We start from the raw sequence: 131,319 nt of genomic DNA on the forward strand, positions 1-131,319 counted from the left end.
GTCAAGTTGACAGTGGAAAAATACAGGCACACACACGTTGCACATCTGGGAAGGATGGGCTGGCACTGCCTCTAATCCACACTAGCTACATGCTGGCTCTGAAGGGGCGACCAGGTCCCTCCACAGCTTGTTCTCTTCTCCACACCCAGGGAATGGATGGTTGCCTGTTTGGTTGGTTGATTTGAAGGAATAATTATTTTCAGGTTTGTTGTTTTTCTTTTTTCTGATAGGAGGTTTTCAAGCAGTTGAAGCAACTCCTGTTGAGGGCACAGACAGGCAGAGGTGAGAGGAGGAGTGGGAAGAGCTCAGCCACCTGCAATTACACAGATTTAAACAATGTCCAGCCACAGCCTGTGTTGATGGACAGTGCTTGGGATCTCCCTTACAGGACTGAGCTCTCCAAACCCCTCCTGAGCTGCCCACCAGCTCTCCTTCACTGGTGTCCCTCCATCGTGTCTTGCCTGCAGCTCCTGGCTACAGCAGCACAACCCACCATCCCAAGAACCACGCACCTCACAGGTAATGCCATTTGATTATACAAGGGTGAAAGTAACAGCAAGCCCTGCTTGGGAGAACTTTCTCGGGACTCAAACAACAGGAAAGAACATGTGTCCTTGAATGTAAGCAAATGTACGCGATACATCATTGCCCCTGAGCACGGTCACCTTGGAGATGTGAAGTGTCTTCAGGGCTGAGTCAGTGTCAGAACAGCAGGGCCAGGCTCAGAGCCTGGCGGTGGCGTTAAAGGATAATATGTTTGCCATCTGTCAGGGACGTGAGGCAACACGTCCCACCACTCCGTCTGACCCCTCTGCAGTGCTGCTCAGTGCACCTACGTCTGCTCACACCATCCAGGAAATGCTGTGTGCCAGCACGGCGGGGGGAGCGGGGTAGTGGGAGTGGGTGGCTCAGTGGGACAGGGCACAGGATATCCTGGAGACTGTCGCTGTAGGTCGTCACGACTTGCTCAGTGACACACAGGAATCTGGGAGGTCTCAGCCCGTGGCTCCGGCTCACTTTGCCTCTGTACTCAGATGCAGACGGCAGCGGGCTCAGCCTCACCTCGGTGGCCTGGATGGATCAGGCAGGGTTGAGCGCAAGGACAGCGGCAGTGCAGTGGGGAAATGGAGGGTGGGTTTGAGTTCTCACAGCTCTCCTGAATCTAGGATGTTGTGTCTGTGGGGTATTTGGTCTTTCCTTGTGATGACCCTCCAGCCGCAGAGTTATTAAGGGCAAAACTCTCTCAGCACTCACGCTTGACACAAGCAGAACCCCAGCAGGAAACAAACCAGCCTCAGCTCCCATAGAAGTGTGCAGGGAAAGGGCAGTCAGGCCCAAAACAAGGAATGGGAATTTGCACTTCCTGTGCCCTCTGCCTCACTGTGCTGCGTGCCCAGGTCACGGGGCTGCTCACAGCATCACTGTGCCCCTACCGGGAACTCAAACATTTCCAACAGGGTAATCTGCAGAAGCTTTCCTCTTTCTCCCAGCGCCAGCCAGCAGCGCTGCCCGTCCTTTACTCATCAGCCAAACGGAGCAGCAATACGGGGCAATAACTCCGCACAGCGCAGCTCCGCGGGTCTGCCAGGGCTCTGCCCCACCTCGGTGACCCCAACTCTGCCCGGGGACGGGCACGACCCAGAGCAGAGCCGCTCCACCCCTCCCAGGGACCCCAGCGGGGAGAAAAAAGGCAGAAGGGAGCATCGCTGCGGGGCGGCTGGGGCAAGGCCGGCCCGGCGCTGAGCGGCGAGCCCGCGGCCGCCGTTACCATTTGATGATGTCGTGGACGAGCGGCAGGAAGGAGAACTCCTCCTGCGCGGGCGCCGGCGGTGCGGGCGGCGGCTTCTGCTCGGCGGGCGGCTCGGGCGGCGGCGGCTCCTCGGCGGCACGGACGGCGGGCACCACCGAGGCCATGGCGGCCCACGGACCGCCGCCGCGGCGCTGAGCAGTGACGGAGCGGGGCGGAGCTCCGCCGCTCTGCACCGCCTCGGCAGCGGCCTGGGCTGGGCCTCCGCTGCGGCCTGCGCCTGGGCCTGAGCTTGGGCCTGAGCCTGGCCCGGGTCTGGGCCTGAGCCTGAGCCTGAGCCTGAGCCTGAGTTTAGGCCCTGCGCCTGGGCCGTGAGGCTGCTCCAGGACGTGGCCTGGGGCTGGGACTGAGGCATCAGGCCTGGGCCAAAGCAGGGAGTGGAGGCCTGCCCGGGGCCTGAGCCGGGCCTGAGCCCTGAGGCAGGTGTGGGGGCTGAGCTCGGGGTCACGCTTTGGGCCTGGGGCTAGGAGATGGGACTGCGCTGCTGCTGAGGCCTTCATCGGCTGGGCCCTGGTCCGTGCTCCCAGGGCAGTGCTCTGCACACCCTGCTGAGCACCCTGCACTGTGCCAATAGTGCGATAGGAACAAGGACGGCTCCCTGCCTGCACTGTGACCCACGGCATCCCTGACCTGCGTGCATCCCAACTTCTCCTGGCAATCCTCGTGCAAGGAATAGGAGAGGAGGGCCACGAAGATGCTCTGAGGGCTGGAGCACCTCTCCTATGAAGGCAGGCTGAGGGAGTTCAACCTGGAGAAGAGAAGGCTTGCTGGGCTTGGAACTAGAGAAATCTGGACGAACAGAGGCAGAAATCCAGTGCCAAGGCTGAGACCTCCATGAAGCTGCAAGGAGGGGGAGAGATGGGGTTCTTGAGTGCCTGGCTTATGAGTGAAAGAGGGGATGGAGAAACCCTGCCTGGAAGCTGGGAGATGAGCAGCGCTGCCCCTGTGCACCAGCAGGCTTCTAAGTGTGCTTCAGCAAACTGCTGTTGCTGCGTTTAAACTGCTCTGTCAATACACACGATTGTAGCACTAATAATGCCAGCCACAATCATGAGTTATCCTTCCTGGAACTGGATTACAGAGCATAGATAATTTCATTTTTCATTTGAAATAAGCTCCCAGGTTCGTCAGTTAGTTATAGCCCAGGGATGACGAGAAAGGTAATTTTCTTTTTTAAAACTATTTCTTTCGAAAAGCAAACTATTTGTGTACCAAATGAGAATGCTGGTAACCGGTTGTGCGTATGTATTATTGACTGCTCACTCTAAATATAGCAGATGCAACTGTTCACATTGTTCTACTGTCAAGAATAGTTCCCGGCTTGGTCACCAGTTCTGGAATGTGCAGGGGAACCCAGGGGAGCCCAGGACCTGCTGAGCAGATCCCTGTGGGAAGGCTGGTGGGATTTATGGCCCTTGACTGAGCCAAGCAGGAGGTACAGGATGCTAATGCCTCTGTGTGGGGCTCAGCAGAGAGGTTCATTTCTGCACGTTGTTTTATGGGCTGTTTCAAAAGCGAGACTTGATTCAGGCTCCTTGGGGGTCATTTTATTCTGTGCTATGCTGGTTTTAACTCTCCCCTTGACTTTATCAAGGAGTGTGGCTAATTGCTAGGCTGCTGGATGCCTGCCTCTGATGGGTGAGTCAGGCAGTCATTAGAGTAGGTGACAACATGCAGATGCCATTCAGCCAGAACTACAGCACTGTCAATCAGAATTTCTTTGTACCATGCAGTTCCCATTTCGGTTCACTTGTTCCCACAGCAATTGGAATGTACAGCTTTATCTCAGTGGCTTCAGCCCTGCCTCTGCCTCACACCTTCCCTTTCTCATGTGAATAGAACAGCTCCTTCAGGTGTCCCATCCCCATCCTTTGGGGCTGGTCAGGTCTCATGGCAAGTTCAGTGGAGAGTGACAATGTTTTGCAGTGAGGAAGTGGTGCCACTGGCTCCTCCATCAGTGAAGACACTGATGAATCGATGGGATGAGACTGCATGGTTGCTGTCTGAGTGTCTGCCTGTTGCCTGTACCATGACTGGTGTGTCTATAGCCTCAGTGAAGACTTCAGGGAAGGTAAAGACCCAGCTGACAGGTCTGGGAGGGAAGAGATCTTTTGGGCAAGCACATGGCTGCTGGTCTGAGACAAGGAGCACTGCCTTAATCTTCAGCTGCCCTTACAGAGCTCCAAGCTGTGAGGCCTTTATCCCTGTGAGATGGTGACCTGGCTTGCTTCTTTGTAGTACAGTTCCTAATGGGTAAACAGCATACTCAACACGATCTTTGCACTCCACAGGATCTCCATCTCAACTGGAAGGGCTGTGTCTGGATCTCCTTCTTTTCTCTCATGGAGCTGCAGATCTTCCTACTGTTCAGTCTGTTTTCACCCATTTACAGACCCTCAGTGGATAGGCTTGAGTGAGCAACCTTTAAAAACTCATAGTGATGCAGCTAAAGTATAAACAAAGGTGCTTGGCATTGTATGAACAGAACCATTTTTTCTCCTAGATTTGGTAATAAACCCAAAGTGCAAACGATTGTCCTGTTTTTCACTGATGTACTGGTATATAATTGTGGCTTTTTGTGGAGTTCCCTTGCTGGTCATCCCATTTCTGAAACATTCAGACGTCTCCAGACCATCTGACCTTCCTTGTCTTAAAGCCATCACATAAATTCTGTTTGCCCTAACATTTGGTGTATCCGTTATTCTAAAAAAACCAGCTGATCAAATCAGGCGTATCCAATACCTCTTATTGCCTGTTTCTTCACAATACCAATCTTCTTTTTTTTTTCCTTGTCTTTCTATACAAATTGCATCTCACATCTGCTTCCAAAGATAATTTTTTGGGGGGCTACCAGCAGTTATCTAATTGAGCACCACGTATCTCACCAATGTTTCCTTACAATGACCTGACATTTTTGTATGGATGGCCTGGCATGTCACCAGGCTCTGCTTCTCTCTGTCAGGCTATCTGGAGTTGCTTGTGCCATTGCCACCAGCTCTGTTATCATTTTTTATTGTATGGCTATCATCAGGTTGAACTTTATCTCTTTTTCCTGCCTCAGTACCTCATTGTCAGCCTGAATTTTCTATCTTAGGCTTGCTGAGCTGCTGTGGTGGGATAAGTCTGTATTGCTGAATGAAAAAGGTGTTGTTGGGACTGTGGCTGCCTGGTGTGGGCGATAGGAACAAGAAATAACAGCTCCTGCTGGCCTCTGGGCAGTCAGCCTGGGGCTGTGCTCAGCAGCACCGGAACATTGGCCCACTGTCCCAGGTGGTGGCTGTGTGCCTGCAACTGCTGAGATTCCTAGCCAGCATCCCCCTACATGTGACCACATGGAAGTTTGGCCTTGGGATCTGACCTGTCTTGAATTCTGGTGTCACTGAGGACCTGTCTCAGGGCTCTGGTGTCCCTGGTTCTCTGTGGTGTGCAGATAGGAATGGGGGATCTGTAAGCTGAGCATCACCCAAACACATCCGAAGAACTCCGGTGCTTCCCAGAGCTCACCTTGCTTTGTCAGGGTGACCAGCTGCAGGGGAAACTGTGTGCCCCATCCCAGAGCTGCCCAGGGGAGAAGGGCCATCGAGTGACATCAGGAGCTGCTGTCCTTGAGGAGAGCGGCCACCTCTCCCAGGAAGCTCAGCCTGCAGGGACGAGAGGTGGCACGGAATTGTTGACTGAGCTCACAGTGGCTCTGGGCTGGATGTCAAAGCTGTAGGGCATTGGCCTGGCCATGAAGGCCACTGCTTCGTTACAGTGAGCCTCGTGGGGGGAGAAGAGGGATGATTCAAGGGCACAGGGAGTGTCCAGCGATCTCATGATGTTCGCTGATGCCCCCCCTGCTGAGCAAACATGGGGGCCTGCCTGGGCCACGGTCCACCTCGGGGGAAGTTTCCAGGCCAGTGTGTGGGCAAAGGGAACACAGAGAACTGCTTGCACAAAGTCAGCTGTGCAGAAACACAGATCCAGGGAACATGCAGCCAGACTGGCCACGGCACCCAGCCTGGTCCTTCTCCTGGCACAGGAGGCTCTGAGGCTCATTGCTCCCACCCAGTGCAAAGGGGTGAAATTCACCCAGAGAGCTTGCAGTGTGGGTCTGGGGAATTAAACCCATTCCCAAGGAGTTCTGCTCTGCACTCCTGCAGCAGTGCTCTGCTACCACTGGGCAAAATCAGCTCTGGGTCCCTGCTGGCAGTGTGTTTGACTCTGCAGTGTCCTTGCCGCTATTTGCAAATAATGAGTGAGCCACCAAACACGTGCCATGGAACATGTGAGGCAGCGGCATTCAAAGCTCTTGATGTGCAGTCAGAGCCTCAAAGCGATGCTGCACGTGCCTGCAGCAGAGTCCAGCAGCCAACCAGGGCTAAGACTGCTGGCCTGAGCCTCCAGCTTCACATCCTGTGCTTTGGGAAGTTGTTGGAGTGGGACAGCACAAATGCGTGCATCCCTGTGTGCATCCTGTGTGCATCTTTGTGCACATCTCTGTGTGCATCCCTCTGTGCACCCCTCTGTTCACTTCCCTCTGTATATGCACATGCAGATCCCAGAGCACTGCTGGGCATGGCTCAGTTGCACTTCTTGCTTTGTGTAGAGGACAGATACCCAGATCCACCTGGCAGGGACTGGCTAACAGGGCTGCATTATGGACTCCATTGAAACCCCCGCTCCCTTTCTTGGTTAGTTTTTATTCTGCTAAAGTAGGTCAGGCTTTGTTGATGTGTTCGTCGGGTTGTCTTCAATCATGGCAAGGAAGAGCTGTGACACGAAGCTATTTGAGCAGATCAAGATGTGCCTCTTCAGTTACTACAAGCAGGGACCACCACGGCCATGGTGAGAGCAACATTCTGAGGAGGTTTCTTCCTCCTGCTGCCCAGGGCTAGCAGCCCCATCCCCACTGCTGGCCCCAGGGAGTATCACCCAGCTCTATTTGCCATGGCTTAATGTTTAGCAACAATAAACAATTCATATCAGGCTTTGCTGACCGGATAGCTGCATTTTCCTGGGAAGTTCACTGCTCTTGCAGGACAAACAAGCCCAGAATGTTGTGGCACACTTAGTGTGCATTAAGTTTTCAATGGAAAGTAATCAGCATTCCTCCAGCTGCCATTCATCTGCCCCAGCCATTCCCTGGGCATCAGCCAGGACCTGGTGCCCAGTCTCATCCTTGCCTGCCCTTATAGCTTTCTCTCCATCCTGGCTACACTCTGATTTATTTGGGAAGGGGTTGTTTACCTGCTTGAGGTTAGTTTGGATTTTTACTCCAGATTGCTGTCAGAAAGCAATGCTTACTTCATTCTAGCAGCATTGAAATGAGGTTTTTAAACAATGTCAAGGGGGAAAACATAACAGCTTTCCTTCTTCTAACTTGAGAAATTTGAGAAATTGTCCTTCATGTGGCATTTCTCAGCCAGCAGTCCAATTTCTCCCCACAGAGGAATGTGCCCTATGTGTGTTATGGGGTTTGATGCCCATTGGACACCCAGGGCTCCATCCAGCCCAATTCTACCTTGTGCATACTGCTGAGCCCTGCCCTGCTTGCCCCTCAATGGTGACTGGCAAGGAGGGAAGCAGGAGCATCATCTGGGGCAGCTCAGACCCTGACTGCGTTTTCTGTTTCATCATTAAAAAGAATGCAAACAAATACTAGAGATTGACATTCAGCTTCCAGGCAAACAGTTCTCTGTATTTTGCTCCTATTTTGCATGGGAATTACACGCAGAACTGCTGTTCCTGGCATTGCAGGAGTTTCTCCTGGTGCTGTCGCTTTGTTTGGGGCACTCCGAGCAGGACTGGATGCAGATCCCAGTTGCACAGGGATTGCAGCTGGGAGTTGCCATCCGCCAGCCCATTCCGGCATCTCTCAGCAACTGCACAGATAATTGCAGTCGCTGCAATAAGTCTAATTGTTCCTGCTGGATAATGAGCATTTTGCATCGTCATCTCCAGCTGCAGAGAGCATCATCCGAGATGGTATTTCAGGGTTGGAAATTGGCTCCTCTGGGCCAGGGAAGGATGAATCTGGCTGGCTTCAGCCATCCAGAAAAAGAAAACAAACAGCACCCACGGATTACAGCTCTGCCAGCATGGTCTGGGACGAGGCACGGGCTGGACAATGCTTCCTGCAGGAAGCCTGGGCACAAGGCTGTGCAAATGTGAGATTCCCAATGTGTTTGTAAAGCACAGCCGAATCCCTGTGGATGTCTCCAGAGTGCCCTACTCTCACCTCCACTCAGCATTGTCCCTGCAGGACACAGAGGGGATGTGTGGGCACATGCATGGGCATGCACACATGTACACACACACACATGTGCATGCACATGGAACTGCTCCCAGCCCAGCAACACGTGTGCTCCTATGCTGCTCCAGCACTGCCAAGTGTAAGGAGTACAAAACCAAAGCCTTTCCTGCTACATCATGTCTCTATTGCCACGCACAACCTCCTGGCAATGTGTTTGCAAAGGATGCTGCTAAAAATGCCTTGGAAAAGAGTGGCTCAGGGTTGGAGATAAGAGCTGGTTAGGCAAGGAGAGAGAGGAAAAAATGTGTCAGGCCAAGAAAGGGGAGAGATAAGCAGGGCATCGGGCTGGGAGCACTGAGCCACCCGTCTCCCCGGCGCCAGAGGGCTGCAAGGTGGCTGGATCCGGGCCGTGATACCCTGGGCTGGAGCCAGCCACGTGGCAGAGCTTGCTGCCCACAGGGCTGGAAAGGCTGGGGATGGTGGCACAAACCTTCTGGCTGCACAGTGCAGGGGGCAGCCATGGCTGTCCCAGGGATGGGAGGGATGAGGACAGGGGGATGGAGTGTGCTCCTGCAGCCCTGCACAGCTTGCAGACCGTTCACCAGCAGGGCTGCCGTCCCAGGTAATAGGATTTTGTATATGCCAAGGACATGCCCAAGAGGGGAAGATGCTCATTTCACACTATCGATCAGTTCTGTCAGTGGCTGTATTTAACGCCTCAGGGAATTGCAACACGCTGCCTCTCTGTCAGCTCGCTCCTGCTCCGAGCTTTCGAGGCTGGGATATATCTGGTACCAAAGCAGTCTCTGCTGCTGCTTGGAGATGGTTTCTGGGGGGCAGGAGGAAAGGCACTGCATCTCAGAGCTGCCGGGGCTGAATTGTGCACATCGCCTCCTATTTGCTGCTCTTGATGCTCTCTCAAAATGAAAAGCACGATTTAGTCAGAGGATGGGAAACACAGGGAGCTGGGTCAGGGCCGAGCTCCCACCCCTGCAAAGCCAGCCACCGGCATCAGTCACTGTCCCCATCCTTCGTTCTCTGTGCCACCTTCGCCCTGGCACCGGCAATGCTCCCTGTGCTCGTTCCACTGCCGCACCCATGCACACACCGAGGGCTGATCCCACGCACACACACGCTTCTCCCGTGCCAGATCCGTATTTGCAGCCGCTGTATATACAGTAGAATCCACCCACGGGGAGTCCAGGCTGTTCTCAGCTGAGAAGGACAGAACATCCTTGTGATTTGAAAGGTCAAAACGAATGTCAGTGCGCTGTCGGCTTGAGTCAGCAAGAATGCCAAAGCTGCTGTGGGGACATGGGGTGCTCACAGGGATGGTCGGGGGCTGTCAGGGACGATGGTCCATGGCAGAACCATCCTGCTCATTTACCCACTCAGCCCCGCTCTATTTCTGGTGGCTGTTTCAGGCTGAACCCGGCAGCAAAGATAGAGAGGGCACAGGCCCATCGAGCGGGTGTCGGAGATTGATTTCTGAGCGACAGAAGTGCTCATGTCCCTTCAGCTCCCATCCCTGTTCCAAACGATTTTCTCTGCCAATAATCCCCGCGGATCAGGCAGCAGTGCATGAGGACGAGGGGACATTTTGGAGCTGATTGCTGACAGCAGGGCCATGCGCTGCTCCTGCCATACAGACCTGATGTGTTTGTCCCTGCCTATCTCAGCAGGAGGGTGCAGCAGCCCCACACCAGCAGGACCAGCCTAACAGTGGCCTTGGCTATTAGCAGTGAGTCTCCTGTGCTGGCCACACCGCTCCAGGCAGCACCAAAAGGTGATTCTGCCATGGCTAGATCTAGCTGAGAGGTGCTGTAGGACTGAGAGATGCATTAGGAATCCCTGCAGGGCAGCAGGGCTGACTCTGGAAGCTGATGGCATCCTGCAGCCAGGCTTTGGAGATGCAGAGGATAAGTGTTGCGTTCACTCCGACCCAGAACACCACTCTGCAAAGGACACTCGTTGCCCTCCTGCCTCAAAGCCACTCAGAGCCACACATCTCCTCTGCTGCTGGTGTGACGACTTGGTGCTCTCCTGAAGCAATATCACACAGCATCTGCTCCCAGAAATGTCACCCTGCATTTGTCACCGAGCTGCAGAGCGTTGCATAGCCCTAGCAGGCGCACCAGGATGTTGCCACTTCCCACCGTGTCCCTGTGATCTGGCTGCATTCTGGGGGTTATCAAAGCATTCCCACATATGTCCTGTCCCTGCAGCACACCTGGGCAGTGCACGTTGGCTGGTAGCAGCAGTGGCAGCGCGTCAGTTCTCCCTTGCACCAAGCAGGAGAGCTGGCAGTGCCGTGGTGCCTGGCAAAGCCCTGGTGGCCCCGACCTCTCTGGCTCTGGGTACAGGACAGGAACACTCCGCACTGTTGTTTTCAGCTCAGAAGGAAGAACGGGACCTTCGGGCTGTTCCCGACATCGTGGCGTCCCGACTGCTGCCGGGGGGGTTGTGCTGCTCTCACTGTTTCGTCCTTCAGTGCTGCAGATGGGCTCTCCTCTCTCTTTCCCACCACTGGACAGCCTTTGGGGAAGCACCAGCGGCTCTAGATTAGTTCAGTGAGTTCAGCAGCCCTGCTGCTGGGTGGGAAGTGTGCCCACTGCCCTCGTTGACATGGGCACTGAGCTGGAACACAAGCATGCAAGGAATGCATTCCCACCTTGTCTCACCCCAAACCTGGCTCCTGCCCTTTGAGCAGCCCCTGATCTGCAGGGAGAGGAGAGCACAGAGCAGCTGTGATTTATGCCCATGTCATGGGGGAAAATGCAGTTGAGTCCTGAACATCAACTTGTCCCAGGCCCAGGGACCTGAGGGCCTTAAAGTCACAGGCCTTAGGGACAATGCAGGCCTGGACTATACAAATTTGGACGATGTCCCTGGGGAATCTGGCACAGAGCTGGCAAGGTTTGCTGCTGGGCACATGGGCCACGAGGTGGGCAGCAGGCAGGGACGAGGGCACTTTTTCCTCTATTTCTAGAAGAAAAAGCAAATCCCTCATAATCTGTGGGGACGGGACACCTCGCTGTCACCCCCTGGCAGCCCCCACGAAGCCCCAGGCAGCTCACTGCTTATCAGCCACCCACGGGCAGGAAAATAGCCGCCTGCTTTCCCTTCCCGTATGAGCGATTGTGGAGCGGGCACTGCTCAGAACTCACCCAAGCTGTGCCAGGGCCGTGTGCTCAGAAACCACCGGCCATACTGAGATCTGACCCCCAATTCCCAGCACCGGGCACAGCCCTGATAACAACCTGGAGTCACACAATGTGCCCGCGTGAGCCGAGTTCCCTCTGGCATGCCAAGAGGTATGCAGGTGCTGTTTAATCTGGTGGAGTGACAAATTCCTCCTGCCCCATTGCAGGCTTTCCACAGCTGTCTTGGCAGGGAAACACAGCTTTTCAAAGGAAATCCAGATACGCAGGTGATCTCAGCAGAAGAGGCTTTAGGAGCTGGCTGGGAAAATAAAGCCTGTTCTCAACCAGGTGTGCCGCGGCAGTGAAGCCGATGTCCAAAATGTCCCCACATCCTTCTGCAGGGGAAGCTCTGCTGGGGTGGGTGAGGACAGGTGCCCCTGGCTGCAGGCTGCTAAGAGCAGGGGATGGGAGTCATGAGCCAGGGGAGCCTGGGGCAGCCCATGCCCATTCCCTTTACTCTGTGACCATTCCTTTTACACCCTTTACTCCATAGCACAGCGACATGCACTGTAGTGGCAATAGTTTTAACCTTTGCGCTGCTCATTCCTTCCCTGTGTTCCCAATGAACTGCTTAGTCTCTCATCCCTTATTCCTTGTCACTTATCCCCTATGTCTTATGCCTTGTCCCTCCTCCTTTCCCCCTTCCGCTCCGTCCCTTGTCCCCTGTCTGTCATCCCTTGTTTCTTGTCCCTTATACGCCATCTCTTTTCCCTGTGCCTCGTGCTGGGACCTCATCTAGCTGAAAGCCAAGGCTTCAGGCTCTAACCCTGCAGCTCAGTGCCTCACCAAGGTGCCACATGCCCAGCTCTTGTTTGTGTCTCTGGGTCACATCTTCACCAGCCTCAAAACAAGGCCTTAGTTTTTGCTGCCAGGCAGCTGACCCCTGGCCGTCCCGGGAGATGGGTCCCTGAAGGCTGGCAGGGATTTACAGCCACTGTGATTTATGCTGGAGGACAGAGCCAGCACTGCAGCGGCTCAACAGCGTGGCTGTCCCAACATGACCCTATTCTGTAAGAGGGACAGAGTCCTGTGGACAGACAGACATCCCCTGAGGACAGACAGATGTCCTCTGCAGACAGCAGTGGCATTCACAGGGTGGACTACAAGCTGCAAATGTTGTCACCCTTCCTCCTCCAGGCAAAGAACAGGCACAATGTTTTAAAGCACAAGTATTTGCCTCTAGTTTGGTGAGCTGGGAGGAAACTGCTCTTCTCCAACCCAAGAGGGACATGGTGGGAGCTGTATGGTCAGTGTGTGACACAAAAGCAATGCCAGGCAATGGTACTGTGCTAAGAGAAAGCACTTGAGCACTTAGGGCAAGCAGAGGGGCTGTAAACAAGCTACCAGAGCCTGGAACACAGAAATCCCTGAAAGCAATGTAGGAGGGAAATGAAAGTCCAAAAGCCACTTGCACTCCATCACATCATGCCAGAGCTGGGCCGCCACTCACTTCCTCCCTTCCTGCATACTGGGGCTCAGACCAAGCAGCCACCCCTGCTGCAGGAGGATTGCGGTGCAGACGGCTGAAGAGCTGTGCCATGTCTTCAGCAGGGTGTTGAAATCCAGCCCTGGAGCCCCCGGGCTGCTCCTCCTCCCTGTCCTCCTGGGTGAGAGGTCTGCCTTGCTTGGCTCTGTTTACAACACTGTGGATTTTCCCCTCCAGCCGTTTCTGTATTCTCACTGCAAAGTGATGCAGAACCACCTTGGCAAAACAAGTGAAAGCTCAGCACCAGTTCCAACCAGCAAGGAGCTAGGAGCTCCCGTGGCAGGAGGGGGCATGTGGGGTCACCCTGTAAGAGCTCTGCGGGGGAGCAGACATCCAGGATGGGGCTGTCACCTCCCAAACCTGCCTCCAGCATCACCAGCATCCCTGTGGGACAGCCTGGGACAGGGCTGGCCCCCAGCACAATGAGTCTTTGGTGATGAAACCTCTGTGGTGGGACACACGAGCAGCCTGCACTGAGGACACGCTCTTCTTAATAGCATTTCACCATCCAGAGAGTTACTGCAGGAGGACAACACTGGTTCTGCTGTGAATTATCCCTGCCTGTCCCCAGAGCTGGGTGGTGGAACCCCCATCTCCTTCTGCCCCAAATGTGGGGAAGGTGCACCAAGCCTTGCAGCACATATGGGGGTTGGGTGAGCCCATCAGCCTGCCCATCACCCTTGGATAATATTCTCTGAGCCCAGTGCTCATTTTTACCCCAATTACACCCAAAGGCAGAAGTCAAAAGGCTATTTCTATGCACTCCAGAAGTGCTGATGGAGAGGAAATTTTCCTGCAGAGCAAAATGCTGTGGTGTGAGCCCAGCCCTGCTCCAAGATATCAGAGCTCAGCGCCAAGGCGAAACTTCATGGGAAATCAGCCTGCCCTGGGCTGCCTGCTTATGGCACCGCTTGCTTTGTTTTGTTCCCAGCTCGAGATACCGGTCGGACAAAAAATGCTTTGTAAGGATGGAATTAAAAAGGATGATGCAAAGCCCACAGGGTGCCTGGGAGAGGAAACGTGAGCGGCCAGCAGTCGGCAGCCACGGGGTGCAGCGTGTTTGGAGAACACAGGGTTCCATTGCCCATGCATGTGACTCTGTATATAACCACCAGTTACACACTAGATTTAATCTTGGGTCAACAGTCACAGATCATTTGAACCACGCACAAATTGTTCGTTGCACACTTGCTGGGTTTTGGGGTTTGGTTTTTTTTTGCTACTTTTTGTTTGGCCCAAACAATCTCAGCAAAACCAATGAGCCCTGGCTTGTGGTGCCCAAGGGTCAGGGCTACTTGTGTGCCCCTGATGCCTTCCCAGTGCTGTGCATTTGCTATAGAGAGGGAAAATGGAGGATACAAGGCAAAACCTTCAGTCTGGAGCTCAGCAGAGGTTATCAGCCCTGCTGTTCTGCTGCTTTGTGGGTGACTATGCAGAGGGTGCCCTCAGCACTCTGCAGTAGCACAGTGCAGGTGCTGCTTTCCTGCACATTCAGCCCCAGCTCATCACCCACTTTGGCGCCTGGTTTTCTCTCTGGTGGCTCCTTTCCACCTTGAGCCTCAAGCTGGCACTGGAAACCCATCTGGTATCAAAGAGCAGCAGGGATGTTGGTAACAGTGCTGCCTTGTTGGGTTAATTGAGCAGAGGGATCCACCAGCTCATTCATAGCTGGGCATTGCAATGGCCCCCACCTCTGCACAGAGCAGCCCGCTCCCCAGCAACTCCACCCTCCCACCAGCACCAACAGCCCAGCTTCAACACACAGGCACTGATTCCTCTTTCCCAGCACTGATACATCTGCACAGGATATGGGAAAACCCCTCTGGGACAAGGAAGAGAAAGCGCTGCCACAGGAACAAATAGTAATAATATTGCTGATAGCACTTAGCACTTTTCCAGAGCTTCACAAACATTAATTTGTGCTGGTACACAGTTCAATGTATGGTTCCCATTTTATCCACTAGGAAGAGAAGTGGCCATTTTAATTTAACCTAACTCCTCTTTAATTTAATGCTGGGGCACTTGCAAGAAAATCTGGAGCCTATTTCAGAACTCCTGCACAGGAGAGTCATGCTCCAAAGGGTGGCACATGGAACAGCAGCACCAGCAGTGCCTTTCCAAGTTATCCCCATCCCAGCACAACATTTGGTGCCCTGAATGGTGCAAACAGTCCAGGCTTCACCACGGCCTTTCAAGCTCTCCCTGCAGCAGCAGCAGCTCGCTGTGCCTTCGCTTTCTTTCCCTTTGCTTTAGTGCCTTCCTGCGTCCTGTCTCCACACCGGGTTGCCTCCTTAAGTGTCTGACTTTAATTTCTCTCCACCAAGAGCCGGGCCTAAGCAATTACATAATAATGAGCTATTCATCCAGAGGGAGGGCACGGATCTAGGTTAATTGGGCTGACAATTGAACTCAAGCCTTTCCGGTTTTGCCCAGTTTTCCTGAATTTTTTTTTTTCCTCTTCTTCTGCACAATCTCTGCAAAGCTCTCAGCCTCGTTAATTAATAAGGTAACTTCCCCCCGAGGGCTGTTTTGTTCTCCCCTCCCTCCTGCCAATGCTTGGGTAGAAGAAGAAGCAAGAATTAGCTAGCTGGTAACGAAGCAGCCGGCACTGGGCAGGATGGAGCTGGTTTGCTCTGATGGCTGTGCAGGCTGCGTGGGGCTGCTGCTGCTCTCCTGGGTTTTGGGGAAACAACGCTGCATGTGCAACACGGGTGCTGTGCCAACACAGGTTGGATGTGGTGGGTGGATGCGGAAAGCAGCTGGGCTGGGTGGGGGCTGGGTCATGGTGGGGGCTGTGAGGATGGGGGGAGAGATGCGAAAGCACTCATGGCTCCTTGTGAACAGACAAACCTAAATACCTGTGTGCTTCTGAAGCCCTCTGAGCCACCAGGAACACAGGGCGGATGAGCAGGGCTGCAGCCCAGCACGCTGTGACAGCGGTGACACTCAGGTGGTCCCCAGCATTGTCCCACCAAACTGGGATGCTGCGGGGAGGGATGGAGGGAATGGACCAAACTGTCCTGCACACACCAGCTGCCACCACCATGGGAGCAGGTCCTGCTGCTGCCCTGGCAGCCACATGTTTTCTGTGTTTTACTCTGCAGCATCACATGCGTGCAGTTTGTCGGCTCCATCCTGGTTGGTACCCACGCATGTGCCAGATAGAAACACATCCATTTCCCCATCGTTTTCCTGTGTTGGGGACTTATGGAGCTGAATGGGGCCAAACCATTCCGCTGGCCATGCTCCTGCTCCACGACCCCAAGCCCCAGAGAAGAGCCACTTATGGATGCTGCGGCAGGTTATGGGTTGGCAGCGTGGCGGCCTCGTGCCGAGGAAACAGCCGTGAGCTCCAGCCCTGGGGAGGGGTGGAGGCCCTATACAGCGTGTTCCTTCAGAGTGTTTGTCAGCACAGGCACAGACAAACATTTCGTGGGGCCTTTGCCAGGAGGACAGGGTTAACGTGCACAGAGCCCCGAAGGACGCAGGAAGCGCTGCAGCCATCGCTGAGAGCTCCCAGCCTCCACGCACTGCCAGGGCATGGGGAGCCTTGCACCTCCGGGGACTGCGTTACTCAAGGCCTTGTGTACAAACAGGAGCAAAAAGCATTAATCCTAGCAGGAGGGAACATGTGTCCTGGTGCTGAGGGGTGAGAGGAAACCATCAGGACACTCTCTGGTGTCCCACACCCTCACCACCACCGGCCTGTCCCCCAAAAGGGGCTTTACTTTGAGATGAATGGGGGGGAGAAGTGAATTAAGGGATGTTTGCGGGATGAAAAATCCCACATTGGGATCATGGGGAGAACCGGGGGGCCAGGGGGAAGCAGGGCAGAGCCAAGCCAGAGGCACGGAGCAGGAGGAAGAGGATGGTGAGGGATGCTCTGTGCTGCCAGGGGCCCACAGCCCACATATTTTCCAGCAACACTTTCCATGTGAACCCTATAGACCCCCTAGTTCTTCAGATCCATGAGTTTTTCATGAATTTGCCCTCTGATTCTCTCCTCCATTTCACTGAGGGGCAGTGGTTTTGGATCTAGGGATGGGATGCAGGGATAGGATGCGAGGGTGGTGTACAGGGCTGGGATGCAGGAATGAGACGAGCAGGGTGCTGTGCAAAGGAACCAGATCTCGCTCTGAGGCTGGGCTGGCAGCCGCACGCTCCCACACACGATCACACAGTCCCCTCTAGTGGATATTTCTCTTGCATCCCCACTGCCATCCTGCCCATAGCGTACAGGGCAGCACCGCACTGCAGGCCCTGGCCCTGAGCACCAATGCCAGGCACGAACCGCTCAGCTCTGCACACCAAAGTGGGGCACAGCAGCCAAAGCTCCGTCCGGCCGCCGTCGAGGGCTGAGCCATCCCCTGCTCTGCTCACTCCCTGCCTGCGTACTTGGGTGACTCAGCCCTCCATTCCTTCCCTGCTGTTGGCCCCCACCACCCGCAGGCTTTGCGTCAGGGCTGCCCCCTGTGCGGCATCACTGGGCTCGACCCCAACCCCGCAGCCCCGCTCCCCCGCTTCAAGGTATTTGGGCTTTGGCCAACGTGAGAGCAAGTTGATGAATAACTCAGCGGGAGCATCGCTTGCTCTGATCTCATCAGGTCCTGCTGTGCTGAAATGGGTTGGAATGGGGGCGGTGACTTTATGAGGGGTGCCTGCACCCAGGTAATGGGATTGGCCTCGCTGCCTGTAGCTTTTGAGCAATGTCAAAATCAGCCCTTAGTGCTGACATGAAAGAGGTGCTTTCCTTGCTTCCAGCATCCTTTGTGTGGGCTGAGGGCTGATATCAGGGTCCAGTGCTCACAGTGGGGCTTTGCAGGCTGCCCCACAAATCAGGAGCTGTTGTCCAAACTCCAGCAAGATTTTTGGCCCCATAGTGGCTTTTGGGGGACGCACACCTGGTCCAGGCTGCACTGCCCAAACTCACCAGGAGCAAATAGATGCCCCTGGGTGTCCCAATCCCATCATGGGTTCTCCCCAGGCCCCCACAGCAGCCGCATGCCCCCAGAGCCCCCAGAGAGAGGCTGAGGCTGTGGCACAGAGAGGTTTATTGTGCGTCTCCTTCGCGGTGCGGCAATGGGAACATGCATCTCTTCGTAGCCACTTTCATGCTCAACAGAGAGGAAAAGCCCCAAATCTAAGCTCTTTGGTTAACCCTGCGAGTGCCAGGGACACACAGGGAATGCACGTCCCAGTCCTGGTGCAAATGCTCCATTCTTCCCCCAGTATCGGGGGGAGAGGGTCCGACCCGTGCTACCCCTTGGGCTCAGAAATGCACATCTCAGGTATGAGCTGTACCACATTTTTCCTTGCCATTGCATCTAGGCAGGATTCAAGCTGTGGCAGGATTGGACTCACCAGTGAACCACAAACGTAATCTCTCAGTGCTTCCAACCATCTAACCCAGTGGTCTGAACTGGAAGAGAAAAATCAAACTGTCCTTAAAGCTGCACAGGGCAGTGAAAATATAGGGAAAAAAACAATTCCCAGCACCAATGTTTGCTTCCTCTGTGCCTGGAGGGGAGCCCACGATGAGGCACGTGCTACCTGGAGAATGCTCCCATCCTTATACCAAAGAACCACAGGTGGGAAACTGCAAAACCCAAACTCTGCTTTTTGGGAAGCCAGATGCCAGCAAAACTTGATGTCTATTGCAGTGCTCCTCAGCAGCCTCTGTTTTATAGATGGGTGTTTGAAAATAAAAGCTCTGCATAGCCCATGTGAGCACTGAAAGGAGCACACTGTGATGGAGAACTGCATCACAGCCCTGAACAAGGTGGATGCAGTAGGACAGCAATCCACATGGGATTTCTGTGTGTGCAGGTGGAGCCTGACACAGGAGACACTCCAGCTCTGCCTTCATTTGCTGTGAACCCCTGTGGCCTCTCCAGCATCACACATCCCACCAAGGGGATGCTGGGTCCGGAAAGCTATGTCCCTGGGATCTGTCCAATGGCTGGATTTGGGCAACCACAGTAATGTGCCAGCTTATTTCAGCTCAAGGATGGGCTGGGAGAGCACTCCAGAGAGCTTGGGCAGCTCATGGTTATCAGTGGGCAAAAAATCAACTCGCAGCCTATACAATGCTGTGCATGATGCTTAGCAGAGCTGCACCTCAGGTGGCGGCACAGCCCAAACCATGCCTGAAGCACACAGTGGTTTGAATGGGAAAAGCTCAAATAAAATCATTGTGGGTATCACTCACAAACCATGCAGACTTGACACAATGGCCCCATCCCAACAGACAGGGCTGCTTTTGGAAAGACCCGAGGCAATTCGGGTTTCACTCCTGGTCCTACAGCAGCTTGGGAAGGCACAGATTTGAAGCATCGACTTCAAGAGCCCCTCCAGGTCCCACACACGGTGGGACAGACTGCTGCTGCTGAAATTTGTTGTTTGTTGGCTATGTGGCTCTGGGCTCAGATTGCTTTGTGCTGATGGGGATGAGAGAGGAGAGGAAAGATAAAGGTGCAAGGCAAGCAGCACACAGGATGACCAACCATGGCCATACATCTCAGCCAAGAACTTCACCCCTGTGGTCAGCAAGTCCTTGGGCAGGACAGAGGGAACAGTGGTGGGATCTCAAATGGTGTGGGCAGACCCTGCAGCATGCAGTGACAGCTGCACAACCAGAGAGATCTGCATCATGACATCTCTTCCCACAGAGCCAGGAGAAGCAGCAGCAGCCATGTGCAAGGTTGCTGTTGTTTGGGGGATGGGGCAGGCTCAGGGAGCTAGGAGGTGCCACATCCCAAGCAGGCAGCAGCATGATGGCCTCACCCTGCTCCCTGCCCAGCCCCATGGTGCTCTGCCACCTTCTCTGCGATGCTATACCTTCTCCACCACCTCATGTTTTATGTTTTCCCATGCAGCTCTGCACCAATGGCTTTAGGATGCTTGGTGCATTGACTGTCCCACTGCCCAAGCCCAGCAGTTGGTACCACCCAGGGCTGATCCATTTCTGGATGGATGCACACCCAGAGCTCTCCTGTCAGGCTCATTCTGGACATGATGAGGAGAGCGATGGGGCACGGAGCATGTAGCCATCACATGCACAGCCCCTGGCTTTGAAATCCATGGATCACCACCAGCGAAGGCTCGCTGAGTTTCTTACAGCTCCTGGCTAATGAAATGTCTGCTCCTTCTTTCCTGAATCAGCACCAGAGTTTCTCGCAGCTGCAGCAGCTCCTCAGTGATGGGATGGATGCAGATCATTCATGGCAGCAGGAGGACAAATCCATCATGGCATGACTCCACCACGGAGGGACAGAGGGATGGCTGCACTGTGCCAGAGGGGGAAGATGACACTGGGGGTCCAACATGGCACAGAGGGCAGCCAAGCTGAAGTCCAAGCTCCCCTTCCTTTCCCACCCCATACGTGTCTGACCATCTGTCTGTCTACCTGCCCATGGTGTCTGCCTCCATGAGGAGATGAGCAGGCAGCTGGGATGGAGGCCAGGATAGAGGCAAGGGTTTAGGCCACGTGGCCCAGTGGCAGCCGTTTGCTGTCCAGAATGGCTCTCCAGTCATCAGACCAGGACTGCAACCGGCGCCTGGGCGGCTCCAGCTGCAGATGCTTGTTGTGGCAGGCAGTGAAGAGTACGTGCTCCCAGCTGGGGTTCACCTCGGCCCCTGCAAAGCAAGGAGAGGTCAGATTGATGAGTTCTCCCACTGTGAGGCACTCCTTGCACATTGCAGCCTGCAGACACATCCCCCTAACAAGAGCATCATCAGCAGGGCAGGAACAAGCACCCATCACCTCTGATTCCACCCATACATGCTCAGTCCTGCTGCCCCATAGCGCCCTTACCAGTTATATCAGGTCTGTCATCGATGAGCAGGTCAGCAGAAACCACTGTCTTATCCCGTGTCAGAACGATCTGCTCCAGAAACTCGGGGCCAAAGTGCTTCTCCACCCAGGCATACTGCAAGGCAAAGGGAGCGGTGAGCACGGGCAGCCCTGGCACCTCCACAGATGTTCAGCAGTGGGAAGGATGCTGCTGGAGAACAAGCTTTTTTACATGTAGGCAGGTTCTGGCATCATATGTAATGTTAAGGCCAAGTGCATGCATTTGGCAGAGCACAGAAAGCACTACAAAGGTGCTTGGGAATAATTCTGATGGAGCAGGAAATGTCACGGCTGGGTCACAGCTGGGGGAGCCAAATTTCAGCCCTGCTCACCTTCTCATAAGGGCAATAACGGTACTTCTTGATAGGGCTTGTGCAGATGAACACGTCAGTGCTGCCAAGAGAGAAAGAGGGACAGTGTCACTAGGCGGCCAAAGCCTGCCCCCCCGAGCTCTCCCTGCACGTCCAGCCTGGCATCAAAGCAGCCCCCACACACAGACCAGGGGGATTTAAGCTGTCAACCCATAAGATCCCACTCTCAGGATGTGCACCCTCACTCACAAGGATATTCTCCTTCTTGTTTCCCTTGCTGGGAGCAGAGAGCTGAAGAGAAAGGGATGCACGTGGCTGATTTGCAGCAAGCCTTCTGCTTCTTCCTCCCATGCCCAGCACTCCCAACACTGACACTGCACTGAGCACTGCTGCCAGGAGGCAGATCAGCCTGCAAAGCCAGTGCTCCCCCACCAACCCCAAATACCACGGAAGGTTCCTACTCACTCTGCCAAATTTGACATTTGCTTCACAGCTTCCACAGCGCCAGGGAGTGGGTCCAGCTCAATGAAGAAGTTCTTGGATTCCCAGATGCTGATAGCTTTCTCCTGTGAGAAGGAAGAGAGCTGTTACTGCACAGGACTTCTTGGTGCTCCTTCCTCTGCATGAGCACATTTTCCACGGATGGAAGCAGTGAGAAAGATCATAGTTATAGAATGGTTTGAGTTGAAAAAGACCCTTAACAGTCATCCAGCCCAAATCCCCTGCAGTTAACAGGGACATCTACAGCTGGATGGGGTAGAGTTGGCTCTGGTCCCCTCTTGGTGACCTGCATCTGCCCTGTACAGTTTAGGTTGGAGGTTTAGTTTTGCCTGTGCAGCCCGACATGTGGGGAGAAAGCTGCTTCAAAGCACAGAATATTCAGCACCAAACTGAACTTCAGGTCTGTGTCTGGAGGAGTAGTGCCATGTGGATCCATCTGAAGTGGGCAGGTTCCTGTGCTGCAGTGTGATGCAGTTCAAGTCAAGATGCTCTCTGCCCTATTTATCTCCATTAGATCACTTAAAATATCAGCCAGGCTGTTCTCATAGGAGACAGTGTATTCTAGGAAGAAGTATATGCCAGAATGAATGCCATATAGTCTTCCTCAGAGATGCCCAGGCAAACAGAACAACACCAGGCAATGGTTTTTGAAAGACATAACATCCAGATCTGCGGCCATGTTGTACTGGTCTGGTCCAAAGGGAGAGCGGGGCAAAGAGACACCACAAGGAATGAAGCCTTGGGAAAAGCAGAGCCTGCTGCACAGCTCTGAGGAACAGCATCCAGAGTTCCCTCAAATAGGAAGCAGCCTGGCAGCTGCCAAGAAAAGCAATTATTTTGCAGACATGGGGGCCTTGTGGAGGAGAGCCTGGGAACAGCATGAGCGCATGCACAGGAAGCAGCCATGTCCCAGAGTTAAAATGCAGCTGAGCAGCTGGGAGAAGACGTGAGCCCTGCCCTGAAGGATTGGTCTTGACTCTGAGCACCTCTGCTGCTATATTTGGGGAGAGGAAATAGGGAGAAAAGGAACTTAAATTCCTGAACTAAAACCAACAGCCTAGCAGCTCGCCAATGGTCCAGGCAGACATTCAGACTCCAGTTGCTCTGCCTCACATTGGTGGGCAATGTTTTTTTTCTAGGGAACTGAATGTAGCTGCACAAGAGACATCTGAGAGATGTGGCCTGATGCAGCAAAGCACTTCAAACTGCACTGAAGTGTTTTCTTACAGCAATGACTTCCACAGCTATTCTGCTTCCACTTATGTCAAAAAGCATTTTGCAATCAAGCTTGATGGGGGAAGAACTGAGCCCACGTTGATGAAAAAACCCACTCAGCTCTTACAGCCAGAGTAGCTCCCTGCAGCATGGCAGTGCAGAAGAAGTTCCCCAACCTCGAGATCCCACCTTGCACCAAGCAGGATGAGCCCTTCTGAAAACTTCCACCCCAATTTTCTGCTGCTTCTCTGTCCCCATGAACAATTTCACCCAGAACTCCCCACCCTTCCATGCTCTATGCGCTATATGCTGCTCTTCTCCATTTGTTTGGGCTCTTTTCATCCTGTTTCCCAGTCTCCTCTGATGGTGCTCACCAATGAAGGGGGGCTGGAACATGCCATGCTCCTGCAGCCACAGAGCAGCTCCTGCTCTTCTTACCCCTGATCTGGGAGCAAGACGGAAGCAGAGCTGCCCCAGGGCTGGTCTCTAGGAGATCTGCTATTTCAGCCCAAGATATGGAGGTTTTACACGACTGTGCAGACATGACCTTATCTCATTTAATGCATTCAAACAAGTTGAGATTCAGAAAACTAAAAAGTGTCATCATGCAGTACGTCTGTCTCATCTTTATCATCCACATTACTGCATGGATGATGCCTTATTTCCCTCCCACCCACCCCAACTACAGAGCACACATCAACCCTTCAGCACTTCAAGCTGCTTAGGACTTTGCCAATGGGAGAGCCTGAGCCCCATGCACGCCCCCCTTCTCGCAGGCACCATACCACTGTAGTCCTTGTATCCATCTCCATCCACACACGCAGGGAAAGGAGATGTGCATTAAAAGTGCTGGATTTCAGGGACACAAAGCACTGCTGCATGCAGACATGTCCCTAAGTTTGGGTGTTACTCATCACCCTCCCTGCATCCACGAGCAAACCGCAGCCCTGCACGGGTCACAGGGGGACGCACAGACTCACGCTCAGCTCAGCTGCCAGGCGCCCGTATTGCTCCGACACCCAGAAGCCCCTCCGGTCCTCCAGGGCAATGTAGGGCTTGTCGGGATACCTGGCCCTGAACTTCTTGAGGAATCCTCCTTCGAAGTCGGCCAGGACCCCATCCATGTCCACCAGCACGCGCAGCGCCCTGCGGGACCCCGCTGTGGGGCCGGATCCCCTGCCCAGCCCTGCCAAGGGACCGCAGTGCCAGGGCCGCAGGTGCAAAATGCTGCTCAGCAAAATCATGGCAGAGAGGGGCTGGGGGCGTCCTTTTTTTGAGGAGAAGGAGAAGAGGAGGAGGTTATTTCAAGCACGCACTCTGCAAGCAGACAGCTCTTGCAAGCAAGTCCCCTTGCAGCTGCAGTAGGGAAAAGCACGGGGGTTGCAATCCGGCGCAAAGGGGCTGAGGAGAGGAAGCAAAAGGGGTGCAGAAGGGATGTGGGGATGCAAAGGGGGTGAGGAGGGGATGCGGGAAGGAGGCAATGGGGTGCAGAGGCTCTTCCTCGCCCCAGCTCCTCCCCACCCATCCCTCCCATGCAGCAAGCACCGAGCGGAGCGCTGCGGGCCCGGGAAGCCGCGGGCCGGGGCACTGCGGAGCGCTCGCCCCGACCCGGCAGTGCAAAAACCCAGTTCCTCTTCCCGGTGCCTGAGCGAGCCCGGAACGGCGGCACCGCCTTAAAGCGGCGGCACAAGCGCCTTGCAAAGCTCGGCTCGGCCGTCCCTCCGAGCCGCTTTAAGCCGGCTGCAGCCGCGCTCCCTCCCCTTCCCCGCGGTGCCGGGGGGCTGCGGGGCTCGGGCTGCTGCCCACCCGCCGTGGTGCGGCTCGTCCTGCGGTCCCCGAGGTCGGCAGTAGCATCGTTGCTGACTCCCTGCTGCCTTTACCACCGTCTTCTGGGGTGCGTGCAGGAGACACGGGTGCAGATGTAACGCATGCAGTGTTTTTTTGCAGCAAAACCTTAATGTGCTTTGAACCAATTCGCGGGAAGAGTTAGACTTTGCCCAGGATGTCACCTGCTGTGACAGCTCCGTGTGATGTGAAGGTTTAAAAGAAGATACCTGGACACAGAAGAACTCTCTATTTAGACAGTGCTGGGAAACATCCGACCGTGCAGAGGAGGGACTCAAGGTGTCAGAACGAAGCGCTGACATGGAAACAGCGTGCAGGAAGGGCTGCATATTCTGACACAGGACCAGAGATCACTACGGCCAGAAAGCGCTTGGGGGATTTCAGCCGCTATAAAGAGCAGGGAGGCATCAAGAGTGTGACTAACGGGATTAGGCAGCTGCAGAGTTGGGAATGAAAAGATTTTGTCCGACAGCAATGATTCAGCTTAGCAGAACCAAAATATTTCGTCTTCCAATTTCCGAATAATTTCTAGCGGGGCGCGTTGTCCTTGTTGCGTAGAAAGGGCAGTGAGTTGTGCACAGCCAGTAAGGGTCAGCGAGTGAGCAGAGGGACACAATTCCTGATCAAACTGAACAGGGAAAACGTGCAGTTTCAAGCGGGTAAGAACACGTTTTACTTCTCACAACGAACGGGATTTCAGTGCACTTCTCCAAGCACGTATTTGTCTCTCATTGTCTCTCATTGACAAGCACAAAGTTTTGCTCACAGGACGCCTGGCAGCCCCAGCAGCTCAGTTTATACAAACCGAATGAACATCACTGCTACCCGGCACCAGGGGAACGAATGTGTCCCCTGATGTTAAGGAGCGCTATTTGCACCTCATCAGACAGCGCTCACCGAGCTGAGCCACCGCACCGCGGCAGGAAAGGCACAGCCCCGCTCCTGTCCTGAAGGGCCGTTCCGACCAAAGCCGTGCCGTCAAAGCCTCAGATCTGACTGCGCAGATCCGAGCCGCAGGCGTTCAACGCACGCTGCCCCGACAGAAGGGGCTTGCCGTTGGGGCCTGGGCTGGGGCCGCGCCGAGCTCCTCGCCGCAGCAGGCCTGTGCCAAACGCAGACCGAGCGTGACACCGTCCCGCCGCTGAGGAGCGGTGACACAGGAGGGCCGGTGACGTCACCGCAACGTCACCCGCCCGCCCGGCGGCCCTGCTGAGTCACGACTTCTCGCGCTAAGATGGCCTCCCGCGTCCGGAGTGCGCGCGGGGGCGGTGCTTCCGGCTGGGCCGCGGTTACCCCGGCAACCGCGACGGGCGGGGGGGAGAGGCTTCTGCTCTCGCGAGACAGCGGAAGTGACGCGCGGCGGCGGGCGTCGCGCGACTCCCGCAGAGGCCGCTGATTGGCCGGTGGCGGCGGCGCCCGTGGCGGAGCCTCCTTCCCGCTTCCCTCCGCCGCTCCGGCCCGCGCCGCCCCTTCCCTCCCTCCCCCCTCGCAGCCGCCCGCCCCGCCCCTCCCGTAGCGCGCGCGGCCGCGCCGCCAGCCGCCAAGATGGCGTCGGCGCTGGAGCAGTTCGTTAACAGCGTCCGGCAGCTCTCGGCCCAAGGTGACCGCCGGGTGCGAACCGCGGGTGGGGCCGAGCGGGGAGCGGCGGCCGGTGCGGCCCGCCGGGCCCCGTGTGTACGTGGGGAGCGGGTCGGGGCCCGGGTCTCTCGTGGCTTTATCTCGGGCGGTGGTTGGGCCCTGCGGTGCGGAGCTCTGACTCTCCGAGCGTGCCGGGAGCTCTCCTTGTGGCTCCGGTGAGGCCTTCGTTTCCCCGTCGGGGGTCCCGGGAGGGCTTCGGCCCCGCGAGGAGCGGCTGGGATGGAGCGTGAGCCTTGGGAGGGGGATGGGAAATGGGGGGGCTTCAGGGAAGTGGGGCATGAATGCGTTTCAGAAGTGCTGGCTCCTTGGGGGTGAAAGCTCTGCCTTCCCGGTTTGGGGCTCTGAGGGGCTGTCAGTGCTGCTGGGATGTCTGATGTACCTCGGGGGAAAAGGGGAGAGCCCTGAGGCTGCCTCGTGGTTGTCATTACACAGCACTCGGAAGGTGTTTTAATATCTCTATGTAAATTGTCTCAGTTTCATTGCCAAACTTCTCATTACCCCACATGTGGGTGTCTTGTACTTCTTGAACTTTCTGTGGGGATGCTCCCTAAGAACTTCTTCAGTGTCAGGGTGGCAGAGCACTGGAACAGGCTGACCAGGGGTGGTGGAGTCTCCTCTGGAGATATTCAGACCCCAACTGGACACCTTCCTGTGCAACCTGCCGTAGAGAACCTGCCTTAAGAGGGATTGAACTTGGGAGTCCCCAGAGGACCCTCCCAAATCCTAGTGTTCCGTGGATGTTTGCACTCTGTAAGCGATCAGAAATTCATTCTTTCCTCTGCAGCCCTCAGGCTTTATCTCTGGCAGTTATTTTTGGGTGGGGTGTAGATTCTGTCATGCTTTGGTTTTAATTTACTAAATTTGTAGCATTTTTACTGAGGATAGCAGATGCTGGAGACAGTTTGTACCTATGCAAGATGCAGGTACTTAGCAGACTACAGAAGATTTTTTTGTGTGGTTTAGTTTAGCTGGCAAGTTCTTATATAGTTTTGAAGGTGAACGCTATTCTAGGGGAAAGCTGGCTGCCTTCATGGAAGTTCTGCCATTGGGGGCTGCCCAGATAGGTGCTGTCTGTGAGGAGTGAGTGCAGGCACAGCAGACTGCAGGGGGAGAATCAGGTGTACTTGTGGTCCTGGGCTGTCAGTGCTAAATTGCACAGGGGATGACATAAACGGACATGTAGTGAGGCCTTGTGTGCGTCTTCCACTTGCATGCTGTTAATATGTAGCATATTTGGGGTTTGTTGGATTTTTTTTTCTTCTTTGTGGTTTTGGTTCTTGTTTGTTTGTTTTTATGGGGGGAGGATGCTGGATGAAGGCTGTAGAATGGGAGGATTTGTCTGTTGGGGGGGGCATCAGAACTGACCTTTTGCAGTGCTTGAATATCATTGCCAAATGAGATTTTACAGGCCCTGTTTCTCTCCATGCTTGTCTTGGGAGTTTTAAATCTGGATGGACAGAGATGTTATGAGGATGGGTGTCTGGGGTTCCTGGTCTGTGGTCCCACGTATGGACCTTTTGATCCCTGTTTTTACTTCAGTGTTAGCATTTCATTGGTAAGGCTCCCCAGTTTTGGCTTTGTTTTCAAAGGAAAAGGCCAAGAAATTTGAGAATGGTGTAAATCTCCTATGAATGGGGGCACTATTCTTTAGGTCATGAAGACTTCTGTAAAGGGTGAAAGGACCTCTGCTTTTTTTTCCTATAATCAACAAGGATTGAACACTGAAACAATCCTCTGCTTCAGAAAGATGTGGTTTTAATTCCTGTAGTTTTGAAGGAGGAGAAAAAAAAAAAGGGTTTTGAAAGCAGTTTGTTATAATAAAGAGGGAAGTCACTGCTTTATTTGTGAGCCCTTACCATACCTTCCTAATTCAAAGTAGTCACATTTCATGCTGTGTTTATAGTTCACAATGAATAGAACAATGCTGTAGTAATAATTATATGAAGTAAAGTTAAGAACAGATTTTGAAAACCCCGTTATTGGAGGTGTTCAGTTGCAGGGTTTTTGAAATCAATAATGAGCAGCCCAGAGAAGTGAATAAGGCACTTGAGGAATGCTAAGGAGCATTGGTATTGGGGTGGTTTTATTATTATTTCAGAAAGGGGAGGACGCTGTTCTTGGTAGATATGTTTTGGCTTTTAACGACTAGAAGGCACAGGTGGAGGTAAATTCTGTTCATGTTAGAGAGAATTTGGCTTCACAAAAACTTACTGGAGTCTGGGAGACTTGGCTCAAGCAGAGCTGGTTGTTGCTATGGGATCCTGAAGCCCTCCGTAGTGAGGTGGATTGATGCTGCTGCTCGTGCTCCCTTTGCTGTCCCAGCAGTCAGAAGTTTACCTGTCACTTATTTTTTGAGAACTGATGCCTCGCGTACTGCAGAGCAGGAAATTGGCTGGGTGATGCTACGTTTTCCTGACTTTTTAAGTTATTTTTTAATAGGGAATCAAGTTGCAATGAAGCGTGGGAATGTGTGTGTGATTTCTAAGTGGGGTCTGACAAGGATGCTTTTTATTTCAGGGCAAATGACCCAGCTTTGTGAGCTGATCAATAAAAGCGGAGAACTGCTAGCGAAAAACCTCTCCCATCTGGATACAGTGCTTGGTGCCCTGGATGTGCAGGAACACTCGTTAGGAGTTCTTGCTGTCTTGTAAGTGTGGCTTTCTTTTAATTAAGCATTCTAGCATCAACATTTCAAGCTACGTGCTGGATTGCCAGCCAGACACAAGTATCTTCAGTCTGTTGTGGAGTAGTGCTTAGTTTCCTTTGGTGATGTGCCTTTTATTAGAAGAAATGTTAAAGCAAATTCCTGCTTTCAGCAGAAAAAAATCTGGAGCCTTACACTGTCATTACTGCCAAATGGAGGTTTGTTTTCCTTAAGGCTGTGTCTAGTTGTGTTGTTTATGTCTGTATGAGTGTTTTTACCTATCAGTTCAGCAAAAACTTTTAATTGGCAGGACACGAGTGAGCCAAACTGTAAGCATGAAGCCATGTGCAGAGTTCTCATTGCACTCAGATAGTGTAATCATAACTGAAGCAGTGTGCAGCTGCAGCCTGTAGGGTACTGAGGAGCCTGCAGGGATGGAGAGAAGCTGAAAATGAAGGAGCTCTTAGCAAGACAGACAAGTCTGATCATTTAATAGTTGAAAAATCTGTGACGCATTCAAGCAGGTGTCTGGAGAAGTTCTGTGGTTTAGTATAAAAATTTCACTGCTAGCAATTTATTATGATTATAATCGTAGCAGGTAAAGTGATCTTTGTTGGCCATAGTTAGTTCCAAACTAGTTTGTCACCAGATTCATAGTAGGACTATGCACTGAAAGTGTACTTCCAAGTGCTGTGCAGTTCCTGGGGAAATCATATGCCATCTGTCATGACCACTTTGGCACTTCTTGCAAGCAGCTGCCTGTATCTGTAGAGACTGATGAAGATAAAACTTTTTGTTTTCTTTAATTAATCTCTTACTGTTGTGTGTTAAACTTTTTTGGGGGTCTCGTTTTAGGTTTGTGAAGTTTTCTATGCCCAGCATCCCCGACTTCGAAACGTTATTCTCACAGGTGCAGCTCTTCATCAGTACTTGTAATGGGGAACACATCAGATATGCAACAGACACTTGTAAGTTAATTCAGCACTTTATAGAAAAACTTTGTGTGTATTGATATAGTTTGGTATTGTTGATTTTATTTTTTTACTGAATTATTTTGTTTTTCTCTGTTTAGTTGCTGGCCTGTGCCACCAGTTAACAAATGCCCTTGTGGAGAGAAAACAGGTGAGCAAGTATCAGCTAATACAAATAAGGAACCTACAAAGCCAAGCTCTTAAGAAGGATGTTACTTGCTTCATAAAGATTTACTGCTAATTTCATGTGAAGTATTTTTGTGTGGCTCCTTATGTATGTTAAGTCTACTGAGCAGTAATGAACCTAAAAGAAGATTTTAAAACCTCCTTAAGGAAAATAGGCATTAAAATTTGGGGGAGGGAATTAGCTAAAACCTTGCTCTCACACACAAACCAGGAAGTCAGGTGTACTAGGTGTGTTATTCAGGTGGTGTGTGAGGAGGGGAAAGCTGCCCAAACTGACAGAGCCAATGAGTCAGAGAGATTTCAGTGTTCCTCTCACCAGTCTAACGCAGCGTGCTTAATGAAATGCCTTAAAATGTAGGGGACGTTTGTTTTTAGGGATAAGATACTGAAAATGCCCTGAAAAAGTAAGTTAAATCTAGCTTGAAATAAGAGATCAAATCAGGACTGAGTGAAGCAGGAGCCTTTCCTTTATTTACTAGGAATTTAGATGTAGTCATGGAGTCAAGAGCAGTTTACTCAGTACAATTTACTGCTTTCCTGGTGAACTTGTCTCTGTGAAGCAGAACGGGTGACTTTGTTCAGTTTGTCAGGGGAGTTTATATACCGTAGGCTCATCTTGTTTTCTGAGTGACTGCAATATCCTACAAAAAGGGAACCACAAGTTAATTATTACTTAATGGAACCTGTCAATTAGTGTTATTTTTCATTTGTAAGTGTCAACATAAGATCCAATGTGCTGCCATCTATGAGAAATTATCTGAAAGAGATGTAATTTCTGACAGCCCCTGCGAGGAATTAGCATTCTCAGACAAGCCATAGACAAGATGCAGATGAACACAAACCAGCTGACCTCAATACATGCAGATCTCTGCCAGGTAAGGTCTTGATTCTGAGAGTGAAAGCTGGTAGATTCCCTACAGCTGTTTGAGAAATGCACATCCACGTATTGCAGCGTAAAGGAAGCTTTGAATTGTGGCCTTGGGGTTTTTGATTTTGTTTTTTAATTCTTTTCCAGTAGTCAGCAATATGGCATACTGAAATAAAACTCCCTTCTCTTCCTGCTAAATGTTCAGCACATGTCCCCAGGTCTTTGATTTTGCTCATGACTTCTGAAAGCCCTTCTCTCTGGGCTGGAAGTCGTGCACAGCTTCTCTTAGACAGTGTAAGCGTTCTGGCCAAATACTGTTTGCTCGGGTTTGACAAAAGGCATGCTTGTCTCCATGTCTTTGGCCTGGATTTGCACTTCTGTCTCGTTCTTGGCTCCTGGGACTTAGAGTTGGATGAGAATGTTTAGTGCAGTATTGAGTGCTGCCAGCACGGTAGTCTGGAAGGCCTGGAGTTTCAGGCTGCTTTATTGGCTGGTCTGATTTCTTTAGGATTCAAATGATTTCTAAAAGTTCACAGTCTGTGCTTTTCCAAACACCACAATACAATGTATGATGTGTGTTGTGCCTCTGCTGTGACATACACTGTTTTTTAACTCTCAGAGGAGTGAGGTTATATTAAATACTACTACATGCATAGTATTTCAATGTCATCTTCGTGGATATTTGAAATAGCTAATTTATAAACACTTAATTTGTTTTCTTGTAGCTCTGTTTGTTAGCAAAATGCTTTAAACCTGCCCTCCCATATCTAGATGTGGACATGATGGATATTTGTAAAGAAAATGGGGCATACGATGCAAAGCACTTTTTATGTTATTACTACTATGGTGGGATGATATACACTGGGCTAAAGAACTTTGAAAGAGCACTCTACTTCTATGAACAGGTAACTTTAATTAAAACTCATCAGTCTGAATTGTGGTGAATTAAAAAGCAAAAGTGGGGATATCACACAATAGCACTGACATAGTGAGCCAGCTTCAAATTCAAACAGAAAGCTGTGCACCCAGTGTCAAGTACAAGCAGTCTGATTATTTTTGTTCTTAACCTTTAGGATGCAGTTCTATTAAGAGGTCTGTGCTTCTGTTCAGCGTTCACACTGGGTTTGCTTTTGCATGCTGTGCATTATAACTGTGCATAGAAACTGCTTGGGGTTCATTTTCATTTATCAGCTGTATCATGAGGAGCCCAGACTAAACGATACTCTTGGTGCACAGAGTGAAGTAACAAACTGAATTTAGAAGTGTTATCTTCTTGGAAAGTCCCAGCCAAGCAACTAATGCACCATAAAGCTATGCAACTCAAAGGTTGATGTTAAATTTATCTCGCTATAAATATTTTCAAGTGCTCACTCATTACTGCTCACACAGAAACAGGCTGGTGCTCAGAACTGTGCATTTTCAAAGAGCACTGTGGCTTTGCTTCTGACCTTTGCCAAATCTTTGATGGAAGTTACACTTCATGCCTGTTATAATAATGACTGCTCTACTTTCTTCTATGAAAGAAGAGAGAATGACAGAATTCAGAAAACTCAGCGAAGAAAAGCTTCTGTCAAATGTGCAAAATAAGCCAGTGCAGTGCTTTTCTGTAAGCAAGGGTGAGCTGTTGAGTTGCAGTATTGGGGTGAACTAAAGTCCCTTCTTGCTGTTCTGCAAGCCTCTTTCATCATGGTTAAATAAGAGGTTGCATAATAGAAAGATTTCGTAGGGATATTATAAGGATGTGTGTAAATTCAGCTTTCACAGGGGCTGTGTAATCATTCCTTGTAACAGGCACCACTGGTGATTTACAGTGCAACTTCAGATACGTATCAAGCAAAGGGGCTTTGATCTTAACGGGGTTTTTTAAGTTAGGCGTTACTGTAATATAAGATGTTTTGAGTAGTTCATATAGAACTTTTTTAGGATGTTTTCAGATAATTACCTTTTATAGAAGTTAAGCTGTAATGCTCAAAAGTGAATCTAAGATGTCACTGCATCCTTTGTGCGTACAGTTTTAAACTGAGATGTTGATAGTGTAGCTATTGCAAGTTACCAATGAAATGTTAAACTTGATTCATTTCTTTTTCTCTCGCTTAGGCAATAACTACTCCAGCCATGGCAGTTAGTCATATTATGTTGGAATCTTATAAAAAGTATATTCTAGTTTCTTTGATACTACTTGGCAAAGTTCAACAGCTACCAAAATATACTTCCCAGATAGTTGGTAGGTTCATTAAGGTAAGTCTTGCAAAAGCAGCTAAATCACAGAACAGGGCATGGATAATAAAAATCGTATTGCAGGCATTTTTCTACCCTCATTTGGTGATACTGTTCAGTGTTGCACATTCTTGTTTTTCGAGTCTACTGTGGCCAAAGATTATAAATGATATTGTTCGTATGGGAAATAAGGATCTTCATCTTTTTTTGTTTTAAAAAAAGTCTTTTGAGTTGAATAGGACTTTGTAATTAGCAGTGTTCTCCTCACTGATATTGCACATCCCTTGATAACCTTTACTTCAAAACTCAAAGTTGACAAGTTTCACTTGGCATTCAGTATGCTATTCAGTATGAATATATGATTGTATTGTCCATGCTGTGATTCACAGGGATCAGGGCTGACAGTGTCTTAGGTATTAGAACAGATATTATGAATAAACTGTGAATGCAATGCTGCTGAGCTTAGACTCAGCTTTTGTCATCTGATAGTCAACCAAAGGCTCTTTTCCTGCTTTTTTTTTTAATAACTAAGATTGTCGTATGCTGGTCCTTGAACAGAGCTGATTAGATCTTACACTGCTTTAATACAGTTGACTGGTCAAGGATCTGTTGTTGCCCTGGACCTGCATGGGCATCACCTAGATTTTGAGAGGCACTTGAGCTACTTTAATTTCTTTTTGCCTGCATGGCTTGTGTTGAAGTAGTGACTTGGATTTGTGAGGCTGGTTGAGCACCATTTTCTTTAAGAAGAGTTCTCATTTTTCTGATTGCAGCCCCTCAGCAATGCTTACCATGAATTAGCACAAGTTTATTCTACCAATAAACCCTCGGAGCTTCGAAATCTGGTGAACAAACACAGTGAAACATTCACAAGGGATAACAATATGGGGCTGGTTAAGCAATGCTTGTCATCTCTCTACAAAAAAAATATTCAGAGGCTAACCAAGGTAAGATGGGTAAGATGTGCAGGTTGAAATTTATTCACATAAGTGCAAAATGATAACATAGTCGTGTCACAGGGAAACAAACAGATTCATGTGTGTGAAGAACCATTCTGAGACTTTCCGATGCTTTGGGTAGAAAACCAATTCAGTTAGCTATTTGAACATTAGTGCAAAGGTGGTTCAGTCAGTGTCTATCAGAGGGGTTTGTGCACAGCCATGGGCGGTGGTATCCAGCTGTATGTCTGCTTACCTGCTTGCTTTTTGCACAGAAGCTTCCAGACCTTATTGTCTGTGGCTTTACTCTGATCTAATTCAATGGTTTTGCTACGGGGAATGAGAGAGCTTAGCTCATGGTCACTTAGTACGTAATCAAAAAGGTCATGAACACTAATAACCCAAAACTCCATCTTTGTTCAAAAATAGGAAACCTGAACTTCATAGTTTACTTCATTAGATGAGAATGAGTGAATAGCATGGATTTTGGATGTGTCAGTTAAAAGAAATGCAGAAGCAATGTAGTGATCTGGTCCTTGGCTGAAGAGATGATTAATCCTTAAAAGGGATCAGGGGAAGCTCTCTCTTTCTTAAGCTCAAATAGTATTTGCTGCAATAGAAGTAACTTTGGAAGTAGTGCAATGTATGCAATTCTTGATGGAAGTTCAAGGGGTGGACAGCTGCCTTATTTAGGTTTGAATGTGGGTAAGAGGTTGGACATGATCACAACTCCGAAGGGACAGAAAGAGATTGCAGAAATGAAGTAATGACTCTGTGAGTTTGGCCTGCATTCATGCACAGTATAACAAACTAGAATCTTTGGAGTAAGAGCTGACTGTGCTGTCACAGTGCTTTTGTAAGTAACAGCTGTGCGTTCTGCTTGTTTCATCCCATCCAACTTCAAAAATAAGACTGTTAGGCCATGAAGGATTGGCAGGAGAAGTTCTTAGTGTGTAATTTCAGCGGCTTGGCATTTTCTTAATTACAGACGTTTTTAACGTTGTCATTACAAGACATGGCAAGTCGAGTTCAGCTGTCGGGGCCCCAGGAAGCAGAAAAGTACGTCCTCCACATGGTAAGACTTGCAACTTGACTAAATAGTCCTAACTTAAATACTGATCCAGTGTAAGACTGTCTCATTTGGCAGTGTGTGTTTGACTGGCAGAAGAATGGTTCTGTTTCACGTTGAATGAAATCCCACAAGGCGTTGTAGATACCTGAAATTCTGTTGTTGGTGATGCTTTATTTTAAACTCTTTCATTTCAGATAGAAGATGGTGAAATCTTTGCAAGTATTAATCAGAAGGATGGGATGGTCTGTTTCCACGATAATCCTGAGAAGTATAACAATCCAGCTATGCTTCATAACATTGATCAGGAGGTAAATCTGCAAGAGTTTTAATGCTTCTGGAATGCCTACTGAATAACTAGTGTTATTTTTAATAACTAGTTCCTACTGAATAGTCTGAAATCAGATGCTGGGAGAAGTCAGCGTAGGTAACTTAAACGTGGGGATGGAGAGCTATGAATTGTTACTATTTCTCATTTAAAAGTTTTAGATTGATAGTAATTAGCTATGACTTTCCTGCTTTATCTTCTGTCAGCTTGAGACATCTCAATAGACTGCTTGTTGATGATGTGAAGTTCTTGAAACTGGCTGGATTAGGACTGTACAAGGGTTGGTTTGGTTGACAGTGATATGCCTGTAGTTTGAGGTCACTGACCTCACGGGGCTTTAAAAAGGATTGTTGGGAAGATATTAATTAAAATAAGGGAATAAAAAGTGATGTGAGGCCTTCATCTAGGAGATGAAGGCAAAGAGCATTTTGACATGGAATTTTTGTGATGGCAGAGGTTGCTAGTTCTCCATAGCACAGCCACAAAGTATCAGCAGATCTTTTACAAGCTGGACAAAACAGTCAGCTTAGTATGTTTTGTTGTTGTTGTTTCTTTGTTTTTTAAGATGCTGAAATGTATAGAGCTTGATGAACGACTGAAAGCCATGGATCAAGAGATCACTGTGAACCCTCAGTTTGTGCAGAAGGTAATTGACTTAACCTTTTGTCAGAATATTTAAGAATATTTGAGTGTAGTGAGTACACTGTACTGAATGTTTGCATTCCTAGTGCTAGTAATAATACATCAGTGCAACGTGCAGAAACATCGTGCTTTAAAACAAAAAGGAAGTGCGTGTTACTTCATGTCCACTTAATTTCCATACCTGTTCACTTCAAAGAAAAGTCTGTCTCAAAGGTAATTCCTCAGACCTGTTTTTGAAGAAATAAATCTCTATCTTTCAGAGTATGGGCTCTCAAGAAGATGACTCAGGGACCAAACCATCCAGTTATTCCTGAAATTAATATTGCTCACTACTCCGCTTTCAAGTAAAAGCTTAAGAGAATCACGCCTGGAACGGGGCATTGAGGAGTTCCATGAAGAGAGCAGAGAGAACTGAGCTTTGCTTTTCACCTGGACATTGAGAAAATAAAAGAACACCCTCTCAGTACTGTATAATTTCAGAAATATTCTCCGCAAAGAAAAAGGAAATCTCAAAAGAAACTTAAAAGTCTGTTTTGGATTTATTTATCTTCAGATTAACATCGTCAATGCATTAAATAATCTACCTTTTGTTTTAAAGGTTTTGAATGTTGCTGTGTTTCTGTAGCAGTCCTTTTTCCTCCTCTGCAGGAAAAAAAAAAGAAGTGTTATTCAGGGAAGAATGCAAACTCGCATTGGTTCATTTACAAGATAATTACTGGTTCCTTTTGTATTTAAATTTGGCTCGAAGTGCAGATATATGTATGGTGGGAGGGAGAGGGGTGGAGCTTAAGTAAAATACATCATAATTTGCATATACTTAGTGTAGTTGGCTGCTGTCTCAACTGATGAAATAAGAACCAGCTTCTTCTCAAAAGGTGTTGACAAGTCTTTGGTAGGTGACTGTTGAAAAGCAGAAGATGCTTTAGGGAAATCATACATGAGAGCTGTTTTGATTTTAAACTTCTGGTACAAAATACTTCCTAATAATGTTTGCTCTTGGATCAAATTTACTAGGCCTAAACAAGGATAATTGGAAGACCTGGGTGTTCTGGAAGATGCTGGATATGAAGTTGTTCACGCTGAAAGAAGTTTAAATTTTTGTTCCTATACAATCAGCATGAAGGTATTCAACACGCTGCTGTTTTTCTGTGGTGGAAATCAGTTCTAAGTGAAGGCCATGCTATCAATCCTTTCTTTGTCTCTAAATGTGATTCTTCTTGATGGAACTCTATACAGCTCATAAAAAAAAAAAAAAAAAACAATTTTATTTGGAACTAATTTGCTGGAATGACATCTAGTTTTAATTCAGTATTTCACACAAAAAGATTTTTGTTTGATTCTTTAAGGGTTTCACTTCTTAAATCAATGGGACTTTTATTTTTCTGTAGCTCTCGCGTATCTGAAGATTCTGACTGTTCAAACACCTTTGAGATACTTCACATCAGTGCAGATCTCCTGCTATCAGGCATACATACACCTGTCATCAAGGCAGAATGTGTGAAGCTCAGCCTCTACTGCTTCCTGCTTAAACATCTGAATAGGAGCTGCTTGCTGCTGCTAACCTGCCAGCTTTTGTCAGGTGTCAAAGTGGGAGCAAAGCATTTCTGGCTCTTGCCGTGTTAAACTTGTGTGTATTGAGGTCACCTGTGGTTGAAAACAACCCATTTGTGCTTCTGGTGCAGATGCAGCTCTGTTGAGGTTTTCATTTAAAACTGGTCTCTTAATTCTAGCAGAGCCTCTGTGGCAGTGGTTTGCTTTCTAGAAGACGACTGTGTTGTTCTCTAGGTGGCAAACGAAGTTTTTAAAAGCATAAAGTAGCAATTTAGTAGTGAACACAGCATAAGTCGGTAGTGTTAGTTGTTCACCATTGAGAATTTGTGCTTCCTATCTGACTTGCATACTTAAAGGCAAATTTTACACCTAAACTCACCTTACTGGTCTTGTAATTAAATATATTTATGATTTTTAATGGTTTTTTTTTTTTTCCCTAGTTAATCCTGCAGTGATTTCAGTGCTGAAAATGCTTATGCAACTTTTTGCTCTGGTACTGTAGAAGTGTTAAAGGCTGATGAGCTCTGCTGTGGGCTCAGGCACAAAGCTGGGTTATGGGAATGTTTACAGTTGTGTGCAGTAGAGTACTGCAAATGACTAATCCCAAACTGCCATGTAAACAAAAATGGTGATGGCTCACATTTCATTGCCAAAGGCTCACCTGCCAGGAGAAGAATGTATGCAGAATGCTTTCATGAAGCCTGAGAAGAACCAGAAATGTTCTCTCTGCAGTGGCTGAGCTTTCGTATTGCTGGTTCCTATTAGTAAGCATGGACATTCTGAGAGCTGGTGAATGGCTTTATATCTGTGGAATTACAAGCAAATTAGTAGATGCACCTGGTAAATAGCAGCAGCTGTTTCCTTTTTTTTTTTCATAATGTAGATAAAATAAATCGATACTGCACATCAAAGGGAATGGTAGACAGATCTACGTAGTATTTTCAAATGATATATTACCCTATTTTTCTTAATCTGTTTTTTAAGGAGGCACATTCTTAGTCGCTGTTGGAAAATTTGAAGTCAGGTCCCACCTGTAAGGAAGTATTCACCAGAAGTGCTTTGGGGAAGGGCTTTTAAGTAATGGTTTGATTTAAATGCATAAGGTCTAGCGTCTGCATGTCTTGAGATACTGTTGAAATTAAGTCACATTTTTTAATGAAGAAGCTCCTTCAAGTCTTGGAACTAATTGCATGGGCTGTGGTGAGCTGAGACGCTTTGAGAACACTTGAGCTTTCCGGTTTTAATTTGTATTTATTGCAAGGAAGGACTCTTGATCAAATGTAAGAACACTGTGTGCTATGCTTCTCTGAACTGCAGACTCTCAGAAGCCTGTGGCTAGTTCTTCCCATTGTGCATGGCTGGAAGATGTGCTCACAAAATCCTGAGTGCATGCTTTGATATCTAACTCGCAGTTTCATGCATCGTAATTTGCAAAGAGAGAAAGTGCAGCTCTAAAGGGAGCCCTAGACTTGCAACTACAGTTCTTAGCCACCGGAGGGGGGTCCAGTTCAGTCATGCTTAGCTGGTAATAAAATTATGTGGAAGTTTTTTTGTTTGTTTTTAAAGAAAAAAAGGCTAGAATCTGCATACAGGCACCCCTTCTGTTTTTGTTTCACATAGGAGCCCTAGTTACTGACCTTTGCTAACACACCCGTAGTGCTGCCATCGCACCACATGCTTCTGCATAACTCAGGTTGCCTCCTTCTAGGCAACTTCCCACCTCTACTAAACAGTGCAACTGCAACCCATTGTGTGTGTTGTCATAGGTGATCTGTGTAACTTAGGAAATGTTTTCTGCATGGCCACACCAGCTGAGGAGGTTAGTCCTGACAAGTTGTTTAAATGTACTATTGGTAAATAAAGATAACAAATGAGTCATTCTTAGTTTGTCTTAAATGGTTGGCCTGAAAGAATGAGATAGTAGGGCTTTTGTATTTGCGTTTTTTCTCTAGGTTTTTTTGGGGGGGTCTTTTGTTCTTGTTGACTCTCGGGACATGATTGTGGCTGGCAGCAGGAGGCTGCTAGGTGTCCGTGTCCAGCACAGCTCTGTGCTCAGGAACTGCTCTGGTGGCTTCTCAGAGCTCTCAACGAGTAGAACAAGCAGTTTCATTTTTGTGCCCACAGTCTGTCTTCTTGGAAAGTGCTGCTACGGGCCTTTGGCCAGCACCGGCTCTGGGATCAGATGGACTTTGGATCAAACATTTGCAGCTTTTATGTTCAGAGCTGATCTTTGTGTTGCGATCTGACCAGCTGAATATTGTTTTCTTCAGCAGAAGGTCAAGTTTTAGTCCACACGTGGCTGCTGGTACCCAGAGCTGTGCTGTATTGTTAGCAGCACTGGCTGCTGCTTCTCAGGGTTCAATTGCCCTGCAGTATTACCAGATGTGCTCTGCAGAATGACTTTGTTGTAATGCAAGGGCCTTTAGGACTTGAATCTTAGAGATCATCCCCAGTGTAAAAAGGTTGGTGGAGAAATCCAGCAGTTGCTTATTTTGAGACTGGAAAGCACCAAAGGTTCCAGGTCGAGGGGCTGTTTTGTCCTTTTCCAGACCTTGAGCCCTTGGGGCGTTGATGGAGCTGCTCAACAGAGGACCAACATCGTAGCACAGTGTTACTTTTAAGACAGGTGAGGTGTCTGCTCCCTTTCTCGGATCGGAGCTACCCGTGTGCGCTTCCAGCTGCCGCTAAAGGCGCGTTACCCCCCAGCCCCGCTTCTCAAGTTCAGCGCCCTCAGAAGGCGGCGGCCCTCAACGCCGGGCTGATCGCACTGCGCAGGCGCACGGCCGCCCCGCCCCTTCCTGCCCGCCCTCCCCCTGGCTGGCGGTCACGTGACCGCGACGCGGACCGCACCACTTGGCGGGGAATTGGGGGGGGAAGAGCAACCCCGCTCTGCCCTCAGCGTCCGGCCGGGAGCGCAGGCGGCGGCCAAGGTTCGGGCCCTGGATGTCGAACGTCCGAGTCTGCTGTGCTCGGCCCGGCGGTAGTTTGAGGCATAACGTGGAAAGGAAGGAGGGTCGGCAGGCATTTCTCTTGTCCCCCCCCCTGCGCTCCGAGCAGTGGCTGCGCCCAGCCCCGTGACAGGGCGGTGCGGGCCGCGGTCATTGCCGCTTCTGCGGGGGGGAAGAGGGCACCGGGAGCTTCGTTGGCGGCCCGCCCGCGTCCGGCCGGCAGCTGCGTCCTCGTCCCGCTTTGTCTCTGTCCTCGTCCCACTCCTCGGCGGCGGTTGAGCAGCGCGGAGCTGCCCGCTCTCCTCTCCAGCCACCCCCCATCGGCCCGGTGGGATGGTACGGGCCGGCGGTCAGCGTGTGTCAGCTGCCCGCAGCCACGGGACGGGCCGGGGCGGGGAGCCCGGAGCCGCGGTGAGCGGGAAGGGGAGCGGAGCTGGGGGTGGGCAGGGGGTGAGCTGGGGCTGGGTTGGGGCTGAGGGAACCGGGCGCTGAGCGGGGCCGGGCCCGGCCGGGGGGCAACCGGGGTGCCGGGTTGGGCACGCAGCGCCTGGCGGGCCTATAGGCCTGCAGCGTTAGAACGAGGGGGAACGGCTTTAGGCTGGAAGAGGGGAGGTTTGGGTTAGATGCGAGGGAGAAATCCTTTGCTCAGAGGGCTGTGAGGCACTGGCACTGCTCCCGGAGCGGTGGGTGCCCATCCCTGGAGGTGTCCGAGGCCGTGGGTGAGCCTTGAGCAGCCCGAGCTGGGAGGGCAGCCAGCCCGTGGCAGGGGTGGGGCTGGATGAGCTCTAAGGTCCCTTCTCACCTCAGCCATTCCATCAGTTTGGCCAAGGCAAATTTGCATGGAGGTCTTTAAGGATGGCTGAGCACAGAAGCATTGGTTCTGCCTGGTCCCATCCCAGCAAAGTCTGAGGTGTCTAAATGCTGGGTGATTGTCGTGCTCTGGGCCTGTCCTGTCAAAGCCTGAGATATGAGCACACCGCAGGGTGGAATTGTGCTGGACGCTCTGGCTGAGCAGCTCTTGGGAGGACATAGATCAGCATTGACACCCAGCAGGCCCAGGAGTTGTTCTGACAGCTGTTATGGTCACCAGTTGATATTTAGATATATATATATTTTTTATCGCTCATCTGCAGGAGACCCTGACGGATGTGCTGAGCTCTCGCTATGAATGCTATTGTCGCCCTCTGCCATTTTTGTGAGCTCCACGGTCCCCGCACCCTCTTTTGCACTGAGGTCCTACATTCACCGCTCCCTCAAGGCGCAGGCAGCGGGGATATCTCTGGGCAGAATGAGCAAGCGGAAGAGGAGGAAGGAGGCATCCAGATGAGCAGCAGGATCCGCTCACACAGCCCAGCTGAAGGTGCTAGTGCTGACTCCAGCAGCCCGGGGCCAAAGAAGTCAGACATGTGTGAGGCAAGTGTGAATACCTGTACACAGACCATCGGTGCTTCTTTGCTTTACTAAAGGGCTCTTGGATTCTCCGGTTCAAATTGCTGTGTTTAGGAGGAAGGAAAAACACACGTGAACTACTCCTATACATTCATGTAACTGAAGGTACTAAAAAAGTCCTTACAAACTGCAGTGACCCATGGCAGAAATTGAAGGAACTGATATTAAGCAAATAGACTTTGGCGAGATCCTTTGTTGAGGTCTTTTTTAAGCCTTATGTCTGTGATTTTCATGTGTGATAAATGCTTCCCTCAGACTTCGAGGGTTTTTTGCTTCATTAGACCAGGTTCTGACACTGATTAATAGTAATAATAGTAATCTTTAGCAGCAATGTCAAAAAAAATGAAAAAAGCAATGAAAAAAAATAAACCTCTCAAAGCTATTAAAATGGTAGAGAAAATCTACGTTCTCAGTTGTTCTTTAGTGTAGCTACTATTAGCACTTGATCTGAGCTACTTGATCTGAGTTATTTGCTTTCCTTTAGGTGATGGCCAGTGCTTTTGTTGGCCAGTTGGTTATACAGGTGCTGTTAACTGACTTGTAGTGCTTGCGGAGCCATCACCATCAAATTAACGAGTGGAAAACTGGCATAGAAAATATGTTGCACAGAGTGCCGTTTGAGGATCTGAGTTCCAGTGCTGATCCTGACTCAAATTGCTCGCGTTCTGAATGCCTGAGTTGATATCTGTGTGTGTAAATAATGTCACGCTACGTTTTGAAGGGAAAATGCAGAGGCAGTTGGAAACCTCGGCCATCTGCGTGTTCATTTATGCTTGGATTTGCTTTTCTGTCTTCAGGGTTGCCGCTCTCTTGCAGGAGGACATCCTGGATTTGTCAGCCATGACAAGGAGACTTCGATCAAGTATGTCAGTCACCAGCACCCCAACCATCCCCAGCTGTTCAGCATTGTGCGCCAGGCCTGCGTCCGCAGTCTGAGCTGTGAGGTAACTCTGGCAGTCCAGGAAGAAATCCTGGTTAGGGCCTCACACACTGCTTCAAATCCAACGTGCTGCTTTGCTGCACTGTACAGTCTGGAAGAAGGAGGGAATGGAGGTGGAAAGAAAGATGTGAAGTCTGTTTGTTCTGGGGTTGGTGGGAATTTTTAAGGGTGATCTTTGATAGCCTGGGCGATGCTTTCCTCTTGATTTCTGAGATGTAGAAGTTTTTCTTATTTTCACTCCTGTGCATTTATTGCTGGTTGATTCTTGTTTGTGTGTTTTTAATATAAACTGAGAAATTGTGTAAAAATGCTGGCATCTGTTGCTTTGTATTGAGAAATAATTGGCCTTTACAGACCGCCAACATTCTGCATCTCATATAAGTGGAGGGAGAGCCTTGCAGGCTAGTGTTTGTGTGCCAGGATCAGCAACTTTTTGTGATTTCTCCACAATTTTGTAGATGAATTGAGCTGAATCTGTAAAATAAAGTTAAATTGAAGGCTTTATTATGTTTGTAGAGGTCTGCTTGACCACAGGTTTTGGATAGCAGCCTTAAAAAAAAACAAAAACAAAAACAAGCTTGTTTTATTCATCAAATGTCTGTTAAATAGCAGCAAGCTTTAGTTCTGCAGTTCATTACTCATCCAGCTGAGCTTGTTTGGTCTGTGTGTCCCTTCCATTCAGGTCTGCCCAGGACGTGAAGGGCCTATATTTTTTGGAGACGAACAGCATGGTTTTGTGTTCAGCCACACCTTCTTTATCAAAGACAGCCTGGCCCGAGGTTTCCAGCGCTGGTACAGCATCATCACTATCATGATGGACCGGATTTACCTCATCAACTCATGGCCTTTCTTGTTGGGAAAAATCAGAGGCATCATCGATGAGCTTCAGGGCAAAGCACTGAAGGTGGGTCAGCGAGTCCTTTTGGCTCAGCATTGATACAGCATTGTGAGGTTCTTTGCATCTTAGTGCAAAAGCTGCTCTTGCTCACTGCAGTCAGGTTAGTCTTTAAGGAATAAAAGGGCAGCGTGTATCTGGGTGTATAGGAGAGAGGGGACAGGCCCCCTTTGTCCTTTGAAGCCATCTGTGATGATTTTCAGACTCCAAACTGCCACACGATAGCTCCGTTAGGATTTAAGTACCCAAAGTAGTGAAGGGCAACGTTTTGGGAGCGGATGTGTTACTCAGTGATAATGTTAATCAACCTAAGAATGAGGTGTTTTTTCCTTCCCTCATTATTTGCAGTGCATCTGAGTGACTGTGTTTGATGCACCCCTTTCACCAGTGGCTGTTCCTTAGCGTTTTAGTGATGTTAGTTTCCTGCCAGCACTCTATCAGACTGTCAACTGTCCTCCTCCTGTGCTGCAGGTGTTTGAAGCAGAGCAGTTTGGGTGCCCTCAGCGAGCCCAGCGGATGAACACAGCATTCACCCCCTTCCTGCACCAGCGCAACGGCAACGCAGCCCGCTCCTTGACATCGCTGACCAACGACGAGAACCTGTGGGCATGTTTGCACACTTCCTTTGCTTGGTAATGCCACTTGTGTTCCTAGCTTCTAGGCCTCCTTCACAAAGAAGATGTTGCTGTTTTTTTTGAAAGGGTGGGAATGTTTGGGTTGTTTCTCTTGATGCAGTAAGGTGGACTTTATGAAGTAGGCTCTGAATGAGAGGAAGCTAAGCTCAGAAAGCCTCACGGTGGCTTTAGGACAGAAGTAGTTCTTGTTGCTGTGAAGTAAAGCTCCTTATGGAAAAACTGAAGTACGAGGGAAAGTAAGGAAAAATGCAAGAAAAGACACTCCCAGACCTCAGTGTGTTTGCTCATCAGATGGAAAGATGCCACAGAGAGGGATGCAGTGGTGGCATGTGACTTGGATGGGGATAGATGTGTTGCTCAGTCACTGAAAGGCCTTGTGCAGCTGCAGCTGTAAGATGCACTGGTACTTGGGACAAAGGAGCACATAGGTGTGTCAGTAAGAAACACGTATTGGTTAATGGTTGAATATTTTGTTACACAGATTGCTTTCTAAATTGTGTCACTTAGCAAGCAGGCTTAATAAATGCTGCTTCCACTTGTTTTTTCAATGTCTCCAGGCTTCTGAAAGCTTGTGGCAGCCGACTCACAGAAAAACTTCTGGAGGGAGCTCCAACTGAAGACACCCTTGTTCAGATGGAAAAACTTGCAGGTGAGGTCAGAGTTTCCAGAGCTGGAAGATCCTCTAAGAATGCTGTGACTGGTAAAACACCAAAATCTTTTGCCAGCATAGTAAGTGCAACTGTCTGTCTTGGACTTCACCTTAATGGTAGCCCTGCAGCAGCTGATGTGCTTTCCTGTGACTGCCAGGAATGTGAAATCAAGGCCTTTGGCATTGTAGGCTCTCTGCATGCACTTGTGTTGTTTATTGTTTTGTAGTAACATTGCATCATTGTCATTATTGTTCTCTGGGCTGGCCTTCCCAATTAATCTCCATAACCAGAGGAATTTGCAGTCAAAATTAGGAGCTTTCTTCTTGCTCTTTTGTCCTACCAAATTTCTATAATTAAAGAATTTAAAATTCTTCTCATATTTAATGATTTTATTACTCCATTTAGAAAAGAATCTGCAAAAGCTGTGGCAGTGGCCCTTAAAGCAAGCACAGAGGACGCACAGCTGGTTGGGGGATGCAACCTTTTGTTCTGTAAAAGATGAACGTTCCTTGTTGACCTTCCAGTGGTGATTTTATATCTGAGGTGCAAAACTTTAAGGCTGTAACGCTGTTGTTTTCAGTTACTGTGTTCCAAATGCTCTCTCTCCACATACAGCCAAAAACAGTTATCTGTAGTTTGCGTAGGCACTTCTCAGGCAATTCCCAATCCTAGCTAGCAGCAATTTTAATGGGAACTCAGGTTGTTTTTGCCTGTTTGTTTGCTAGACCTCCAGGAAGAGTCAGAAGGCTGGGATGGGTCTGAGGAAGAAGAGAAGCCTTCTTCCCAGCCAGATGTTGCAGAAGGGCAGGAGCTCTCTAAATGCTCTCCTGAAACGTCCCTGATGCCGGATTGCAGCAGGTGGAATGTAGCTCACAGAAGGCTGTCCATCTTCCGCTCTCTCAGGCACATGAGGCAGGTGAGAGAGGAACGAGTTTACTTTGATTCTGAATTCACAAGCTGATAACTTCTCATTCTTCCAATACTGTATTTTGACAAGGATACATGTTTTTCCTACAGTTTGCATTTGTTTCTTGTTCAAGGCAGTGCCTACGTAGCAGTAACAGTGTTAACTGCATTTCTGAGATTCTGGCTGTCTCTGAGGTCACGCTCTGTTTGTCCTGAGCCTCTTCCAATCCTCTGTCATGTGGATGGGATCATGTGATTTCTCTCAAGTTCTGCACTTCTGTCCTTCCCAAAAGCAGTGTCAGTAAATGCAGAGGTTATGCAGCATGTTCAAAGCTAAGCATTGTTTGCTTACAACAAAAGTGTTTCAGGAAAAAAGAAAGAAAAAAAGGGAGCAACAGAACAAATGGTTCAGTCTGTGTGGATTTAGCTTGTCACCAGTGCTTCCAGCTACTCTGAGGGAGAAGGCTTTGTGCATAAGACCCACAGTTACTTTTACACCAGCTTGTTTTCCTGGATGCTCTTGACAAGTAGCTCCTATGTTTTTTACCTGCTATATCTCTTTATCTGCCACTTGTTCTCCTTTCTCCTAATTTGGAATGCTAGAAGCTATTAAAATACACCATATTGCAACTTTTAGCCACCTTCAGAGGTTGTCTAAGAAAATTGTTACATCTTTCATGCCAGAATCGCTGTTATGAACATAACACAGATCAGAGAAATGGGTGAAAGTTATCTCCTAATAGAAGTCATTCAGTTCCATTCCAAGCAGGCCTGTATTTATCTTGACAACCACTGACTAGGCCAAGAAGCAGGCTGATTCGTGTCATCTTGCCAGAGAGCTGAAGGATTTGAGAGAGTGTAGAAATTGAGCTGTGCTCTTACTGTGCTCGATACTGGCTCAGATCATTGCTTGGCACGTTGGCAAGGTGGTGCTTTGCTGCTGTTTATTCTTGAAACTGTAAGAGGGGGTAAAAATTACTTTGCGTGAGTCTGACATCTTTAGCACCTGACAGAGAAATACTGAATCTTGGTACTAGGTTTTGAACTGCTGTCAGCACACAGTTTGCTAAATTTCCATGTCCTGCTCTTCGGTTCCAGACAGTTTCCCCTGTGGCGTGTTTTCTAACAGGGCAGTTTGGTTTCATTTCAGGTTCTTGGGGCTTCAGCATTCCGCATGCTGGCTTGGCATGTTCTGATGGGGAACCAGGTCATCTGGAAAGCTCGAGACATGGATCTTGTCCAGTCTGCTTTTGATGTGCTACGGGTAGAGACCTTTTCCTTTTTTTTCTTGGCTGCTTGTTTTTACATATGTTTGAGAGGTCCAGCTTTCATAATAACCTGCCTCTAATGTGTCATTTTCTGGAAAATGTGTTGTAAATTACATGATTTTGAGGGGAGAAGAAAGTTCAGCCTTTGGATTTCGTGGTTGTCCATAGATAGCAACTGTACAGTCTTTCTTTCAAGCTGAGTGAGATATTTCTGATCCCCCCTCTCCCCTTCTGATCAGCAGAATATTTCCATCAGCAGTCCTCCGATTCTTGGCTGGTCTTGAAAGTTGCTTTGCTGATTTATATCCACTGGTTCTCTCAGCAAGTTTCCTTCTTTCTTTAGACCATGCTGCCTGTTGGTTGTGTGCGGATCATCCCCTACAGCGATCAGTATGAAGAGGCATATCGGTGTAACTTCTTAGGGCTCAGCCCACATGTCCAAATCCCATCCCACATATTGTCATCCGGTAAGAACTCTCCATCTCGTATTCTGTTAAAGGGGTGTTGATGTTTTTCATGACAGAATTATCAGAGAGTCTAAAAATGCTGCATGAACTTCAGTCTTCACCACTTCTCTTCCCCATATCCCTGCCTGATCAGTTGTTGAACAGCACCACAGCTGACAGTCCTGTTCAAACTGACCAAGTGTTGTAAGCTGACAGAACTGTGGGTTTTTGGAGCAGAGTTTGCAGCTGTGTTTTAGAAGTTGGGCCATTATAGATAATGTTGTTTTGGGTTCCTGTTGCTCTAGAGTTTGCAGTCCTCGTGGAAGTTCGCGCTGCTACCCGCTCCACTCTCTACCCAACTCTGCTCGAAGATGAGCAGTCCCTCAACAAGTATGAGTTTGTTGTCACCAGTGGCAGTCCTGTTGCAGCAGATCGAGGTGGGTGCTTTGGACCCTGAAGAATAAAATAAGAATCCTGATCTTTAACCATTTTTTATGTCATTCATGTGCTGGCCTTTAAGGAAGTCAGAGTAGAAGGCCAAACCTCTATAGCACAGGGGCTGAGAATTTACAGCTGTTTAGGTTGTGTCTACCATGGTCTGTTTAGCAGATCAGTGTTTTGCTTATTAATCCTCAGGAATGGGGAACAAATTCTGTAACGTGGATTCAGTAGCAATTGTAGGGAAATTCTTTTGAAAACTGTGACAGGCACTTTCTATCCTGAAGTACTCACCAGTTCAGTTTGAATGTCTCTGGTTTAAGCTGCTAAACGTGTAAGGACTGTGGTGTTGCTCATCGTGCCCCACCCGATGGACTGATACGACTGATACAGAAGTGGCAGACCTTTCTTTACCTGCTTTGTTCAGTGACTTTGAGCACTTGCAAGTCGCTGTGATTCTGGTCAGGTCCAACCCATCTCATATTTTCTGGAAGTCCAAACTTAAACGCATTGGCATCATTGTCTGTCTCAAAAGACACGGGCAGGTGGTTAACTCTGTCCACTGAACATTCAGGTAGAGCTGCTGTAGGTCCAATGTATATAATTATAGCTTTCTATTTTCTATCTGATAATGGCATGTCTAGGAGCTTCAGGACAAAAATTGTCCAAGACAGGCTATTAATCACAGCATCATGCTTACTAGGCAATAGAGAGCTGGGAAAATAGACTCCTGGGGAATACTATAAATTGTCCAGGAAAGGAATGCCTCAGGTTGGTTAGCTTTTTAATGTATATTTTTATTTTTACATGTGCATGTATATAGTAAACAGCATGAAGGTTTTTCATAGCTTTGCATATGTACTGAGCTATTGATAGAGCTCATTGTAACTTCATTTTAAAGGTGAGCCTTAAAAACAAGGGCCCCTGAACCTGTGTGCATGTCCCAGGATCCTGTACAGAATTCAACGTTGCATCTTTGATCAGAGGTTTATTAGTGGAATGATCTTTTATAGCCTCTAAAAACATGTGAAATGAAGGCAGGCTGTGGAGGCCTGTTCTTTCACCTTCTAGAACAGGTAGATTTCTTCCTGACTTGAGCAGGAATTTGGTGTGATGAGTTCAGAGATAATTTGTTCTGTGCTGAGACTGGCTGTGCTGTTATTAATGCTTCAGCTTTCTGCATATAGAAAGAAACTGCATTGATGCACCAGGTCAAAGTACTGGTGAGAAATGAGTGCAAACCAGGACACTGTAACAGACTAAGAGGTGGAACAGACAGGTATTCACCTGTAATTCCAGCAGGTACTCAGGATAAATGGGTCGGTCCTTGGTCCCAGCAAAGCTGTCAGTTACCACCTATAGATTGCAAATCCTATTTCTCACCATTTCCCTTCTTTCTGATCTTGCAGTTGGTCCCACAATCTTGAACAAGATCGAAGCTGCTCTGACCAACCAGAACCTTTCTGTAGATGTTGTGGATCAGTGCCTTGTTTGCCTGAAAGAGGAGTGGATGAAGTAAGTACTGCTCCTGCTGCAGTCAGAGAAACAGCTTTGGCATGAATCCTGGAATGGTTACACTAGAGCACAGGGCAAACTTGTAGTCAGATAACTTCTACTTCAGTCTTGAGTGCAGTCAGCTTTACTCATGGGAGATGAGAGTGTCAGAATTCTGCTTTGATCCTCTCTTCTTTGGCTTTCAGCAGTTCTTAACCTTTACGCTTCAGTTCTTGCATCTGGAGTTTACCTACGTGACAATACTTGTCAGCCTTACACACATGATGAGGATTAAGAATGCAAACATATAAGCCTGTCCATGAACCCTGTGTTCCAGTGCAGGGAACGTGCCAAACAGATGTCATGGCTGTGCCTGCAGGCAGCATGTTTCAAAGATGCAGGTAGTTAGAGAGGAAGACCAAACAGTCATGTGAAATAATTCACAGAATGTCACCATTTTGAGAAGTTATCTCAAGGCCAGATGGGCAGTGATGAGCCTCCCAGGGAGATTCCCAGTTGTCAGAGCTAATTATTTTACTTCTAACAAGAATGAAGAAGAGTAGGAGCACATGTATTACTAATGAAAATGACTAATTCCCCTTAACTCATCTCCCTTGTGCCCTTCTTCCCCCACTTCCTTTGTTGAAAGCTGGAGAATAGTCTCTGTGGAATACTGCTGAGACATTTATTAATGTGAGTTGCAGGAGGTGCTGAGAGAAGTTGCAGTTAGTGCTCATTGCCTGTTTGATGCACACGAGTGAATTGTAGTGCTGACAGGAGTTCCTCTTTCCTGCAGTAAAGTGAAGGTCCTCTTTAAATTCACCAAAGTGGACAGCAGACCCAAGGAAGATACCCAGAAACTGTTGAGCATTCTGGGAGCTGCAGAGGAGGACAATGTCAAGCTTCTGAAGTTCTGGATGACTGGCCTGAGCAAGACATACAAGTCCCACCTGATGTCAACAGTTCGCAGCCCGACGTCCTCGGAGTCTCGGAACTAAAGGGTGCCCAACCTCACTTGCTGCCTTCAGATAATTGCAGGGAACCCCAAGTTACCACTGCTGAGCCTGCAGCATGTGCATTAGGAGGACAGTGAAACCTCATCGCTATTCTAATGGTCCTCAAACTAACTTGAAGAGTCACTTGAGTCTTTTCTAATTGCTGTGAGACTGGACTAATAAGTGCTAATAAACACTGCTGCTGTCTGTCCTGAAACTCTAAACCTAGACCTGCACGCTCAAGACTAAAATACAGCAACACAAAGAATCAGCGTGAAGTAATTAAAATCCCGTGCTGTCATCCTAAGGCATTATGGTGCTTAATCAGTTTTAGATTTCATTGGCAAGACTCAGAGACCTGTGACAGCATCCAGAACTCCTGGAATGGATGTAGCTAACCTCTCTGAATCTCACATACAGCTCCGAAATGTCTGAGAGACCAAGAACCAAAAAATAAGTGATGTCACAGGGTATGGATCACGTGTAAATTATTTAAAACCACTCAGATTTATGAAGAGACTATTTTCTGCTGTAGCAAAAGTCAGGAGGATCCTGTTGGAGTCCCGTCACTCCGCTTCTATTTATTTATGTCTTGACTTGAGACAGTTTCAGCATTTGCTTTGGAAATCCTGTCTGGGAGGGAGGATTGTAATACTACAAGTCTCAAAATGCAGTCTGCTCGCCCCTCCTGAGGGTACAACACCTTGTTTTGCCTGTGTTGCAAACCTTCCAAATAATGAAGATTACCTCTCCAGGGTAAGGCCTCTGGTGTGTTCTTTTGTCTTCAGAAATAGTTTTCTAGCTACCTAATTAAGTTAAGCAGATCCAACCTGTAGGTGCTCCCTTCTTATATAACTCTATAGTAGCCATTTTGAATGCTTAATAGTTCAAGACAACGTTGGTGCAGTTTTTATATGACCTAAACAGACATTCCTTAACTGCATTGTAAGGAATCACTGTTTCTGTTGTGAAGTCATGGCGTTTTTGTCCTGGATCATTCTTGGGAAAACTTGACATTACCACAGCTGTGTGTTTCCAGCTGGAGGCAGGTTTGACCCAGGTGACCTACTGCTCTCATTGGGACAAGAATGGAGCTCAGAGCCGGTGTTCCAACTTGTAACCAGTTGTGTTCTGTATAAAACATGCAGGTTGCTTTTGTCTGGAACATCTGTAAAATGGAGACAGACATTAAATCTCATTAAGAGCTATTTTTATAAAAGGGACAAAGCCTCATTTTGTCTTGATTTAAGTGTGTGTGTGTTGGGGTTGGGGGAAGCAGCAGTTCATTCACAAGTTCCTGCACCCCAGATCTAATGTGCAGCATTTAACAGCCTCTTAACTTTAATGTTTGTTACATGAGTGGAACAAGAGCTACTGCTACGTTAATTGACAATGCTTGGCTGGACATAATGACAGGATATTCAAACAGCAAACATACTTAGAAAAAAAATGCATTACCCTGTTAATCAACCAGTTATTTAATTTCAGGGTTCCGAGAAAGGCGTTTTCCCATCGTCAATAAGGAAATGAGAGAGAAAAGGTACACAAGCCACAGGAAAGGAAACTTTGAGTAATAAATGGGATAGAGTCCACTGATAGGGAAACAAAAATGGCAGCAGCAAATAGAAAAGCATGGACTAGTGAGTCAGGATCTCAAGTACAAGGTTGGTGCTTGTTCCCGTGGCTACCTTACATGTGATCAAGTAATTTTTCTGCTTCAAAGCTGTTCTGGTTCAGTCCAGAGCTGTGCAACAGCAGGCCAGCCGTGTGGCGTTCAGATGTTCTGACAGCTGAGCCGCCTGGTTTCTAAAGCATCGTTCTTCCGAGCATTAAAGCCGCGTAACCCTCAGTTCCTGCCTACGTCCGTGTTTGCGTGCAGAGACGCGGCCCCTGAACAGCAGGAAGGTGAGCCCAAGCTCAGGCTTCACGCCGCGCTTCCATCGCAGCGGGCAGGGAGGCGCTCCCGGCCGCTCCCCAATGGGCTCCCGCACGGCTGCACGAAGGAAGGCGGCAGCCGCCCGAGTCCGCGAACCCCAGCGGGCCGCTGCCGAGCGAACGGAGCGGCGGGTGGACGCGGGCCGGAGGCGCGGGCGGGCCGGCCGGGCTGTGCGTGCTGTGCAGGGAGTTCCCGCAGCTCCGCACGCGGCCGCGGCTGCTGCTTTTGCCGTCACTCGGCACGCGCCCAGAGCGCTCGCCGTCGCCTTGAGGCCGCCCGCTTCCAGGCGCGGGCCGCGTGCTGCCAGGCTCGGCTCGGCGCGGGGCCGCGGCGATGCGGGCGGGCCTGGCGCTGGGGCTGGGGATCGGGCTGGGGCTGGCCTGGCTGCTGGCGGCGCGGCGGCGGCGCCGGGCGGTGCGCGAGGTGCTCTTCTTCCCGTCGCGGCCCTGCTGCACCGAGGAGCTGCTGGCCGAGGCGGAGGGCCGCGACGGCCGCCCCGCGCCGTGCCCGTGCCCGCTGCCGCGCTCCGACTGCTCCCTCAGCCGCCTCCTGCGGCGTCTGCTGGCCGCCCGCCGCTCCCTCGAGCTCTGCCTCTTCGCTTTCTCCAGCCCCGAGCTGGGCCGGGCCGTCTGCGTCCTGCACCGCCGCGGCGTCCGCGTCCGCGTCGTGACGGACTCGCAGTACATGGCGCTGAGGGGCTCGCAGATCGGCGTGCTGCGGCTGCTGGGTGAGCTGCTGCCGCTGGTGCCACCGCCGTTGGCGCGCTCAGGGCCCCGCCGTGGTGCCCGGTGCCGGGCCCAGCCGGTGGCACTCGCTTGGTGGGAATGCGATGCGTCGTTTCCTGGATGGATCTGATGCGAGAGGGACCCTTGGGGCCGCGCACAGCTGTAGCGCGGCCGTGCTCCCCGGTGTCCCGTGCTGGGCTCCAGCCGCAGGTTTGCCAGCAGCACTGTGCCCAGCTGCAGCGCGCCGTGTGCATGCTGCGGCACCGCTGCTGCCAGATGCAGGTCAGGCTGGCTGCTGTGTCTGGGCACGTATCTTGTGCTCAGCTCCTTGCAGCCCCTCGTCGTTTCCCTTTGGTGGCACTTCTCTGGGTGCTGCCTTTGTGGCTCGCGTTGCTGAGGGGCTGGGTGCCATCCCTGCCCATCGCGTCCTTGTCGTGTCGTTGTAGGGATCCAGGTGCGTCACAACCAGGACATGGCCTTCATGCACCACAAGTTTGCCATCGTGGACAAGAAGCTGCTCATCACGGGCTCCCTCAACTGGACCATGGAGGCCATCCATAGGAACCAGGAGAACGTGGTGATCATGGAGGACACAGAGTACGTGCAGCCTTTTCTGGAAGAGTTTGAAAGGATTTGGGAAGAGTGCAACCCTAGCAACTACACGTTTTTTTCCCAAAGAAAATGATTAAAGTGGCTTCCCTGAGCTGGAGGGGTGTGGAACAGATGGCGCTCATGGGGTTTATTATTATCTATAGCCATCGATGTATTACCCATCTGGTTGTAATTTCATTAAGTTCCTCCTGAGCTGAAGTGCTCTCTACCCTAAGCTGCCACAGGTGCCTCGTGTGCTAAACAAGCAGTGATGACCCAGCTGATGGGCTCTGTGAGGACACGAGCAATGGGGTGCTGTGGGCAGGCTGGTGGCTGTGCCCTGCAATGGGGGAGGTGAGGTTTGCGCTGCGCTCAGGACTTGTGCAGGGAGCTGGGCGTTCTCCAGCTCGTGGTGCTGTGGGATGGAGCTGTACCCTGAAGGGAGGATTGTGAGGGCTGCAGCAAAACTGGGGGCTGTGTAGGTGGAGATGTCACTGTGGTTGTTCTTTTGTTTGCGTGAATTATTGACAGTTTGTGAAAGGAAATCTGGGAAATAGGAAGTTTTGGTTTGGGTATGAGTTTCCTCTGGTTTGAGGTTAGTAGAGTTCCAGTGTCAATGTGTGAGAGCAGATAGCAGTGCCAGCTCATCTTCCTGCAGTGCAGTGCAGGGAGTCCCCAGAAAGAACTGAAGCTGTTCTGTGGGCACAGTTGGCCTCGTCTGAAGAGCAACTGCAGCTGCAGTGTAACTTGCAGCATTGCCTGCAACTTGTAGTGCAGCTGTTTGCTGATCCAGTTAGAGCTTAAGCTGCTCCCTAAAATGCTGCACCTCGCAGTGTTAACGTGCCACTTTCTCAGACAATCTCCACATCACCTGGAGTGTTTTGCACTGGTGGGTTGCTTGGTTCCGAGATCCAAATCACTACAAGTTCCTGGAGATCCATAGGGTGTTGTTTAGGATGTGGGGTAACATCATCGGATTGAGGGTTTGTTTTGTTGTGTTGGAGAGAGTTGGCGTGGGTGTGGGGAGACAAAACCATGCATTATATCTGTGATGTAGCAGCTGGGGGAGGAGCTGAGGCGGTTTATTCTGTAGTATGTCTGGTTCAGCAGGTTTAAATATATGCTCCTTTAAATATTTTATTGTTAAAATTATACTTGTGTTTTCTTTGTGAAATGTAACTATAAAAGCAGACAGTTCACCCCGTTCAGGCTCTGCCTCCTGCTTTCTTTGCATCGTTTCATCGTTGGAACAAACACAGGCTGCACTGACAGCATGCAAAGGGTGGTGCAAAAATAGTTTATTAGGATATCGTTTACGTAAAGTTAGGTAATTATATTTACAAAATAAAAATGATCAGCTACATCCATGGGAACCTAGCATGACGCACACGGCTGTATAAGGAATAAATACAGTGACAAAAAAGTGATGTTTCTATTACAGAGAACAGTTACCAGGAACAGAGATTCCTTGAAAAGCAGTGAATAAAACAGGAGTGGAAGAGAGGAGGAGGGAAGAGGCGAGGAACTCGTGCACACAGAGAAGCGGGAGCCCCTGGCAGAGGGAATGGAATCACGTGCGATGCATCGTTTCCTGGATGGATCTGATGCAAGAGAGGCCCTTGGGGCTGCATACAGCCAGAGCTGCAGCACGGCTGTGCTCCCTGGCCTCCTGTGCTCCCTGGCCTCCTGTGCTGGGTTCCAGCCACGGGTTTGCCAGCAGCAGTGTCCCCACCTGCACAGGTGCTGTGTGCATGCTGCAGCACCGCTGCTGCCAAATGCAGGTTAGTGGGGGGGGCGGCTGCTGCATCTGGGCATGTAATCTTGTGCTCAGCTCCTGCTCGCAGCCCCTCATGATTTCCATTAGGAGCACAGAGCTCTCAGTACAAGGGCAGACACACCATGTGTTGCAGTGCAGGAGTCCCGCGGCTGCGGTTTGGGCAGTGGCTTATGCTGTGCACCACCAGTGCTGACCGCTGCTGATGCCACCCAAAGACTTGCAGCATTCCTTTCTCTCTCCCCGAATCTTTATCCCTTCAAATAACTGATTCTTTACAATCTGGAGCCATCCACATCGCCAGGTCCCAGGAAAGGGTCAAGGGCTGTGCGCTCTGATCTATCGCCTACCTGCCATCACCTTTAGCATCTTGCAACTTACTTTGCTCTCTCTGGTTTAGAACATAGAGTTAGTGTTCTTGTCACATCCTGTGCACTGTCAATGTGTAAAGAAGGAAGAATGAGAAAACAATTGTTTATAATTGCACTAATTACTTGCCAGCTCACGGCCAGCTGGCTGCCTTCAGCTGCTACCACCTTGATGGGCTTATCAGGTTTCTGCCAGCAGCTTCCGCACCCCTGCCTTCTTTCGGTTGTCTCAAAGTTGCAGCTGTGAGGTGAGCCTCCCCTCCCTGCCCTGTCCTCACTCACTGCATTTCTGCATCCCCTGCTGTGGGGCTGCGTGCAGCACTGTGCGCTGGTGCACTCAGCATTTGGGCAGTGATGTGCTGCAGGCTGTGTGTCCGTGCAGGATGAGCTGTCCTTCCTGGCAGAACCCCTGCTGCCTTGCACAGCACCTGCACAGAGCCCAAACGCAGCACTGCATGCGCTGCCCCACGCGGCGCTTTGCTCTGCTCCGTGGTGGAGCCGTTCAGTTCAGGGGTAGAAAAAAGTTTACGGCGCAGTAAAGTTACAGTTCTCAAACCGACCGTGTGCATTCTTCAGACAGGTATCATCGAAACTCAAGGGTAGGGCAGCAGAAAAGGCATGAGAAGCTACTTCTAACAGTGCAAAGCAGAGCCCGTCGGGGCAGGCAGGCAGGGGGTGACGGCTCTCACCCGGCCAGTGACATCAAAACCGTAACGCTGTCACAAACGAGAGCCCTCTGCTGATTTCTGAGTCACAAATATTTACATTGAGTACTCGGAATACTATACAGCTTTTAAATTATTTACGTTCAAAAGAGAGTAACAAAGCGTTTTTGCTTTTAAAAAAGAGGATGGGGAAGAGGAAAGGCAAAGCAAGCCGTGCTGGGTGCATAAGTGGTCGCAGCAAACAGCTCTGCATCGGCAGCACAGGAACGCAGCGGCTGTGAGCTGTTACAGTGCTGAGGGCAGGAGGATTTTATGCAGAAGATGAAAATAAGTCCTAGTATCTCTTACAGGCACTGTCTGCACCTGCAGCTGCGTCACTTCAGTGGCAAGAGGATGAATGATGCCCAGAGCAGGAGAGAAGCAGCAGGACAACCCCAGATCACTGCCATCACCTTTCTGGCCAGCTTTGTTCTCTCCGCAGTCATCACCCCATTCCCCACTGTCCATTGGAGCTGCCCTTCCCCTCTCTCTCTGAGGCTGAGGGCTGCCACCACCTTTGGAGAGAGGCCAGGGGAGAGCCCAGGCCCTGCCCCAGACTGCTCCTGCTGTGCAGCTGTGCGGCGCTCCTGTTTTGTTCCCATTTAAGGGATGCTCACCCCCAGCAGATGGTGCTGCTGCAGGAAGGTACAGCATCCCCTATTTGCTTCATGGTATTTTAGAACTCAGGGAAGGGCATTTCCATCAGCCCCCTGAAGGGCTGGAGCAGCTGTGCATTAAGTCAAGCTTCCCCAATAGCAGTAACCCCAGCAAATCCCAATTCCATCTCCACTGCAGCACCTTTTAGCCCTTCGTCACCTGTTTTCACAAACCACACAAACTCAATGATGTGTGCTGAGCCAAAAGCTGTGGTCAGTCCATTTGGCACTGGTCTCCCTGCACTGGGTTACACCTCCTGCAGCACCCACATAGCTGCACCACATCCACCAATCTCTGCCTTAAGGAATAAGGATGAAAGCTCCCATTTGGGCAAAGAAAGCAGATGGTTCTCCGACACCAGGCATGACAGCCAGAGCTGGGTACAACCACGTGTGCAGCAGGCAGCATCCTCTCTTAGGGAGTTACAGTGCTCAATGGCATCAGTCAGTGCCCATCCTGCACAGCTCCCACGTGCTGTGCAGTGAAATAGCAAGCTGTGGCTCTTGTGGTGCTCGTGGTTAAAATAACAAAGTCAGCAAAGTAAAGCAAGGCTTTCCAGGGGAACATAAGAATGGTTGGAGTCCACACAGCAAGAGGGAGATCAGCACATTCTGCGCAGGTGGCTGAGAAGGACAAAGTCCTACTGTGCTTCTTGAGAGGAGGAAGGCATTCTCCTGTATCCAGTGCAGCCTTGGGAGAGATGAGTGGTGACAGTGATGATGCCATGTACCATCCTCGCTCCATGTGCCAGGAGATCACGGGGCAAGGAAGCATCCCAAGAGCAGAGCAAAGCCCGTGCAAGCCAGTGCCACCAAACCCAGCCTGCAGTCACACAAGATGCTGGCAGAGGCCCTATGCACACACCTGATCACCAAGTCCCTCTTCCAGGCTTGGGCTACCAAGGCTCCTCCAGTGCTTGGATGATGGAGAACACTACGGTGAGCTCAGGTTGGGGTGAGGCTGCACAGCAGAACATCTGAGAGGGCGGTCACCTGCTGGAGAGGGAAGAGCCTTCATAGCCGAGTGGCTGAGGATCCCTGCTGCCATCTCCAGGATTCCCACACACAGCCAGGTACGGAGGCGCAGCGCAGAACATCTCTGTATGCCTGGTGGCACTGCTGGAGCACTCAGTGAGAGCTCTATCCTTGCAGATGGACCTCCCAGCTGGCCACACACCATGCCCAAAGAGACTCAAATTAGCACACACCTGCTTCTGCCTCAGGTGAGCACAGAGAAGTCAAGAATCAGCTCAGCTCCACCTAAAAATCTCCCGAAATCCAAAGTGACGTGGCTGTGTCAGACTGGGGAGCAATGGGGCGATGATTCACCCCACACACAGCTGGGGCTGTGTAGGTGCACAAAGCATGTGGAGATGCTCGTGCAGCCAGCACCGAGCTCTGCACTCACCTATGGACCTCGTGGCACCGCCTGCTCCGCATACAGAAGCTGCTGTGACTGAGCAGGTCTGAAACACAGGCTGGTTTTCAGACTTTTATTTCAGGAAAAGATAAACGAATTAAAATAGGAGCTGCCCTGCTGACAGGAAGAGTTGAGTTCAAGAAGCTGATAAAAAAGGAGCATTATATGCATTGAGCACTGTGCATTTTCAGTCAATATTGGCTCTACTTTCTACTCTACTTTCCTTGGACTAGGAAAAGGGAGTTTCACATGCGCACAGACCCTAACGTACACGGGACTCAATGAGAGGAAGGGAGTAACAGCAAAAAAAAACAAAACAAACCAGTGCTGGGCTGGATCTAGGAGAGGCAAGAAGTGACCTCACAGCTCGGCCCCAGGAACGCTTCCCCCCCTCCCCTGCGCACCAGGTGCCCACAGCAGCCCCTACCCAATGCTGGTGCCCGGGCACTGTGTCCTCTGCCAGCCAGGCGTGGCTCCTCCAGGCACCCCGGCAGCATCCCACAGGCTTTCCCCTATTGCAGGTGCAAGTGATGCAGTCGACGCAATCAACGGCAAATGAAGCTCCCGGTGTGCTCTGAGCACTGGGGGCTCGTGACAGTAGTAAGAGGGATGGCCCCCGCCACCCAGCCCTGCGTGCATACCAAGCCGTTGGTACGACGGAGCTAGCTTATTCACAGGCTACTGAGCCTTAATACTGACACTTAGTGTAATGGTTTACAGTAAAGGAAGGGTTCTCCTACAAAGCGCTGAAGAGGGGAAAAAAAAAAAAAAAATAATAATAATAATAATAACCCACAAAACCCACAGCCCAATCCCTTCCTCTCCCTCTCAAGAGTCTCAGAAGCGTCTCACAAGCGGGGAAAAGGGGGGTGGTGAGGGAGCTGTGGGACCAAACGTCAGCGAGGACGGCGGTGAGCGGCGTGGGACGAACGGTGCTGGTGCTGTGCTGCCTCAAGCCGAGAGGTGCGCGTGGTGAAGCGGAGCGGGGAGAGTTAGTCGTTCTTCAAGTCCCTGGATTCAAAAAGCTTCAGGCGTTCTTGCACGGTCAGGCCTTCCTTCAGGCTCTGGGAGGGAGAAAAAGACAGACAGAGGTGGGATGGGGCGGGCGGCAGGGGGCACGCGGATGGGGGGATGTGGGCAGCAGGGGGGGAGGCCATCCCAGAGAGATTAGTGGGGCATGCTGGAGGAGACAGCAGCCGTGGGGTGTGATTACGGTGCCTGGAGAGAGCTGAGAGTGCAGGTTAACCGGGTACGGACCAAAGCAGATGAGTGAGGTTAATGCTGCTGGAAATGGGGTTAGCTCCGGGTGGGATGCGATCCCACAGCCCGCAGGGACCAGGACTCACTGCCATATACCTGCAGGGCTGCAGCACGGGGCAGGCTCTGCTCCACCTGTGCACTTTGCTCAAGCAGCCCCGAGAACTGCATTTTGTCACCAGTGCCAATGCCACCTCTCATCACCCAGCCCTAACCTTCCTGCCACAGGGGGTGACACAGGGCTCACTTCTTTGGGTCCAGCAGGATGTGATGGCAGATTCAGCATCCAGATTCAATGCAGCTATTCAACCAAACCCTGCCTTGCCAGCTTTCAGCAACACTGTTAATACAATCTGCTGTTGCTTGAGCTTGGAAATACAGAGGAGTTATATGAGGGGTGCAGTCCTATCAGCAAACAAATCTGGCCCTGATAGGACAGATTTAACCTGCAGTCACTCCAGGGAGCCACACAGGGCTGGCAGTCAGCCCTCCCTCCATCCTGCTGCCATTTCCTGGTGATACAACAGAAGAATTGCAGCAGCCTTACCACTCATCTTGCAATTGACCCACTCTGCAGCACATGGCAGCTCCAGCAGGCACAGACCCACATGGAAACCCTTCTACTAATGGGTAACCACCATGAGGGGGCTCTTGCTCCATTTCCTCGACCGCACTGCCTGGTCATCACAGAGTTTGCACTTCTGAGCCATGTTTTGCTCATCATGGCTTATCAAGGCAGGACACAGTGCTAAGAAGCTGTGCTCATTCTCATAATTACTGTTTTTAACATTCCTCCCCCATGCTCACAAATACAGAACAGCATCGGGGAGCAGCATGGAAATGAAGCACCGCAATGCTCTGCATTCACACAGTGCATTCTTCCTTTTCAATTGACAGCAGAGCCTCTCGGGACCCAAGTCTGAGCATGCCCTTCCTGCAGAAAGTCAGCTTTGGGCTGTTTAAATGAGCAGCAACCCATGCATTCCAGTTTGCACATTCGATTTCTAATTATATGGAACCAGACACCAGAAGCCATTAGGCTGTTCCGCCTCACGGTACAGATTCCAGCAAATTCAGCCCTTAGGGATTTCACAATGAAATGTGAGCTACTGATGAGGGGAGAGTAATGCAGGGTGAAGCCTGTGATAGGGGATCTTCCACCAGAGCCCCTGAGGCTCCCCAGCTATCCCTTCATCATTCCCTAACCTCAGCCTTTACCGTGGGCCAGGAAAATTAACTACTGCTCCAGTTCCTCAGTGTCTGTGCCATTAGGATCACGCTCGTTTCCTACCATTCTGCTAGATGGTCCTGGAATCCTGTAGGATGTGTGGTGCCAAGTGGTGATGAACAGTGGGTGGACACTGGGGAGCAGCGCGAGGTCACTGGACAAGGAAACACCCAAATAACCTACAGCAGCAGCTACAGAGAAAACTGGGGGCAGCCTGAAAATCCCCTCTGCAGCTGAGCCCAGGAGCACTACTGCATACTACAGACCTCAGTGGGAAATGCATCTACAGGCAGCACTGATCCACTCCTCCACCTGGCTAACAGCAAAAAGGTTCTCCTATGGGACCCCAGTGGTGTTGAAGTTTAGTCTGAGGCATGCACAGTCAACTCAAGCATGCACACTCAGCGTCCCACACTCCCAACAAAGCCAACAGGAAAATGTGCCCCACTGCGTCCAAATCCACTCCGTGCTGTTTGCTGTGTTGGGGAGGGTGGGAGGAAAAGAAAGGTGAGAAAGTCATATTCCCCAGGAAGAGCAGAGAAAATGCTCCTCCCCTCCTCCCATACTATCATTCACCACAGATGAACCAACGGGTCATTAAGAGAAGGGCTCTCATTTGCCATGGAGGTGTGAGCAGTGCATGCAACGAGGGCCGCTCCAGTGGGCAGCTGTGCCGCTCGGTGGGTGCCGGTGTGATTACCTACGTGGCAGGGAACCTGGACTCGGGTTCATTTCAGTTATCCCATGAGACCTGCTCAATAACGGACTGTTGGAGGAGAAAGCAAAATAAAGAAAACAAAACAAAAAGCTCATAAATCCTACAGGCATTGGCGTCCACGCAGCCCAGCCGCTCCCCCTTCCCCCCCCACACAGCGATGCGAGCAGGCAGAGTGCCCTGGCACAGCCCTCCTTCCCCGGGGGTCCTACCAACAGCACATGGGAGCACAGCAAGATAAGTACTCTGAGCTGAAGTGGTGATGGGGAACCAACCCTTGGACTTGGGACAGCAAGCTTGCAGGTTTGGGTGCACCCCGAGCTGCTCCCTGCTGACTTGAAGCAGCACAGACACCCCACGCTGACACCTGCTGCTTGCAGAGCTGCATGCCAGCTGCTTCCCAAGCTAGAAGCCTCTGCTTGCTGGCTTCTCACTCTGCCCCAAGTCCCAACCACTTCCAACATCAGCATCAGACCCCCGCTGCCTGGGGGGGGAGAGGCAAAGCGATGTGCCCATGTCGATCGTCCTGCTGACTGACCCACATGTGAGGATGCTTTGTGAGCAGCTCTGTGTGCCCTTCGTATCTCTGTGGTCCCACAGCACCAGGCAGCGTGCAATGCTGGCAGCCAGCATGCCAAGCAGGAGCACCAGGCAGAATTATTGGCATCTGGGACCGACAGCAATACAGAAGGGCCAGAGAAACACAGGGCCATCTGTGCTGTGTTAACACACAAGGAAAGCGTGTGTTAAATATGCCCAGCTTCCAGACATCACTGTTCCACATAAAGACCCACAATCTTACAGTGATGAACCCTGCAAAACCCGGAATGCTGTGTGCTTTTCTACCACCTAAACTTCAACTGACAATGGGGAGCAAATTCTGGGACAGTCCACCTGTGAAAGATCAAAGAACAGGTGAACTTTGTCTTTGTTTCAGGCGAGGAGCAGCTCCACCCCTACATATCAGGGCACTCCAGGGCAGTGGGCTCTGCAAACCACATCCCATCCGCCAGCTCAGTGCTCTCCCAGCTGCCATCCAGGTTAGCACTGGTGACTGGGAAATTCTCCATTTTCTTCTCCTTCCCATTTCTTCTCATCTTAAATCCCCACCGGAGAGTGACGCTGGCCACCTGCATTGCAGGGGAAGAGCTGTGAGCTCACCTTTGACCTGATATTCCTTAGTTGCCGGCTAACACTGGATCTGTCTTTCTTCAAGAAATCAGGGTTGCTTTTTGATTTCATAATATCTGGGGAGAAGCAAAACGACAGCATTAGTGCAGTGTCCCCTACAAGGAACGGGGGCTTCTCTGCATCCCGAGCCAGGCCTGGGCAGGAGGCTCTCAGCACAAGGCTCTCCTGGTGGGAGGTGGCAGAAGAGTTTTCAGATCCACTAGCTTCCTCTCCTGAGGCTGGAAGGATGAACAGCTGGGGGTAGGGGAGAGGGGGTGCTTGGGCTGCCCACTCCTTGCTGCCCCAGTGAGGTTTCCACAAGGAGCAGAGGTGGGATCCAACGTGAAATGGCAAAAAAAGCACCTCGCAAAGCCCTGTGCTCAGACCAAGTACTGCACAAGGGTTCAGACACCAGGATGCACGCACTAAACCAGGAACCCAAAGATGGCTCAGAGCGGCTGGAAGAGCACTGACCATATCCCGATACAGTGGTGTTCACAGGGGATTTCTCTCCCTGAGCTTCTGTGGCTGCTTTCAGCTGCTCTTTCAACCTGCTGATATCACAGTCTGCCTTGGCCTTCACAATGCTCAGCTCTGTGTAGATGTCTTTGTACTTGTCGCTGGCGTATTTCTTATCCTGGCAAAGGAACAAAAACAACCCGAGAGCGTAAGACAGACAGCCAGAACTGAGGGGAATGCATGAGGAGCAGCTCAGCACCAGCAGCCAGAGGAGGAGCAGAGCCCTGCTCACCCAGCGAGGAGCTCTGTCCCCTGCTCTGCACTTCAGAGCCTCGGGCAGCGATGCCAGCCACGTGCTCAGAGCTGCACCAAGCAGATGTGCGGGACTCCAGATGCACAGAAAGCTCAGAGTCCAGCATCTGGTCCAAAGTGGACCAGATCTAATGTTGGGAGGTCTCTAACGCTGATTATTTTTGCCATTTCAGATCTCTGATATGACAGGCACAGGGAAAAAACACTTGAGGAAAATGTTTTCCCACAAGAAGGAAGAAAGGATAAGTCCTGGGCTGACAGTTGTGGGAGGCTTTGTTGACAACACCAACACAGGTATTCAGTTTAATTAAGGGCAAAAATGAAATGCTGTTTTAAATCCGGGGGGAAGCAAGCTGGAATCTAAGCACACACAGGGGAGACAAGCACAGCCCTTAGGATATGCAGAAGCAGTCCTGCAGCCGACATTACCCTCAGTGCCGTCTGCAGCTCGTCTTTGAGAGAGCTGATCTCCTGCTTCAGGTACTGGATTTCTGACTCTTTGACCCTCAGCAGGACCTGGAAGGACAGAAGCAGCGTGATAGCACCCTGCACACACCACAACACCAAGACCTTCACAGACAACAAAACCAAACTGCCTGGTACAAAATGGGGAAACTGGGACCCCAAGCCCCGCTGTAACCCAACGCAAGGTGCTCACCTCCAGCTCGTAGGCATCTTTGCCCTGGGTGAGAGGCGACCCAGCAGCCTCTCCTCCACCCTCCCCGGTCAGCAAGGTCCGCAACCGCGTGATCTCCGCAGCCAGGCGGTTATTCAGCTCCTGGAAGAGGGGGAGATGTTGCAGGATGAGCCAGGGCTCAGCAGAGAGATGGTGACATCTCCTTGGCCCCACTTAGGGCCTTCTCTGTTGCCTTATGGAGCCATTCACGGGCATCTTTTATCACAAACCTCACATCTTCACCCCAACTGGACACAAGGAAGCCAGCGGGGGGCAGCAAAGACATGATGCCACGATGACATGGAACCATAGAATCATTAACACTAGAGAAAGCCTCTAATATCACCACGTCCAACCAAACCATGCCGATCCCCACCCTCCCGGCTCCCCCTGCCCTCACCTGGTTGTGGGCGTTGAGCTCCTGGTTCTCCCGCTGGCACTGGCGGAGGGCCTGCCTCTCAGCCTCCAGCGCCTGCGCCAGGTGGGCGTTCTCCAAGCACTTCTGTGAATACTGCTCTGACAGCACCTCCAGCTCCCGCTGCACTGACTGCAGCTCCTCCCTGCCAAAGAGACGTCGACCATTTGCACACGCGTTCCTGCTCTTCCTCTAGCACCCCAACCCCGTCCTGCACAACCTAAGGACTGAGGACAGGGATCTGTGTGCTCCCTTCGGGAAAAACCTGGAGTGCAGAGCAAGCCAACCCTTCCCTCCCTGGCACACTGGTACCTGGCCACCAACTCAGAGGAGGTCTTCTTCCTGGAGGTTAAATGGTGGGCAAGTTTACAAAACTGGGGCTGAGATCTATCAAGCCTGCACACCCACACACCGCTAATGTAGATGCATCAGAGTTCACAAAGTTAACTGACCATTTTGGTTGGCTTCAGTACTTTGGCCCTGCCTGGTCAGATGTGGCCCAGCTGTCCTCATGTAACAGCAGCAAGAAAAGCAGCATCACCTCTGCATATTTGGTGACCATAAAGCTGCTGCCACTGGGTAGTGTGGAGACACTGAGCCCCTGAAACCTCCAAATTAAAGGCAACCATTTGCACACACAAACCTATGGTGCACCTGGGTGCACCCAGGAACCTATGGTTGCAGCTGGGACTGAGGGAAGAAGCCCCTGTGAAGGCCAATTTGACTCCAACTCACTGCCAAAATCACAGAGGAGCCAGGGGCCTCCCAGATGCCTGACCCCACCATGAAAGACAGCCACCCCAGCCAGCCTTACAGATACTGCCTCCGGAGGGCCTCAATGTCGGCGTTAACGCTGCTGATCTGTGAGCGCTGCGACTTCTCCAGCTCTCGCTCCAGCTCCTCCCGGTGCGCGTTCTTCATGGCTTCAATGGCTGCAGGGGTGGCACAGCGTTAATGCCTGGCATTGCAATGCCCAAAGAGCACAGTTGGAGAGGGCCTCTTTGGTTTGCTTTCTTACAGGAACAATAAACAGAGTCAGCCCAGCCAGCCACCCCACTGCTCTGCAGTCCCTTCATCCCAGTGTGGCAAAGGGCTCTGCAAATTCCACTGTTCAGAGAAGTCCAAGAAATTGACCAATTCACACATTGTTTCCTGAATTGCAGGACTCCTAATGCAGAGACGCTGAGCCTGAGTGCTTTAAAACTCCCAACGGCACCGAACAAGGAATTTGTTGTGGGAGCAGCAATGAATGGTTAATGCCTTTCTGAGATGGAACAGAAAAGCGATCACACGCTGTTACAGGCAGCGAGATGCATACCAAGCCCGGAGAAGAACCAGAAGATGGAACTCCATCCAAAACACCAGCGCTTCCTTGTCTCCCTCTGATCACTGTCCAGCCTTCGTCCCACCCCTGTGCTGCTCCTCCATCCTGGAGCAAACACCCTCCCCCATCAGCACACGGCTGTCCCCATACCTGAAATGGTGGCAGCTGTTTCCTCTGCCAGCAGGCGGTCCTTCTCCTCCCGCAGCTTCTCCAGCTCCCGCTGGTGCTGCCGCTGCAGGTCCTCGATCTTCTTCTGGTGTGTCTCCTCCATGGCTGCAAAGCCCCTCTCACATGTTGCCTGCAAGAGGGATGAGGGGACGGAGTTGAACTGGGAGCAGCATGACAGTGGGTGGAGGGCGCCTGGCTGCCATCCTGGGGTCTTCTCCCTCCCCATCCACACAGCAGCCAGCTGAGGATGGAGCTCAGAAGGTCAGGGTTTGTCCTCAACCCCTGACAGTGGAAGGGCAGGGATAGGCCTGGGGTCAGAAGCATTCAGGGAACGCAAACATGTTGAAACAGCAAAAAAGCTTGCTGCGCCCCTTCTGCTCTCCTCTGCAATCCATGCTTCCATATGTGGTCACCTTTGGGTGGAAAGCAGATGGCTCATAACAGCAATGGACCTTAATTCACAAGTGAGCATCATTTGAAATGTTGCGTGGGAAATGATTTCCTAATTCAACGACTAGGATTGAGTTTAGGCCAGGAAATAGGGAGCAGCACTCAGGGGATTTAGGAATCGCCAGCTGTGAATTCTCAAATCCCATGTGGATTTCCTGCCCAGATCCCGCTCATGGCCTTGTAGGAGGCAAATGTAACACCCCAGGCACTATGATGGCAGTGGGGCAGCAGAAACCCACACTGCTGGCCCTGAACTCCCCAGGGCAGACGTCAGACCCGGGGCATGGGGGGAGGGTTCCAGCCCCACATGGGCTTCTCTTTCATTTCTGAAGACAGTAGAACTGCCCCCTGGGAGCCACTGGGACTCCATAGGTGATTTAAGGGGGAACAAATTCACTCCCCGAGTGACAAAAACATAACAACTACTGACCTACACTACTGAACATTCTATGCACCACCACTCTGTTATGTAGTTCTACGTAACCTGTGTCACTCCCCTCCTCAGCTTTCAGCTGAGTGCCTTTTCCCACCCCTTTATGTTTTATCTGGAGGAATTTTTCCTTTTTCACTTCAGCTCTCTTTTCTGAAACTCACAGCTCAGTGCCAGAAGCTGTCTGGACTTGGCTTGCAAAATTCTTCATTACTCCTTTAACACTGGAAGAAAAGGTTGGGTGCTCCTCCACAGGGTGGGAGACTCCGTAATTCACGTATTGTAAATGCATTGCTATAAATCCAGCACATGAGAACACGTACAAACCAGTACCTAGTGTTACTGACACTACATCCTCCATCTGGCTCAGAAGAACCATCTCTACAAGACTGGTTCCACAACCAACCCTGAGTGCTGGACCAATCCAAAGAAAGGCACTCTGGGCTTTCTGCACCTAAATCTGGGGTTCCAGTAACTGTGCACTGTTTGTTACGTTACGAATTGCTGGCACACACCACCAGTGACCTCCCTATGTAGAGGAGATTGCTTTGCTGCAGAACTTGGCATCCTTCTGTGGGAAGGTACAGCAGGAGAGCACAGGTTTCCACCTCACCTCATGTTTCTGAGGGCAGCAGAGACAGACTGGAGATTTGATCAGACTGGGAAGGACAGAGTTCAGGAATGCTTCTGAAGGGAAGACACAAACAAACAGTGTGCCTCGGGCACGAGGAGAAACACTACAGTGCTCAAACTGAAGGAGAGCCTGATAGCATGGAGCTATTTTGAAACCCTCCTTCCATCTACACCTCCAGCAGCCGTGATGCTGAGCCTCCCTCCAGTACCTTTCCCCCCCTCCTGCTCAGCAATGCATTTAGAATACCCCAGCACAGATGAAAGGAAGCATGGATAAAACACCATGCTCTACAGAGGCCTTTTTTTAGCATTCTGGGGCTTGCTTAGAAGTGATGCCCTACACAGGGGATGCCCCTAGGCCAGGCAAACACTAGGACTGAATGCACCCTCCCAGAGGGAGATACCATAAAGCACGAAACGCGGTAAAACCTTTAGGTTCTCAAAGTCTTTCTGGTACTTTTCCCTCAGCATGGAAGCGCTGCCCTCCAGGTGCTTGTTCTCCAGCTCATCCCTCATCACGTTCATCTGGGCCTCCAGCTCCTGGATGCGTTCCCGCAGGCCGTGCATGGAGTCCAGGTCCCCGCTGGGTCCCTGCCTGGTGCCACCCGGCTCCCCGGCCCCCCAGCCATCCCCACCGCCCGGCCCCACCGCAGGGACCGCATCCGGGTGCTGCTGCTGGTATTCGTCAAGGGCGTGCTGCAGGCGCTGCAGGTTCTGGCTGTAGTGCTCCTGCAGAGCTTGCAGCTCCTCGCCGTGAATGGCCTGCAGCTCCTTGATCTTGGCCTGGAACTTGTCCTCCAGCATCTGCATCTGCTCCAGGTGGTAGCGCTCCATGTCCTGCTTGTCGCGGACGATGGCGTCCAGCTGGTTGAGGCCCTCCGTCCTCTCAGCCTTCAGAGCATCCTCCGTCCTGTTCAGCTGCTCAATCACGTTCCGAATCTCCTCCTCGTAGCGGCCCTGCAACTCGCTCAAAGTTTTGCTGTGTTTGTGCTCCTCCTCTTCTAAAAGCCTCCGCTGACCTTCGAGCTGGGAGACCTTCGCTTTGAGGTCGGCGTTCTCCCGCTCCAGCATGGCGATCACCTCACTGTACTCACCCTGCTGCTTCCTCAGCAGCTCTTCGTACTCATCCCGGAGCAGGGAGACGGTCTTCACACGCTCCTGGCACAGTGCATCCATGCTCTGCAAGGACTCTTTGTACGACTTCAGCTCTCTCTCGTACTCCAGGCGGACCTTGCAAGCAGCGTAACAAACCTGAGCCTGAACTATTGCATCCTGAACTAACAAAGAGGAGTAGCGCTCCAGGTCTCCCATGCACGAGTGATATGAAAGGCTCTGAGATATCTTGAAGAGCTTCCGGCAATCTCTCATGGCCTCCTCAGGAGGCAGAGAAAGTAAGGCAACAGAGATTTCCTTAAGAACATTGGATTTGTCTTTTAGTTGTTGGGCAAGATCTTCCTGAATGGAAACAAGAGCTTCACCACTGCCATGGCCTGGTAGGCCACGAACCTCCTGCACCTTGGCCCCCTCCTGGCACGGTCCCATTTGGAGGCAGCTCCCATCCCAGGAGATCTGGGCTCTTTCTGAAGCATCTTTCTGAATTTCAAGCGCTTCAGAAATCTGATGCACAACTCTGTCAAAATCAGGAGTCCTGTAAGCTTTGAGAATTTCCTCCAACATGCACTTGTGCTGCTGGAGAGCTGTTTTGGTGTTATGGAGGTCTTCTTCGATCATTTTTAATCTCTGGTGAAAAGAGTCCCTCATCTTCTGCGCCACAAACCCAAGTTCTGCTTTGATCAATGTAGCATCTGCTACAGCACTAAGAAAACACGGAGAAAAGCCCAAACCTGCTGGTTCTGTTTGGCCCTCTGCTTCTCCCTGCCTGGTGCTCAGGTGCACTCTCAGCTCCTCCACCTGGCTCCAGAACTCCCCTTCCAGCAGCAGCTTCTTAGATAGGACACCAGCCAAGTCAGCTGCTGTGTGAGAAGCACTTGCCGGCTCTATCAGAACCACCTCCGCCGTCCCCTGGATCTCCCTGAGAAGCTGTGATATCTCAGAGCCTGCATTTTTCAGAGACTCTGCTATCTGGCTGATAAGAGAGGCTTCAAAGGCCACTCTCTCAGACAGCCACCTCAACTGGCCCGCACCAAAAGTCCCTGCTGGCTTCTCCTCAGAGACAGGCTCCCCTTCACCCAGCACCCCCCCCCCTGACGCAGGGGACCCTGCCACGAGGCCCTCACTCTGCTGACACTCCGGTGGGGCCGGTGCCCCTCCCAAGGCCTGGATTGCACCTGATAAGGTTGTTTCCATGCTGGATAGAGTAACGAGGAACAAATCGCTCTCTTGCTCCTTATCTGACTTGGGGAGAGATCTGAGCTGCTCCCTGCACTTCTCTAAGCAAGCCAGCGCTTGATCGTTTTTCACCTGGAAACCTCCCAGCTCGCTAACGTGATTTTCTATGAGTTTGAGCTTCTCCTGCCTCTCGCTCTCCAGCTGCGAGACAAGAGCACTGACTTGGGATAAGCTGCTCTGGAGCTGCTCCCGCAGCTGAGACTCTGTGCTGGCCCACTGGTGGTGCAGGGCGATGAGAGTCTCCTGGTTGTGGCCGTGCTGGCTCTCGAGCTTCATGGTTACATCTTTCAGTTTTTCCTCTGTAATATACAGCTTAGTTTCCAGAGAGTGGATGATGGAGAGGTAGGTCTCGGAGTCGCTTGCCGCTGATGATGGATAGCCAGGAGCTGGCTCCGAAGACATGCTTTCCTCAGACAAGGACCTGTCCTGGCTGGTGTCAGAAGAGGTACTGCTGGTCCAGTTCTTCTCCGATCCGTCCGGGTGGATATATTTTTGGCACTGGATGCTCGAGAAACGGATTCTCTGCCTCTTGGCCCCCATGATTCCTACATCGGGCTTTGCTAAGGCCTTCTGAGCCAACTCTTGGTCCTGGAGCTCTGCAGCTTTGGAAGGGGAGTCAAACTCCTCTGCTTGCCTTTGGCTGGTCTCAAGGACCTCCTCCTCCTCCTTCAGCGCATAGGTCAGAACCGGGAGGGCATCGTGAGTTGGCAGAGGCTGCCCCAGCTGAGATGGGTGACTTTCGTCAGCCTCCAGATGGCAGCCAACATCTTCTGCCTCCTCAGCACACGGCTCCGCACCTACGCTGGTTAATTTCCTTAAAGCCTCCTCCTTGGCCTTTAGCCTTACTTTAGTCTCCTCTAAACTGCTATCCAAAGCAACCATTTTAACCAAAGCCTCGCTGAGATCTTGATCTTTCTTCTCCACAATTCTCAAGTGCATTTCCTTAACATGCCTCAGCTCCTCCTCTTTTTCTTTCAGCACTTTCTGCACACCCTGGAACTGATCTGACACCTCCTCAAACGATTGCTCCAGATTGTGGTAGTTGGTCTCTTCCATTTTCAACTTGGCTTGCAGCTTTGCAACCTCATTATCTGACTCAGCAACTTGATTCATGAGCTCATGGAACCGACATTTTATCTGATCTCTTTCCCTCTCGAGCTCCTTGATGTGCTCGCCCAGTTTCTGGATGCTGGCCTCCTTCAGCAGCAGCTGCTCCTCCAGCTGGTGGACAAGCTCGCTGCCCTCAAACTTTGCACTCAGCTTTTCCTTCTGCAGAATTTCCATTTGCTGCTCGCTATTTTGCAGCTGATTCTCGTACTCGTTGGCCTTATCTTCCACCTCCTTCAGACTCTGTATTAAAACCTGCTTTTCCCTCTCACAGCTCTCCAGCAAAGCCTCGTAATTCTTCTGCAGCTTCTCCTCCATGAGGATGCGCGTCTGCTCGCTGGCATTCAGCTGCCTGCTCAGCTCGGCGATCCTGTCCTGCAGCCGCTGCACCTCCTTCTGGTGGTCCCTCTGCAGAGCCTGCTGCATTTCCAGGTCCCGCAGCTCCTGGGTCTTCTCCAGAAGCAGAGCCTCAGCATTCTTCAGCTTCTGCTCACTGGCCTTCAGCTGGGAGCTGAGCGCGGCCTCGCCATGCTGCCACTCCTCCAGCTGCTCCTTGGCCTTCTCCTTCTCGCTCCTCAGGTCGCTCCTGAGCTTGGCCAGGGTCTGCTCCTTGATGGAGAGCTCGGCTGCCGCGTTGCTGAGCCTCGCCTGCAGGCTCTGAATCTCAGCTTCGTGGTGCCGGATGACGTCCTTAGCCTCGGCATAGCTGCGCTTCAGCGACTGGATCTGCTGATTGATCAGCTCTTGACGCTGGCATTGCGCTTCCAGCTCGTTTTGGAGGTCTTGGTTGACTTTGTGGAGCCTCTGCCAGGCACCTGACGGCGAGGCGGCCACCTCGGTCTTAAAAAAATTGATTAAATACTAGATTAGTAACACTCTTGGCTCTCCCTTCTGAGTGTCACACCTCTGGCCAGGCAGGCCATGGAAAAGCTCCTCGCAGCGATTTGGCTGCTACCCCACAAGCTCCAATTGGGATGATTTGTTCCTGGCACAATTTTATTTTGTCTAACTTTTTTTCTTTTTTTTCTTTTTTTTTTTTTTTTTTTAAATGAGTAACAACTGCTTTCCAGTAACAGAAAACATGGACCATAACGTCAAAACAGCTGTACAGTCACAGGCTAAAAGGAGATCAAACGGAAACCAAAATCAAACGGAACCAAAAAACAGAGAACAAAAAAGAACGATGAAAAAGAAACACCAGCAGTAAAACAGAGACAGACAGACAAGAGAAAAACTGGACGGGTGAGAAGGAAGGGATGGGGACAGGCCGAGAAGAAAGGAACTGCTTTTAGTGTGTTGGTTCGTTTTGCTATGAAACAAAAAGTGCACAGTTCAGGTACCACAGTCCTACCGAACAAAAGCAACGACAGAAAGTGAGGTGGCAGCAAATGACATCACTTCCCAGCAGAACGCAGCGAGACAGGACAGCCGGCGTGGCGATGTCATTTCAGGGGCTGCCAGACAGGACTTATTGGCTGCTCAGTGCATTAGAGAGATGCTGTTATGCTAGAGCTTAAGGCTAGGAAGGATCTAAGTTCTCTACCTGTAAAAAAACAAAACCAAACAAAGAACAAAAAAAGGACAAAATAAAAAGCCCAACAAGTGAAGGGAGGGTTTGGGGGCAGGTATGATGAGAATGTCAAACAAAAGAAACCAACCTTTGTGAGATTCAAATCAAAGCAACGCAGCATGCAAAGAAAAAACTCACAGAGAGTCATGCAATAGGCGACAGAAATTATGTATCTTTAAAAAAAAAATACACAGACAGGAAGAGGCAAGAAAAGCACAGCGTTAAGCCTAGGAATTTGGCCTGCCCTGCTGTACTCTGGTTGCTGGTAAGGAAAGCCCACAGATGTGACACTCAGTTATGTTAAGTTAAATTTCATGCTTTACACCAAAAAAACCATGCAAGAACATCCGCCCAGGGACAGGTTAGTATGTGACCCCTCTCACCCACTGGGACCAGAGCTGGGGAAACCACGGGGCAGTCTGAGCCCCTGCCATGCCCCCCCCGCTTGGGCACCATGTCCCAAGGATGCTGTGAGTGAGAGAAGGGTTGTTACAGGAGGGCAGAGAGGCTGCAGTGCACAGCACATGCATGGGGTGCTTATCTCAGCGGCTGCCTTACGGAACAGCATCCTTTGTGTCCACGTGGGGCTGCCACGGGGCTCGGGAGGGACGGGCTGGCAGCCAGCTGGTCAGCACAGGAACCTCTTGGAAATTGGGGGTGATGGAGGTATGGGGGAGCAACAAGTTCAGAGAGTGCATCCAAAAAAAAAAAAGGCTGTGATGTTTGCCTGCAGTTTGGAGCTGCAGAAAAGCTCAAATAATAACCTGCTTCCATCTTTCCACCCCCAGTAGGGTTTGGTGGGGTTACTTCCTTCTACAGCAGGGTTTTAACCCCGCTGCTCCCACACAATGAAAGGGAAATCCCAAGGAAGAGACCCCGTGACCCTTCCAAACACCCTGCCCAATTCCTAGGTCAAAGCTGGAGACGCTTCTTAGCGCATCAAAGGTTGGGTCAACTCCCCTACAGACCTCCCCTCCCTGTACCTACGTGCTAGGGTCAACTTCAGCACAGCAGCACGACAGCAGATGGATGCAGCACTCAGTTTCACAAGACGTGTCCCTGCAGGAGTTCCTCTATGCACCTCAGACAAACCTTGCTTCTGACCCATCTCACTAAACAGCCCTATGGATGCTGAATCTGCTGTTCAAAACAGGATGGGGCCGTCTCCCAAGCCCTGACTTTTTTGCTAGCTCTGTGTCATTCTCTTCTCCTTCTGGTCCCCAAAGATTCTCTTCCAACATTGCCAAGTAAAAACAGCACTGCTCCCTGCAAGCACTATAGCATGGGGGCTCCAAAATGAACAAATGCATTAATAATTCCTCCATGGAGATCACCAGTCAGAAAGGCAAGATGCCTGGGCTGGCTTCTCTGACTTTGAAGTTTCCTCAGGGGAAATTTCTCCCTTGAGAAACAAACAAGGATGTCAGGTTTGCTGCCACAGGAGCACAGCATCACTTTGGCTCACCAGGAGCAAGCAGATCAAATCACCCATCAGCAGAGGCAGGGGTGCCCTGCAGGCTTCATGCCTTCTCTGGAACATAAATGCTCTCAGAGGAGGAGGTGGCAAAAGCCGATGTCTGGAGGTGGGGAGGAAAGGCTTCCCAAAAGATTCTCCCATCTCTTCTGCCAAAAATTCCAAAACCCTTCCAGGCTTTCCTGAGGAAAGGCGTCTTGCAAGAGAAGAAATCACCAAAGTGCTCCAATACAGCAGCCAGGCTGTAGGTGTGACATCCTGATGCTCTGCCCAGGATGACTGATGCCTCTGCATTTGCTGGGCTTGCCATGGAACAACCACATAAGCTCCCTGGCCAGGAGAAACACAGGGCCATGAGATGCTCAGAAAGCCTTACGTCTGTCCTACTGTGTGACAGGAACACCTGGGACTCAGGAAGGGGGATCAGAGCTGTTGCAAAGGCAAATAGTACAGAGTGGACAAGAGATGGGCTTTGCTGGGATCCTATCTACAGCTTCTCCCGGGGAAGACAACAGACAGCGTTATCTCCTGCCTGCTGCAAACCAAACCAGATGTTTTCATAAGCAGGCAAACCTTTTAAATCAACAGAATCAGCAACTTTTCCAAGCAGGTCAAATCTCTTGGAGCCTGCTCAGCGCTGTGCATCGCCACGAACTGGGGCGTGCTCGCACCGAAGCACAGTGGAGTCCCTTTGATGCAGGGGAGGATGGGTTCCCCTCTCCTCCCAGCTCTCCTACCTGCAACACGTAGCCCTCACGGGCACTCTGCTCCCGACCCAGTGCCACTTTCAGCTGGTCCTGCAGGTGTCGGTTCTGTTCCAGGAGCTCCAGGGCCTCTTTCTGTTTCTGCTCCAGCTGGAGGGACACATACACAGACAGAGTCCAGTGAGCAGGCACGGGCTCAGCCATCAGAGCACGGGGCTTCCCACAGCACTGCTCTGCAACCAGGATTTCATTTTAACAGGCAAAGCCCCTCCCCCTGAAAGAACTGCATTGTGTTTGAGTTTAATTCATGAAGCTCAATGTGGCAAAGGAGGAACGGCACCAGCTCGTGCCAGGCATGGCCCAGGCAAATCCCACCCCAGTTCAGATTGGCGATGCTCCTGGTTACTCTGTGCCTGTACCTCTTTCATTCCAGTTAATACACCTCAATCCTGACTAACAATGACCTTCGTTATCCCACGTGTGGACCTCTTCCAAGTGAGCTGAGCCACCTATTCTTTTCCTAAAATCTTGAGATTGTTTGATGTAGGCTCACAAGAAGGGAACTTTTGTGGCACGCACTGCAATTCCAGCCCATTTATGATTTTGTAGGCATAACTGTAGACACAAATCTCTACAGTTGCAGAGGCAAACAGGATTAAGAGCTTAAATTTAGAGTCTGGTTAATATGCCTCAGTTGTGCTCATCTCATTAGAGGAAGGCAGGGTAACAAACACCAGGAGCACCTCTGCTTGATGCAGGCTGCACAGGGCAATGGGGTGCTACCTGCAAGAGCAGCACTGGGAACAGAGGATGGACATGGATCTACGTCTCAAGGCACCCTGACAGCATATCTCTGCTCACTGTTATCCCAAAGCAGGAATAAACGCAGCTTTTTTTACCCTCGCTCAGGCTTCCTGCTTTACCTCCTTCTCCAGCAGTGTGGTCAGGTGCTGCTTTGCCAGCCCCTCATCCCGGTCCTCAGCGTGAGCGAGGTGCAGGGGAGCGATGGGGATCTGCTTCTCCTCCCGCAGCGGGGTGGTCTCCACCTGGTGCCACCGCTGCTCAATCTCCACGTGGACGTTCTGCGGTTTGATGTCTGAGGGGACAGGCAGGATCCGATCCACCTCCATCCTCAGTGTCTCCTCTGGCCCTGCTCCATCCACCGTGTCGACCATCTCAAAGCGTTTGCGCCGCTCCTCGCGCCGCCGGGCCCGCTCCCGCTCCAGCTCGCCTGGGTCGGTGTCGGCGGTGCTGCTGTCCCTGGAGAAGGCAGCGGTGCCACTCTTGGAGGAGTCGGCGGCGTTGGCACGCTCCTGAGCCAGGGCTTGCTGGATGGGGCGGAACTCAGCCCAGTCAAAGGTCTTGGATCGTCCTTCTCGCCGGCGCTCCCGTGCGCGGCTCCGCTTCTGCTCCGAGTCCAGCTCTGTTTGCTCTGCATCCTGCTTCTCGCTGGGCTTTGGGCTGGGCTCAAAAGATGAACTCGTTTTGCTTTTCTCCTCTGGTAGGGAGCTGCAGGGACAGAGAGAGAGCAAAAGAAAGCGTCACCGGGTGCTCAAGGTAGCCAGGCACTTCCACGCATGCCTTCAAGAGCTGGGTGGAGAGGGGCTGCCAAAGCCCAAGCCAAAGCCAGGTGTGCGTCCCCCTACCCCTCCATCTCCCGTCACTCCTCGGGCACAGCAGCCCTTCTTCAGGTTGTGCCGGCGTGCGAAGCCACAGTGCAAGCGGCCCTAGGGGGTGGCCGATCCCAACCACACTCCTCCTTGGCAGCCACCCCAAGGCCAGCAGAGGCCCCAAACCACCTTCATGGGTTGGGGAAAGGCTTCAGGTGCTCTTCCAGCACCTGCCCATGTGCACAGACTAATCAGCATGGCCACACCGCGGGCTAGCAGAGAGGATGCCACCAGTCCCAACAAAGTCAGCCTGGCTTCAGCACTGCAGAGAAGCACAGAGCCACTCTAAGATGCCTTTGGTAACTGGGGTCCAGTTTTCCTCAAGCTCAGCAGAGTCAGCCTGTGAACAGGGCCCAAAACTTCTCCGTGCCACTGTGAACACTGAAGGCACGTATCTGCCACGGGTGCCGCAGTTGGTGCAGTGAGGAGAGCAAAAACACAACACACCATGGCCATCCCCTAAAACGCCGTTTCTCAAGCAAGGAATGGCTTTCAGTGCTGCGTTAGAGGGATGAGAGGGTAGACATACTCATCAAGCAGGGAAAGAGAACAGGGAAGGGCAATACCACCTCCAACCTACGGGCAGCTCATGATGCAATACTAGCTCATTAGAGGCAGACATGCCAGCCTTGGAACATGCAGATCAAAATTAAAATAAAGAGAATAACTGTGTGTTAACCTTGCAGAGGAATCCTCTCCCAAGAGAACAGCAGGTGTTTGCCAATCCCTGTGCTACCAGGATAACCCCAGATGCCTCCTGCAGCACAGCCCTTGGGCCCCATGTCCTGCACAACCACAGGGTTCCAGCACAGTCCAGCTGAATTTTCCAGAAGGGCACAGGGAGCAGAGCCAGAGGGCACCTGTCTGGGCCCTTCACTGCAGGCAGATCAATGCTCACAGTGCTCCACAAGCCCATGTGCACCACTGGTCCCAAAGGCAGCAGCACAGAAGGGCTCCTCCAGCACACAGATTAAACCCCTCTCCTCAAAACAAAGACTGGAGCAGAACTGCATGTGTCCATGGCCAGTATCTTCCAATGTACTTCCATCCACAACCAAACCACAGGCTCAACAGAGCTGGGTTTCAAGATATTCTGGCAGTCACTGGCTGAGACTAGTTTGGAGATAACTCCTTCCTCAACAAACCCAGAAGGCACCATGGAAAACTCACTCCACACCCACAGGATGCTGCTGCACGACTCCAGAGCACACTCCCAGCCAAGTGCTCAACGTGCGGTCAGTCAGTGATTACGACTGCATTTTAAATAAGTAAAACAGAAAGGAGATGAAGTCTTAAAATGGAGAAGAGCAGTAGGAAGAAAGGGAGTCCTGAGGTCCCTTGGATGTTGCTGTGGAACAGAAAGGACGTTGCTCTGAACACCACATGGAAGAAGCCAGGAGTTGGACTCCATGATCCTTACGGGTTCCCTCCCGCTCGGGATGTGCAAGGACTCTATGAACCTCGGCATGCTTACAGGTGCCACCTCCTGCCAGCCCATTCCTCCTGCACAGATCCCCAAAGGGCACAGTGCTGGGAAACTCAGCAGACAGCCCCCAAATTTAGCACTTTGTTTCCCAGCAGCACCCTATGGCTACTGATGCTACTCACTCATTTTGTACCTCCTCCCTTCCAGATAAATTCGCACCACGTGGCAAGGGGAGATGAGAGATTTACAGAGCAGGCAACAGACAGTTGGTTTCTAACAGGGGTGGCTGCAAGCACGGCGCAAGCTCCAAGGTGAGCATGGGAACTGGGGGGCACCAGGGCTAGGAGCTCAACCAGGGGCTGAAGCAGCCTCTTTGCTCCTTATGCGTGCTTTACACCTGCATGGCCATTGCTGTGTAATTAGCACCTCTGGAGATGGCAGAGCAGGGAGCAGGGCAGCACCCACCCCCCAGGGTGCTGCCACACGCTAGGATATAAACAGTAATTAAGACTTGAGTAACAAGGAAGCATGCACTGGGCCCAGTGGAGACGTGGAAGAGGGTGATGGGAGCCAGCAGCCCCATCCCAAGCTGCTCACAGGGTGAGGATGCCAACAGTGCATCAAAGACACCGAACAGGCTGTGCTACATTGCGCTCACACCGCAGCCCAAGGGCTTGTCAAAGAGCCCTGGTGCACGCAGAGCTGCAGTTCAGTGCTGTGCCTCAAACCCACGTGCACCCCACTTGGAAGCAGTCCAGTGAAAAACAACACGAGTGCACCTATAAAGCCCTCATCATCAGCTCGGGGTTCAGAGCTGCCGTCTGTTTATGCAGCGTAGCAAGTTACTGCACGACCAGCACCCAGACCTTCTCTGCAGGGTAAAGCCGAGTCAAACCATGCCACGTGGGCTCAGGGCAGCAGACAGTGAGCACAGGAGCACCGAGATGCAGTAACCTGCTAGGCTATGCATAGATATGGCTCTCAAAGGGCTGAGAGGTCCCCTCAAATTTCCTTGGTCTTCATCTTCACATCTAGTCACATCAGAAGGCACCAGTGTGAGGGAATCAACTGTCAAGACCAGGTTGCTTCTTCCCTTCTTTCTGGCTTTTATTGAAAAGAAAAATAAAGGGGGAAACAAAAAACAAAAAAAAAGAAAAAAGAAAGAAAAATAAATGAAAACTGCAGAACTTCCCATCCGAGGTGCAGAAAAGGAGGAGCATGCAGTGAATCACAAGATATACAAACCACAACATGTTAATACAGGAGAGAACACAGTTTTCCAACCTGGGCTTCAGCACGGATAGTTTCAAAGAGAAGTTTTTCCTGGGATTGCATGAAAATCAAACACACAGAGGAGTGAAGAGAGAGGTGGCTTCCCTGATATCCTGTGAACCCACTGGAGCTTGGGAATGGGTGCCAAGCAGGGTGGGCGTAGGGGTCGGAGCATCCCCAGCCAGCAGAGCCAGTGAGAAGAGCCATGCCACCAAGGCAGGGGCAAACCTGGCAAAACCCTACTGGCTGCAGCCACAGTAAAGACAGGAGACAGTGAATGCTGTGGCCGTGTCTGGGAAGCCCATGGGAGTGTGGCTGGCATGGTTGGTTAGCTGTGAGGGGCTCAAACGCCCTTTCTCTCAGCCTCAAGCACTCACAGCAGGGAACCAAGGGGCCCCTTCCTCTGGCACTGGTGGCAAGAGGAGATATGGATGTTGCTAAAGAGCAAGGGGAAGGAGCTGCTGCTAGCTGGAACATCGAAAGAGAAGGGAGGCGGTTCGCTGGATGGAGTTTGAAGTCTATCAGAGCCAAAGAGCTTCTCCTTCAGCCCTGTGACCCACAGCAGGGCCAGGCAGCTCATGCTGAACAGTAGCCAGAGGAAAGGGGGAACCCAGCACAGCTGAATCCAAGTGGTTTCACAATACCTGGTGGGAATCCAGAGGAGCCTTGATATAGGAACAGTATTTCATATTCCTACGCACAAATTAAAGCCACATTTTCAACCCTCTTTGAAAACTGCACCCGTAAGAGCAACTCAGCATTATCTGCACACCCACAAAGTATATCCAGATCAAGCCCAGAGAGAGGGGTTTAAGAAAGAGGCAGAGCTTCTGGGGGCAGACAGGCTCAGAAAGCGGAAAGCACAGGGACAAGGAAGAGCTCCTTCTGCACAGCCAAGCAGTGCAGGGGCCGTGACTCCCCTTACCTCGTTACATCAGGCGCAGTGGTGGGGCGAACGTGCTTCATGATGGTCTGAATCCAGTTGCGACGGATGCCAGACGTCATGGCAGAAAGGGTGAACTCCCCTTCCTTCGTCTGAGGAAAGCAGGGATCGGCTCAGAGCTGTGGGCTGCACCCACCAGCACCATCCTGCACACCCCACAGCCACCCCAAGCACCCAGCACTGAGCATCCCTGCCCCACACCATCCTTACATGGATCTGGAAGCCATAGTTCCGCTGAACCGGGTACTCAGTGACATCGTAGCACGTTGATAAATCAATTTCTCCATCCAGGTCTGCAGCCTGGAGAGAGAAGAGAGAGATAAAGGATGCTGTAACACACTGCAAATCAAAAGCATCATGGCTCTGCGCAGGAGGCGCAGGGTAGGGTTTGGTGAGATGCACTGCAGGGAGAAAACAAGCAGGGCTGTAGGGAGCACAGAGCCCAGCAGCAATGGCTTTCACCCCACAGAGTGACACCTACCTCCTCTGCCACCGAATCCCGGTAGTATCTCAGGCTTTGGTCAGTCAGCACAAACCAGTGCTTCTTCCACTACGAAACAACCAGCACAGAGGAATTACCAACAGCCCCTCCCCTCCCAGCTCCACAAGCAGCCCCCCCAAAGGGCTGGGGAGAGAGGAGCAGGCAGCAACACAAAGGATGCTGCAGTGCTTCAACCCTGCAAGCAATGATGAAATACAGCAAGCGCCCTCCATGAGCTCCCCTGGCAAGACGAAGCTTTTTTGTTTTTTTTAAATTTAAAAAAGCAATACGATACTCTTGTTTTATCCATGATATCTAAAAACTGAGCTGCAGCCCATCCCTGGCACTTGTTTTATACATGTACATCTTCTGCACACTCCTACTGCCACCCATGCCCCAGGACTGACTGCAGCCAGGCTGCAGGAACCCACATGTGTGGAGCCTGCCCAGGCACAAGGCACACTGGAGCAGGTAGGAGCTGCCCCCGACTCACCTGCCCATCTTCATACTGCTTTGTCAGCCAGCCCTTCTTGAAGTTCAGCAAATCAGGCTGCAAGGAAGGACAGATGCAGTCAGAGTGGCCACATCCAGCTTGGGAATAGGCAACAGGGTGACAAAACCCAGCACAGCAATCAAAGGAACCAGCAGCGGTGAAGCTGGATCACTGCGCTGCGTGGGGGCTAAATGTCTGCTCCAAGGAGGCACAGGGATCTGCTGTATGATTTATGTAGGCTGTCTCCTTCCTAGCAGCTGTGATTTCCTACTGTTGCACCAGAATTACAATGGAAGGAGAAGCACAGAGTTAGCAACACTGCATGCATTTTTGTCCCTCTGTCATCCACCAGGAGTGAAAATGCACCTGCAATTCCACGCATGGATCCAGCACCAGGCTGAGTTCCTATGTTCAGGGCCTGGAAATACAGGCAATCCCAGCACAAAAACAGCACCTGCTACTTCCTGCAGTCAGCAAGGAAAGCACTCAGCAGTGTGGGATCACTCCCAGAAGCACCAGCAGGGAATGTTTCCCACTGACTGCAAGTTTTTCTTGCAGTCACATTAGATGATGTGCACTATCACTTGATATGCACTTTTTGTACCTTTTTATTACCAAGAATTTTAAAGTCATTCTTGTCACAGTACAAGTCTACATGAACAGCCCACAGAAATGCTAAGCTACTGCATTTTTGAGAAGTCCTTGAATACGAGCTGTCCATCCATGAAAAATGTAAATATCATGTATTTACAATGGCTAAGTAATCCTTCTCAGAGATTAGTGTATTTATTCTGTTCCTACAAAGGGTGGAGAGAGTGGAGAGCGTTCCATGCTTGTTTTGCACTGTTTGCCTCCAGGTCTGGTGAGCATTTGGAACATGCAAATGGAAGACCTTGTTCCACTAACACAAGCTTGCAACTGCACAAACATCACGGAAGTACTGATAGAAAACTGGGCCACGTATTAGCTCTCCTAACCAAACCAAATGCAAACTTGGCTTGGTACCCGTTACTCCAATATGCACCAGCCATGAAGCACTGCCTGTTTTAATTTCTGCAGCAGTAGAGGGGAAAAGGCAAAAAGCAGAGCTCTAACTCTCAGCATTAGCCACACCTGATTCAAGTCAAACCCATCTGCTCCAACACCAGCCACAGCAGATGCCCTATGTGCTGGCTAAAGGGAGAGCAGATGAGGAGATTTCCATCGGAGCTGCCTGGGAAAGGCTCTGGCATTCACCCACATGGCAGAGGACACAGCCCTGGTGGCTCACCGTCATGGAGGACTCTGTGGACCTTCTGTCCAGTGACTTGGCCCGGCGGTGTGGGGACAGCGGAGATGCAGACACGTCCAGGATGGAGCCCATGGCTGTCCCTTCGCACGTGAAGTCCTGTGCAGACAGCAGAGCCTGGGTCAGCACAGAACTAGGGCAGCAAGTCCTGCTCCCTGGCTCATGGCACAAAAACCCACATATTTCGGGGGCACGTCAGGCTCAGAACAAGTGTCACCTCACTGGCAAGATCTTTTTTCAGGCTTCTCAGGGAATAAACTGCTCCCAATACGTCTGAGCACAAATGGGACTCAAGACTGCCTGTTTTTTTTTTTGTTATTTCATGCCATGAGGATGTGTCCTGCTGTGCTAGATCTGACGTTTCCCTCTTTCTGTTCCAGAGGATAGAAAAGAGACAACCTGATTTTCTGCCCTGACCTGCACCTGGACCGAGAGAGCAGAGCAGTGAGCAGCAAACATGCATGGGCTGAACCAGCAGTGCTGCCCTGCACCCGATCCCACTGTGCTCAACCCAAACCCCACCATGAGACCTCAGTGGTGCTATGGTTGTATGGAAACTGCTTACCCGTTTCCTTGGGAAGACCCTCTTCTCACTCCTGCCCTGCCGCGTCTCGCTGGACAGGGCAGCTCCTGCTGGCACGTTCGTCTCCATGTGCTCTGCATTCTCGATGTCTAATGCCTCAAATTTCTCAATTACCTGAGATCGCCTGGAAAACAGACAGAAAGGGGAAGGCAGAGCTGCTTAAACCACGAGCAGAGTTGTATGGAGCTCACAGTCCCGACGCGCGAGGGCTGCTTGAGGTCACTGCACAACTGCTCGACTCATTGCTCCTACAGCACAATGCTGCAGCTACCAACAACCTGAGACTGCAGAGCACAAAAATGACACCCCACTGGGAGCTGGGCAGCTCCACGTCACCCTGCATGTATCCTGTAAAACCTCAGTCCGTGCAGGGCATGCACCAAACTGGAGCATCCAGCTGTAAGTCAGGCATCCCTCACAAAACCCATGCCCTCTGCTGAAGCTGACCTGCAAGGCAGCTGGAGGGAGCAGGAGCACACCTGGCCCCTACCTGCAGCTGGGCACCCTCACCACATCACAGCACCCAGCTTTCCCAGGATGGAGAACTACAATGGAGCAGCACACACCCTGTAGAAGGATGCTCCCAATAGGCAAAAAAGCAGGCTTTCTGCAGGTGGAATTAAAAGTGCCATTTCAGCAGGAAAAGCTGTCTGCTGACCCACAGGAGTGAAAATAACAGAATTTTCTAAGGACCTGCTGGTCTCAAACTGGCACCCCCAAGGGTCTGGGCAAGAACCAGCCTCTGGGCTTTGAGCACAACCTGGGAAAGCATAGCAGTAATCCATCCTCAGGACACAAATCAGCTGAGCCCCAAGCTGTGAGGTTTCAATTCCCATTTGAACCCCTCCAAAACACTCAGCCCAGAGAGGATCCCAAAACAGCATCTGGACACCTAAAATCAGGAACCCTCAACATGCACGAAAATCACAAGGGTAACCACATGAGGGAAAACAGGTCATCCAAAAACATTTTTGTTTTAACACTTTTCACAAAAAGAAAAAAAAAAAGAACAGCAGATTAGAACTTAAAAAACAAAATAAAAAACCATGAGATGTTTAGTTTTGAACTAACATTGCACCAAATCCCTTCAGTCAGACACATTCCGAGCACAGCTCAGCCCGGTGGGAGCTGCTGCTCAGAGCCAGGCTGCCAGGACCAAGGAACTGAACTGGGCCGGGGGGAGCTTTGCTTTTTAAATTCTGATGTTTCTGGGGACATCTGTTCAGCACCCACTGCCTCCCAGTTTGCAGAGTGGGAGCACACAGATCCCAGTGCTCACGCAGAGCTCTCCATCTCCCCAGGATGTTCTGCTCAGGTGAGATGTGCGTCACAGCACCCAGCTCACAGAGCACAAATCTACATCCTCCGTCACCGACACATGGAGAACTGTTTTGGAGATGAGTTTTTAACCCAGCCGTCCCCTTTTCACCCCTGGGCCCAAACCTTTGAGACTCAGTTTAGGAAGGAGGAAGAGGTTCGTGAATTAACGTTATCTGCGCCCTAACAGATGAAGGCCTGAAGAAAAACAAATCAAGAGAAAAAAAAAAAACAACCATAAAAACAAAATCAAAAGCAGGTTGATTTCTCATGAAAGGGGCTGCACCACCAGGTTGTTCTACGGCTTGAGATTGAGATGAGATGGTAGCGAAGCAGGCGAAGTAAAGGCGGACACGTCACACAGCAACACAGCAGGAGAAGGTGGAGAGCAACAAGACCTGGAAGAAAACAAGGCTGGAAAATGAATGAACAGAAGAGGAAATTATATATCTGCATCTACATACAAAACAAAATCAAAACTGTTCCAGTAATTCATCATTGAAAAAGGAGGAGGGAATAATAAAAATAATTAAAAATAAAAATCACTGCAACCCAATCACAGCCCCAAGGGTTAATATCATTCGGATTACAGGAAAGAATCGTGTGTCCCATCAGCTCAGTGTTTCAGAGAGGTTACTGTGAGGGGTCCCTGGGAACGCAGCTCCATGCTGACAGTGCTGTGCTGCAGGCAGGGAGGGATGGAGCGGCTGGAAAGCTGTGCTGCTGCTCGGTGCTGCACTATGGAACTCATCCCAGGGAGCTCTGCTCATCTCTGCGGGCTGCTCATCTCTGCCAGGCATGGAACCTGAGCTGCAGGTTGAGGCTGTTAGCTGGGGGGGTGTGTGCAGGGGGAAGGAGAGCTCTCACAGCCAGCAAGCTGTCACCGAAGCAGTGTTCTCTGACTGGAGGAAAGGGCTTATTTGTAGTGGATTCATTCGTTATTTAGCAGCAAGAGAGACAGTGAGCCTCAAGAAAAGGACGAGGAATTTTCCCCAAAGGTACACAAAAACAAAGAAGATAGTTCTCAAAGGAAAAGAAAGCTCTGTTTTAGAGAGCAGGCAGTTGTGTCTTTGCTGCAGCAGCATCCAGAGCAAAGCCTTACATCCCAAGAAGCTCCAGAGAAGGAATTTGAGAAAGAAAAGTAGCTCTGCTGCTTACTGAGGTCAGAAACAATCGCCAGCCCTGGCTGCACTCTGACACAGCAGGCTCCTTCCAGCACAAGCAGAGCATGGGGGCAATTGGAAAAGCTGCATTTGCAGAGGCTGCAGTGCAGAAAGAGTGCAAGAAAAGCCAAGGGAGCGAGCTCTGGGCTCCTGCACCCCAAGGACACCCCATCCAACACCAACACCCCTCCCAAAAGCTTCCAAAGCTGCTGAGATGCACCGAGATTTATCCCCGCTCTGCTGGCACACAGGGACTGACACCCAAAAACACGGGATTCAGCTTGCATCTGCCACGGCCCCCTTTGCTGTGCAAAATGGGCTTAAAGATTCATCTCTGGGGTTTCCAAATCACTGCCTGGAAACAGCCCCATCCTGCCCAGGGCTGGGATGAGGGAGCAGGGATGTGGCTCAATCCCTGTGGGCTGCAGAGCCGTGGCCCCACCCTGTGTGTGCCAGCAGAGGGAACTCGCACTCCACAGACCCCCACGTGCCAAAATCCCACAGATATCTCCTGCTCGGCGCTGCCTTCTGATGCATGTTTCAGAAGCAACCACAAGCTCAGACGTCTGCACGGGGCGTGGAGTTAAGTGCTGGGAATTAATGATCGACATGGAATATTTCCAGCACAGTCATGGGCATCAGTCACGTAATAGCTCTTACTATGGGGAGACAGGGCAGGAGCCTGAAAAACAGCTCTATCTGGAGCTCAGACCACAGGTGTGTCACTCAGGATGGAACACCGGGTAGTTACAGAGCTCTTTTTCATCCGTAGCTCTGACACTCCCGTGCTGATTTACAGTGGGTTAGAAGGAAGGTTAGAAGGAAGGGACAAAAACACCCAGATAACCAGAGCGAGCCTGTTTGGCTGCACTGAGAGTCCAGAGGCAAAGCTGAGCCATGCCTGATGCTGCCCGTGGGGTTCATGCATGGGTAAAGGACTTCAGGCAAATGCTCACAGACGTGTTAGTGGGTTACTGAGGAGGAGGAGGATCAGGTATAGTGCTAAATCCGGCAGGAGAAGCAGACCCTGCAGCATGCACGTGAGTTACTGTATTTGTTCAACCTTGATAAGCACAGCCTGAATTTGGAAGGGGGAGGAAAAAAAAATATGATAGGAATCTGTGCACTCAGTGAACTTGTATTTATAAAGCAGCCAAGCCAAGGTGAGCAGGGCAGATGGGAGCTCTCTGGTGCGATGCTGAACTGCCTCCCTGCGCCTTGCTGAGCCCATCTGGACATGGGCACCAAACCCACTGAGCCCCACAGAGCTGCATCCATCACCCCCAGACTCCACACCCTGTGCTGGACTGGGGTCAGCTCCATGGGCACAAGACCCCAGCCCATCTCTCAGTACAGCTCTGAGAAAGAGGAGACATTTTGCCCATTTCAATGCATTCCTGCTGAAGGCCCCAGGAGTCCAGCTGAGCTGGTAGAAACAGATTTTCCTCTGGAAAAGGCACCTGCCAGCAGTAATTGCATGGAGCTGGTTAAAAAAAGGCACTGCCTGGCAGCAACATTCTCTTGTAATCCCCACTACCTGCATGCAAACCTCTGCCTTCTCTGTCCTGTTGGCAGATCCCAGTTTCCTTTTGGCATGCCAGATCCCAAAACTGCACAGTGCCCATGGGGGCTGGAGCAAGAGACTGTCAGCACTGGGGACCGTGCAAGCAACCACATAGGGACACAATGTCACCCATACCTGAACTAACACACTACAAGTTGAGCTTATCAGCCGTGTCCCCAGCTGGGGTGACCAGGGGTCCTGCCTGGCACCCTTCCCCTCTGAACTCTCAAGGCAGGGAGAAATCCAATCCCATGCCCTGCTCCTCCGCCCCAACCTTTGCGTGCTGCCAGTGCCGGGATGGGATCAGGAGAGGCAGGATCCTGCTGCCAACCCACAGCATGGGCACAAAGCTCCCACACCTGCTCCCAGCTCTCAGATGCCAGGCTGGAAAACAGTCCTTTAGGGGCTGTGAAGAAACGAACCGGCAGCGCTGCTGAAATCACGCTAGAGAGAACATGCCCAGAGGAAAATCTAGGCGAGAAAATCAGACTGGCAGATAGTCCTCTCGCCCGGGGCCCATCTCCCGGTTTGCTCTGCTGCCCTCGCTGCACTAACACATCCTTCACCTCACCCAATGACTGCTGAGCATGCCTGCAGATGCCCTCCTCACCTCCTCTGCACTAAGCTTGTTTGCAGCCCCGCACCCGACTCTCTTCTCCCAGATTAATGCCACGACATTTTGAAACCTCTCTCAGCTCATTAAGCAGTTGCATAACGCACCCGGCTCTAGCACCATTTAGAGAGCTAACCTAATTAACAGTGCCAGCTGCCCGCGTGTGCCGCGCCGGGGAGGGGACAGGGAGGGTGGGCTTGCTTGCAAATGCGGCATCCAAATGTCACAAGGCTGACATCCACTGCTAAGGACACCATATTGCCTGGATGGTGCGCATGGACAATGTGGTTGCCCCAAATCCACAACTGCTGCAATGCCAAGGGGCCAAAGTAAAAGAGGAGCGATTTAGGTTAGATGTTAGGAGGGATTTTTTTACTCAGAGGGTGGGGAGGTGCTGGCAGCGCTGCTGAGTGGCGGCTGCCCCATCCTTGCAGGTGCCCGAGGCCATGGACGGGCCGTGGGCAGCCAGCCCACAGCAGGGGTTGGAATCGTATGGACTTTGAGGTCCCTTCCAACGCAACCCTTCCACGGTTCTATGATTCACAACACAGCCTGCCAATACCTCCCATCCAGGGCTGCACCGGGGAGGGCGACCCCAAACCTCACTGATGCTGCAAGCATGCAAGAGGGAGGTGAACCACTCATCCCTTACCTTCTCTCATTGCCAAAGAGCCGGGCCACTTCTTCTCTCCCAGGGCTACGTGCCCGGGTTCTCCGCTCCAGCCGCTTCCTCTCCACCTGGAAGGCCTCACGATTACTGATCCTAACGGCCTTGGGAACGTCGGCCAGGGTTGTGTACTGCCGGCTGGCTTTAAAAGAAAGGGGACGCCCCGATTTTTCAGCTCCCTTTCCTACATCTCTGCTGGAGTCCTTGTGCATGGGGCAACTGCTCTTCGAGTCCAAGGAGTTCAGAGAACAGCTGTGAATCACTCGGTCGCCTGATCGGGTACCTGGGGAAGGAAAGGGCTGGGCATGCTCCTGTGAGGGCGATTTGGGATAACTGTACCTGTTGTTTGGGGTGCTGGGGCTGGGTGGGCTCGGTGGTGGAGGCAGCTGCTGCTCTTCCAGCTTCGAGTCTTGCTTGGTCTTCTCCAAGGAGAAGTAGCCGCTCTCAACACGAGTCTTCCGCCCACAGTCTATCCGGTCCCCATTCATGGAGCTCTCGTCTAAGGGACAAGAAAAACACATTTGGTTTCAAGTCTGAGTTTTGCCTTTAACAAAAAAAATGTCATGATTCCAAGCAGAAACGGTGCAGGAAATGAGAGCAGGGACAGTCTGAGACCCTCAGCATCACAGGCTCTCCCACCCTGACTCCAATCCCAACCCTTCTAGCCTGTGCAGAAGGGGAGATGCTTGTAGGGAGCTGGCAATCCTGGGGGCACAAGATACCTTACAGAATCCCAGTGAGGTGTGGGGTGGCACAGACATTATTCCCAGGTGGGGACAACATGAACATTCACAGTCTCTCCCATTAAAAAGCATAGGAATGGTGTGAATTCTAGCACTTTTCACTTCTGCTTGTTTTTTGTTTCAAAGAAACTGAGTAGGCTTTATATGAGCAAGGAAGCTTCTCTTTTTTCGGGGGGGAAGCATAGTGTGAAAGCCTCCACCCATTCCCACCTCTGTCCCTCCAAGCAGCAGCCACAGCTCCAAGGAAACACAACAGATGCATCACTCTTTGCACTGGGAGCAGGAAGAAAGCAGCTCTATTCTGCTCCCATCATGCAGATAAAGGAAACTTATCCTCAGCCCAGGGCAGGAAAAATCCCCAGCCCCTATTGTTTCAGGGAGAACAATACTGTGGCCCCAGGCGCCTTCCATGGGCTAATCAGGGAGACCAAATATAAACAGGGCCCTGCTGCAGGGGCCGGATGAGGAAGCAGCACTCAGGGCTTGGCAGCCCCCACACCCTATGGGCTGCCTCAGGGGGCCACAGAGGTGCTATGAAAGCATTCCCCCTCCCATTTTCCTCCCCATGTGAGAACAGGTGGCCCCCAGGAGCCCTGTGTAAGCATTTTAACTTATAAGCTTAGTCTTACTGAGCAAGTTGGTGCTGATGAGACACGACCTCCTTCTCAGAATGACAGAATCACACAGCTGAGGTTGGCAGAGACCTCAGGGTCCACCTGTTCTAACTCCTGCTCCAGGGTAGGGTGCCCGGGGCCACACGGCATCACCTTACCTTCCTTGCTGTCCAATATAGGATCCTTCAGGGAACTGGCAGCCCCCTGCACCGGGCTCTGTGCTGGGCTGATGCTGCTGCTCGTGTCTGCTGGCTCTTTGCCTCTCATTTCCTCCTGCCACAACGTGGACTTGGTGGTGGGGACCTTCTCAGCACTGGGGATGTTGCTACTGGTCACAGCCATCTTCGCAGGGCCAGGCTCCTGATGGGGACAGGGAACAGTGGGTGAGAGGGGCTCTGTGCCCAGAGAAGCCTTGCACCTTCCCTGCACATTTACAGTGGTAACACAATAACACAACACAAAGCACAGCAATGTAGAGCAGGCTACAGTAAGTGAAGGTAAGCCCAAATGCAGCAGCCATGGACAGAAACAAAGGAAAAAAAGCTGCTTTCTCTTGTAAGGCCTCAAGTAGGCAGGGATATCTAGCAAGAGATACCCTTACCTCTACTGTCAGCCCTTAAATGAGGTCTGGGGAGAGGGAGATCCTGGCTCCAACCCTTCTGGTCACTCAGATGCATTGTACACAGCTGAGCTCCCTTGGGCTGGCCCTGCCTTCCCAGCAGGTGCTCAATCACTGTTTCAGGCCCTGACTTAGCATTTCTACTACAGCAGTTTTGGGGAGCAGTGCAGCCTTGGTAACCAAAGCAAAGGCAGCACAGCCTTCCCCATGTCCCTCTGTGTGTGCATGTGGGTGTCCCCGCTCTGTCTGCAGGCTTCACAAACACGGAGCAGTGCCAGGTCCACGTGCCAGGAATGAATTTGCTCACTGTCATAATGTAACATCAGAAAAAAAAGAAACAGCAACCCAGAAATCAAGCGAAAGGATATTGGATGTAGAAGAAAATTAATTCCCTGCCACTAGCAGCTGCATTCTTAATTTGTCACAACCAGTTTGTTATGGGCCATTGATACAAAATAGAAAAACCATCCAGCACCGTGTCCCTCCCGGGTGCTTCCACTGCATAGCAGGATGCTGCTTTTAGAAAGGAAAATACAGTATTGCACTGAGGTTACTTTAGAACAACACCCATAGGATAAAAGCAAGGGGCTCTGTACATTGGATGGTGCCAGTGGCTCCCCATAGCAGCCCTGGTGAGATGCACAGCAGCTTTCCCAGCTCATGTGGGGTTTGGCTTTGTTCCTCAGCAGATGTTTTGCTCTTGTCGTATCAGCAAATGACCTCAGTATGGAAAAAAGTCCCCTCGGAAATTTCATCCTAAAGGAATGCAGTGTTGGAGGTAAATGATCCAGAGGGCAACAACTCGCTGGAGGTGCTGCTGCTTGGAGGGGTCGGACATTGCCATGGTCCTTCCAGCCTTAGCCATGCTCTGTCCATTGATTCAAAAGCCAAAGCTGATTGTCAGACATATATCTTTATATACTTCTCACACACGCCCCCGTATAATTATTTGTAGATATGTATTTAATTAGACACAGAAACGAGGGCCAAAAGGCGCTCTGTAAACAAGCAGCACAATTAACTCCTTGTCTTCTAGAACCAATGGCTCAAAAAAGGAGCGTGTCTCAACATCATTAGAAGCAATCTCTTGTTGCAGTAACACCACAACATGCTGTCCTTACACACATCTCACACAGCCTGACGCGAAGCAAAGCCGAAACAGAGGGCAGCACTTCCAACCCCAGATTTCAGCCCCAGATCATGCCTCAGTTTCCCAGGAGCTGAGAGCAGACAGGGCAGCATGCTCCTCCTCCCCCTGCATGACCAACAGTGAAAGAGAAATCTGACCTATTTCTCCTAAGACCTCAAGCTGATTGCAAATAAAGATGACAACAAGTCCAGCATTGCATCTAGCAACCCCTGCCCAAACTGCAGCAGTTGGCACAAGCCTCACTTCCTAGCTTCCCAGCTTCCCTCGTGTTGCTCCCATCCCAGCATTCAGCAGGGTGAAGGTGCAAAACAATGGGGCGAGCTGAAAATGAGCCTCGTGCCCCAGGAGCACAGCCAAGCCCTGATGTAAGCGGGAGAAGGAAAATGGCATGGGAGTAAGAACAGGCAGGAACAGCCTAAACATCTTCTCTTTTTTTGTTGTTGTTAAATCACAAAGGTGTCCATCAATCCCTCAGCAGCTCTCAGACATGATCCGCCGCCGGATTAGCGTGCTGCCGTCTTTAGAAAGGAATCAGCCTTTCCCCAGCACACGGAGAGAGAGCTGAACAGCAGCCAACTTCAGGAGAAGCCATTTCACAGAGGGGGATTTGGTGCTGGTTTTCTCCCTGGCACTGATTCGCTGCCTGCGTCGGCACAATTCGGGGGATGAAGCAAAGGTGCTTCCACATTTCCCTTCCGGCTCTGCAGGTTGACCATGAGCACCTGCAACTGCAAAGCACCCATCCAGCGCCAGGTCCCACACAGAGGTTAGATCTGTAAAGTGAATTTGAGCTTTTTTTCCAGTAGCACCACTGCTGTCGCAGGGCTGAGAGCGATGGGATGCTCTGGAGAGAGTGGAAAGAGAGCTGCAAGCAGGATGAAGTTTGGAGGATGGCATCCCACAAGGCTGTGAGATGCTGTGCCTCAATCCAATGTGGGAGAAGTGTCACCAGGCTCCATGCTCACCCCATCCCCAAGCACACGGGGAGTCAGGCTGCATGCATGGGGAGTTGCTGTCCTCCCCACAGCCGCTTCCCTTATTTGGTGCTCAGGAGCTCGAATCCTGTATTGTTTCCAAGAAGTTGCCATGGCGATAAAATGCAACCCAGAATGATGTTTTTCTGGCTCCTTGCCCCTTTCTCCTCCTCTCTCTGTCCCCTTTCCTGAACCCAGCCTGGGTTAAGTGCTGGGTTGGGCTCCCTGCCCTGCTGTGCCAGCTCACTGGGTTGCCCCACATGCAGCAGGATTGAGGCCAAACAACTTGTAACATGCCACAGAGGAGATATGTCCCCTGCAGCATCATTGGAGCCAATGCTCAAGGGGCTGTGATGATCCCATCCCTTGGCAGGAGTGCCTCAGTCTTCCAGCACAGTGCAGAAAAAGCATCATTTTATCTCATTATTTCTGTTCTTACTGATTAAGGTAACTTTACCTGGAGTGGCGGAAACCTGATTCAAATAGGCACTACACACAGCTTTGCGTGGAGACATCACTGTGCTGGGGACCAGAAAACTGGGGCTCAGGGGAGCCCCAAGGTGGTTTTCCCTTCCTGACAGCAGCAGCCCCACAGAGGAGCCCAGCACTCAGTCCCTGCGGAGGTCAGATGGCCGCAGAGCTGCGGCAGTTCTCAGCCCCAGCAAAGGACAAGCGCAGCCTTGGGGTCACATTCCCCATCAGTGGGATTCTCCCCCACTCCGGCCACGTGGGAGCTTGGCAGGAACGAGTGAGTCACGGCCGGCCCCAGTTTTTACCATTTATAGTCAAAGCCAGTGTGAAGCCATCGCCGGGTCCCTGGGGAGTGCAGCTCCGGCCCCCGGAGCTCCCAGCTCAGCCCTGGCCTTTACTATTTTCCTTTCATTTCCATTATCTTCAAGGTCATCTCCGACAGGGTAACTGGAGCCTGATGGAATTTCATCCTACTTCTACCAAAACGGCCCCTCGAGTGGTCAGCACCTCTTCCCGGGCCCCTGGGACCACAGAGCTTTGGGACAGCACGTGCAGGGCTGGTGCCAGGAGACCAAGTGTGCCCTGCTGGTTTGGGGAGGGATGTGTGTTGGGAGCAGTGCTCCCCAAGAGGGAGTCAAGGGACCGGGACGCTGTGCCCCTCCAGGGTTACCTGTGGAGTTGGGGGCTCCACCTTCCTCTTCTTCTTCTGGTTCTGCTTGTTCGTCCTTGGGTAGACTATCAGCATCTCCAGCCACCTGTGGGCAAAGAAGAGCAGCAGGTGAGATGTGTGCTGACAACAGCAGGCAGGACAGAAGCAATACTCGCTTCCAGGTGTGGGGACAACACTCATTTGAGCAGGTGTGGGGAGTAAGACAGTACTCCTGCACTGCAGGGGCTCTGATCTCATCACCAGGCAGACACGTCCTGATGCGCTCCAGGACAGGCTGCCCATAAGCCAGCCCTTTGATTCCTCCAGAGACAGAGCCAGGGAGCTGCAGCCCCCATCCCAAACCCAGAGGTTGGCAGTCGGGCTGTCAGTATTATCCTGAGCTGGAGCTCAACATGCAGAGGAACTCATCCCTTTGAGCTGGTCTGGGGTCCCACGATACCCAGCAACCATCGCAGACTTGGGAGAAAAGCAACTCGCAGAGCAAGGCAGGAGGGGAGAAAGGACAGGGAACAGCTCCAGGCTGCCTTGGCTCAACACCACTCACTGCAAGAGAGAGTTCACGGCCGAGGGTGGCACAGGGCAGGGATTCAAGGATCCTGAAAGCCAGCCGAGAGCTCCGGAGCTACCAGAGGGCCTTCTCCCTCCAGAGCTGCTAACAGCAGCACACTGCACACAATGCACTTTTGTCTGAGAAAGAGCAGCATGAACTCAGCACTGTGAAACCCATCCCGCGCGTGAGCCTCTCGCTCAGGGCACCCTCTCTGGCTCTCCCACAGCCACTCCTGCAACTCGGGGAGCTCAGAGAGGATCTGCAGTGCTGGAAAATGCTTGTGCTTCAGACTTCCGTGCTTTGCCCTCCTGTTCCCCCACTTCGCACGCTGCAGCTGTAAAGTGCTTTGAGATGACCACATCAAGTGGGTTTTGGTTAAGCAATAAATGCCAGAAGCATGCAACAAACGTAAAACAAATTCTCCCCAAGCCGGGGAAATCTTCCTGTCGTGCTGCAACTGCAAATGAAACCCGCTTGGCTTGGGCCCAGAGCGGGACTGCTTGGGGATGATTAATGCTTGCAGTCAGGAGCAAACGCGCTGCTTCAAATCTAACGCTGGGCCAATGAGCAATAAATCAGCCCCACCTTGCTCTGCAATGCTGCTCCCTCGTGCTGCTGGCAGGACAGGAACAAAGGCTGAGCTGTGAATGGGAGCGCGGGGAGAAGAAGAACGCAGCAGGGCAGCAGGGCATGAGGGACCATACTTTGGGGTATAATCATTGCATCCACCCTGCCAGCCCCCCTCTGATGTCACTCACACTCATTGGTCTCAGTGGAGTAGGGAACTTTTGTCCCATGACAACACTCATCTGAGCAGAAGCCCAAGTTCTTGCCAGAGAAATGCCTATTTCAACCACTGCTTACTCAAATGGGGGAGTTACAACCAAGGAAAGTGCTTGGAAATAGAAACTGTTCCAATGGGATGTACCAGCTCTGTTGGTGCCAGGCTAGGAAGCATAGAGGAGGTACCATGCCTCCGGACGGATCAGGAAGAAGATGTCAGGGGATGCTTCTAGATCAGCATCTGGCACTTGGGAGTTGGAGAATCTACCGCCATATGCTCATGTTAAGTGGTCTAAAGTGACCTAGGAATGATGGCTTTGAGAAGCAATGAGCAGCTTGGGAGCTCTAGGATCTGAAGCTCCTGCAGTAGCTGAACCTCCTCAGTCACTGGCTCTGCAAGGTGTACAGATGTTGGAAAGCCTCGTGGCACAGCACAAAGGACGGACTCAAATCATCCACTCAAGCTGCTGCTCATGCTAACCCATGAATCTGGCGGCTCAGGGCTTGCTAGCACTCCTGCCCTGCTGCAGATAGAAGGGATCTGCCAGGCCAGGGAGCAGGAAGGGGAAAGAAAAGCCAACCTTGCCAAAAAGGAGGAGAAGAGGAGAGCTGAGTGCCAGGCAGCACTGACAGCCAGCCCTGGGTCTGCCTGCACTCACCCGCTGATGATCTCCTTGTTCTCAGCCCGGATGAAGTGCTCTTTCTCTGGCGTTAGGATGCATAAGGAGAATTTCTGCCCTGTGCGGCTCTCCCGTCCACCACATCCGTGCACTGGTTCATGTTGATGGTGCCCTGTGGGAGCGTCGTCGGCTGCAAGGGGAAGGAAAAAGGGGATACGTGAGAAGACAGGAGCAGATGGGCACAGTGCCTTAAACCTCTCCAGGTGGACACCAGGATTCTACACACCCAGTGCTCTGTCCACAAGCAGAGCTCTGCCCACTGAAGTTAGTGAAACGTGGAGATTGGGAACATCTCTCCCAGGCAGCCACTGGGATGCTCTAAAGGGTCAAGGCATGGAGGGGACCTCATTTATCCGATAGGTTCAGAAAGCACGGTGTCACCTCCTGGTCCCCCTGCCCTAAGGGGATGCAGTTAAGCAAGATGAGTGGTGGCCTCCCCAGCCCAAGGGGACACAGAGGGACTTAGATCAGTGTCACTGCTGACAAGAGCTGACAGGTCCATCTGGAGCAGCACCAGCTCATCCGATTTACAGTGGCAATGCCTCATCCCTGCTGTCCCCATCCCCAGCTGCTGTGCCCTGCTGCCAGATATGGTGACACAGGGGTCCCCCTCACCATGGCAGCTCTTTGCAGGCCAGCATGAGCCACAGATGAGTTGGCAGAGGGACCCCTCTGAGTTGCACATAGCACCAAAGAAGCACCCCACACAGCCCACGACCACCTCTGTGCCCCAGCAAAGCCCCCTCTCGTCTTCCAGATGGCCAGGCCAACAGGGAGATGAGTTTTTGGCAGATGCTGGTAAGATTTTTACCATGGAAACAGGCTCCAGCAAATCACATCCAAGAGCAGCGTGCAAAGAAGAGGTGACCAGGGAGAGCTGCAAAAGCCCCATCCTACAACCCAGAGAATTCAGCTGGTCTCACTGAGACCCCTGCCCCGGCTTATCCATATGCAGATATGGGAAACATCCCAGTTTCACCAGGAGCTTTCCCCATGGCTGTGCCCCCAAATGGGTCAAGGAGGGAGTGTGAGCACCCCACACAGAGAGCTGAAGTGCTGGTGCCCCCACGCCGCCGGTCAATGGGACCAACCTTACATCAGGGACATCAAAACCTCTATTTTTGGTTGTGAAAACCAACATCAGCATCCAGAAATCCTGCAGGGGGAAGGGGAAGAAAAGCCAAGCGCAGCCCAGAAGGTCTCCAGCTCAGCCCCCCCTGCTCACTGCCACGGGAAGTCAACTCCTAAGAGGATTTTTTGTCTTAGACAACAAAAATAAAACCCTGCTTTCCGGTAGCTATAAAAACCCTACGGAAAACTTTCTCCCAGCTCCAAGTGGAGTCTTAGAAACGTTTTTGTCTCCCTTGCCTTCAGCTGTGCCAAGGCCTCCAGGACCATGAACTCTGCACGGCCGCATGGGTCCAACCCCTTCCCCACCCACAGCCTTTATGCACAGGGAACACAGCCAGGACAGGGGGGAAAAGGGGCTGGGGATGGCTCTAGGAGGCACCCCTGCACCTCATAGCTCTGGGCAGGAGATGGAACCTGACAGACAAGCAGCCTGGCTCGCTTGGATTTAAATCCCTTTACATCTGTATATTTCCTTCTTTGCTGCTGACGCAGGCACTTTGAAACCAAGCGAGATGCAAATGCTGCAAGGTGGAAGCATGCACCAAAGCAAATGGCACCAAGAGCACAGTGAGGACGTGGCCCCTTGGGCAAAGACAGAGCTCTGCTGCAGCACCTGGGAAGCATCCGAAAGGAAGCCCTAAATTCTGTGCTACGGGGAGCAAACCCAAGAGGCTTTGCACTCTGCTCATGTATCCACTGGAACTGGTGATGCTCAGAGCCAGACCATGCCCAGCCCCAGCACCCCAACACGGCAAACTTGTGTACCACACACTCTACCTCCTTCCCATGGTGTGTGAGGAATGAATATGGAGGGGAACAGAACAGAAAGGAGAGAAAGAGGGAGCAGAAGCCCCTTAGGAGCCCTGCAAAAGAAATCCCAGCCTTGGGGGCACAGCGCCCGTGCCCACGCCATGCTCCCAGGCTGTTACACAACGTCAACTTGGTGAAATCTGGAACATAACCTTTAAAGAAAGGCGATGGGGCAGGGGAGGAGGAAACCAAACAAAAGAGACATTTTACTTTCTGCCAAGAACCAGGAGGGAAAAAAAAAAAAAGAAAGAAAGAAAGAAAGAAAAAAAAAAGAACAAAAAAAACTACCATTTGTCTATCTCGCATGGCAGGCTGGTTGCCTTGGCACCAGGGTCTGGCCGGCCCGGAGGGAAGATGGGGGCTGATTGCTCCCCACGGTCCTGCTCCTCTGTCTGGCCCCAGTGTGGCACAGGAAGGGCTCTGGTGTGGGTTTGCCCTGCTCAGGCTCCCAGCACTGCCCCAGATTAGCAGTGAGTTGGGCACGCCTGAGGAAGAGCATCCAGGCTGCCTCCATAAATGCTTCTTGACAAATGTTAATTCTCTGAGCTAAAATATTCATGAGGGTGGCTGCCGAGGAGCAGGCTGCTCATCCACAGCGCTCTTAAGTGCTCTGCAAAGGGAGCTGCTAAAAGCATTGCCTGTCCCTGGTGCTCAGCCCCATGCTCAGGGTGGGAAGTGAGCAGGACACGGTGCGGGATGGAGCAAGGCACAAAGCATCGCATGCTTCCTGCACAGAATGCTATCAATGTGGCCACAATGCAAGCAGAGTTCTGCTGCGGGAGGATTTTATTACACTTATAGATCATCTAGCAGGCAGAGAATCCTGGATTTACACCAAGGCGGATGAAAATGACCTCTCCAAGCACTGCACAGGATGCATGGGAGCAGCCATCCGTCAAAAGAGCAAAGGTTGTGCTCTCCCTCCTGCACCTCCCTGCAGCCAGGAGCGCTGCCCATCCTCTGCAGCTCCCAGCCACCAGCAGGTGGGCAGGTATCTGCTTTCAGCCACCTATGCACACCTTTCTCACCTGCAGCCTGCCCATATGGGCAGATACTGCTCATGGAAACTGCTGAGAAACCTCAGCAGGCTCAGACCCCTGAGGTCACCCCTTCAAGGAACATGCTCAAAGCTCAGAGGATGAATGTGCACGCCTTGTGCACGCGTGTCCCTGCACACCAGGCCCCTGTACAACACTCACAAGCCTTCATCAGGAGATACAACAATTTCAGCTCTGCTTTCAACAGGCGGAAAGAATTTTCTTCCTCCCCCCCACCCTGGAGCAGTTTGGGGAGGGGGCACAACACAGGGATAGGGCAGGAGAGTTCAGCCAGGGGCCACTTCTCTACAGAACCGGTGTTTACGTCCACCGACAGCGAGTCTAAACACAGAGCAAGGCAATGAGCCGGCTGTGAGCACCCCCGGGCTCCTCACCCACCCGGTGCCATGCACTGACCCCGCAGGCACCCAGGCAGAGTGCTGGGGACCACACATCCCCTCCACATCCCCATCCCCAGTGGGCGCCTGCCTGGGGAGCGAGTGCCGGAGCGGAGTGGGAGGCTGGAGCTGGCTTGTCCTGGCCTTATAAGGCGATTCTTGCGCTGTGCATGCAGCTCCCAGCTGCTCCCCACCCCAAAGCGGGGTCTGGAGCTGGCAGCCAGCTCCTCGCCTGCCTCCTTCCTGTTAACCTCTTTCCTGCTGAAGAGCCTCCGAAGGGTCACGCATGGCTGGGATGGCTGCAGCCTGTCCCTGCAGGCCACACGAGTGTCAGCACAGGGAGGGATGGTCGGTGAATGTCCCTTACCCACCCAGGATGGTCACCAGGTGATCACCCACGTCTCCATCTCCAACCCTGCTGGAGGGAAGAAGATGCAGAGAGCATTGACACCATGCTGAGGACGAAAGTGTGCTCTCAGCTGGGCTGTGGGTTGAGTGGAAACTCCGAGCTTCCTGCAGTGGCCTTTCACGAACCAGAACTTCATGGAGCAAACCAAACAGTGGCCAAACTCCCCATGCCACAGCCCTGCCAACACAATCCTATCTTTAAGCCCCACTCCTCTCACGACATGAATGCACGATGACAGCAATCAGAGTTTCAAATGCAAAATGTCCTCCCCACCCTTATGAGAAGGAGTGGGGGAGGGCAGGATACCGATCCGACCCCATCTGTGTGCAGCTGCCAGCATGGCATCTCCCTGCAGCAAAGGCACCCAGTCAAAAGGGAAGGAACTATCTGTGGTATTCAATGGGCTGTCACGGCAATCAGGCCGACAGCAGAAACCCAGTGAGACTGCTCCCCAGGACCCAACAACACAGCAGGGGATGAGGAGCTTGGAAGAGAGGAACGCAGCTGTTTTGGGGGGTGGGAGGAAAAGGTGGATTCCATCTGCATTTGGCAAACTGCGCTTTAAACTGTACAGTTCCACACTGGTCACGTCAACTCTACCATGAGGGAGCTTCAGGTTGCCGTGACAGGGATGTAGGGCCATGAGGGAGCTGCAGGCCGCTGCCATGATGGATAGGAGCCCTTGCAAGCACCCAGAAGTAGAAAAACTGGGAAGGGGCCACTGCTCAGTTTGATCACGATCCTTAAGGAAGCTACAAAAAGGTGCAAAAGGCACTTCACTGAAAAGAGAATCACTGCCTGGGAAACAGCTTAGGAAATGAACCCAGGTGAAGTTTACTTGCCACTTGGTTTTGGAGCCAGCCTTCTTGCCGAGCAGGAAAATCACTGCAGCTGGTGTAGGCTCCGATGTCATTTAGAGCAACAAGTACTGCTAGTATGATTCCCAATGTCTTCTTCTAGGGGCACACTCACCGTGGCCTAAAGGCCTGAGATGCCACCAGGCAGCACAGAGACGTGCAGAGGCACACAGACCAGGCTGAGACAGCCAGCCACAGGGGTGACAGGACTAGGGGAAGCTCAGGCAGGAGGAGAGAGGGCTCTGAGGGTTGGCCATGCAGGGATCCATTCCCCAGGGCCACATCTCTCCTTGGGACATTGCCACAGGGCTCTGCAGGTGTCTCATCACAAGGACAGACCTGCAGAAACCTGGCACCAGCCCTACACATCACCCCACTGCACGTGGCACCAGGGCAGGAATGCTGAGCAACTTGGAAAGATGAAGGCTAGGAATTTGGGAGCTTTTTGTCTTCTCTGAACCGCCAAGGATGGACACGGCCAAGGTAAGAGCTGCCCAAGGAAAGCAGCACAGCCAATTCAAGTCCCCAGATGTTTCTGAATCGAATCCATCTCCCTTCCAGCCTAGAAGGGCTGAAGAGACAAATCTCCTGGTCTGCAGCAGGTGTGTTCTCCCACACCTCACCAGCCACACAGTGCATGATTTCCCCCAAGCCCTCACCTTCATCGAGGACCATCAAGTATGGTATGAGCATCACCAATTGCAAACAAGCCTAAAACAGCCCCTAGAGATCAACAGCCCCGGATCTGTTGGAAGCTGAGGCAGCTCCCACAGGCACAGATGCTCCAGTGGAAGTTGTTGAATACTGCCAAATTAGCCTGGAAAGCTCATTACTCCCCAGTGCTCTTCTTATGAGCTCTGCAGAACTTCCTGCTGGGCTGGGAATACCACAGGGCTGGGCTCCCAGGGCTCGGGGGTCTCCAGCTGGAGCTGCAAAGTGGGAGTGGGCCAAAGAGCAGAGAATTGATCCAGTGCTGGTACAGGGAAGGGGCATGAGCCCAGGGAGGTTTCCTCAATCCCCCTGCCTCAGCCTGCACACCGCATCAACAGCCATGACAGCAAAACGTCCCCTTCCTGCACACATCTGCTCAGTCCATACTCCTCGCTGTCCTTCCCCTAATGGGATAGCAGCCAGAAAAGCAAACCAAACCCCTAATTATATCCCAGTAGCTCCCCAGCACCCTGGCAAATTTTACTGATGGAGTTGCAACAGGGCTGATGAAATGAAGAGGAAAGGGCTGAGGCGCTCCAAAATCCCACCCTTTCTCCCCAGCTGCAGCATCACAAAAGGGGGAAATCCTGCACAAGTGGAGGGTGCTTGGGACACATCCAAAATCCACGTGCATGCCAGGGACCCCACCATCAATGTGGCAAAGGGAACACTTGAAGCATCAACACTTGGGGACCCAGCAGGGAGCAGGGGCAACCACAGGGTGCGGTCCACGGCCCCCAGGCAATGCATGGCCATGAAATACCCTTGGGGGCCCAGCAGAGAGGTGGCAGCGTGCAAGGCATGGTGCTGTACGTGCAGGCAAAGAACCCAGATCCTGCTGGAAGGTGAGGGATGATGCTGGGGCTGTGCACGTGATTACCTGCAGTAATTATACCTTGCAGCAAGTGTAGCCAGCTGCTCTATCCTTCTGCCTGCCCGCAGCCAGACAAGCAACTGCAGGGAAGAGTCCTTTCTGCAGCTCTGAAGGGACAGAGCCTAACAGAAAGACCTTGCAGAACGTTTAATAGCAAATGTACATTCACACAACTACCATGTCTGGCATGTACAAGCAGTGTTTTTTTTTTCCCCTGCTTTACCTATGTTGCAGCCTACAGTAACTCAGGTAGCGGAGTCATACACCCTGCCTGGGAATTCTTATTTTTCCTCATAAATGCCTCCAACAGCACTGAGCAGCAGCAGAAGACCTCAGCAAAACCCCTGTTCTGAGTAACGCTGAGCAAAGCTGCTTCCTAAACCTCACCAAGACCTCAGCTCGTCTCCACACAAGTTTTAACCTGACCACGTCCCTTCTACACAGACTGATGAATAATGCATGGCCAGGGTAAACCAGAAATCTCATATTCGCTAATCGTTACCATAACAGAGAAGCAAGGGCTGCAAATAAGTGATTTATTAACCCCAAACAGTGCTGCTGCTTCAACAGAGCGCACACCTCGACTCCAAAACCACCGGAGGAAAGTTTGCTCCCGACCCACAGCTCGGCCCCGCTGAGCCCCCCCGCTCACACCACACCTCCCACCCCCAGGAGCGAGGTTGGAGGCAGCCTTCCTCCTCCTCTTCCTCCTCCTTTTCCTCCTTGGGGGCCACCACAAGGATGAGTGGTGGTGGGAAGCCCACACCCCCACGCTCGCCCGCGGCTCTGGCCGCTTTCTCAGGCATTCCAAAATTTGGCCAGAGCCTCTTTTTGCAGCACTCCCCCCTCCGCCCCATCCCGAACCCTCAGCTGGACGCCGGCCTAATTGACTATTTATTTATTTCTGCATTTTCCCAGCTCTCTGCACACACGGGCGCAGGGTGGGGGGGATGCTGAGCCTGGCTCCCAAAGCAAACCCCCCTCCTCCCCCCCAAAAACAAAACAAAAACCACAGAGGCACGGGGTTGGGCCCCCCCCCCCCCATCCCAAAGTTCCCTTGAAGATGAGATGAAGCCAGGAAGGGGGGGTGGGGGCACAGGAAAGGGGGATGCCGGCAGCACTGCCCACCCCTTTGCTTTGTGCACACGCGCTCAGGGAAATTAAAAATAGCTGTGTCCAAAGAGTGGCTGCGAGCCCCACAAAGAGCATGTTGAGCAGAGGCAGCTGCAAGCTATTTGCTGCCCCCGGTAATCAGCAGCTCGGCTTGCTGAGCCCCCCCTGGCCCCTGCCTCCCCTGCCAGAAGCTGCTGCTGCTTCTCTCCAATCCACATATGTCATGTCAGCAGGCACCGAATGCAGGATCTCTTTGGAAAAGAAATAATAATAATAATAATAATAATAATAATAATAATAATAATAATAATAATGAAGCTTGCTTTGATTTTCAGAGCAGCTTTGCCTTGTTAGAGACACATCCCCTCGGAGCTGTCACACAGCTGGCTGTGTCCCACTGGAGCAGGTCAGGGTGCCCCATGCCACCAGCAGAGCAGGACCCTCTCTGAGGACAGGGATGTGATGGCTGCTAGGTGCCACTTCTCCAAGGGAGTACTTCAATGCAGTTCAATGCAATACTTCTGGGAAAACAGATGCTTGAGTCCAGAGCCACCCAACACACAGCCCAGGGCATCCTGGTGGTCCTTGAGGACCTCAGCTGGTGGCCCTGGTGGGACTAGAGGAATTATGGCAGCCCTGCAGTGCGAGCAGCTGGCCCAGGGCTCTGTCACAGCCAATGCATTCCACAGCATCAAACAGCAGTGGGACAAAAACATGATGCTACCACTTCCTAGGGTTATGTTTTCCCTCCAGTAAGCTGGGATGGCTAATTCATTAAAAGGTGAGGTACAGGGCTTAAAATATAGCTTTGTTTGGGAAGGCACTGAAATGCACCTTCCCAAAGGCTTCATGGTTTGTTTCTGCATTGCCATTCAACAAAAAAGGCATCTGAAGCAATTGCCAGCAGTAAACCCCAGTGCTCCCATCTGCTGGCTGTCCCCAGTGCAGTGGGACCAGACGAAAGCCAGGTTGGAGGCCAGCAGGGATGCAAGGGGTGGGGACACGTGAGGGTAACTGTGTGCTCGGCAATTAGCTGTGTCATTCCACATCAGCTCTGACATCTCCCCTACTAAATGCCACCAGAGACAGGTTTGATTCCTGCACTGACATTTAGCAGCACATCACGACTCGTCTCCCACCCAGCTCCTGCTGTCAGGCTGGAGGCCACAGTGTACAGCCCTGATCGCCCTAAGTCACAAAAAACAAACCCCAACTCTGCTCTGTGCCCGTATCATTCCATCTCCCATAAACTACACAGAGGGGATTTAAAATCAAGCCCGTTTCCCTTGCTGCTCTTGCACGTCTCTTCTAAATGAACTGATTTGCTAGCTCTCAAGACACAGAGGAGCAGAACAAAAAGTAAAAAGGACAGAGTCACTTGAAGCTGGGCTCATTTCTCATCCTCAGAGCCATTCCAGCTCTGCAGAAGACAATAAGCACTGCATTGTTTCCAGGAAGGAAGCACCTGGGCCAGGTCATCAAAGCTGCAAGCTAATGAGGAGGTCACTGGCTGCATCCTGCTCTCTCAGCTCCACATTTCTGCTAACTCTCCAAACCTCCCACCCTTCTGCCCGGTCCCAGCTCAGGCCTGGCTTCAGCAGGTAGCTCCTGGTAGCTTCCAGGCTTTTCTCCCAAAAAAACAATGCTGGGCATTAAACACAACATTAACCAAAGACCTCTGAGCTTTATTGGGACCACCACCCATCTCTACAGCTCCTGCAGAGCCTTTGTGAGAATCACAGAATGACTGGGTTGGAAGGGACCTTAAAGATCACCCAATTCCAACCGTGGGCTGGCTGCCTCCACCAGCCACGCTGCCCAGGGCCCCATCCACGGCTGTGGGCACCACCAGGGACGGGCACCCATCACTCTGGGCAGCAGTGCCACATGTTCTGACAAGGCTGCTCTTGATCTTTGCATCCCAACATCACTGATCCCTTCTTTTCCCAACAATCCTGGAGGAGAACAGATCGCTCCTCCTCGATCCTCCCAACACTTCCCCATTTCTAATGCAACCCTTTTCACATAAGCACTCAACATCCCTACACAGCACCTTCCCTCTCCCCCTCCACAAACGCATTATCTCCCTTTCTCTTCCCACCACTGCTGCCCATCTCGCAGCTGCTTTGCTCCTCTCCCTTTTCGTCTCAGCTTGTTGAAATCCGAAACGCGCTCTGATTCCAGCCAAAAGCTCTTCATGCCGAACAGAAACTGAAAGTCTCCAAGATCTGGCGAGCAGAGGCAGCAGCAAAACCGTGTCTGAGGGGGGAAAAGCCGCATGCAAAGGGAGCATGGGCTCACCCAACCCTGTGCTCGTCGGCGGAGGGGGCAGGGCAAGCCTGGAACTGCTTCAATGGCAAAAAAAACGGGTGGAAAAAAAGTAAGGACGGAGGGGCCAGGATGTTGAAGGTTCGTTTTTTAATCCCTGCCAATGAATTTCCATTCCATGCCAAGACTGAAGTAAAGCGCTTTGATCTAACGAGGAGGAAAAAAACACACGCAGACTCTCTTGGCTTCTCAGAATATTGGTGACAAAGGAGGGGGAGCGAGGACGAAAGTGATCATGGCACAGATCTGCTGAGGGTGACATTTTTAAATGTGCCCCTTTCCTTCTGAAGAAAGAAAAATCGGGGTGTGCTGGGGAGGTGGTCAACTAGGAAATAGTAATTACACGCAGCTACGTATCACCATGTTTGGACACCCCTCCTGCCTGGGTCCCTCTCTGCCACTGGGCTGAGTTCTTCTCCCATCCACAGCTCCTGCGCAGGCTCCTAGGGGCAGAGAGCTGCAGGGTTCCAGCTGTGACCCCAATCCCTCCCATGCTGGGGATGTGCACAAGGAACCATGCCCATTGGTCCTCCGGCCCACCCAGGAGATGCTCTCACCTTGGCATCACCCACAGTCCCAGCCAGGGGTAGGACTGAGACCACTGCCCACCCCGTGCTGCCTTTCCACCGCGCCATTCCCATGCAGCAGGGCTCTATTAATAGACCTACAGCTAATTATAGGCAGCAGTCATTGCAACAGAAGGGGGTAAACGCTCTGCAACCAGACTGCACTTGCTGTTGGATGCTGTCCACACTCCACCTCCCTCTGACAAAAGGTGCTGGGATGAGGCTGCTGGGACAGAACCATGGCATGGGTTCCTGCTCCTCCCCTCAGGTACCAGCAGCCCCAGCTTGGGGCAGGACTATGGGCTGAGGGCTTCAGGATATCTAAAACCAAAGAGGGCAAGGTATCAAAGCTCTGCACTCCTCCTGGGTGCCTCTTTCACCTCCAGAACAATGCCTTTGGTGCATTTGGCTTAGCTTAATTCCTGGAGCTTCTTGGTCCTTTAACTTCAAACTATGGGGAAATAATTCACAAAGGGGAAAGTGGGGAACGCAGCTCATGGGACCACAGCGCAAGCAAACGAGAGGCTGTTCAGTATGGAATGCAACACTGAGCAAACCCTGAGCACCCAGCCTCTGCCGAGGGGAGTGAGGAATGCATGCAGGTTGGAGCAGGCTCAGCTTCCCTAGGGCTCAGCGGAGCTGGGAGCAGCCTGCTGGCACGCTGCTGCACGCAGGGACTGGGGCTGGAGGGGAAGGAGATGGGCACACACAGGGACTCATTCCCCCTGCGGGGTCCTGGTGAGCCCCGTGTGCACTGATGCTGGAGCACAGAGAGTGGGATGCTCGGGGCTGGGTGCTTTTTATGGGTGCATTGCAACTGTTTGGGTCAGTTGTAAAAACAGCATGCAGCAGCCTGGGGCTGCAAACTAGAAAAAGAAGGAGGAAAAAAAAAGCAAAAAAAAAAAAAGCAAAAAAACAAAAACAAAAACAAAAACAGCCCCAGTCCGGCCAGTGGCTCAGCAGGGGACTGCAGTGCCAAAGCAGACTTCTCAGACCTCTCTGCTTCCAAACCGGTGCCTTCCCCGCATGCACGCCCCGTCCCACTGATGGGATTTGGGCAGTATTTGGGGCTCCTGGTGCACAGAGGAGATTCTGGGCACTTGGCCCATCCCAATGCCTGTGGCATCTGCCCTGTGTGCACCCCTGGGTGATCCCCCAGAGCTTCCCTCAATCCCAGCAGTGAGCTGTGGGATCCCAGCATAGCCCTCTGCCCCGCTCCCACTTGCAGAGCGGCGGCTCATTAGCTGCTGACCCCAGCTCAGAACCAGATGTGCCCTTTGCTGATGGTCAGGGGGAGGAAGAGGAGGCCAGCGCTGCCAATGGGGAGCTCAGCCCCAACCCCCTGCATCCCACGCCTTCCTCCCCTCCTCATTTTCAATAAAGCAGAAATTGCCAAACCCACACAATTAATGTCTAACAGGTTCAGGGCAGAGCAATTCAATCCACCTCCTGGGAGGTCCCTGCCCAGCTGCCGCCCAGCTCCCAGCACGCTGCCGTGTCCCCCCACCACGGGACCTCCAGGAGCACAGTGAGGGGAATCATTCCTGCAATGGGGATCCCTCCCTGAGCAAAACAGCAGCACCTCCCTGGGAGAAGCCCTGGTTCTGCTGTGGAGCCATAGGCACAGGTGAGATGTTGAGGACAAACCAGTGTCCCCCCCACAGTTCCAGCCCAAAGTGGGGGGCAGGAATAGAGCTCAGTCTTTGCATCCCACATAGGATCTCTGACCTGCACACGGCCATTCCCCATTACTCAGTCATCCCTGCCTGTTGCTGTGGGGTCACAGAGTCATCAAGATTGGAAAAGACCCCTAAGATCAGGTCTGACCATCGACCCATCCCCACCATGACACCAAACCATGTCCCTCAGTGCCACATTTCCACGGTTCTGGAATACCTCCAGGGACAGTGACTCCACCACCTCCACGGGCAGCAGTTCCAATGCCTGCCTTCAGAGAAGACATTTTCCCTAACATCCAACCTGAGCCTCCCTTGATACGGTGGAAGAGGGTCCCAAACCCATCAGAACCACGACATCATCTGAGCTACACACTGGGAACCGCCATAGGGGAACCTACAGCACACACCAGAGCAAAGCAAACGCAGAAAGCACCTGGGGAAGCTGATGCTCTCAGTCACAAGGGACAGCAAGAGGTGATACTGCTGTCACATTCTGGGTCTCGCCCCAAGGGAATCAGCTCCTCCCTGCATAGCTCCGGCACTGCAATGCAATGCTGCCCTGGCGTGGGGCACACTGTGGGCAGGGATGCTCCAGTGCCACGGGCATTAGCAGAGCCAGCACAGGGACGTGATGTGCAGAAAGGTCAGGGGGGTATTTTTACACCATGTGTCAGACCCCTGCTCCCCAGGGGAGCAGTTCCATCTCCTCCATCTAAGGCCATGGTGAGGATACTCCCTGCCCTCCTCCTGTGATGCTCAGTGCAAGGAGCCAGCAGGAGAGGTAACGCTCCCCTCACACACCCTTTCTGCTGTTTTTTTTCCCCCACTTTTTTTCCCTCCCAGGCAGCCCAAGGGAGCTGCACAACGCTCCCCAGCCCTCAGCACACTCTCCAGTGACATTCTCCTGCATCACAGGGACACGAGTGCATAGAATGGGGCTGAGGCACTGCCTGCTGCTCCTGCCCAGGGGCAGCAGTGCCATGGGCAGTCATGATGGGATGCAATACAGCAAAAAAACCAACAAACATCATATTTCCCAACTCTCTCCTCGAGGCATTTCTCTGCGCTTTGTTTGTAGAACACCAAACAGCAGCCCAGCACAGGTTGCTGTCGCACTACAAATGCATCAAAAGCCTCCGCAGCTCTGAATGGAGATGTTTAAATTATTTACGGGACTTGGAGCAACTCCAAGAAAAAATACAAACAAACAAACAACAGAAGGCGTTGCTCTGGAGAAGCGCCCTGCACTCCTACACCTCACCCCACGTGCATGCATGCCCTGCACCCCAGTGCACCCGGCTCCACGAGCCTCTCACCCAGGAGCACCCCAGCACTCAGGATCAGGCTGTGCTGTGCCAAACCCCATGCAACCTGCTGCGTGCTTCATTTTGCCAACAGGCAGCCACAGGTGGGCGCAGCAGGGCTGACCCTCCTCAGGCTCAGCAGCCTACCTGGCAGCTCGCAATGGATAGAAGAGCTGCTTTCCTTCCTCCCTCCCTCATTTTGTTCCCAGAGCAGTGGGGGCAGACACGGCTCCCAGCAAGGATGAGCAGCACGAAGGCGTTCTGCGTTCCGCCTGACCTACTTTACACCAGCACCACACACAGCCTCCTCCCCAGGCACAGCCATGGCGATCCTCCACCACCAAACCCTCCCCAGCACCAAGCAGCAGGATGGGAAGGAGCTGGGGGGGGGGGAGTGACCTAAGGATCAGCACTCCACACCAGTGCCAGATCTGTCAGCAGCACATTCCCACTGCTGGTTTATACCAAAACTGAGCCCTCCAACACGTGGGCTTGGCCATCCAGCTCCACGGGCCACCACAGGACATCGGCCTGGTGCCACGCTCCGGGAGCAGCACCAACACTGCAGGTTCCCACCAGCAGCAAGGCCGTGGCCACGCAGCACTCACCATCTCGTCGAGGGCGTAGCGCAGCAACCCGTGCTCGTAGAGGATGAAGAACCGGCGCTGCCATTTCTGCAAGAGAAGACAGTAAAGGGAGTCATGGCAGTGCCAGCCCACAAAGCTGGGGTCACAATGCAGGACATCCCCCAGCAGAGCTCCAGCATGATGCAGAGCCCACCCCAGCCCTCTCTCAGCATGGCCATGCGCACCAGATCAGAGCCCCGATCTGCCTGGAAAGGGCCTTTCTGTGCGTGCCAGCCTGTTTGCAGCCCAGAGCAAAAACTGGTTGAGCAGGCTGAAATTTGAAAGAGGGAAAAAAAAAAAAAAAAAAAAAAAAAAAAAAAAAAAAAAAATCACAGATTCATAGCCCCAGTGCAGCAATTCTTATCTTGTTTTTCTTAGCCCTTCAGGCAAAGTCCAAGGTGCTCAGGGACAGCAAAACCACTGAGGTTCCAGTGAACCACAGTCCCATGTCCCCGTGAGCCATGACTCCCAATAACGCCTGGGCTGAACCCAGAACCCAGTAAGGGGGGAGAGATTTTTACTGGTGGCAGCAATGGGAGCCTCCAGCTGCAGGACAGGGCAGGGATGTAGAGGATGCTCCAACTCTGTTCACATGGTTGCAGTGCTGCAAGGCTCGAGCTCTAGCAGCAACCCGTTTGGGCAGCTGAGCATCAAGGTACCAAAACACAACAGCAGCCAGCAGTAACTTCACACTGCTTGAATGCAGCAGGCTCTGCGGTGCTCCAGCCCAGCAAACTGCACGCCCAGCAGAAAGAACCCTGCAGCAGGAAACCTCCCTGTCTTGCACAAGGGGATGGGTGCAGCGTCATCGCCCCGTCCCGTCCCACCCCCCCAACACCCACAGGGTGTCCCTTACCCGAGAGCGATGGACAGGATTGTCAAAGTCCGTTCCTTCAGGGGCCAGCAGCAGCCAGCCACCGTAAATGGGTTTGGCCTGAAAGAAAAGAGCAGAGAGGGATCAGCTGGAGCTGCCACACCAGGATGGGGCAAAGAACTCCACGTTCCCACCACCTCTTGAAACACTCTGGTTAAGCTGTTCGCTTTCATTCTTCTCCTTTTTATTATTATTATTTTTTCCCTTAAATCAGTGTCCAACGCAGTACCTCCCTGAGATCCCTCCTGCCAGTTGCTGTGGTTTTGTAATGCTAAAGAAAAAAATTAAAAAAAAAAAAAATAGTTTCCCCTCTGGAAAAATCCCTGTGAACAATAGAAGAAACTGCCTATGCACCAAAAACAGCCAAACGCGTGGAGTACCAAGCAAGCAAAGTGGGAACAAACCAGATGAGCGGTCCTTTCACTCCTTGTAAAGTGGGAAGTAATAACACAATCCCTTAAAGCCCACAGCCCCTTTCGGGGTGGCATCTCCTGGAGCATCACCTGCACCAAATGGCCCCGATGGCACTGCTGCCCCCAGCCCTGCAGGGACTCACAGACCCCACTCCACCCCCTGCCCACTCTGCCCCACAGCACAGCCCCACCCAGCCGTGCTGTGACACCACCCAGCCCTGTGCCCACACTGGGACTTTGGAGCTAGGAGGAAAAAAAAGCAAAATTGCGAAATATTGAGTAACTCAAGGTGAGTCTGTGCTTGTAGGAATGGGGCACAGGGGCACGGAGCTTCCCATGAAAAGCACACGCGTTGAGTCCGTTCTGGAGGTGCTGTCATGGCCAAGAAGGAAGAAAAGGATGGAGGAAGCAGCACACAGCGCCTCCAACATCACCACCACAAAGCACTGAGCCCTCCTTTGTCCCCCATGTCCCCTTGCAACCCCTCAGAGCCACCTCCACAAGCAAACCCCACTGTACCAGACCCATACACAGGGATGAAATAACCCCATACCATCACCACTGGGGTCAGAACCCCTCCCGGTCTCACCCAGCCCCACCAAACCCATTTTGCCACAGCCTTTTCCAGCACCTGAAATACACAACCTTAACACAGAACAATCGGAAGACCGACTGCAGATACCAAAACCAAAACAGCCACAAGGTACAAGTTAGCACCCAGCGCATGGGCAGCCCAGCTCCGTCCCCCCGCAGAGAAGCGCTTTTTAAAGCCAAACCCAAACAAACTGCTGCCAAAAGCGGTGCCCGGAGAGGCACAAATAGAAGGATGTGAGCACACACTGTGCCCAGAATAAATCCACTGCACCTGCATTGGGTTAAAATAAGGTCCGTGGGCACGGCCCAGAGCGAGACTTCCCTATCTGAGCAGATCCAGAGAGCAACGTTGCAGCAATCCTAGTATTCCTGGGGTGGGCAGAAGACCAGAGCCGGTTTCTCCAGTGATGAAGCCAATGGGCCGGGGGTGCCGAAGGAGCCACCCGGCCGTGAAGAGGGGCACAGGGATGGTGCTGTGCCGGGTGGGAGCCCCACAGCCCCGTGGGACCGGCAGAGCTGACTCAGGCAGCAACGCCCCAGCGTCACCGCGCCGCTTCCGGTCGCACCTCTGCGGCACACCCAGGTACCCATCCCACCCCCCACCCTGCCTGGCCCTGCTTAGCTTCACAGCCTGGTGGGGTGCCCTGCTGGGGGCTGTGCTGTGCCCATCCCCTGCTCTTGGTTACCCACACCCTGCCCCAGCCACTGCGTCCGTCTGTCCTTCTGCTCCATGGGGACGCACAGCTTCTGAGCACAGCTCCTGGATTGGGGTAACGAAGAACCCTCACACATCCCCAGAGCTGTGGGGCAGTGCCAGGTCACTCCTTGCCAATGGGCAGCGCAGGGCCCTGGAACGGGGCTGTGTGCACATGGCATGGGGACGAGGTTTGGTGGCACGGTGGGGATGGCTCAGCAGTTGGACGTGGTGTTCTGAGAAGTCTTCTCCAACATTAATGACTCTGTGATTCGATTCTATGATTCTGTGACAGCACGTGGAGCTGGGTGATGGGGCCAGACACAGGCTGGCACCATGAGGATATTGTTGCCCCAGGCAGAGCTGCGCCATCAGCCCCATCCCACACAGATGCACACATCTCCCCTAAAACCAAACAGCAGTAGCCTTCGTGGAGGCAGAAGCAACCCAATGAGTCGGGCACCGACTACAAGATCCCTGTTTGTTGCCTCCTTTCCTGGCACAGCTCAAGAGGTCAGCACCACCAACCTCAAATAGGGAACCTGGGCACCTGCAGCTCTGCACAGCTCATCTGTCTCTGTGGGCAAGCTGGAATGGGGAAGATGTCACAGCACTGGGGTGAGAAAGAGGCATGACAGCGAAGCAGGCTGCCCTCCCTTTAGCACTGCTCGCAAGAATGGATTGGTGCTGCTTTGTGCTCTGCCTGCTGCCAGGGGATGCAGCAAGGACCACAAAGCCCTGCAGCACTCAGCCCATGGGAGTCACCCCTCAGCAGCAACCCCACGAGTGGTGCAGCTAGGTATGCAGGCACAGCAGCGTGCAGCCTCTCCCACAAAACCATATCTGCACAGCACAGCTACGGGGTGGGGGAAAGGACCCTGCAAACCCGGCCCAGGCATACGGCCGTGCCCTGCAGCAGCACTCCCCCAGCACTGAGCAGCAGCAGCTCCGAGTGCAGGAGCGGGGATTTATCGCTTCCTTGGGTGCCACAGCAGATAAGGAGCGGCGCCGTGCAGACCAACAGCAGTGTGTAAACTTGCAAAGGGGCCAGGGCTCCCCGATGTAGGATTGCAGGGCATGGGGCACCGGGCATTGCCCTGCTCCCAAATTCCTGCTGGCAGCAGCAGCTGGCGCAGGCAGCTTTGACATTTGCAGAGAACCTTCCCCTGTTCAGCTCAAACCATTAGCGAATGACAGGCAGATTTTTGCAGCGTGATACAGCGGGGGCTGCTTTCCAGGAACAAGGGGGCTTCTCCTCCCACACTGAGTAGGGGGTGGAGATGAAAGCACGCCCAGGATACAACCCCTCCCCTGCTGCCCTGCAGCAACACGCAGAGCAGGGACTTGGGGTCACACAGCCCCATAGGTGCAAGACAATGCACTGGGGCCAGCACACTGCGCCAGCCCCACTCATCCCCAGGGACATGAGCCCTCTGCCCGCACAGCTGCATCAACACAAGGCCCTAAAGCAAAGTTCTGGTGCTCACGCAGCCAGCAGTGGGGCACCCGAAGCTGTCGCTTCCCATCTGGCTGTTTGGTGTCCAGAACAGAAGGAAAGAAATAATGTCTAAAGGAGGGCCGTGAAAATATTCACTCGCTGCTGGGGATGGTGGTGGGAAAAGTCTGCGAGTGCCACGTTCCTGCTGGGTGGTCCTTGGGATGCCCATGCCAAAAATAAGGGCAATAAGACACGGGGAGCTGGGATGGCATCCTCGAGTTCCTGCTCTGTGCCAGTCCTGTGCCCCCAAGGGAGAATTAAAGCGACGGAGCTGCGTTCTGCTCTCCTCCCATCCAGACCGAGTGTGATGCTGAAGTCAATTCCCATCGCGGGGCTTCATTTTCCCTACAGACTACAGGAGCTGAGGGGGTCCAGGTTCCAATGCACCCCACCAGGAAGCTGAGAAACTCCAAAATGAGGATCATAGGGAACGAGGCAGCACTACACACTGAGATCAGGGCTGCAGCTCACGCCGGGGGGAGCACAGCAACCCCCACCCATGTTTTCCCATGGCACCCATGGGGCCACCCCGCACTGCACCGAACCCACACAAACAACTCGTGAACAGAGCAGGATTGGGGACTTAGAGCCCAGCGGCCCTTTGAAGCCCGATTACCGGGAGCTGCAGCTAATCCTGGGCTGGGGGCTGCCCTTGGGGCACCAATCCCAACCCACCAATACCGCCAAAGGTTTACGATGGGTCGCCAACGGGCAGCGCGGGCTCGCGGCACCCGCGTGGGGATTAAAAGTCACAACGATCACCAAAATAGTAATAATAATAATAATAATAATAAAATCAATAGAAGTGGGGATGGGGAGCTGTGCCATGCTGTCACACCGGGTGCCTGGAGCCCACCACACATGGGTGCTCACAGAAGAGCACAGACCCCAAAGCGCCGCTGGAAGCAGCGGGGCCGCGGCTGCGTGCATCACACGCTCCAGAGCCTCCATCTTATCGGGGAGCGGTGGGATCGTTCTGCCCAGGCTGCGGGGGAGAAGCTGAGTGAGATCGCAATGCTTCCCCCAGTGAAAGCCCCAAAGCTGGGCACAGATCTGATCCCCGGGGTGACCCTGACCTCTGGAACCACCCCCCCTTTCGGATCTCCCAGGACAAAGCAAGAGACCGGGGGCCTCTCCCCCAATCCCCTGCACTCTCTGCTGCAGGCGGCAGCGTGCAGCGCTGTGGCTCCCCCTCCTAAAAGCAATATGATGGCAGTGGAACCCCATGAGGGGACAACCAGATCGTGGGGTCTCACCCCGTCCACCCCCAAGGACGCTCCTTTGTCTGGGCATGGCCGCCCGCCCCTTCCCGCACACAGCACGGCATTTTTTCCAGTTACATTTTTTCCATATTAGCCCTCAGATTTCATTATGTGGTGTCCCCCCCCCCCCCCCCCCCCCGCCCCCAGCGAGCACAGCAATATGTCTGATCTCATTGCCATAATAGGATCGGGAGCAGAGATGGCAGCCCCCACCCCAGCACAGTGCCGGACGGGGGCAGCGTGGGGCTGCATCCCCCCTCCCACCCACCCCAACCCCCCCCATAGGGCTGGGTGCTGCCCCACGGGGGTGTGCAAAGGCTCTGAAGAGGAAAAGGAGGAGGAGGAGGAAGGCCAATTTCTCCCTCCACAACCCCAAAACCTAGAGCCACCTCTCCATAGGAAATCCGGGGTGTTATAGGGCAGGGTGCTGTGACCAGAGGATCCAGGGGGGCAGTGCTGGTTACACCCCAACGTGGACATGGACCCAGAGGGGGCAAAGGGCTCCCATGGGACCTGCATTTATCCATGGGGCCACTGGATCCCCACTGGATCTTCAGACAGATTATGGGAGCAAGGATCAGCCATGGAGTGCCTGAACCTCCCCCCCTCCCCAAGGGATCCATGGGCCCCAGCGCACTTATGGGTTCAGCAGGCGCCTACGACCCATAACAGCCCGTGTTGTTGTTGGGAGCACCAATGGGGCATCATGCTATCCACGGGACCCCCAGAGATCCCAGAGGATCCTCTGCTAACTATGAGGCCAGCACAAAGAGATCTTATGTTCTCCACACAACCCCAAGCTATCTATGGGGCCACTCAGCCCCATGGGATGTTATGCTATCAGTAGGATCCTGAGCCATCTATGGGGCCACCAGGTACTCACAGGACCCTATGCTATTTGTAGGATCCTGGGTTATCCACAGGGCCTGGAAGAACCTATGGAACTCCATGCTATCCATAGGAGCCCCGGCTATACCCGGGGGCCAACAGGCACCCACAGAACTCTATACAATCCATAGGATCCTGAGCCATCTGTGGGGCCGCCAAGCACCAATGGAACGCTATGCTACCCATAGGATCCTAAACTATCCACAGGGTTACCAGGCACCTATGGGACCGTATGGCATCCATAGGATCCCGCGCTACCTATGGGGCTACCAATCACCTCGGGGACCTTATCCTGTCCATAGGGCCCTGAGCCATCAAGTACCTACAGGACCCTAAGAACCGTATGGTGAGCAATCTATAGGACCACCAGGCACACACAGGACCCGACGCTACCCATAGGACCCCGAGCTACCCACAGGGCCACCGAGCACCTATGGGACCCTCTGCTGCCCATAGGGCCACCAAACACCCACAAGACCCTGTGATACCCACAGCTCCCACAGCCACCGCACGGCACTCGGGGGTCAGAAGCGACAGGACAAAAGGCGGATTTGGGGGGGGGGGGGGGGAGAAGAGAGGATTTGGGGACCGGTCCTACCTGGTTGAGATCCTCGTCGTTGAGCAGGTGGGACTCGCGGGGCTTGAAGCAGTTCTGGCACTTGCTCTTGTTGAAGATGTTGGCCTGGAACTTCCTGCACGGGTTGTCCTTGGCGGCCATGGCGCGCCCCGCGCCGCTCCGCGTCCGCTCAGCGCCCCGCGGAGCGCCCGCACCGCCGCACCGCCACCACCGCGCCCATCGCGGGCCGCGGCCTGCGCGGAGAGCCGGGCTCGGCGGGAGAGCGGAGATCCGAAGGAGGAATTCGAGCAACAACAACAAAAAGAATCGAAACCGCCGCCGCCACCACCAGCAACAAAAACACTCGGGATGTGAGGGTGGGGGAGGGGGGGGGGAAATCGAGAAAAAAAAATGATGAACAACAACCACAAAAATCGGAAATAAAAATAACAACAACAACAACAGAAAGAGAGGGGATTAAAAAAGCGGGGGCACGGCGCTCAGCGGACGCGCGGGGCCGAGCGGCGCGGGGCGGGGCTGCGGGCGGGCGGGGCCGCGCGGAGCGGAGCGGAGCGGCGCGGAACGGAGCGGGGCCGACGCTGCGCTGCCCCCAAAGTTTCCACCTCCGGAGCCAGCGGGAAGGGGGCGGCGCCACAGCGCTGACGGACGGCGGTTCTCACCAATAGCGAAGAGAAGACGACGGTAACAAAAGGCCGTCGCAGCCAATGGGTCGCAAGGAGAGGGGAGGGCGCGGCGCGCCGCCTGTGGGCTCCTCCTCTCCCGGCCGGCCGTGGGGGAGGGTGGGGTGCTGACAGCTGGGGGCGGGGCCGAGCCTCGCTGTGGGGGGGGGGCGGTGTGGGGCCCTGCGCTGTGCGTGGAGTTGCGCGCTGCCCCCCGCCGGGCGCGACCCGCCTTGCGATGGACCGCCTTGACGCACTGAATCCATCTCCGCCCCATAAGTATCCCTGTGCCAGGACTCCTCCCACCCCGCGTGACCCCCCAGCCCCATATTGACTCTCCGCACCGTGCCCGCACGCTCCGGCGGTGCACGTACCCCCCCCCCCCCTCCCGGGCGGAGCGGTACGGGGCCGTGCCGCACGGAGTGCCACGCACCCATTCGCCCCAACGATGTCCCCAACCTGAGGCACTGCCCCGACCTCCAGGACACCCCAATGGGGGCACAGCCAACGCTCCGCAATGTGCGGCAGCGGGGACAAAAGCAAGGAATGAGGGTGCAGCCACCGCCCTGGGGCCCCCAGGATCTCCTCTGTTTGCCCAACGTGCTGTGACCCGATGCAGAGCAGAGCGTTCACGTGCCCTGGTGGCGGTGAGGGCCCTAAAGCAGGGCTGGGGATGGGGACAAAACGGGGACGCAGCCGCCGATCCCCGCCCGGCGCTGCCCCGCTGTTTGATGTGGGTCCCCGCGCCGGCTCCGCGCCTTCATCCTCCAATAAATACAGAGCGACACGATGGCTCGCTGCTTTATTAATTTGGGGCTTCATCAAAGGCTGCTTTAATCATCGTTCTCTCTCCTGCCAGCGTTGCTTGCTCGCAGTGCTCCTGGGGGGCCGTGAGCTCCGCCACGCTTTGCTGCTTTGGGTGCGATTCTCAGCTTCCTCCTCATCCCAGCGCAGCAGAACACACACAGCCCTTTGCCGTGCAAGGAGCAACGCCCTCTGTGTTTGCATCCCTGGTGCCATCACCATGCGTGCTTACCAACACGGCCCCTCGGAGCACAGATGGTGTCCTCAAAAAGCTCTTTTGCCCCCAAGCCCTCCTTTCATCCCACGATGTCCATGGGGACATGGCGCACCCTACACCTCACGCACCCCAAACGGAGCGGGGATGAGTGTGGGGTGCATGCAAGCACTGCAGGGGGCTGCTGTGTCCCCAGATGCCATGCAGGGGACACCGTGTGTCCCTGAGGCAGATCGGGGGCTATGATTCCCTGGGCAGCACAGGACATGGGGTTGGCGTCCCCAGCAGTGCAGCCCAGTTCGTGGTGGCTCAGGGCTGTGACCTGGCGCCAGGGCTGACAGCTTGTGGGGATGCGGCTGGTGCTGCTGGTGCTACTGGTGCTGGTGATGCTGGGGCTGGTGCTGGGCTGGCTGCAGCTCTCCAAATATCCCACAGAACAGGACGGGCCTCTCCGTGAACCTGTCAGTCTGCATTCAGCTGCACTGCCTCGGCCGTGTGCAGCAAGCAGGGCTGCTGAGAATCCATCACTTATGACTTTTCCTACGTGACCACATCATGGGCACGGCCATGGCACAGAGTGTTCCTTTGCGTGCCATGTCCCCACCATCCTCATCTCGGGACATTCGGTTGGGGCATGGCAGCCCAGAGCTGGTCTGGAGCAGTTTTCCCAAAGTAGGGCAATTAAAGTAATATAGGAAAATGGAAAATATTTGTCAGGAGCTGCAGTGGCAGAAGGGGAAGGAGCTGCGTGAGTCAGTGAGCCCCAGCAGCAGGTAAACAAGCAAGAGGTGTTACTCACCGGGTCCTGCTTTGGGATGGGCAGCACAATGCCCTCCTGCTCCTGAAAGGCACTCAGTGGCACCAGGATGCCCAGCACAAAGGAGAGCTGCATCACTGCCTGGAGGTGCTACCAGGAGCATCCAATGTGAGGGCATCAGTGGGATGGGGATGTGGGACACATGGCCCAAGGAGCATCCAGAAGAGCTCTTCTCTGCATGCATGACCCGGGGCAGCCCGTCTCCCCACACCTCCACTTGGCCATCATTACATGGAGCCAGACGGACGGATGCCCAGGGCACAGGGGAGGGCTCAGTGTGCAAAACCATGCATCTAACACAGGAAAACTGCTGCTTGGAAATGTGTGTGGGTGAAAACAGCCTCACAGATGGAGCAAAGCCCCCAGGTGGCTTGAAGCCTGCACTCAGCCTTCCCATTGGGAAAGCCAAAGGAGCCACACGAACGTCTGGGAGAAACACACAGTGCTCAGCTGCAGCTGCTGTAGCCAAGAGCAGAGTGCAGCGTGCACAGGGCTGGAAGGGTCCTGCACAGCCCCTGCTTTGCACACATGCACACAGCCCAGGAGCTGGGTTAAAACACATCCCAGCAAGTAGAGATTTCCTCTCATTCAGTGAGTGCGAGTTCATACCCTCCTCTTAAAACTGGGCCAATGGTTAATGACTCTCCCAGTCAGGCTGCGAGGGACCATATCCCACAGCTGCTTCCTGCCTTCAGTGGGGAAAGTCTGATTCTTTTGTTCCCCCCAGATTTTGACTGGGTGCCCGGGCAGAGCAGATCCCCATCACATCCCCTTCTTGTGCTGCTCACCAGCCTGTTGTCCCCATCAGCACCAGGGATGTTCCCCACACAGGGCACACCCCACGCACAGCCCCTCGGCTGCCCCCAGGTGTGTTCCGGTGACTCCACATCATGCAGCTTTTACAAAGGGAAACATCACCTGGCCGTCAATGAGCTGCATTGCAGACAGTCGTTAGGCAGCGCGCAATTAGCGATCCGCCAGCCCAGAGCCGTGCCAAACCCCGAGCCGCCTCACTTGACAGGCGCTGCCGTCCATGAAACCAAACTAACGACCTTAATTATATTTTTAGTTTCTAATTTTGGGCTGACACTGTCCCCAGTTACCCAGCCCATCATTTGCCCGGGGATCGCCATCAGCCCTACCTGCTCTGTAATTCCCAGGGTCGGCCCTTTTATCCCCTTTCCCCATTTGGCTCCCGCTGACCTCCCTCCAACCCCGTGGAATTTCCCCAGGGTTTTTCAGCATTAAAAATTAACTGCATTAACTCTGCATCCTGCAAGCCTGCTCCTGCAAGGAGCAGCCCTCCTCCTGCAACACCCTCTGCCCAGTGCAGGGAACGGCCCTTCGCTGGGGCTGTCGGGATGGGGCCCCCTGAATGCTGGGTGTGGGACGGGGCAATGGTAAGGATTTGCTCACGAAAACGCTGCACGCATCGATGGTGCTTCGGTCATGGCACACACCACGGTGCTTCTGTGACAGCACTGGGACAGGGAACACTTACCCCAAATGAAGCCAGATTTGGGGAGCCAGCCTGATTTTTGGTAACCTTCCTCTTCTGCACTGGGTTTTGGCGAGGCACCTTCGCCTTGGGACGGCACCCAACACAGCTGCTGGGTCAGACCCCGCGGCACGGAGACGCGGATGGGTTCCGAGCATCCTTATGGCGATGCCCCCACGCGACGGCAGCAGAACGAGGCCGTGATGCAAAACGAGCCGCACGTGGGCTGCGGAACCTCCCGCTTCGGTGTGCGCTGCGGGGCTGCGGGGCTGCGGGAACCGCAGCGCGGAACAGAGCGAACCGAGGCTGCCACCTCCCGGTGCGGAGCAGCACTTCGCCCTGTCGCTCCCCCGCGTCCCCCCGAGGCTGCGGGTGGCGGTGCGGAGCCGCTCAGCAGAAGGAGCGGCTGTGGGCTGTTGTGCCGCTGTGGTCGCGGAGCGGCGTCCCCGGGGGATGCGCGGAGCACCGCCCGCATCGCGGCCACGGCCGTTCGAGAGGTGTCTGCAGGGAGCCAGGGTGAAAGAAATGAGCTCGGCACCATCTGTGCTCTGCTCAGTTTCGGTTCCAAACGTCTCCTCTTCCCCTTCTCCTCCTCCCCCCTTCCAGCCTTTTTTTGGATCTCACAGGGTGCATGTGTGCAAGAAATGCCTTGGCCAAGGTCCATTCCTATGTGAGCACAGGGAATGCAGAAAGCAGCAAGTCCTGAGCAAAAACAGCCCAGGAAAGCATTGCTCTGCACGCTGGTGTTCGGAAGCACTTGAGAGCCGTGTGCCACCTCAGAGGCCACAGGAGGGCCAGTGCTGCTTGGAGGTACCCGACCAGGGAGCGAGGTCCCAGTCACAGCACGAGCTGAGAATTTTAAAGCTGAGCTCGCAGGGCCTTCCTCTGCTCACTGAGGAGGGACAAAGCACCCCCAAGTGCTTCTCACTTCCCTCTTGAGGGCACACAGAGGGGAAACTGCAAGTGTCCTGCTGCTATTTGCAGAGGCAGGTTTCCCCTCCGAAGTCCCAAGAGCTGCAGAGATGTGGCTGTAGCTCCAAGCCTGGCTCTGCCACACTCACAGCGCCAACATCACATTTTCCTCTGCTGCCAGCCCTGCAGGTGGGCAATCCATGGGCTCCTGGAGCACCGAGCTCAGGGGCTGAGGCTGCAGCATGAACAACCACAGGGATGCGCAGCAAAGGGCGTGTTTTCCTCCCCAGGCTCCATAGCATCATTTCAGCCATGCAGCTGCCGTCTCCCAGGTGTACCTCTGCTTCCCTCCTACAGCTCTCACCCTGACCATAACCCTGACCACCAGCCACACGTGCAGAGCTGTGATACGTTCACAGCTTCCCTGCTGCAGCATCAACGCGGGCTGCACGCAGCCATGGGGTGCTGGGCTGCTCTGCTCTCTGAGCAGATTCACCTCCGATATCCCATGGTGGGGAATGCAGCCCATTGACTGAGATTCAGCTTTGGAGTCAGAGCAGTAGATCCATGGGAACTCGTGCAGCAGGCGCTTCCCCAGGGACGCCCATCCTGACATGAGATGCTCCCAGCAGAGCTGTCCCCTGCACCGTTCTCTGCCATGGGCGATGAGCTCCATGCCACCAACACCAACCCCACCAGCTCACGGCCCCAGTCACACAGGGCAGGAGTTTTTGTGCTGAACGGAAAACCCTTGATGCTGCCCCACTGATGTTTATAGAAAGTAGCAGGTATCGCTCCTTCCTTCCCCTCCAGCTGCTGCTTCTGCAGAACCACCCCCCGGGCTGAGCTGAGTCACTGTCGCGTGCTGCAGTGCTGTGGGAAACAGGGAGAAACTGGCAGGAATCAACGCTCCATCAATGGAAAAAGGGGAAAAGAGCAGCTGCCCAGCCTGGTTTGCTGTTTCTAAAGAGATCCTATGGAGTGTGGGGGTACCCTTGGGTGGGAGCATCGCTCCTCCCCACCTGCACTGCGCACTGTGCCATCCTTCTGGCTGCACAGCCCCGTGCTCACATCGCTGCTCCTTTCCTCTGCAAAGCTTGGGAAAGCAACAACACAGTGCCAGCTGCCCATCCCAGGGTGTCCGTTTTGCTCAGCAGAAGAACTGTGGAATCACAGAACATCCCGAGTTGGAAGGGAACCACACAGATCATGGAATCTCAATCCCGCTCCACACAGCACCACCCAAACCCAAACCTGATGTCTGAGGGCAGTGCCCTGATGCCCCTGAGCTCCAGCAGTGTGGGGCTGAGCCCAACACCCTGGGAGCTGTTCCATGCCCATCATCCTCTGGCACAGAGCCTTCTCCTACCCCCAACCCGGCCCTCCCCTGACGCAGCTCTGCTCTGTTCCCCCTGGTAGAAGAGCTCCCATGAAGATGAGTGACGCCAAGGCTGCAGATCCGCATACCCCATGGGACATCTCCCTGCTGCGAGGACCAGGACCAGGACACCCCCATTCTGTGCCTGGTGACAGTGCCTCCCCCCCATCCCTGAGCCCCCAGCAGCTCAAGGAGCCAATGCACTGCGCTGTGCGCGTGGCCAATTTGCATCGAAGGGATAAGGGGAAGCCCCAGGAAACACATGGCCCAGGCATTAATCAAATCTACCTCTAATTATAAACCTGCAGAGTAGTGCGCAGGGCCGGAGCTGGCAGCACGATGGCAGCAGCCGGGACACAATAGGCACTGCGGGAGAGCTGAGTGTGAGTTACCCTCGGTGGGGCTGCTGGCCTGGGGGCTGCATTTGCAGGGACTGGAAGGGAGAGGAGAGCATTGTGGGGCAGTGGGGATGGTTGGTGCTGTGGGGCAGGAATGGTCGCATGATGCTTTGGATGGAGGTTGGGTGCTGGGTGTGTGCAGGGGGATGCATGGCCTGGCTTTGCAGGACAGCGCTCAGCTCGCCTCCATCCATGGGAGACATCTCTTGGGGGACAAAAAGTCCTGAAAGTGCATTGGAGGAGAGTGCAGGCCTGAGCCACGCTGCACTGCAGACATTGCTATCAGTCAACTCACAGCAATGTGGATGGAACAACTGGGACTACAGGGGCTGTATCTCACTGCAGAGATACAGACCCCTCCTGGAGCACAGGGGTATTTCTATACTGAAATCAAACTGTGTCTCCATGAAGGCAGCAGCCCCGGCTGAGGTACTGCACAGATTTCAGCGCTGCATGTCAGAGCCTCAAACATTTCATCTCCCCATATCCAGAGCAGCTGACTCACAGGAAACAGCTGTGGCTCCACAGTGGGATGTGGGTGCCCACATCAGCAAACGGCTGCTAAGAACGAAACCCTTACAGGGACAGCATCCTTTAAATTTTCATCCCTCCTGAGCTTTTCTGCTGCTTCCACCAATGTCTCCATCAGCATCACATCCCTTTGCTCTCCCCAGCCCTGAGCACAGACACAGAGAGGGGAATAGCAGAAGCACTCCTACTTTCGGGGCCCCCGTGTGCTGCTGAGAGCTGCCCCCGAGGGACGCCTCTCTTTCTGCTGCTTAGGAAAATGCGACACATCAGAAGTGGGTTTCGATATGATGCTGACACACCAAAGTGAGATGTCAGAAATTACGTGCAGGGCGGCAGGAGCAGCCCCAGGGCCACAGAGAAATTCAGAACGTTCTAGACTTACAAACCGATTCAGCAGTTGGTACCGATGGTCACTACGGCTGTTCCCTTGCACAGGTCTCAGCGCAGGGCGCACCGACCCCGCACACGTTTCCCTCTCCTCTCACAGCCATGGATGGGACGTGCCTGGGAAAAACCACCATGCACAACTGCACCAACCAGCAGTACTGGGACAGCCTCCTGTGCGTGTGCATCCCCTGCAGCCTCATGTGCGGGCACTCGGCTGTGCGGAGGTGCACGGCGCTGTGCGGTGAGTGGGGCGTTGAATTGCAACCTCACAGTGCTGGGGAACACAGCAGTGGGCTCTGGCAGCAGCTCGGTGCAGTACGGCAGAGAGTTGTCCGTGTTATCGTGTGCTGGAGAGTTGGGCAGAGTGGAACCCCGTGAGGTTCAATGAGGACAAGTGCTGAGCCCTGTAACCTGGGGAGGGATAACTGCACGCATCAGTACAGGTTGGGGCTGAGCTGCTGGGAAGGGCTCTGCAGGGAAGAGCTGAGCGTCTTTGTGGCCAGCAGGGTGACCAGTGGTTGACCAACAGCCGGCTGTGTGCCGGAAGGGTGCCCTGGTGGCCCAAAAGACCAATGGTTCCCTGCAGTGCATTGCAGTGAGGCCAGCGGGTGAGGAAGATGCTCCTCTCCTCTGCTCTGCCCTGGGGAGCCTGCATCTGCAGCCCGGGGCTGGGATCCCAGCCTCATGCTGACAGGGAACTGCTGGAGAGATCCCAACAGAGGGCTGCAGAGATGGTGGGGGCCTGGAGCACCGAGGGAAAGGCTGAGAGCCCTGGGCTGTGAAGTCTGAGAGGGATCTGATCAGTGCTGACCAATATCTAAAGGGCAGGAGTCAAAGGGATAGGGCCCTTCCAATCCCGATTCTGTGATGTCCCTGCACTACTCCTTCCTGGGGTCTGATGAAGCCTTTCTGGAGCTGCATTAACAGCAATAACCCACAGTTGTCACCTGATGAAGGGACACATCAGGTGCAGCTTATGTATGTAATGATAAACTCAATCAGGAGGTGTGCAAAGCTGCACTGTAAGCTCTGCATGGCAGGAGAGGGGAGCAGAGGCACACTGCCCCCAAACCCTGCACACAAACCCACGGCCCATGGCCCCATCCCTCCCCAGTGGGCCACGGATGTGCTCAGAGCGAGCTCTGCTCCTCTCCTTCCCTTCCTGCAGAGTCTGCAGTCTGCAACAGGAGAGCTGGCTTCTACTACGACGAGCTGGTGAAAAAATGCATCAACTGCAGCACAGTTTGTGGGCAGCACCCCAAGCAGTGCGATGCAGCATGTGGAGGTAAGCTGGGGGATGAGAGGTGGAAGAGGTGCAAGTTTATGGGATGGAAGAGGCAGCAAGCACAGCTCCTTTGTCCTGATACAGGGTGTGGCTGCAGTCCATGCAGCTGTTGCATTTCCCACCTGGGTGAGCTGCAAGTCCCACACTGGGGTTGAAAAGATCTCCTTTGCCAGCCCCGAGAAATGCAAGCTGCAGGGCTGCTTCCAGCTTCTCCCCAAGCAGAGTTCATTAACGCTGTTAGCATCCTTTCCCTATCAAAAAGCTGACAGCGTGAGCAACACAGCAGAAAGGTTTTGCAGAATCTGAGAATGCTTTGGATTGGAAAAAAGCTTAAAGATCAGAGAATCATAGGATGATGTGGGTTGGAACGGTGGCACCTAAAGATCAGAGAACGGTTGGGTTGGAAGGGACAATGCAGCCCCACCTCTGCTGCGGGCTGGCTGCCCCCCCCAGCTCAGCCCATGGGCCCTTGGGCACCTCCAGGGATGGGGCACCCACAGCTCTGGGCACTCTGCTCTGTGCCTCTCTGCCCTCTGCTCTGTCTGCCCCCCAGGATCTCTGCTCGCCAGCCACTCCCCTCCAGCCGCCCTGATCTCAGCATCACCTCCTGCAGCTGCACTGGAGCAGAAGCTTTGTGTGGAACAGGAGCCATGGCTGGTGGTGTACCTACTGCTGGGGCTCTGCCTCTGCGCCCTCGTCTGCTCCCTGGTGCTGGGCTGGACACACCTGCGGAGGAAGGGGGAGGTGGGCTCCTGCCAGGCCAGCACAGGGACCTGCCACTGCCGGGAGGACCCCGCCAAAGGTGAGTGCTGGGGGCACGGGGAGGAGATGGGCAGCCGGGGGTGGCTGTCACCTGAAAGCAGAGCCACGCTGTGCATAAGGCTGTTTGAGGGAACAAACAGCAATGGGCCGCACAGCCTGGGAAGGAGCAGGACTTTGAGGATGCAGTGTTGTTCAGCCTTTGCTTTTAAGGGCAGCTGAGAGGTGAAAAGGGATTTCCTGTCTGCTTTTGAACACCCCGTGCTCAGCCTTGGTTGTCAGAGCTCAGATAACAGAGCAGAGCACTTCACCAGCCCAGGCAGTGCTGCGTGGCCCTCGAGCCAGCAGCCCCTGTGTCCTGTACAGCACTGCACCACTGCATTTGCACACAGTGCAAAAGGAGCACTTAAGAAAAGACAACTGACATGTAACATTATAAATGTTACAGTTGCTTTAGCCCTACACCTGCAGCCTTCCTGCCCTAGGCACTTTCCCGTTTACCCCTCTGCTCTTGGGGCAGCCGGACAAACACGGACGACGCATTTCAAGCACAGCAGCAGCGCATGTGATTAAACTCTGCGCTTCCAGCACTGCCTCCTTGCAGGCTGTGGTGCAGCTCTGCAGAATTTCATGCCTCTATCTGCAGATCACCTGGTGGAAGCAGGCAGCGTCGGTGAGGGATCCACGGGCAGCAAAGTCTCAGAGCCGGTGGAAACCTGCGGCTTCTGCTTCCCCGGCCACGGCTCCGCTGTGCAGGAGACCAAAGCTTGCCACAGCCCCTCCTGCCATGCAGGGGAACGAGCTGCTGCCTCTCACGCTGGGATATGCAGCACAGGCAGTGCCGGGGCGATCCCCAGCCCCAACGATGGCCACTTCAAAATCATATGTTCCCCTTCACAAGAGAAGACGCCCATGGTGTGACTGCGGGGAGCGTTCCTGAACGGGGCCGGAAAGGAGGGCTGCTCCCCGTGCTGATGGACCACAGCTGCTTCACCCTCTGCCTCCAGCACCCATTTCCACCAGGATGGGCGGACAAAGCACAGCCTCTGCACGAGGGCTGTAGGCTACAGACTGTTCTCTTCCACTCACCCGAATTCCCAGTTAGCAGTGACTCCATCCTTCTGCCCGACCTCTGTGGGCACCTCTGTGCATCCCGGTCAGGGGCTGCTCATCCCAGCTCCTCCATCAGCACCACTTTGCCTCCGCCAAAGGAATCGATGCGCAGCTGTTGCCACTGCCACACTCTCATCTTCCACCTTTAACTGAGCTTTTGTTCACACACAAGAACAGAGGAGCTGTGCCGGGCACCGGCATCACTGCTGGAATGGGGTTCTGATATGAAAAGCCATCCCAGGCTGAGAAGTTTCTGAAGTGCTCTGAGTTTTGGTCTGCTGCTGGTGGGGCTGCCTGACAGAGCTGGGAACGGTGATGCTCGAAAGCTGCTATGGAAAACTGCGGGTTCAGTGCGTGTAACTAAGTTCTCACTAAAGGGGGGTGTGGGGCTTTTGCTTGGTGAGGAATGACTCTCAAGAGGAGATTCAAGGCCTTGAGTTTCTTAGACCAGAGCTTGAGACTTGAAAGAATACATGGGAGTGTCATCAGATGCACGAATTGGTGATGGGAAAATAAACAGCTGGAGAAACCATGAGCAGATACAGTCCTGTGCCCTGCTATGCATTTCTTTCATGTCTCAGCACTAAGGCAGGCAGGCAGCACCAGGGTGAGCACAGCACAGCACAGCTGCTGCGGCGATGCACCCACAGAGCACACGAGCACCAGGGCCACGAGGAACCCATGATAAGTGGAATGAGCAATGGGAGGCTGAAGGTGCACTGACAGCCTCTCTTTGCCTCATGGCTGGTAAGCAGGGCAAAGCTTGAGTCCATCTCTGGCAACCAACGTGGCAATTCTCGGCCTCCTCCTTTTTGGGGGTGGGATGAGATCTGTGTGGTGCTGCATTTACAGCCTGGTCCTCCCACCCTGATAGACGTGGTACTTCCACAGCTCCAAACCCACCTCAGCCTCCCACCAACACCTGTAGCCTCTGCTCTCGCTCAGCCTCAGCTCTGCCTCTACTCTTATCCATCCTCAGTTCTTCCTTGGTTCCCCCCCACCAAATCCTTCAGCCTTTTCTGTTCAAACTAAAGCCTTCCTCAGCCCCCAGCTCCCTTCCAACCTTGCACAGCACTTCTGCCTGTGGTAGCACTCAGCCTCAGCTCTTGCTCTGCTTCCATCAGCCCCTCACATCCTTTCCATTGACCCAAAGCTCCTCATCCCCACTCGTGGTGAGCTCCTCACTCCCCCCATTGGGCACTGCTCAGATTCTGCACCACTTCAGCTTCCCCTCCTTTGATCCTCAGCTGGTGCTCGGCTCCCAGCCTCCTTTCCCAACCCTCCTCCAGCCCCAGCTCGATGGATGAAGGCAGCAGCCCCTGAGCCAAAATCTGTGCCCCAGGAAGCAGGGAACGCACACACCCACAGCCAGCTCCTTCCTTCCAACCCTGATAAGCAGGAGGGGAACATTCCTCACCATCAGACGTGGCCTCCCCACCTGGAAATATAAATAGAGTTATCAGCAAAGGTAACAGGGAGCAAATTGGTCAAATCCGCAGTAAGAATATATGCAGGCTCCTAGATAGAGCAGTTGGATGCTGGAGAACTGGGAGAAACCAATGGATTTCCACCACACTGGCAGCATTCCTGTATCAGCAAGGCACTGTAAGTGGGGCCAGCAGTCAAACCTTGGCAGCACGTGGAAATTACAGGCACTGACTCTGAGCCAGAGCATCCCATGGGGGTTGAAGCAGCTCCTCGCAATGCTGCTTTTGCTCCAGTTTTCATTAGGTACCAGCAGCACGGAAAGCTGCCCCTCTAGCAACGAGATCCCACTGACAGCCATGTTCCAGCTGCTTTGTGCTGCACGGAGCCATCGCTGTGTGTGAGCAGGAGATACGTCAGCATTAGCAGCAACCTCACCTTTCAGTCATCTCTTCTGCTGCTTCTCTGTAACACAGCGAGCTTTCTGTGCTGACACAAAACCTCATCACCTCAGCACAAAGCATTCAGCCCCAATGCCCCAGCAGGGCCGATGGCTGCAGCAGTGGGCAGCACTTGGGGGGCAACACGGGATCAGCCCAGCAGCACCGTGCTGCATGGCCAGTGTGCTCCTAAAGGTGATGTTCAGAGCTCTGCAGAGAAGCCTCCCCATTCTGTAGTGAATGAGCCCTGTGGCTGCTCCTCAGTGTTTGAGGCAAAGGCTGTGTATGGGAGAACCATAAGGAGGGGTTGTGCTGCTTGTACAGCAGCAGCCATTCTTCCATTTTTATCGAGGAGGAAAATGCTCTCTGCTTCCCCAACAACCTGTGCTGATTTACTGCTGGAAGCAGAAGGGTACAACCCAAAGAGGGACTTGGGGAGAGAGAACAGCATCTCATACAGAGGAGTTGTGCTCCTGAAACCAAAACAGAGTCCTGAAACTTCCTTCACTCCCCATCTCCCACTGAAAGCCACCTGCAGAGCTCCAAACAGCTGAGAGAGGTTGGGGGGGTGGGGGTGAAAAATGAGGCTGATTTAGCTGGCCTTATCCCTACGCAGTCTGTTTCTAAAGGGTGGATGGAGAGCCCCAGCACAGCACAGAAAGCAGCATTGGGGCTCAGCCGCGCGGTGGCACTGCTCCTCCGGCAGCGGGAGCAGGCGGGGATGCGGCTGCAGCCATGGGAATAATGAAGGGCTGCTCCTCGGCTCCCTCTGCAAGCTTGCTGCATTATTAAAAGGCAGCAGAAAACGTCGCCGAGCATCTGCACGGTGCTGTGCCCAGCTCAGGGAGGGAGGGAGGCCCCCCCCCGTCCTACGGGTTGCACCATTCATCTGCATTTCTCCAGCCATTTTTCATCGGTGACAAGAGCACCCGGGTTACATCTTATTACAACCCGGCGTTATTTCCAGCACGCCGATAGGGGAGACGGGTTACGAAACCAGCACACGCCATCGCTGCCGTAGCGATCAGTGCTCCCACACGGGCTGCTCGCTGTGCTGCTATTCAGGGAGCTTCAATCAGCGGCTGCTTCTCCCTTCCCTCCTGCAAGCTGTCGCAGCAATCTCGCGCTGTACCGAAGCACCTCGTGCTCTCTGGTCTGCGTGCAGTTCAGTTCAGTTGCAGCATCCTTTTGTGTGGCTTCTCTCTGGGCAGATGCTCATCGAAAAAAACAAAGTGGGCTTCACTGATTCTCCTCCGATGCCTGCTGCTCTGCTGCCCGCCTCGCACCCCTCACGCAGGTCAGACCCCCACAGCCATTTCTGGAGCACCAGATCTAAAAGATGAAACACATCCACGTTTGTAACTGCTGCATTTAAGTCCAGCATTGGCTGCTCGGATACACGCACAGGGCTCAGGCTCGTTTCAGTAGGGCCCTTACACCGAAGGACGCGATGCCTAACCCTCAATACAGCTCTCTCCAGGCTCCGTAAGGAAGAAAGAGCAATGCTATTTTTGCTCTTTTTAGCTCTGTGTTCTGAATGGTTTCTCTCATGGGCTGCAATTCAATCCGCAGCCCGGCCTCCTGGGAGCAAGACACAGCACACCAGCAGCCACTGCTGCTATCCAGACGGGCCACTGAGCTGCTTTAAATGGGAGAGAAAAGGGAACAAAACTGCGCTTGTGACAAAGCAAAAGCAAGCTGGTGCACCAGCTGCTATGAGCTAAGGGCACAGACAGGGAGGCTGCAAAGAGAAGAGCACGCGAGGAGTTAATACATGTGGGAGGGTACAAGGAACCAATACCAGCCTAGCACATACCAGGAAAACGTGTTGTTTACTTAAAAACCCAGTGCACTGCAGAAGTGCTCAATAGCAGCAGATCTATCGCTCACTGCTGCCCCCAGCAGCAACCATTTCCAACAGATGGTACATTTGTCAATACCGAGCTTCTTTCAAGTATCACACAGATACACGCCTTTGGAAAGCAACAGGGAAAAAAAAAAACCAAAACCAAACCAAAAACGCATCAACCAAAAGCAGCAATAACAGAACAAGTGATTTTGAGAAATTCAAGCATCCACAACATTGAGAAAAAAAAAAGAACCCAGACCACTCTTACAGTATAAACACAGCGATTC

At 52.6% G+C, this 131,319-nt stretch overlaps 7 protein-coding genes across 10 annotated transcripts in view; 4 read left to right on the plus strand and 3 right to left on the minus strand.

The window, feature by feature from the left end:
* Nucleotides 1–1,914, minus strand: part of MED9 (mediator complex subunit 9) — a gene marked incomplete at both ends in the record, with an annotated part of 3,130 nt that extends 1,216 nt beyond the window's left edge. The window contains one exon of the mRNA XM_079542957.1: nt 1,769–1,914. Within this exon, the coding sequence (XP_079399083.1) occupies nt 1,769–1,914 (146 nt within the window). The remainder of the gene's footprint in view (nt 1–1,768) is intronic.
* An 18,294-nt stretch (nt 1,915–20,208) lies between these two features.
* Nucleotides 20,209–23,854, minus strand: NT5M (5',3'-nucleotidase, mitochondrial; the record flags this gene model as incomplete). Its single annotated transcript, XM_079543158.1, has 5 exons — nt 20,209–20,366; nt 20,545–20,659; nt 20,916–20,976; nt 21,360–21,460; nt 23,591–23,854. The coding sequence occupies 5 exons, from the start codon at nt 23,852–23,854 to the stop codon at nt 20,209–20,211; spliced, it is 699 nt and encodes a 232-aa protein (XP_079399284.1).
* Nucleotides 23,855–26,000: 2,146 nt separating this feature from the next.
* COPS3 (COP9 signalosome subunit 3) lies at nt 26,001–36,270 on the plus strand (the record flags this gene model as incomplete). Of its 4 annotated transcripts, none has more annotated exons than XM_079542890.1 (12): nt 26,001–26,079; nt 28,611–28,740; nt 29,593–29,705; nt 29,810–29,859; nt 30,677–30,769; nt 31,488–31,667; nt 32,860–33,000; nt 33,753–33,926; nt 34,906–34,992; nt 35,184–35,297; nt 35,880–35,960; nt 36,217–36,270. In XM_079542890.1, 12 exons carry the CDS (start codon nt 26,001–26,003, stop codon nt 36,268–36,270), a joined length of 1,296 nt encoding a protein of 431 aa, XP_079399016.1. The 4 variants fall into 4 exon arrangements, with proteins under 4 accessions (XP_079399016.1, XP_079399017.1, XP_079399018.1 ...); XM_079542891.1 differs by having other exon boundaries at nt 26,001–26,055; XM_079542892.1 differs by lacking the exon at nt 33,753–33,926 and having other exon boundaries at nt 26,001–26,055.
* A 5,349-nt stretch (nt 36,271–41,619) lies between these two features.
* FLCN (folliculin) lies at nt 41,620–50,574 on the plus strand (the record flags this gene model as incomplete). Its single annotated transcript, XM_079542749.1, has 11 exons — nt 41,620–41,868; nt 42,702–42,848; nt 43,527–43,748; nt 44,211–44,371; nt 44,932–45,023; nt 45,750–45,940; nt 47,081–47,194; nt 47,542–47,665; nt 47,950–48,081; nt 49,492–49,597; nt 50,373–50,574. The coding sequence occupies 11 exons, from the start codon at nt 41,620–41,622 to the stop codon at nt 50,572–50,574; spliced, it is 1,740 nt and encodes a 579-aa protein (XP_079398875.1).
* Nucleotides 50,575–52,840: 2,266 nt separating this feature from the next.
* On the plus strand, nt 52,841–53,917 carry PLD6 (phospholipase D family member 6; the record flags this gene model as incomplete). Its single annotated transcript, XM_079543113.1, has 2 exons — nt 52,841–53,234; nt 53,679–53,917. The coding sequence occupies 2 exons, from the start codon at nt 52,841–52,843 to the stop codon at nt 53,915–53,917; spliced, it is 633 nt and encodes a 210-aa protein (XP_079399239.1).
* A 5,820-nt stretch (nt 53,918–59,737) lies between these two features.
* On the minus strand, nt 59,738–116,704 carry MPRIP (myosin phosphatase Rho interacting protein; the record flags this gene model as incomplete). The annotated part of the gene is given in 25 exon segments (XM_079542948.1): nt 59,738–59,809; nt 63,107–63,192; nt 63,590–63,752; nt 64,316–64,402; nt 64,545–64,664; nt 64,963–65,122; nt 65,792–65,909; nt 66,452–66,599; nt 68,412–72,278; nt 75,220–75,336; nt 76,110–76,695; nt 80,480–80,589; nt 80,708–80,797; nt 80,979–81,047; nt 81,472–81,528; nt 82,742–82,858; nt 83,325–83,466; nt 88,652–89,165; nt 90,182–90,383; nt 93,908–93,992; nt 95,900–95,990; nt 95,993–96,050; nt 109,746–109,811; nt 110,620–110,697; nt 116,585–116,704. Coding segments are annotated over 25 exon segments (7,323 nt in total).
* Nucleotides 116,705–124,263: 7,559 nt separating this feature from the next.
* Nucleotides 124,264–127,126, plus strand: TNFRSF13B (TNF receptor superfamily member 13B; the record flags this gene model as incomplete). Its single annotated transcript, XM_079542737.1, has 4 exons — nt 124,264–124,402; nt 125,330–125,446; nt 126,000–126,248; nt 126,852–127,126. 4 exons carry the CDS (start codon nt 124,264–124,266, stop codon nt 127,124–127,126), a joined length of 780 nt encoding a protein of 259 aa, XP_079398863.1.
* Nucleotides 127,127–131,319: the final 4,193 nt, after the last annotated feature.

Source organism: Tetrao urogallus (assembly GCF_951394365.1).
Source record: "Tetrao urogallus genome assembly, chromosome: 15".
In the NCBI taxonomy this organism is placed as follows: Eukaryota; Metazoa; Chordata; class Aves; order Galliformes; family Phasianidae; genus Tetrao; species Tetrao urogallus.